Raw genomic sequence first — 125,359 nt, 5'->3', positions numbered from 1 at the left:
CCCAGACTTATTTAATCTATTACTAAATCGTTGTGATCAGTCACCATTAAATACCCTAAACCTGGGCCAAGCAGTAGACCACCAGCTTCCTTCAAATATAAAATAGTCTAGCCTCCATAAGAAAAATTTTAACCAAATCCAAGCAACTCCTATGGCTTTCCTATGAATCTAAACTACTGATTAAGCAAAGGGACAGAGCCAGGGCCCTATACCAGTCCACTAGAAACAAAACTGACCTCATCACTTATCACCGATTAAGAAACCAGACTAAGAGAAAAATAAATAAATGACAAAAAACAATACTTCCAACCCTCTCAACAAAAATTCCTACACAACCCACAAAAATTCTGGCAATCAGTCAACTACTTCCTCAACCCTGGAAAAAAAAAACACCCCCTCTCCTACCACAACCAAACATTCCAAATCCTTAGCCTAACAGTTTAACTCAAACTTTATTAATTCTATCTCCTGCCTACTTTCTGGCCACCAACAACGACCACTAACACTCCCATCCCCAGCTGCTAGTACAACAAACTCCTTCTCCTTTAAATCTATTCAGACTTATTACATTAAAAAGCTCCTAAGCAAACTTAAGCCCTGCTACCTCACCATCTTCCAAACAAATTTCTAAAAATAGCAGCACAATCCACCCCCTATCTTATCTCAGTACTAATCAACCAGTCTATCTCTGGACAATATGTACCTCACCTATGGAAAGTCACTCACATCATCCCCCTCCACAAGAGTGGCCACTCTAGCGATATCTACCGCCCCATTGCTATCCTTCCACCCTTAGACAAAATCCAACAGAAATGTATTCAGCTACAACTCCTCAACCACCTAACCAGCAATAACCTCATATCCAAAACACAACATGGTTTTAGACCCCAGTATAGTACTGACACTGCCTTATTATCCTTCACAAACACTATTCATCAACAAATGAACAATGGACAAATAGTCTCTGCAATATTTGTGGGCATATCAAAAGCCTTTGACACCATTTCCCATCAACTGCTACTTAACCAGCTTCCTACTTACAATCTCATTTCTGCCTCCCTGACTTGGTTTCACAGTTATCTATCAAACCGCCAACAGGCTACTAAATGGGAGAACAATCTCTCCCCTCTACTACCAGTATCTACTGGTGTACCCCAAGGTTCTATTCTTGGCCCCCTACTCTTTATCATCTTCACAAATAACCTCAACTCAGCAACCCAACATCTCTCAATCATTCAATACACAGATGATACATCTCTTATCTGCTCTGCACCTTCCCAACAAGAACAACTAGAAAAATGCAAAAAGCTTTCCAGGAAATTGAAACTTACCTATCAAACCACCAACTCACCCTTAACCCTAATAAGACTAAGTTAATGATTTTTACAAACAAAACAACCATGCAGCACCCCCCCCCACCCCTCACTATACAATCAGCCAATGGTACCAAAATTGAGCCTACAAACCAAGGAAAGCTCCTAGGTATTACAATAGATGACCACCTCAGATTTGATATTCATATCTCCTAACTACCAAAAAAGTCCATGCTAAACTTGGTGCTCTCTACAGGGCCAAATCTTGCCTAACCCACCAAGCCAGACTAGCCGCTGCTAGATCTCAGCTTCTATCTGCCCTGGTCTACTTTCACACATTTTCACCAACTTACACAAGGCAGACCTTCACAACCTTGAATCCTGCTATAACAAAATTGTAAAATTCACTGTCAATCATCCCTGTAAGGTTCATCACTATTCTGCTCTTCAAAAACAAAACTGGCTTGAACTTCCAAACCTGTTAACATTAAACCAGCTTACCCTCACCCACAAAATAATATACAGCCCCTATTGCTGCCCCAGATTTGTAACCTTGGCTCAACTACAGGTCAACAGCAGCTCCCTTAGGTCATCCGATAGGACTCTGCTCAAAATCACACAATTTCATAACTACCATGCTAACTCCCTCTATTCAAACAAAATAGCCAAATACTGGAAAGCTCTTCCCCAAAACATACAGAGCATAACCTGCCATTCCTTTTTTTAAAACTAAAATAAAAGACTGTCTTAAAAGCAACTGGATCAGCCCCTGTAGTCCTTCTGGATAAACTTCCTCTCTCCTACTATTTTTTCCCACCTACACTCATCCTCCTATTACAGCTGTAGATACTTTGATCTTTTAAAATGAATTGTCTCCTCCTTCTAAATTTTAATCTCTTTAATATTTCAATTATACTCAGTTCACACACTATTTCACTATGTATACTATGTATACAATTATCTTTTTTCATGTGGCATGCCAGCTGACCGCTCAGAGATTACTCAGTTATCAATAATTATGTAGCTCTTATTCTAATCTGCTCCTATGATGTAATGAACTCAGCTAGCTTTGACCTTTAACACGTGTATGTATGGTATACTTTCAGAACTAGTTATTGTTAATTCTTTATGCATTTGTATGTCTTTATTCTTTCTATGTCTAGCTTTAGTTGGAGCTATTCTCCCTGGGTCTCTGCTGAAGACTGGCTCCTGGCCAAGTTGGACACTACCCAGTAAACAAATATAAACAAATATGCAGAATACAGCTCATACAGCTAAAGCTACTGCAGTGGTAATAATAATGATGAATATTGACTGTTCAAGTTAAGCAAGCAGCGGGGCAGTCCCCTGTATATAGAAATTAGTCATTTTATCTGTGTACAGTTTGGTGTCTGATTGTAATGCAAAACAAAATGGCCACAGTAATTCATGTTACATTATTTTATTCAAAGTCACAGTAGCAAAAAATGGTATAAATATCCCCAACATAATGATGTGTCTAGTGCAAGAATCAGGGACAAAGCCAAAAACAATGGGGGGTGAGGGGACAAAGACCTAAAATAGCATTTTACTTTAGGTAAGTAGAAGAGAACAAGAGATGAACTATAATAGCTGCCAGCATTCTATGTCTACTACACTGTGACTATTCTGGATTTTTTCACAACCCACCCACCCCATCCCAGTTGTGTTCATTGTGCAGCTCTCATTACCCACCCTTTATGTAAATTTGACTTTACACTGCCTCCTAGTCATATTCCAACTACACTAGTGAGCACTATCTGGGTAGAATAATAAGTTTTCAGTTACCCTCTGTTTTATATTTCCCTTTGACATGTATCAACCAACAGTATTAACCACATTTCTACCTTAAATTTAAAATCTCTAATATGGTTCCTTGTACTGTCCTAAAAGAGCATAAAATGCCTTGTTGGTAAAAAAAAAAGATAATACACAGCAAAAAATGAAGCTGAGCTGAGAATTGATGTTCATACTGAAGCATATGTTTTATAATGTTTGTTATTGTAATGTATTCAATTATGCCCATTCTATAGTGCATAATGATGAATGAAGAGTTTGTTTTTTGCAAAGGGCTCTTTAATTATGATTTTACACTATGCAATTGATTAGTTGATTTTAATTGTGTGCAGTATTTAAATGAATGCTTGATGTAACATTTCTTTTGGTTCTGAGGAATTTTTTTTCGAAAGCGTTGAATAAAGTAGAATTTATGCTAGTCTGTGGTTTCGTATTTTCCAGCCTTGAGCAGTTTTTTTGATTGATGTTTATACTTGTTCAGCACATGAGAGACAAGGAAGGAGGAAGAGATTCTGTTATCAACTCCTTATTTATATCAGTGCACAGACTACTAATCCTGAAGTGTGCTCTGGGATCTGCCTGCTTGAACTGGACTGGACCTGTTGCTACAAATTGTTCTAGGTGAAAGAAGGAGCAATCAGTATCTTTCTTTGGTGTGATGCAGTGAGCCATTCCTGCAGTTATTCTCTTGGATGGTAGATTACTTTTCTGGCAAGAGCTTTTCTGGTGCGCAGGAATGAGTCTAGCACAGCTTAGCATTCTGTGATGTTGTTGTAAATCTCTGCACATACTTGCACGGCACAAAAGGAAGAAGGAGAGGGGGGTGAGAAAAAAGGGGAGAGAAATTTTAGAAGTCTGGCATTGTTTCGGCTAACCTTTCCTGGTGACAAGAAGAACAGCAGGCATCTTGTTTCCCTGACATCATTCTGTGGGCCATTCTTGTGATGTTTGTTCTATTAGTTGGATTCTTGGTTTGGCAGGTAGTTTTTTACCACAGTTAAAGTAATGTTGTTTAGTTCAATTGTGTAATTGTCGTTAGCTGTGAACCACTGTGCACACTTGCACAATGTACAAGAGAGAGAGAGAAGGAGGGGGGAAGAAAGTTTACTATCAAATCCTTTAGTCCTTTTTTTTCACATTTGGATTTAGACTCCTGTCTGAAGTGAGCTCTGGAACCTGCCTGCCTAAACTGTATTGGGACTATTGATACTAACCTTTCCTGTTTTCTCTAGCAGTTGGTGCACATGGTTATGGCTGTGAGCTGTAGTTCCTATGGTACAGGGTTTGAGTCCCTCAGCCTTCGTTTGCCTACTTTGTGACCTTGAGCTAGTCACTTAACCAGCTAGTACTTAGGAGAACTAAGAATTTGTACTAGGTGCCTCGATGGTCCCCTGCACTGCAAACCTAGTAATTCCCTATAAATCTTCTCATCTTTGGGATATTCTTGTGGCTGTTTTCCTGTTTGGCAGATTCATGCTTCATACGAACTTTGATGTGATAAATACGGGATTGTTGTACAAGTTTAACACCTATTCTGCTGAGCTGTAGACCACTCTGCATATATATGGAGCACGTACAAGAGAAAAGGAAGGAGAAGAGATTATATTTATACATCTGGGTTCATATTAGCTGTGTGAACTGAAATGAAGCAGCATGACACTGCTAGGCTATTACTCTGGCCCTTGTGGGTATAACTGTGACCTTTATTATGTTTCAAATACTAGTTAAGACTCTTCTGTATCAAGGAACCACTGACAAGGTACGATAGCAGTTTTACTGTTGAGGTTACTTATTTTACTTGGACTTATTTGGTTGCCTAGCTATTGTATCATTCCCAGCTACTCTACTGTTTTGCATTTTTACTGAAGTTACTGGTTTAACTGCTATTTCACGTTTCTTTGCACGTATGCCACTGTTTGAGCTGTCTGCTATTGTACTTTTGTCTGGTATTGTACTGTTTTTTTGTTGTTTTTTTGTTTTATTTCTACCTTTGCTGATTATAGTGATTTTACTGCTACATTCTAACATTCTAAGATTCTGCTAACATTCATTAAAGTCAGGACTACAGCAAACAAAGTAAAACCTTCTCCTACACTGTAAAAACAATGTAAAAGTGCTAAGCAGTCCCCATCTGTACAGTTAGAAAATATAAAGCCGATAGGAAATTTAGACTTAATTCTAGTACTATGGCAAATGACAAGATCTTCTTAAGCTACATTAAGAACTCAGAAATAAGACCCAGTTCTGTTCCGAACTTATCTTCACTGGTGTATTCCACTCTGATGGAGAAAGTATAGCTAATACCCTTGCATATGAACATAGCTCCTGCTTCATACCTCTCATGTCTCCCTCATAAAACTTGATTGTGCCACCTGCTGTCACCCTTGAGCAAGTGGCTATTACTCTATACAGCAATAAAAACACTAGCTCCATGGGAACCAAAGTATCAGATGTATCTGGAAGCAGGTATCTTGTACCACACAGACTAACCCTCCAAAATCAATTTAACCTTTGTCTTTCCACAGGCTATGCACTACCTACCAGGCACTAACTGAAACTTCAGTACCTGAAACTTGGAGAGCAGACACAGTTGTCCCCTTCTTCAATGGTGGTCATATGACTGACCCCAGTAATTATATGCCCATCAGTCTCAATAGCTTTATCTGTAAAGTTATGCAGCTCATTACCAGTGAACAAAAGTGCCATTGGTGAACTGTAGACCTTACACCCCAATCAGTTTGGATTTCACGAGGGCAGGTCATGGCTACTCAACCTGTTTGACTTTTCTGTCAAAGACACAAATGCTTGTTGGCTAGGCTTACATAGACCCTTGGGCTGATAGCCTAGTACCTACCTATGTACCTATAGCAAAGTTCTTCATTAGCACTCTTCAAGAAAAATCTTGATGAGTGGATGGGAAATAGGAAATACACCCCGGGGATCACTTTTATGTCTCTGCTCGACAGTGGCACAGGAAAATAACTTTCTTGGGTGGTGTAAGCCAGGGAACCTTGTTGGATAGGCTTATGTAGGCCCTTGGGCCAATAGCCTAGTACCTACCTATGAACCTATGAACCTATGCTTTAGATAAAGTTCTAACTGGATAAAAAAAATGCTTAATTGATAGGAGGTGTAGAGTGAGAATATGGAACACTTACTCAAACTGGTTTGTTGTTGCTGTTTTTGTTTACTTGCTTACTTGACCCTGACACTTCATGACCTCAAAGGTTTTAGCATGTCAGACCTGTCTGTCAAAAATATTGCTTTCAGTTCTTGAAAATTCATATTCATTGCTTCATAATGCTATCTATCCATCTTAGCATCTGTCTTCCTCTTCTTCTTCTTTTTCTGTTTTCTTTCATTCTCAACACCAGTATTTCTCTAATAAAACCTGATTTTGCACTACATGATTAAAGTATGTGAGTTTATGTTTTACTGTCAGGGTTCCCATTGAACAGTCTGGGTTTATTTCATTTATATATTGACTGATTTCATCGTCTTTCAGTATACAGAATTCTCAAAAGTTTTCTTCAGCAGCACAGTTTAAAAGCATCAGTTTTTTTGGTACACAGTCTTACTTGTATCCCAGCTCTCACAGTCATATATTATTACAGGAAAAAAATAGCATTGGCTATACAGACCTTTACTGACACTGTGATGTTTTTGTTTTTTGGAATCTTATTCAGATTTGCCATAATTTTTCTTCCAAAAGGCAATAATCATTTTAATTTTATAGCTGCAATAACCATCTTCAGTGATGTTTTAGCCCAGGAAAATGAAATCTGTTCTTCTCCATCTATCCATCTATTTTCAAAGAACCAATATAACTAGATGACATTCATTTTATTTATTAATTTTTAATAAGCCAGCTTTTGCATTTTTTCCTTTCACCTTCATTTACAGGCTGTTCAACTTTTTCAGACATCAGAGTGGTATCATCTAAATTCTTAAAAGGTTGTCAATATTACTCCAAGCAATTTTGATTACAGCATCTGATTAATCTAACCCAAGATTTTACGTGATATAGTCAGCATATAAAGTGAATAAATAGGGTAATAATATATATATCCTTGTCATACTCCCTTTCTATTCCTGAACCATTTAGGTGTTCCTTATTTGGTTCTAACGTTCGCTTCTTCTTCTGTATACATAATCCTTAGGAGACAAATAACATGATCTGGTATTCCCATTTCTCTAAAAACATGCCACAGTTTGTTAAGGTCACATAGTCAAAGACATTAGAGTTGTCAAAAAGCAGATGTGAAAATTTTGGGTCTATATCAGAACATCGAAGTTTTAAAACTTCGAATGTTCTAATATCGATCCATTTTGAGCGAACGCTAAAATTAACAAAGCTGCAGAACACCAAATTCTTTCCTAGGAAAAGAATTCAGTTGGCCGGTTCTGTGGCTTCACTATTTTCAGCACTGTGGTGGAAATTTACGGGTCGGGTTCAGGTAAGTGTGCGATTGTGTGGTTGTTAGGATTAGGGCTCGGGTTAGGTGAGTTAGGGTTAGGGTCGGGTTAAGTGAGTTAGGGTTAGGGAATGGGTTAGGTGAATTAGGGTTAGGGGTGGGTTAAGTGAGTTAGGGTTAGGGTGTGGGTTAAGTGAGTGTGCGATAGTGACGGACATTAGGGTTTGGGTTTGGGTTAAGGTAAGTGGATAGATAGTAGTGTCTGTACAGTTTAGTGTAGGCTTACTTGTAAGATTATAAGTGTATGTGTGTGTATTGATGTTTTTTAGGTGTGCTTGTGTTGTGTATGTGTTTCAGAATAGGGGAAAAAAATTTGCTGTTCTGAATGTTCGATATTATGTGGTTTAGATATTTTAGGTTAGATGAAATAGCATTCGCTATTTTCATCTTTTGATAACATGATATAAATGCAAAAATTTTATGGAACTGTTTTATTTTCTCCATTACCCTGTAGATGTTAGCAATTTGGTCTCTTGTGTCTCTACCATTTCTAAAAACAGCTTCTACATCTGGGAATTCCTGGTCCATATATTGCTGGAATCTAGCTTGCAGGATCTTGATCATTACCTTGCCAGCATGTGAAACAAGGGAAATTATTTCATATTTTCAGCATCATTTAGCATTGCCCTTTTTTGGAATTGCCATATAGACTGACCTTTTGAACACAATGGTCACTATCCTGTTTTCCAAATTTGTTGTCAGTTTTCATGTGGCACTGTAACAACATCACATGGCTGGAATTCCATCACCTCCAGCAGGCCTGTTATTATCAATGTTTTCTAGGGCCCATTTAATTTCACTCTCAAGTATGTCTAGCCCTAGATCAGAGGACACATCATTGTATATTTCACCTTCTGTTTCTGTTATGTCCCTCACATATTTGTCATTTATCATGTCCATTTTATGTGAAAGTTTCCTTTAATCTCACCGATCTTCTTGAACAGATCTCTTGTGATTTCCATTCAATTGTCTTCTTCCATTTCTTTACGCTGCTGATTTAAATATGCTTCCTTATCTGTTCTTGCTGTCATTTGAAAGTCTGCATATGTTTTTTCCTATCACCAGTTCCTTTTCTTCTCATCATTTTCTCAGCCACTTTTAAAGCCTCCACAGATAGCTATTTGTCGTTCTTAATCTTCTTTTTGTTTGGAATATTTTTTTGCCACCTCTTGCACAATTTCCCATTATTCTTCATCTCTAACACTTTTCTTGTTTTTATTAATTTAATTCTAAACTGTATGATAAGAAGCTGATGCTCTTAGCCACAGTCAGCTTCATGTCTTGTTTTTGCTAACTGTATAGAACTCTTCCAGCTCTGATTGAAAACTATATAGTCAATCTGATTTTGTACTGACCATCTGATGATATCTATATGTAAAGCCAACACTTAGGTTGTTAATTTGCTATGACTAGTGAAATATCTTGGCAAAATTCTATCACTCTGTTTCCTGCTATATTTTATAATCCAAGGCCATACCTGCCTGTTATTCCAATTGTACTTTGACTACCATCTTTAGCATTCCTATCACCCTTGATGAATGCAATATCTTTTTTTGTGTTACTTCCATATGATGCTGTAGATCTTCATAAAACTGGTCAAGCTCCTCCTCACTAGCTTTAGTAGTTGCAGAATAAACTTATATCATGGCAATTTAAAATGGCTTGCATTGTAGTCTGAGATGATTGTATCGTTTGTTGGATTGTTGCCGAGCATTGATTTGGATATCCCTTCATTGACTTTGATGGTTACTTCATTTCTTCTGCAAGATTCTTGCCCACAGCAGAAATTCTGATGATAATCTGATGTACAATGTTCCATTACTTTCCATTTTACTTCACTCATTCCCAAGATGTCCATGTTTGTTCTTTTCATTTCAGCCTTAACCACATCATGTTTACCTTGGTTCATAGTTCTTGGATTTGAAGTTCAGTGGTGTATAATTCTTTGCAACGCTGGGCTTATTTTCATCTTTAATCCATTTTCACCACTTGATCCAGACCTACTTGTGTTTTTCCTCTGTTATTCCTCAGTATATGCTGGACACCTTCAGACCTGAGGGTTTCATCTTACAGTGCTATTTCAACTTGCCTGTGGTTGCTTTTACCTATGGGGTTTTCTTGGCAAAAACTACTGGAGTAGCTCACACTTAATTCCCCAGTGGACCATGTTTTAAGTAATCTCTCTGATAACTCATTGGCATTATCAATTGGATAACAATTAATAAAGGAGGCCTACAAGTCTTGGTGTTGGGTCCAATATTATTTAATCTTTTTATGAGCACAATGCAAGAGAACAAAGCAGTTTAACTAGGTAAGATCGCACACAACACCAAAACAGGTTCACTCATAATTGATATAAAAAAGCAAGCTTGATTACAGCACTGTTTGGACTACTTAAATGAATGGTCACTACTAAACAGGATTAAGTTTAATGTTAAGTGCACGATCCTACACTTTGGAAAAAGGAATCAACACTAGCTTTGTGGAAGGATGTAAGAGATTTGGGAGTTGTAATACATTACATACTGAAACTCGATAAGCAAAGTCATGACATAGTCTGAAGGTGCTATGTCATCATGAATGACATATTCAGAACTATCTCAAGAAGGAGGAAGGAAAGAATGTAAGCTATTACTGTCTAAGACCTGTGTAAGGCCAATCATTGCATATTGCAGTTCATCATTCAATTACATACGAGGTCAAGTTAAATTGTTAAAACAAATGCAAAAATCATTTATAATCAATACAGAATGCCTGAGGAACATGAGTTATGATAAAAAAAAACTTCAAACATTAAGATTTTTTGCTGTTAGCTGTTGGGTATTAAAGGAAAACCTCACAATAATGTTTAGATCAAAAATAACAGTCATGTAGCAGAAATTCTGAATATCACATTAACATCTCCTGATTTAAATGCAAACAAAAAATACATATGGTTAGGATTCCTAGAAATGAAAGCAGTAATAAGACTGGTAGCTTCTCAGTTAAAGGATGCCATGAAATGCTTGGAGATCAAGCAGGCAATCAGTTTCACAGTGTGTAAGAGATTAGTAGATTAAGTGGCAGGTGATAGAGCATTTCATCAAAGGTTTTGTACTAGTAATAGGCTCTTAGCCAGTGTCATGTGAGACTGTGGCCCCCTTGTACCCCATAATACACTGAAAATTTGAAAATGTCTACACTGCTTACCATGATCTTGCTAAAGACTTTAACACCATTCTCAGTGTGATCACCATAAGCAAACTTTCCAGTCTCAGTGTTAACCCTTACATTGTCCATTGTATAGCTAACTGGATGACTGGGCAAACTCACACAATCCAAATAGGAGGGATTTTGTTCATCTCTAGAAACATTTATAACTGCATTACTCAGGGTTCAGTCTTCAGTCCCCCTCATTTTTGGCATTTATTTCCCAGAGGTAAAAGTGGATATCCAAGCTCTACAGATAACCAAGTATGTGGATGACTGCAAGCTCTACTCTGTTGTCAGCTCACCCAGTAGTACCCATATTCTTCATCAGGGTTTATATCAGATCTACACCTAGTATACTAGTCATAGGCCAACCATAAATAATGAAAAATGAAGCACAGTTACCTTTGGTAAGATCCCTTCCCTTCTCCTTACAATACTGTTGTCATTCCTCTTAAAATAGAAACCATTATTATAGACTTGGGTAATCTCAATGACAGCAAATTCTCTTTTGACCAGCACAGTGCAAACGTGTCTAGAAAGTTCTACACCTTTCACAGTTCATCTGTCATGCCTTTTCTTTTAGGTCTAAGGAAGTCTTTACCCTCTTTACCCCTCAGTCATCAGATCCATTATAGACTGAAATGTGCCCTATGAAACATACCTCTCTATGTACCTTGTACAACATGAAAGGTCCCAAAGACTCCTAACTAGAAAAATCTCTATTTTATACCACTTAAACTACTCTGACGGGCAATCTCTATCCCTCTACTCGATCTACAAACAGGGTCGTGAAGAGCAATCTTTGCCTAGTGTTTCATGTTAATGCAAAACACCTTCATTATTAATTTATTTCAGTTTCAGAAATCAAACAGCTGTACCAATACAAACTCTAAAGACATAACTCAGTACCATAAAATAAACATTTTTCCTGGTGGGCAAATTTTATACCCAACACATCCACACCTTTGCAATAGTCTCCATCTACACGTCAAAAGGAACACCTTCCTGAAAAACTTTAAAGCAAACCTCTAAGACTGCATGACTAATTAAAAAATCATGCATAACAATAATACACCTATTCAGAGACAACTATCCCCTTCTTATCATTCCAGGATTTTAAATCTTCTTGGTGGCTCTTTGACCGTATGTTTGTTATAAACTTACGAACACATATCGTAGTAAAAGTACATTTGGCCAGACACATAAATGCCATAAAATCAATGTATTGGATAAGCATTTTTTTATGTTTGAAAAGATATATTATACTGTGACAATTTTCATTCAGGGGAAGATTTTTATTAATTATTGACCTATTTTACTGGCTGACACTCGCTGATTTGGTTAAGGGAAATTTATGGTGCAATGGAATTTTTGGCTTCAAAAACATACAGGTTTTTACACAAAGATAATCTGCTCAGGAAGTCATAATGGCAAATGAAACCATTTAAGTGTATTTATCAATTGTAATGGCATCTGCTGTGGTATATCAAACAAATCAATAAAGCTAAGTTGTATTTTTACACAGGGACTTTTTTGTTTAATGCTATATGTTACTGACACTGTTATCATGATCTAAACCAGTATTAAATGAATCAGGTTGATCTATTGATCTGAAAATGCACAGAGAAGGTAGCTTTGCACAGCTTAAACTTATCTGCATACAGGGCGGTACTCAGTTGAACTACACATGATCATACATACAGGCTAAAAAAAAAAACACTTATGGCTGACGAGTTTGTCCATTTGGCAGAGTTCACCAGAACTTCAGAATAGTATTTGCAAAAAAAAAAAATAAAAAAAAAACATTCAGAGAGATATCTGAGGTATAACAACAAGTTCTAATTGGAATGCAGAGGTTTGTTCCAAATGGTTTGTTTTCTTCTTACTTTATAAAAAAATGCTGATTGATAGGCTGCATTAAATTGTTTGTCTGTCTGTCTGTATGTATGTAGGTATTGCTCTCTCTCTCTCTCTCTCTATCTCCTCTTTTTATATCAATTATTTATCTTTGTTCTTGTTTCCTGGGTCATGCCAGAATAAGGTCCATGATTTAACACAGTTAAAAATTATAAAATTGCAATTGACTTGTTATAATTAATTTCAAACTAAATATATAAATATAAATATATATATATATATATATATATATATATATATATAGATATATATGTGTGTGTGTGTGTGTGTGTGTGTATGGATTCACGTTAGAACATTGAAAGCCCATACCATTAAAATTCAAAACATTGAGACCAAAATCTTGAAAATTCAAAACATTGAATCCCAAATCAGCATGTACTATAGTCCAGCACAACTACATACAAAAACAAATAAAAAATAAATCATATTACACTTCTTCCACTATAAGCAGGGGGGGCAAGCCCCACTGCACCCCCCCCACACACACACACTCCTTGCTACTTAAATATATAAACTCCAAGATCGCTCTACACTACACTACACTAAAATGTGTTATGTTGTGGTATAGCAAGTAAGAAGGGAACATGACTGAGGTTACCTATGAAACTCCAGTAAGTATCACAGACATATATAGCAATGTGTCATTTTTTAACAGTGAAGTAGTGTTTCTAAGAGAAGGTTAAGGATAGTTTTTTTGTACAATTTAAACATGCAGTCATGAAGAGTGGAATGGCATATTTGCTGTTTTATTCTGTGTAGTGTGACCTCGGAGTTGATATATTTAAGTAGCAGGGGGTATGGGGGTGCAGTGAGGCTTTCCCCCCTGCTTATAGTTGGAGAAGTGTAATTATATTTGTTTTTTATTTGTTTCTGTATGTAGTTGTGCTGCTATACAATAAATGTTGATTTCCTATGTATTTTCAATGTTATGGGATTCAATGTTTTGAGTTTTCAGTGTCTTGAATTTTCACGATTTTGATATCAGTGTTTTGAATTTCAATGTTATGGGCTTTCAATGTTTTAAAGTGAATCCATATGCATATGTGTTTTATATATATATATATATATATATATATATATATATATATATATATATACAGAGAGAGAGAGAGAGAGATACAATAAGGATCTACTTTGGAAAGGTCACTTACTGTTGCCATTAGAATAGACAGACAATTTAAATGTTCTGTATCTGTTATGTTGTTGACATTGTCATATCCATGGGAAAATGCCCTTTCACATTGCAAGTCCTGCACAAGGACTCTTGGATGTCTTTTCAGAAGCAGCAATCAGCAGTCTGAAATCCATGCTGCAGCAATCTATATTTATATCTATATCTATAATTTTATATATATAGATAAGATAGATAGATCAATATAGATATATAAATGTATGGGTGTACTAAAAATAATCAAAACACCCAAATGTTGATATTAGCATTGAGAAAAAAGGTTGAACTTGCTGTGAGAGATAACCTTGGAGCAAACAACTTAAAACCTTTTTTGCAGAGGGCAACCACCCTGCACCTGCTACTTATACACACACACACACACACACACACACACACACACACATATATATATATATATATATATATATATATATATATATATATTCTAATTCTGTGATTGTACAATACCAGTGAAAGGACATATTCTTCAACCCCAATATTGTAGCAATCATGCCTACTGTTGATCATCTGTGGGTTTTTTTTGATAAAATTGTATCAACAAAACAGATGTCAACTTTAAGCACTGTCAGCCTAATTTATGGGTGTTATATATATGTGTGTACTTTGAAATATCATAATACAAAACCATCAACTGAAAAACACTGATCCAGAAGGACAGAAATATATAACATTGAAAAATAAAAAAAAAATGCTCATAAAAGTCATTTTTTTGAAGGGGAGGAAAGCTGCTTGCACACCCCATGTGGCTGCACCCTGCTAATTATATATATACCAATCCCGGGACAGCTCTACAGTTGTTGTTGTGTCTTTCGGCTTTTCCCTGTTAGGGGTCACCACAGCAGAACTCCGGTCCGCTAATGATTGGTAGTTGATTTTTACATGCCAAGTTACCAGCCCTGATGCACAACCTTCAATGAAGGTACGCCCATTCACGCATGTCTCCATGCAGAAGACGCTCTAGCTGAGAATCGAACTCTACAGTAAAAGTGCAAATTCCCTGATCTCCTCTGTCCATGATCTCACATGAACTTAACACTGACAGAAGTGATGAAATTAGTTTCAATCAGTTCTGCAGGCATAAAAGACATTCAGCATTATGAACATTTGACTATATGGATGTTTTCCATATTATGTGTGTGTGTGTGTGTGTGTGTGTGTGTGTGTGTGTGTGTGTGTGTGTGTGTGAGTGTTTAAATGTATGATTTGTTTTAAGTAGGACACATAAATGAGCGAGAGGTAGCAATTTGGAATATGCTCATGTCCAGGCTGAAATCCATAAGATTGAGGATCTGACATGACATGTGTCAAACATCATTTTACCTCTACCACTATAAGTGTGAAATCACTAGACAGAACTCACTGCAGTACAGCACAGATTTGTCATATACTTCAGAGCTGTGCAATAGTAAGGCCATTGTGGAAGACCAAAAGTGGAGGCAGTCATATGGTTAAACCTTGGCTAGCTATAGAGGGCAGAAGTTAATATCCTTAATAATTTGCCTGCTGGTAATGTTTCATATTACTTACCACCATCTCTCTTGCTTTGCTTTGCTGAAAATGTATAGGCAGCATGGGATTCCTTCCTTCCTTAGCAGCCAGGAAGGCTGAGCTGGTGTATAATATATTTGCAGCCAGTGCGCACTGGGGTATAATGGAAAAGTGTAGAAGGTGAAATGACATTGAGAATGAGTTTGTGGTGTTGCTTGGCACCAACCAGAAGCAGTTATATAAGGTTTTGTATGTCCCAAGAAAAGAATAGCAGCTGGTCTTCATTATGGCTGGCCTAGGTTTTCAGTTTTCTGGGTAATGATGACCCACATTATAATGGAATTGTAGGTAAAACTGCATCTTGGGGGTGGGTTATTTTTTCTCTTTTTTCTTTAGTTGTTTTTATAGTTAGGGCTTGTAGTTTCTGCACTTATTGTTAGATGTGGTGGGCATGGCCTCTCAGACTCTCATTTGTTGAGAATACCCTCTATAGTGTTGTAGCGTACATATTATTTATTGTGTTCTTTGTTGTGAAAGATTTTAATAAAGAATAGTAAGCTGAAATAGAATGAACCTAAAAATGTGAATAAAGGATGAGGACGGCCAATAAACTAGACATAAAGAAGAGCACTATAGTTGTGTAGATGTAACCAACTCAAAAAAAGTCTGGAAACACTTAAGTCCAGAAACTCTTTTCAAACCAACCTAAAAAGTCCAGAAACCTTTTAAACAAGTTTGGTCATATGACTTTTCATAAGTTTTTAATGTCTTGTTAGTTACTGAATGAATCAGTCGGAGGAAGTCTTTACTAAGAGACAAAAATACCTACTGATTCAAGGTAAATACATTTGGTTAAAAGTATTTTTTGTTCCTCTTTTTGAAAGTGAGATTGTTTTTTTTTAAGTGAGCATTATAGACATAATTCAGCCTACAAACATCCTACTTTTCAGAAGCTTATTAGCTTTAATGACTTATGCCATGACATTCACAGGAGCAAGAAGTATGAGACAGGGATAGTTCCAACTTCTGCCTACAAGAATGTAGAAAACTGCTTTCTCTAATAGTGGTGATATAAATGCTTTATAAGGACAGAAGATGTAGGCTGGGAGTTTCAAACAAGTGCCTCACATGTATGTAGTGCTAAATATCAAGCATCTCATGATGCAGTGTGCCCCTGAGGTGCTCGGGCATATATTATGGCTAGAATAAGGCTCATAGCTCATGAAAAGTAGATCTGCATTATGGGGATAAATATCACTAGACAAGTGCATTTGGGAGCTGAAATACTAAGTGCACATGATTAGAGTGTTCAGCATCACAGGAAAGGCAGGTAAGCATTCCTGATGCTATGCAAGCTCACATACAGAAAATGCGACACACAGTTGCCACTGCACAGTGATAGGCAGGTCAAGAAGGACTGGCACAGTTCATAATATAAATGGGAAGGAAAAAAGGGAAGAGCAGGGTCAGATGAGGGGAAATAGCAAGCAGAGGAAAGATACAATGTTAACCATAAGGAGTGACAGGTGGGAGAAGGAAGAGGGACACTTTATAGGAGAGAAACACTACCACTTTTTTACATACAATGATAAAGTGTAGCTGGAGAATCTAGTGAGGAATAGCTGAGAGAGGAAGAGGGGAAGGGAAAGCTACAGGGACAGACACACAGATACAAGATGCAAATACAGACAGACAGGGTTGGTACTGACACAAAACGTGGAGATAGATAGAAGTGGACTGTAAACAGGGTATAGGGAATGAAGCATAAAACAGGGGAACATTTGCATGGAGTATAGCACAATGTATATGGTAGACATCAGACTGTGCCAGAGGCCAACCCACACAGACATCAGTAATCACATGACTGACTTCATCTCCAGGATGCATGGCCCATAACATGATGGGCAAGCTTGCTGATCAAGTGATTTGAACAACCAAAGGGTTGGAGCTCTGTGGTGGTGAGGCAAGTGTCCAGATGTTGGTGCACCTTAGACAACATCAACCTCTACAACGGATCCCGTAGAGGACTCCTCCAGGCCACCATCAGAGAAAGGAGACTTAACCTGCTTTTAAGAACTGTCCTTAGAGGTCACCAGTGAGCCCTCAAGGTCACCCTCAGCAGGGTATCCTCTGTCTCCCTGCAGATCGGTGAATCTGTTAACCACTGGTGGCATGAGAGGCATCATACATAACATGCTGAGCTGAATGCTGCTGGTCCTCTGCCATGGCCACAACTGAAACTATAGGAGGAAGAAAAAGATTATAGAACATTAGTAGGCATATAGGGTATGGGATGTTTTGACCCCAGATGGTTTGACCCCATAATGAAAACATTAAAACATTTAAAATCCAGATCTAAAACTGTATAATGATAAACACTCAAATATTACCTAAGTAAATAAAGGTGGAACAACATAAATTACCTCAAAAAATACGAGAAAAAAGTCATGAATATATATACATATATATATATATATATATATATATATATATATATATATATATATATATATATATATATATATATATATATATATAAGTTATATACATATAAATACACATTACATATATATATATATATATAGAGAGAGAGAGAGAGAGATATGTATATAACTGATTAAAATATTTGCATATGAAATACATATAATAATAATATTATTAATGTTTATTTAAAATAATATTGTTTATGATGTTAAATGTGCTGCAGTAGCATTGTCGCCTCACAGTAAGACGCTGTCCAGTTCGATTCTCAGCTAGAATGTCTTCTGCGTGGAGACATGCATGAATGGGCATACTTTCGTTGAAGGTTGTGCATCAGGCCTGGCAAGTCGGTAGGTAAAAATCAACTGCCAATCATTAGCGGACCGGAGTTCCGCCACTGTGGCGACCCCTAACCAGGAAGAGCCAAAAGACACAAACAATGTTAAATAATATTGATTTTAAAGTTAACAGGTTAAAATGTTATTAATTAAATTAATTATATTTACAAATGAAATAAATTAACATTTACATATAAAAAAATAATATATTAAGTTCCTATGGGAAAAAAATCATGATTGAAATATTAAGCAATAAAATGCTTTTATAAAACTTTAAAAACTTTTTTTATATAATTGGGGTCAAATAGTTTAGGGTCAAACTGTCCACTAACTATTCCAATAGACAATAAATATACATTTAAGCATGAAAGTGTATACAAAATCAATGGGGTCAAATCTTTGGGGGTCAAATTGTCCTGGGTCAAACTGTCCTGCTTCCGACATATATAATACATATATATATATATATATATATATATGTATATATATATATATATATGTGTGTGTGTGTGTGTGTGTGTGTGTGTTACACATCATAATATTACATCTGCACATGTATGCTCTTGCCAGAAAATACCCTGTTGTCTCACATAGCTTCCTTCTATGTTGCCTTTCCATTCCTTGGCTGCTGTAAAACAAAGTAGGAAGAACTCAGCACACAGGAGGACCTGTTAAAATAAAATAAAAAAAAATACAGTAAAAGTTTGTCTCTCTCCCCACAGACCCTTTCTCCCACTTTCTAAACATATCAGGATTGCACTGCCACCACCACAAGTTGCTCTAACAATCACTACACTATTCATCCATATGGTGGATACCAATGACATTGCCCACTATCCAGACAAGCTCATGAAAGGCATCCTTGTTGTAGAAAGAGCTATTATAATGGCCCAGCTGGTACTCAGAAAAGTACTTATGAAAGGAGCAGATACCAGACAACAGCTTTACTGTTCCAAGCAACTGAGAAAGTCATGTACACTTACAGAGGTTAACTCATGGAGAAAAATAATAACTCCATGTAACAGATGCACATTCAGATGCCATCTGACATGCTTCATACCACAGCAACACAACACTACCAAAATCCTCCACGGTGTGGACTCACAGCACTACAAGCTTCACATGCTCTGTTCATGACCATAGTGTGCAAGCTGGGATCAGCAGGAAAGTCCCCAGTCTTCCTCCATTCTTGCTCCTAATATATGGAAATCCCTCCCCAGCTACCTAAAGGATCTAAACTACCCCTTTCCACCTTCAGAGGTGAACTTAAAAAATTCCTTCACACCAAATCAAACTGTACTTGCCACACATCAGTTCATATCATATGACATTCTCTCAACTTCTAGAGTTAACCTCACTCAGCTGCTAACACGTCCTATCTCCCCCACCATCCCTTGCCCTGACTGCCCCAGCTGCTTTGACTGCTGTGACTCCCTTTATCCAACAGTATTTTCACCATAATGGAAACCTGAAATATAATCATGATAATTGTAAATATTCAATTCTCTTGTAATTGTTGCTTCATTTGTTAATTGTTACTGTGCAGTTTTTGCTATATATTGTTACTTTCTGGTCTGTTTTGATATGCAGAACTTCCTGCCCTTTTGTTCTCTCTCTTTTTTTTTTTTTTCTTTTTTAAGAATTATTTCATCTGAGAAGTACCTGCAAATGGTCAGTTGTGAATGACATGTGATTCCCCATCAGGGAGTACATGTATGTTCCCATAGTTCTATGCTATTCCTGCCATGAACTACATTCAATAGACCACCACAGTATGCAACATCAGTAATCATTACACAGTAGCTTCACCTGCCACTAGGAGATATAATACCTCACAATCTGTTATTAGACTGTGTGGTTACCACATCCAGCTCCCATGCCCCTAGTCCATAAGAAAGAATTATTGTCACCTGTCACTGTGTAACCCACCCCACCTATGCAAATGATGATGATTGTGCCTTACCCACTCTCTAACCTATATTGGAAAGGTATTGCATAACCTGGATGTGGTAATGCATACAACATTTTAGCCTGCATTGTCTGCATCATGGCTCATAGTTGTGGTCCAGATCCTGCCTCCTTGCCTCCTTATCAGTGCCTCAATGTTCTTCATCCATCTCTGCCCCATATGGGTACTACTACTGTCTGTTCATCCTCTGACTGTCTACCCTGTTCATCAGCCATTGTTTCTTTTATTTTCTCTGCTGCTGTAACTGTTACTGCCATGTTATGTAAAATGATGCAAGCAATAAATATTTGGCTGCATGTCTCTTTTGAATATTACAGCACCCTTCTGAATGCACCCTTTAGCTGGCCAAAAATATACTATGTTCCATGTTTCTGTGTGTGCAATGTTTTATGGTGCCTCTGTCATGGCCTGGGGCTGCATATAAGAATCATCAGCCAGAGTTCCATTGCATCTCTTGCAACACCTGCATCACATAACAGAGATATAATGTTTGGCCTGCTACCTGCCTGTATTATAACTGTATGCATCACATCTGTACCCACCTGTTTGTAGACCTGCCTACTAGAAACCCTATGGGAACTCTACCTGCATGAACCGTCAGTATATTTCAAGTGTACATTTGTTATATGTGTGAATCTTGGGAACCGACTGCTTGGTACATAGGCATATTATAGGTGATACCCTAATTAAGCACATCAATGGAAACTGAGGGAGCAGAAGCCCTTCCTGTTGTTGTATATGGCATCCTGTGGACCAAGTTGGGTCATAATAGCAATGTGCATACATTCAATGGCTTCTAGAATCTCAGAGAAATAGACTATGGTTTAAAATAGCAAAACAATCACAATCGCCACAGGAGAAACAAGAAGAGTCACTTTATTTAAAAATAATTGTATTTTTTAAATAAAGTAATCCCATTTGTCGTTCCTGAGCTGTTTGTGATTGTTTTGTTTTCTGTTCTACTGAGTGTTCCGTCACAATTCAGTAAGCTGTCATATGGTCTTTTTGTCCACAAGGAAGTGATCTATAATCTGTTGGTCAGTCAGATTCTAGTAGGTTAGGTGCTGATGATACCATCTGCAGTGGTGTGGAGGGCCATACTGGCTCTGCAACTCAGCACTAGCATAAACTGCTCTGCTATCAGAAACATTGTAGCATCCTCACACTGGCAAATTCTGGTGTGTCTAATAGGTGACCACTGTGTTCCCATGCCTGTTTTATACTTTTCTAAATATTCTGCTATGTTTGATTATATTGTTTTCATGATTACTTTTCCTCATTGTACTGGGAACCACATTTCCATATCATTATGTGGTCATTTGCACAAGCCATATATCAAGCTGTTTTTATCCTGGCATAGCCATGCTTTTGTGTCTCTGAATCACCTCCTCCTCAAGCATTACCACATTCCATGCAAATGTGTGCATCTCTGTGCACTTTGAATACTGGACATAGTGTTAAATATCTGTCTTTTTATATTAAAATATATGTTTGACCAGCAGAATGTTTATGTGCTTATTTATAATGTATCCCATTTATATATGACATTGTATTCAGCAGGTTTATTTTTTATTATAAAATTATATGTCTGAAAAAAGTGATCTGCTGTACAGATACAGTTTTCTCATTCCAAAAGTAGTTTTACTACATTAAAAAAGCATTGATGATCCAAATCTCATTAAGGATCTAAATTAGACTGAATCATTTTTTTTTGTTAAATATTTTAAAAACACCTGTCAGCAAAATTTAGTAAACTAGCTAGTTCTAATAAGATCTTATAAAATGTATTGATAATGTCCCATTCCTATTTCCATCTTTAGAAAGGATTAAAAATATTCAAAAACTGCCATCAAATATGCTCCAGGTAAGGGGTTATATTAAATCATCTTAAACACCTTTTACTGAAATAAGCAAAACATCCTGAGGTGAACTTAAGGTATGCATGTTGCTGCTGTCTCTCAGGCAAGCGGTACATATACAAATTAGGTATACAATATGGATAATGTCCTAAGGCAGAATCTATTTTCAGTGGTGGCCTACAGAAAAAAAGCTATAATTACTTCACAGAATCTCTGTAACATCACAGTTCAGTATCATATTCTCAAATGCTGAAGCAAGGAGGTAGTAATTATAATTCAGATGACAAGAGTGCAAAAATATGTCAAGCAGCTGTTATGGAGTATGGATAGGTATACAAATACAATATTTTACATAAAGATTTTGGAAGTGTGAACAGATATGTGATGTCATTAATTAAAAGCAGTGATGGTGGAAGCAATTGTTGAGTATTTAGAAAAATGCAAAAATATGGGGATGTAATCCTCATTAGGAGTAAGAGTTCATTAGCAACACTAAGTCTGGGTTTATATTATGCAAGACAGTTTGGTTATTTCATTTTGAGAAGCACCTGTACATTTTTACAAAGTACGGTCAGAGAGAAACTAACAAGCAGTAGATCTGACTAGGACAAAATGAGATGAATCGAAGAAGAAAGGGTGACAATATTGCTAAATCTTTAAAAGAAAATGCAATAACAGAAATCAGAGTGAAATGTGTAAGGAGACTCATTGCAGAAGTAGGCAACTTACAATAGCACTGTATATTAGACAATGCATTTTCAAGTTTTACCTGCTTATCATACCTCTCAACTGTCCAGATTTTTGTCTCATGGTTTTGGTCTGCTTCTCACAAAATTTTGGTTTTCTGGCTAATCATTGGCAAATCACTTAAGTATGAAGTCAGAAAATAACAGACATTTGAGTTTCAGATTTCATACTTTTTAATACAACATGTGGTATTCCATCAACTTTCTAAGTTTGTAAGAGTAAAATCTAAAAATTGTCCCTATTTTGGGGGCTTTGTCCCTCATATTATATGGCTTTATCCAGATTTCTTGCTCTTAGAGGTTGAGAGGTACACTGCTTATTACTAACCAAATGTTTTCCATCTTGTCCAGATCTTCTCTATCTTCCTGCAACAACTGACAGTCTTAGACACGAGGTGCTCACAGACACCAGTACAGTTGCACATATTGTAGTTTTTTGTCTAATTTTATGTTCTGCACAGTAAAACATCTATTTTCTGATACAGTAAGAGCTATGTCATGTTGAGCAGATTAAGGCTGCCTTTTTTCAGCTAAGATTTACAAATACCTTTTTGCTGAATGAAATATTTCCCCTGTTAATTTAGTTAGACTATATAATTTTAGACACACAGCGGCATCTGAGTTATGTATTTTTACAAACTCCAGATAAGCTGTTACATTTCTCCCTATCCTTTTTTGGGTTTTTTTTTAATTCATTGGATATAAAATTTTACTCAGATACAATATGCTTATCGAAAGGACTAATAGACTTAATATTGACTCACATTTGTCTTCTGCTTCTATATAAACTGTATTTTTAGTTGGAAAAACTCTACATCCTTGTCCATAGATAAAGTGAGTGTCACTTGCCATTTATGTTCAGTTATTACTGGATGGCTTGCCTTCATTTAAAACTGGTTCTAAGAGATATAAATCTTATCACCTTTTCCAGGATCTATCGCTTGTACATATGTTAGTCTTGAGTACCATTAGTCACACATTTTCGAGCACTCTAGTAGTCTTTTCCTGTACTGAAAAGCACTTCCGCATGATTATATGCACTTTACTGTTGATTCTACAATGAAAAATGTTGGGATCTAGATCATGTACTTGAATGCATAACTCTGCTCTGCAGATTTTGGCATTCATTTCTGTAACATATATGAACATGAAAACATTTCTTATGGTGTACTTTAAATTAAGCATTACATGCCTCCTGAGAAACCATTTACATTTTGAAATGAGACAAAAAAATATATATAAAAACAGCAACTTGTAAATGCTTGCATCTCCCAACTTCAGTGAAACACATTAGCTATGGATGTCTCTTTCACCGAACGAGTACTTGTCTTTATATGCAAACTGAATTTGCAAACAAGTTAAACATTTCCTTGTAGACATGAAGCACTTCTGTAAATAGTCTAAAACTCTGAATATTCTAAAAATCTATAACCTAGCTTTTTACCACATTCTAGTTTGTAAAATGCAGTTCACAAAGTTATATTCCTTTAGCTAATATACTAAACATACTTGTAAATAATTTGCATCATGTGGTGCTTTTGCCCTTACCTACACACCTATGATACTGATTCACATTTTACTCTATGTATTCCAAATCCGGAAACATATTTGTGACATAGAACATTCCTATTTAAGTCTTCATTTAAAACCATATCAGTCCAGATGCCAGTTCTTCCTTGGCACACTTGGTACTATCTTAAAATATTCCAACAGAACCTATCACCAGAACATAGAAAGTCACTGCATTTTGCATCAAGAGCCTAATTTTTCACACCTGGTTATAGCAGACAGTCCAGTATTAACTTAATGATATTAGCTTGAGCGGGACAGCCTTACTATAGCTACAATGTGCCATGTTTTATACCATTTACAATACTTTACTACAAAAATAAAACTGCGGCTTATAATTCCTGAAATGAATGGCTAAAATTTGAGGGAAACAACAAGCAATATAGAACATCTGGTTTAAGTAGTTCATCAGAGATTATTTAAGATTAAAAAAATATAGATAGGTGTAAAGAATTTTCCCCAAGAATTTTAACACTAAAGTATATTAGGAATGGTCTGCAAATTCATACTCCTTTGTCATCTGTCTAAGGTGAAGATTTACCCATAAACTAATTATCAGCAATCAAACTTTCTTTCCCAGGCAGCAACTCTTGTCTCACTTTGTAGGGAACAATGTTTCCCTTTACTCAGCACTTCACCAATATACTTCATCTACGCACTGCTAGCAATATTTTTTTAATAACCTTTACCTGCCAATCTTTAATTTCTTTAAGAAGAAGAAATCAAAATATTTTAAACTCATCTTTCAATGAAAACTTGTATGCCTGATTTTTTTCTACTCAGTTATATAAACATCTCTGACTATTTTATACCACTGTATACTGAAAAGCCACCATGAATGACATATTTTCGCACAGGGGATCTCCTCCATCTTGTAAGGAATATCACACATGCATAACACTGAAACAGTTTCAGAGTCAAGCTGACAGATTTCTTTACTAGATATAGACTGTACATTAATGTTTCAAACACAACTAAAGAATACCCCTGTTTTAAAAAAAAATAATTAATAGAGTTCATTTTGGTTTCCTCTTGGGCAGAAATACTTATAATAATGCAACAAGATTATTTATTATCCATAAATCAGTAAAATTAATCTTCATCACTGACAGCCTTGAAACTTAGAAACTTTTTGATGGTATAAGCTGGTTCTTATCTTTACTTTCCATTCAGAAGGCAGTTAACAATTACTATATTATTAATAATCAAGTTTGACAGTCAAACAATTTTGAGAGAGTAAACTGTTTTTTAGTCTTTCAAATATTATTTGTGTTAATTTTCATCCATTTTCAGAAATCTTTCTAATATTAACATGGACTGTGGAGCTCAAGTTAAGATAGGTGGCAAGCTTTCCTTGTTTTTTAAGGCACAAGAATCAACTGTTATGGTTTAAGCATTACCTTCTCTTTCTTCTTTGTCTTGAATGGCTAGTCTCAGCTTTGCTATAGTCTGAAATTAAAATAAGTCCTGTGCTGATCTATTTGTATGTGTAAATAATTATGAGTAAGGCCTCTTAATTGACAGGCAAATTATTAGGTTACAAGGTAAAAATAGAAAAAAACACTACAATTGTTATCTGTTCTATATTCTCACAGCTCAAGGAACAATATCCTTTTGACTGACAATGAAAAGTCTTAAATAACTACAGTTCATATTTACACCACATTGCAGGACTTTCTATGTCAAAAATTGTATACGATAATATAACAAACTACTTACCAAAAAACATTTTGTTGCCATATTCTGCCAGTCATGGATATGCCATCCCTCTGTGTTTCAACCTTCCTGCATTAATGTTGCAAATTATACTATCAATGTTACATTTCATGGCTATCCACAATCTAGGTGCATCCACCTCCCCAACACAGTATTTAAATATGTCTGATGCCTTGGCAATGCATGGTAGAATCAGCATGCCTGTACCATTTCTGAATCTACAGACAACATATTAAGTGAGATAGGACAAGTAAATGCAATGTAAGTACAACAAGATGATGGTGTACATCTTACCACACAGACAGCACATTATATGGGATCCCCCCTTACAGTGTAGAAAGTGAAGCTTGCACACAGCCATAGTCCTTACTTCCTATCAAAGTTGCAACTTAATGGCAGTAGCCCAGTGGGCAAGGTAGAAGGAGAACCATTCACACCTTGGCAGTGCAGACTCACCAAACAGTGTCAATGTGTGTCCTACAGTACAAGAAAGTAAAAAGTAAGTATAAGAAAGTAAGTAGCCTGCAGCCTGCTGTGCAGTCATTCCAGAGACCTGCAGCTTGCACTACACACATGCAATTAAATCACTTCCTGCAATGCACCTGTAAGATACAGTTTACTTCATCACAGAAGTATACATGAAAAGGGTGAAAACCCAAGCTCCCTCGCCATCAGATGATGAAGTCACAAGGCAAAGCTAATCATTGAGGACTTCTTATAGCAACTTGAAAAGGCAAAGTTTAGAAAGAAATACTGGTGCTGTGCATCAGCAAGTCTAATAGTTATAGGGGATGTGTCATTACACAAATGTAGCCTGGAGTGAGGAACAGCAAGGACAGTCGTGCATTCATGAAACCAAGACTCAGAAACGGCACTCAGTTATGGATGATATCCCGATCAAGGTGGACACATCATAGATAGTACCACTGCAGATAAGTCCAAAAACAGCAAATGGACCAGCACTACGGAAACTGTGCTGGAGAACCAAAACATTAACAAAACACAAAACTCCAAAATTACAGACACCCTGAGCATAAACAAACTATAAGCTTTATTCAAAATCACAAAGCTTTCAGGAAATACACACTGAAGAAGGGTATTTCACGAAAGCTTTGTGATTTTGAATAAAGTTTGTAGTTCATTACCACTGCAGATAACCCAAACGGCCAACAGAAATATGCTTGACGAGGCCATGCAGTCCCTGGCTCTGTAAAAGGAAATGAAGATATGCAGCTTAGAGGACATCACCCTGATATGTGGAAAAAGATCTGGACATATGCAGAGTGACCCATGAGACACTCAATCTAAAGATATCTACCTCCTCTGATGAATACTCCATGAATGAGGAAATTATCATATCAATGATCGCAAGTGAACATATAGTTGATCCAATAGACAAAACCATCAATACCAGTGCATACATCTGTCATCAGCTCTGTTTAGTACCCGAGCAGATGGGAAAGAGAACAAACAGCAAAGCATCATAACTGATATATGCAATATTGCTCAACAAACAGAAGAGTGAACACAAGGCATATTCCACAAGTAGCACAAAATCACTAGCACCTATAACACAGATTTGGTGCTAGCATATATGCCATCAGACTTTAAACATGATGCATTCCATGAAGTCAGGACCTGCTTCCCTTATACCTCATCAAAGTATTGACAGATTCAATTATATGGTTGTACAAGGCTATATGCTTTGTCCCTGGAATTCCAGTAACAGATGAAACACTCGCTCACAGTCATGTACATGGATACCACACAAAGTGTGACAGTGTTCAATGAACTCTGTGCACAGTTACTCAATGAGGCTCGTGGTCTTATGCAGTGGCATGACATTTATTAGGTCCGTAGGACCAGAAACACGATGTGCAAAGCATTTCACCCATGTTTCCTTCTAATTATGCAGTGATAATGACTATTTCAAAAGGATCAGCCCACAGAACAAATGTGAACCTGGCACTGGAGCTTGCTCACTTTTCTATCATGGAGGTTGTTGTATATCCTGGAACTGTTTAGGATTCTGTAACAAAAACAAGGCCCATGTGAATGTTTTTCAAGAAGTAATCCAGAGGACGATCGCAATGTTACCCTGGCAATGAAGCACACACACACACACACACACACACACACACACACACACACACACACACACACACGCACGCACGCACTCATGCATGCACACACACACACACACACACACACACACACACACACACACACACACACACACACACACACACACACACAAACACACAGAGCACTCTTTCCCTGCACATCTGTTCATCCTTTTGTGCCATCGCATGTAAAGGCCACGGTCACATAATTACACATGACAATGAGAGCTTTATGCACTGCAAAAGCAACCTTTGCATGTTGCACACAACTTTCACCATTTGCCACATACATACCTTGTTGAATTTGTGAAATATGAGTAGTCTTTCCATATGTGATGTACAATGTGTGGGTACCAGATAAATGGTTCAAAAGAAATGCATCAAAGAGCCTTCTCTTCTTGAGTAATAGATCCATTCATTAAAACTTACTAGAGCAAATCTGTAACAAAGAAGTGCTCTTCAAACCCCAGTTTAGAACATAAAATTTATTCTTAAAAAATATGCATGGAAACAAGAGTATGAAAGATCACCTCTTAGGACTGCAATCCAGCAATCATTAATGCCACTTAAACGTATTAATAAAGCATTCATGCACTCAGCACTCCTTACTTGTATATACTAACTTCAAGATCACATTGACTTGGAGAAAAGCAAAATGTACTTTTAAGTGCATTTCTTCCATTTTCTTTTTTCTGCCTACCTTCAAAGGATAACACTGCAGGAGATTAGAACAACCATTACTGAAGGAAGAGAGATCCAAGGAAATATGATGAACTTGCATGCACAGTCAGTTACAACGCAACCACTCAGGTCCTAGGGGATCAAGGGTAAACCTGATATAATATGCATGCTACAGCAACCACAATAATACAAATATAAACCATACTGCTGCATTTACATGCTGCAAATCAAACAAATGTAGAGCAAAACAGCTTAAGAAAAATATCAAGCCATTGAACTTGAGTCATTGCAAGCTGCCAAAAAAGTTTATGAATATCATTGTGTATTTTGTTTTCATGTCATGGACTTACCTCTAACTGAAAAATCACCTATGATTAACCTCCTTATATAACAGCAAAGAATATGGCAACTGGCATTTACCCACAGACATATGCATGCAGCCCTCTCACAGTCATAATATATGCACATTCATATATGCATGTACCCAGATTGCTTTCTGTTATATTTCTTTCCCACCCTAATGTGTTCGGCATGTTTTATAACGTTTGTCTGACTGTGAGGTCTGTAGCGATAAATGATTTCTGACACAAACACATATCCTTTGATTGCTTAACCAGGAAATTACTACATAATGGTGGTACACCTTAGAGTGGAGATTGCATTGCTAAGGGCAAGATAACCAATTTAGTAAGGGTGCATTCATGCTGTAAAAATAAAAGCAACACTGTTTGGCAGTATCAAGAAAATAATTAGGAAGATAGAATCTAGTCGACCTATTTTACTGCCTTCTCACAACTTTCCATCAAGGAAGCAGTTACTAGAAGTAAATCATGTTGTCGCTTCTTAGAGTTACTCTTCCAACTTTGTTAGTATTACCTCCTCATCCTTGTGTACTTTTCACCCCCTAGATAAATGCCCCTTGAGTCTAAAATAAATGCTCCTGGAGTCTATTAATAATTATAGTGATTCCATACTAAAATTTTCCCAAAACATCTAAGATTAAATGTACTTCTTATGGTGTTTTTCCATCATCCTTATCTATACGTGATACACAAGTATTAGTTTACACTGTATCCCTGGTGGTCTGTATTGGTCATCAATATTCTGCCCATGCAAGAAATGGCTGCATGCATTTTATGGCAGTACTACTGCCAAAGCCCAGACTTAATTAAGAAATGATCATTTGGTGAGATGGCATTTCTTTTATTAGAACCAGTCTGCAATAGATGCATAAGCAATGGCAGAAACTGATGATTCAGTGGAAGAGATGGGGGGTGTAGATCTAACTCTGATAAGCCAATCACTTGCAATGTAGCAACCAGCTTAATACAGTGAAGTGTTTTTTTGTTTTGTTTTGTTTTTTTTTAAAGGGGGTGGGGAGCTGTTTCATAAAACTGGTCCAAGGCGTTGTTTGAACCAGTTATGCTTTTGAAAATATGTATACGTATTCAGAATACATGTTTTTGTTACTGCATGCAACCCATGATTTTATTTAATTGATTTGTCCTTTGATAAACAGGAAAGTCCGGCTGAACCTTTGGCTTGTTTTCAGGTTTGACTTGGGAAGAAAAACTCAACAGATTCAAAACATTTAAACAATAGTTGAGTAATTGTATACAATGGGAGAAAAGACGCACTACAGCTTAAATATATTTTACAATGAGTTGAAGAGAAACATAATATACATAAAACATTTTACAGTAGATAATAGGTAATTATATACAAGAGGAAAATATTACGTGAATGAACTGCAATCAAGAATACAATATGTACTGCATGTAGCAAGATACACTGCAGATGTAAGAAGCCTATGTCAAATAAACTAATAAACAGTTATTCAAAATATTGACTATATTTCTAATAATGTATGGAGGTGAAAAATAATAAAGTATTACGTTGCCAAAATAGACAGAGATGAGGAGGAGTAATGCAGCAGGGGGTAAATGAAGGGCATGGAGAGGCAGATAGCATTAGAAAGATGGGGATGTTATGGAAGGACATGTGAGTGGGAAATATATAGTAGTAAGTGTTGGCTGAATGGGTGGAAAGGTATGAGATAGTAATATGGTATCATTAAAGTGAGACCTTCTTTGGCTGTTAGGCCATTACTAGCTACTAAGATATGGAGGTGTTAGTGAATTCAGAATGAAAAAGGAATAGTTATAGTGAGTAGGAGGTCCTGCTGCTGATGAGAACAATTGTTACCATCTATAAAAAAGGTAATTTGAAAATGCAGTGCTCCTGCCACGTGTTACCACTGAGAGAAGCATGTAGTGACTATTAGTTCATACTAACAAACTTGATCCATTTTCCTGTGAATAATCCATGAAAGCAAAGCAAATGATGATCATGCTAAGATATTACCATTCTATAGCCAAAAGTCATAAAAGCAATACTTGGCACACATCCGTTCTGAATGAGTACAACGCTGTTTTAAGTCTATAAATGGTTACAAGCTTTGCAGTTCCAGTCTGAGGTAATACATTACACAGTTTCAGTTACACATAGTGTAACCCTTACCCCTGAGTTTATTATCCATGACATCCAATAGGATATCTACTTGCACTGTTTTATGATTAAAAATGAGGAATATATTATGACAGCAAAGAGTTTCAAGCCATCCATCAGTTCTCTGTGCATTTGAAAATGAGATATCGGTGGGCATTTTTTGTCCCCATAAAATGGCTGCAACATTTGTATCTCTCAATATTTTTTCAGGTGGTTACCAAATAACACTTCCTCTTTCATAGCCAGATGCCTCCAAGGAATTTTAAAGTCAGTTGGACTTCAAATTTTTATTCTGCAGAGTTTAAAATGTGTTCATTATGCAGGTTGAAAAGAACATTTTTGTTAGACTTCAGTTTCTTAGTTTCACATCTGTGATACGTTTGATTCCAAGAAAACAAAGTGCATTTCATTCTCTATACAACTTTTTACCCCACACACACACACACACACACACACACACACACACACACACACACACTCACATGCATACATGCATACCATAACTCAAAGATTGTTGATATATAAAAGCAGAACCATGAGAGTTGTGTGACAAGCATTGCAGATTGCAGAAGCCTGTTTCTAGGAAACAGGAAACCTGATGAACTAAACTTTAGGGAACACTTTGGTACATCTGTTTAGTATCATATTTTAGAACACCAGTTTGCTCTAGATAACAGGAATACATATAAGTTCCCCAACAAATCTTTAGTTCAGATTTTAGATATTTAACAAATCAAATGCAATAGTATGGTGCTAACAGGAGAATGCTTAGCTATAAAAGACATACAAAAGTTTTTTTAATAAACACACTTCAGAATGGAAACATATGCAGTGATTGGGGATACGTTTTAGTAATGCACATTCTAATGTCCTAAATGAATGATCTATTTACCATGAAGGACATTTTTTGGCTTTTTGATTCTCATATTAAATAAATACATTTATAAATAAATGAAAAAATAATACATTTAGCCGTATCTTTACCTCTTTCTCCCCTCTGTCTGCCCTTCAAGATATACCTAAAACTGACTCATCTCTGGCTATCACACAAGACCAAGTCCTAAAAATGCTACTAAAGATACTGCATTAATGGGTCCTGACAGTATCTCTGGATGCATCTTAAAAAATATGAATCCTGATTTAGCCACACCCCTAACAACACTGTTCAATCCTGGCCTCCACACAGGTTTTGTACCAAGAAAATGGAGAACAGCTATAGTCATTTCCCTGCATAAAGGGAGGACCTTCCACAGACTCAGGCAATTATAAACCCTATAAGTCTAACCAGCTTCATATGCAAAGCCATGTAAAGACTTGTCATGGAATTAAACAATCAATCAGGGTTAGGGTTAGGGTTAGAGCTACAAAGTCTTGACCCATCTCAGTTTGGATTCAGCAGGGGCAAGTCATGCTTACTCAGCCTGGTGGATTTTTTTTGAAAAGGTCACCAAAGCAATGGATTAAGACAAAATAGCACACACTTCAATACCTTGAACAGGCCAAAGCTTCTGACACAATTCCCCACTTAGATATACTATAAAAGCTAAATAAACTGACAATAAACCCTATGTCATCCTCTTTATAACCAATTGGCTCAGAGATAGGGTGCAGATAATCAAAAGAGGGGAAGTTACCACCAGAAAGAGACCAGCCACCAGTGGAGTCCCCCAAGGTTCTGTGCTGAGACCTCTCCTGTTTGACGTCTACTTTATTGAAGTAAAAGCTAATACCAAAGCACTCTGGTTGACTAAGTTTGCAGATGACTGTGAATTCCCAAATGACTTAGCCATCCTGCAGGAAGGTTTGTGTCGAATAAATAACTGGTGTTAAAATCAAGGCCTGAAACTAAATGCCACAAGATGCATTATTGTATCCTTTGGGAAGTCATCTACCTCAGGACACTACCACATTGGCAACAGTCCCCTAAAAGTTGACCCAGTTGTTTTTAGGATTTGGGAACTTATGTGGACAGTGACTTATTTTGACAAACTTGTGCCTATTGTTGTAAGAAAGCCCTTCTATATTCCTCAGTTAATAAACAAGGTGTCTAGCTCTAGAGATGCCATTGTCCTCTTGTACGCAGCCCTCATTAGGCCAGTCATTGACTATAATGCCACCTTTGGCATCTATCTGTCCAGATACATGTGATAACTGGAATGCCCACAGAAATACCTTACTAAAAGCATATAAGGCCTGCACTCCCCCCCCCCCAAATATATATTCCAACTCCGAGATCGCACTACAGTGGGGAATGGGCAAATATTCCCATCTTCACTGTACCATGATCTCGCAATTGTGGTTTCGAGTTCCACAATATTCGCTCATGTGACCGTTCGCTAAGATGAACTTTCGTTCATCTAATATAGACCCCCTAAACAAAGTGTCCTACATGGATGGACTCAAAGCCCTGTCACTATACTGCTAAGAGGTGACCTGTGTCTAGCATACAAAGCATTTCAGCAAGTCAAACAGCATCAGAGGTGCTTGGTCTAGGGATCTAAACCTATTCTGCAACATCAACAGAACAGTTTGGAGGGACAGGTATATGTCAAAGAGGATACTGCTGCTGTGGAACAGACTCCACATCCACATAAAACAAAGTTCATCCCTGTCCATTTTCTTGGATATATAGATGAGAAACAGAACATTTACTCCAGGAGTGTCTCCTGTACTGACAATGGACAGCATCAGCTCCTAAATGCTTTACCTCATGCATGGGTCCCCACAAATGATCTGTGGTATGAGCCCAGTTATTCTCATTGGGGTAATATATAATTATTGACTATGGGATGGGCGAGGCCAGTCTGCAACCAAATGGGTAAGCTATTTTGATCACAAAAAGGGAAATTTACTATGCTTAAAATGGCCCACAAGGGCAGCTAACCTATTTACTTACCTATGAACCTATGAACCTGTATGTTGCCAACTGGTACTTGTCTGTAACCACTGCTGCTACAACATGTAGTAGTAGCAGCAGTGTTTTTGCTTAGCGCTTTGTGGTCATTCTTGGACATGGCCATCTTCTGCTATCTTGGCTGATCAACTGCAGTAGGGTCACCATGCACACTGGTGTTAAACAGCAGATAGTGGTGGAGAAAGCATCACAGCATCTATTTCCAAGTATTTCTTCATAGGAGTGGGCGCCAGTTGTGACCCCACATGTGACTTTAACATGATGGAGCACAACTATTCCTGTGTGTCTCCAAGCCCTGACACTTACACTGTAGCAGGAGTGCTGCCATTTCTTCTTATGATGAACTGAAGCCACATGTCTGTGTGTTCAGTCTTCTCATGTAGGTTGTATCTCCAGCACTTTCATTTCTTTCTCAAATTGTGTTCTTAGTTTCACATGTTTAAATCCAAGTGCTGCAAGTTTTTATTGCCTTTTATAGCATTTTTTCTACTCAATATTCCATGAAATGACATAAATTATAGTTTTCTAAACAATTGGTCCATTTTATGAGTGCTAGTATTCACTGAAACAATCCATACTAACTGTGATGGTGAACAGTGACATCTCATCTATGGTATTTCTTCAAATTTGATTTGGATAAACATTATACTGAACTAGCAGCCATTTGTTTAAATGCATTTCTATAGTATTTGTGCTAGTCCATCACTTTAGGGATAAAGCTGAGGTCTGGGATGAAATGAGATTTAAGCAGCTTTAGGGGCTAGGTTAGGGTTAATTGGTGTGGAGAATATTGAGAGGCTTTATATCTAATTAAAAGCTCTATTTGTAATTTAGCTTATATTTCTGTTTTGCAAATTTTTCTAGAACTCATTTTTCAAGGTACATTTTTTATTTTTGGACTATGTGCACATGTCAATGCTGTTTATGACTGATACGGTATTCTATGATATGACATGGAACTACTTTGAACACTGAGGTTGTCTTTTTATGATCCATATTAATTACATAGCAAATACTTCTGATTGCTTTCTAAATAAGTAATTTTCGGGTTTACCCTTAAAAGTAATTTTTAGCTGGCATGAGTGACTTTTAGACAACTGAAAGTGCTTTACTTAGAAAGCATTGCAAAACATGTACTTTTTAGCCAGGTTGCTGTTTATTGGTAGCTTAGCCACATGCCAGTAACACGTACCTGTACATATCAACTGAACGGATAGTGTTTGGCAAAACCTTAACTTATCTCATGACTGATGGCTCACTTCTTGCAGCTCTTCAATACAGAATTGACTGGGTCACATTTAAAACAGTATTGTGTTTGCTGTTCTAAAAGTCTGTTCAACATGTAGCCATCCCACTGAGTCATGTCTTTCTTGGCAATTGTCCTGAGGCAGAAACGAGTTCTGCAATCATGCAGATTATTTTGAAATCACTGTTTGGCCTAACATGTTTCACAACTATTAGGATGTAGAGAGTTCTGGAAATTCCAGATGTCTGAAGTCTTCTGACACAGCAGTGCAAAACATAAAATAGAAAGTAATCATAAAAGCCAGTCAAAAGGTGCGTTAGTCTGTGAAGTAGGTAAATAAAAAAAAAAAACATGTCAGCACTTCTGTTTTAATAGGCTGGCCATGTGTTACAAAACTGTTTAGTCATATACCTTCCATTTAAAGCTGGCAAGCTATTTTTTTTGCCCTTTCTATACAACTTAGAGGTTATTCTTTTTAACAGTATCACATTGACTTTTTTTTGATAGGAAGTGAATCACAGTAGGAATTAAAGGATAGAATGAAAGTCATTTAAAACTTTAACTTATACCTCATACTGTCCTCTACTGTCACTATTTAGAGATCTTCAAGTTACCTTCTCTCCTGCTCCTTAGGGCATAGGGTGCCTTTGTGATCATAGGCCCCTTTCAAATCAGAATTTAGTTTGCTAGCTCCTTAAAAACTTAAATTCATTCATTGACATTCCTTCTGTTAGATAGAAGGGAATGATCCCTGCGACACAGGGATACCCTCTCCATGGCAACGTGAATGAAACACATTTAACTCTCTATACCAAGGCAACCAGTTCCAGTAAGTGTAGGAATTTCTGCTCCTCTTGATGATATGGTAGAAAACAAAATTCTTCTCTACAATGCCTTTCCTTTTCATACAAAATTTAGTTTTACACATGTATTTTTTTTTCTTGCTCATCTTATGCAGAAGTGTTATATTACCTAGCTGTTCTCAACAGTAAAGGCTTAGTGCAATGTCTATTACAATTGCTATTATTGTGATCTCTCAGAGTCCAAAGCTAGAAAATAAAGCAAAGTAAAAAAGTACACTGAATTTTAATACAACTCTGTATGGTTCAGCACTGGTAAAAGAAAGGCTTTGATAAATGTTGAATACAGCCAAAAATCTTCATTTCAGAGATTACACACAACAAGGTTGAAGTACTGGAAACCTCTGTAAAACTGGGTTTTGATTTTTTGCCTGGGAAAAATAACACGACTTCTTTAATGTAAATAATACACATGCTCTCTAGTATTTGCATTTGATAAGCAATTCCTTGAATACCTGGGAAAGATAAACGTAACTACAGAAAAGTTTCACATGGTCCATACCTCTAGTTTAAAAATAAACATTACAAAAGATTATTTTTCAAATTACAAAATCTGAAATGCTTGCTTTTAGCTCTTTAGCTCTGGCATATGCTTTGGGAATTCTTTACTCTTTCACATACATTGTTTATTAGATGTTAAAGAGTACAGCTATTTGTGCTGCAGTTGTACTCGACCATATCACAGATATACATATCAAACTTCAAAAGAACAAGAACACTTACCAGTTATGTAATACTTGCCTCATTTTGATCACTTTAAGCTAAAGTAAATAAAAGCTTCTCCGAGTCTAATGTAATGCATATTTTAAGAAGCAAAATGAAAGCTAAATGCTAATATGTTTTAGTAATGTGAGAAGAAATAACAATAAATTTAAAAGAAAATCATTTTATATTGCTTCTGGGTGAGCAGGAGGTTAGTGCCATATAACTCTTGGTTTTCTGGTTCATTTTCTGGCTAGGGTGTCTTCTATGCACACTTTGGATTTCCTTCTCATGTCCAAGTACATTTTCAGTTAGGAGTCCAGTCCAGTTTCCTTCCACATCCCAAATACATGCTCTCAGGTCAACTGGCAATCCTATAAACTAACTGTAGGCATGTGTACAGTGAGAGTGTGTGTGTGTGTGTGTGTGTGTGTGTGTGTGTGTGTGTGTGTGTGTGTGTGTGTGTGCGCACGCGCGTCTGTGCATGTGTGTGCGTGCGTGTGTGTGTGCGCACGCGCGTCTGTGCATGTGTGTGCGTGCGCGTGTGTGTGTGTGTGTGTGTGTCTGTGTGCATGTGCATGTGCGTGTGCATGTTTGTGAAATAGACTGTCTCATTCAGGATAGTTTTTCTGCCTTGCATCCATTTCTTGCCATGATAGAATTCTGCTCCCACTTGACCTGGAATAGTATAGGATATGGGAAAATGAATAAATGAACCAGAGTTGGCAAACCATGCATAAATATGCCAGTGACTATAACAAAGGGAAAAAAAAAACAAAAATTAAGTTTTATTTTCCCCTAAAGGTAAATGCCCTACATTCTATAGAATCATCCTGCCTTAAAGAAAGAACCAAGTAAAGCATTGTGACCCACCAAGCTTCCTTATGTTTTTTGACATCCACCTGAATTCCTGAGCAAGCAAACCTCCACATAAAATACTGATATCTAAAATAAAACTTCTTACACAAGTGTCAGTAGATTGCAGAAAAAAAGACAAATGGAATAATGCAGAATGCTTTTCTCCATCAGAAATCATTGCACTCTTAGAAATCACACTGGCAATGATTCACTTTATAGCAAGATTTTTCCTTTCTTTGAGTTGGTTGGACCATAATGTTGGTATATGTAAGTTCAGGGTGGTGGGGCTTGCTCCTACTTTGGGGGAGTGCAAGGGGGGGTAACCCTATGCAAAAAAAAAAAAAAACAAGAAAATTAGGAGTTTTTAACCCTTTATCACTTATTACTGTATTTTTGTCATTTCACTACATCGACCATTTGCTATTGATGTTCTTTGTTTCAAAGATGTGAAACGTAGAACTAATTATTTATCTTTATATGTTTTTTTAATTTGATCTAAAGCTCATTTGATCAAAAAATGGTTCATTTGATTGAAAACTCATTTGAGCTAAACCACCAAATACAGAAATGCATTTCACTGAAAATGGCATATAACACTAAATATATCCTTTTTTTTCTAAACACCGTTATTGAATTATCACTTTTGACATAGGCAAATTTACATTCATATAAAAGTAATCCCACTATAATTAACATAACAAACATTTTACTTCACATATATTGCTATATATCCTATAGGTTCTACCTCACATAAACGAAACACCAAAACACCGACAATGCAATCACCGAAACCACATAACCGACAGTACAAAAACACGAAATCCCACATGCCCGACAACGAAATAACCGACGGTACACAAACACGAAACCTCATACACTTCACACACCACAATCAACAAACAAAACACATCCCCCATCCAAAAACCACATACACAACACAAGCACACCAAAATCCCTACAAACCCACACTAAACCTCACATACACAACTACCTACAACCCTAACCCAAACCCTAACCCTAAGGTCCGTCACTACCGCACTTACCTGGCCCGCTCCTAACCCTAACTCACTTATCCCACCCCTAACCCAAACACAATCACTACCGCACACTTACCTGACCCGCTCCCTAACCCTAACTCACTTATCCCGCCCCTAACCCAAACACAATCACTACCGCACACTTACCTGACCCACTCCCTAACCCTAACTCACTTAATCCACCCCTATCCCCACAGACCGTCAATATCCACACTTACCTTACTCGCACCCTAACGTCCGTCACTACCGCATACTTACACAGCCTTTTCCCATGTCGGCATCCTCGGCGTCGGTGCTTTCATCCGTCGGGTCGGTCTTCTGCACTGTCGATCTTCTGGGTCCCGTCACGTCGGTCTTCTGAGCTGTCGATCTTCTGGGGCTTGCGATTTCCGTGTCGATGTTCCGGCGTGTCGTTTAAGTGAGGTAGAACCATCCTATAACCTAAGCAACATTACATAAATTATTCAATTCCTGCCTTTTTCTTTAAAACAAGAAACATTTTTATTAAACCATCACTTACATCACAGGCAATCATACATTTAAACAAATGAAAATAAACCACAATGACACAATCCTATTTGCAAGCATTTTACACCATTAACCATGCTAACACACTCCCAGTTGCAAACATTATACATCATTTATAATCTATCTAATCTTTTTCAGTCAAACATTAAATAGCTCATTTAAGTCCTGCTGCCTTTTAAACCTCATTCCTCCCTTGTATGTATTGTTTCCACAATTCCCATTTTTCCTATGTAGTTTTCTCCTACCCATTTCTAAATATCTCAGTTCCAGTTGTTTTATCTCTGTTACTATGTTCACTACTTCTGATATAGTTGGTTTAGATTTTGATTTCCATTTTCTAGTAATTGCTTTTTTGGCAGCCACCATTATTAGACTCAGCAAGGGTTTATCATGCCTAGGCAATTGTGATTCTGTATCTTAGCTCAGCAAAATCATCTCCCTCATCAGACCAATCTGCCCACCCAGCATCTCTGACACTGCATCCCGCAGGGAATCCTTAAAGTCTGCCAATTTGCCACACTCAGGAAATATGTTCCCAATTACCTCTTTATTCCCTGTCACATCTCCAACATTTTCTGTCTGCCTGAGGAAAAAATTTCTGGAGTCTACTTGGGGTATAGAAATATTTATGCGAACCTTTCCAGGCAAAAATTGTAAATCTTCTAGATATTTAGGAGACATACATATATCCTCCCATTTTTTTTTTTGTGAATTGCTTGTACAATCTCTTTTCCCAATCCTTTCTAACTCCTCTGATTCATTCTTGTAGTTGTCATGCACTATTTTATATGCTCTATTAATATCTTGAAAAACGTTACTCCTGTCACCACCATTAACTTATATTAACTAAATCCACAGTTGCACCACCATGGAGAAAAGAGAATATTTCTGACACACCAAATCACTGCTGCCATATAAGCACAATTTTCTAAACATGCAGGTAAAACTTAACAGTGGGCATTAGACAAGAACTAATAATGCTTAATACTAATTTTTATGATAATTCTGCTCTTCTAAAACCAAACAGATAGTAATTTTCTACAAGCTAGCATAGTATTTGATCAAATGTGATTATGCCATTTGTGGTTTAGATTAAATGAATTTTTGATCAAATGTACCATTTTTTTTCTTTTTAGATCACTTGAACCTGTGTGTGTGTGTGTGTGTGTGTGTGTGTGTGTGTGTGTGTGTGTGTGTGTGTGTGTATATATGTATATATGGTTCTACCTGACATAGTCGAAACCACACAACACCGACAACCACATCACCGACACCACATATTCGACAGTCCATAACTGCACACACCACTAACAATTAAAACAAAACACATAAGCCCACACTAAACGTGTGTGTGTGTGTGTGTGTGTGTGTGTGTATATATATATATATATATATATATATATATATATATATATATATATATATATATATAAATTACGGGTGCGAGTGACTCATTTGAATGTGTATTAGGTCAACAGCTGCCTAGTCGGCCACTAGGCAGCTGATTGACAGGTTTGCAAAATCACACAAATCCTAATGTCTGTGTGATACCAGAATTAGTATATATAATTAGCAGGGGGTATGCCACCCACCTCTCCCAGAAAAACAATGTTTATTGTGTGTTTTTAAAAGTAAGAAATTGCATACACCGAAGGCTGTTTCTTGGCATATGCCTACTTATGTGTCAATGTTGGTGTTTTCAACGTTTTGATATTGTCATTGTGCCAGTCCACAATGAGGGGGTATAGCCAGATATATGCTATGCATTCCATAGTATACACTTTTTATTTGAAAAACTTACTTTGTGAAGCAGTATGTGATAAAATTCAAAATTCAGGAAAAGTCCCAACATACATGCCATACTTTTATTTTATCAAGACATAGATTTTTGTTAAATGGGAAATTCTGGAGGTTGGTGTACATTCCCAAAATTCCTGACTATGTCCTTGCAAACATGTGAGTGTGTGGGAGTGGGATTGTGCATTCATTTCTTTCCAAAAGTATGTTTCTTTATTTTCACTACTCCACTTTACTGACATTATTTTTAAGGTTTGTGTCTTTAAGAATTGCAAATACTGTTCAAGGAGAGCTGCAAAATAATCCTGTAAGCAGATTGTGCAATATTTTTTGCCACTGTGCTCACTTGCAGTGTAGATCAGCATTTTGATTCCAAGCCATCAAATATGAATGCATTAGAACCCCCTGTATACTTTATACCAGCATCCTCCAGCAGACCTCTCAACTGTACAGATTTATGCAGACTGTCCAGATTTTTGCCTCATATTTTTGGTCTGTTCCTCATAAAAATTGTGTTTTTTGATAAATCACTGGGATGATCTAAAGATTAAAGTCACTAAATAATGACATGCATTTGATTTTCAGACTTCATATCCTTCAGAAAATGCATGTTAACACAAATCCTGGTATTCTAACAACTTGCTAAGTTTATAAGAGCAATATTTAAAAAGTGTACATATGTGTGGGCCTTTGTCTCCCCCATTATATCAGGCTTCACTCAGATTTCTTGCACTAAGAGGTTGAGAGGTATCCACCCCTCATCGATGTACACCTCTTAATCTTCTCTTAAGTTGCTGACATTCAGTTCCAGCTGCTAAACTGATGATCACTTGATGCGCTTAGCTGGATTTTCATTTAAATGACTAGAGATTGTTTATGTCAGCTCTTCTCCAGAACACGATGTTATCTGAAGGCAACATTTTGTATCACAGAGCTGATCTTTACAGCAGTCTGCATGTACACTAACTTTAGGAATAGTACTTTTAAAACAGGTAAATGCAGCTACCAAGAGGTCTCACTGGGAAATGCCAGGCTTATAGGCTTATATAGTCCAATTCTGCTTGTCACCTGCAGTGGTCGCTCCACCTGTACTGGTATGACCCATGCTGAACCCATTAGCATGGGCAGCAGTCAGCCCTATGGTATCCCACTGAAATACACTCATGCCCCATCATGTGGTGGGCATAAAGCTAGATGTTTAATCTCCTTCTTCGTCTGGCTTTTTCCCAATTAGGGGTCACCACAGCGGATCATCTGTCCACTCATGATTGGCAGTGGAGTTTTTACAGTGTCGAGTTGCCAGCCCGGTGCCCAACCTTCCACAGAAGGCACACATATGCACACACTCACACCTAGGGCCAATTTAGAGTGTCCAATCTACCCACTGCATGTCTCTGGGATGTGGGAGGAAACTGCAGCACCCGAAGAAAACCCACGCGACCACAGGGAGGACATGCAGACACCGCACAGAAGGCACCCCAGCCGAGAATCGAACCGGAGAACCTCTTGCTGTGAGCCAGCAACGCTAACCGCTGCACCACTGTGGCTGCCCATAAAGCTAGATGTTTAATAACATTAGATATTCTTGAGCATTGGATACACGGGTGATAGTATGCTCTTTTGAAAAGCTGTATGGTGTAATATGGCAGCTTAAACTAAATACACACGTCAGTGCATGCCTGCATAAGACTCCTGTAACATGGCACGTCTACTCCTTGTGTACTGTAGCATGTCAAAGACCTATGGTGAAGCAAGAGAGTGTACTGAACACTACAGAGAAATTACAAGGCAACATAACTACAATACACAGTAATGAAACAGATTGTGACAGCAGGTTAGGGCATCACCTCCTCTGTACATTTTCTTACATACCGAATAAGCTGAAGATCCTACATAACAAATCACTTTTTTCACACTCATAGCACTTCCTTAACATCTACCCTCACAATTCTGAACTTTGTATATACTTCTGAACGTATAACCTCCTCAGGAAGATAGTACTACAAATATGACACTCTTTCTGTGAAAATATATTTCCTTGTATTTCATGTGAACTGTCACCTTTGTATGTGATCTTCTTTTGTTCCTCTGCATCTTTTTTTAAGACTGTATTAGGTCATTGGATTCTTCTAAGATACAAACATGCATACTTGCATACTACTGTTATTTTTCCTCATCCTGCGTTTTTTCAGTATTGTACACACAAATCATCTGAATTCTGCCTTTATATAGCATTTGTTGAATAATGTATATTGTTTTTGTCCCTTTTCCTTAACTAACTCTTGCCTCTACAATTAAAAGACACCACCAGCTTATTATCACGCCTGTATATTTCTTCCATATTCTAGCAACAGTGAACAGATTCCATATAAGCTGCTCACAGATATATGTCAGGGAATACATATAGCTAGACAGTGATCTTTCTGTGACATTGCCTCTGTGTACCATCTGTAAGATAAAATCCTGCAATCACATATTAGGACGTTGGCTATTCACAGGTGTGTGGCAGACTGTATAAGCACACTGCAGCTACTGTCCTTTCCACTAATGTCAGATACTCACCTGCAGCAGAGTGGTTGAGAAATGGGTTGATTCACCAGTAAACATGAATAGTACAGCTGATGGTTTGATCAGACTGTAATGCCAGTGTAGCATGTGCAACTCACAGGTGTTCCACAATGTCCTTTTTCACACACAAAGGAAGAATACACTACATACACACACAAGCTCATGTCACAGCAGTACAGTGTTGTATGTACTGTGGGCTGCATAACAAGTGCATCTTATATAATGTACTGTAGGCTGTCAGGTGCGTATATGTTCCTGTATATCTTGTATTTCCCCCTGTAGATGACAGCTGCAGTCTCAAACTGTACAATGAAATTGCACTTAACTCTATTGCCTGGAGTGTATAGACAGCATACTGTACACAAGCCTGCATGTAAGCACTGATTATGTTCCATGACAAGCATATACAGCTATGCTGCTGTGACCTGCATATGGTTTTGGAGTGCACCATTCAGTGCTGCTTGCTGCTGGAGCCATGTAACCAGGTAGCTGCTGTACCGTTTCCATGAAATGTGGTGAACTATGCCTAGCGTATTATCTGGTCGGTAGATAAATATGTCATATATATCCTGTTGGTGCCATGGTTTTGCATGATGACAGGCAATATTAACTTGCAATTTTCACTTAGAAGGCTTATGATATTACTGTCAGTGGGCTCTGTATGTACACAGCCTGCAGAGAACAATAATGAAATCATGCAGTACTGGTGGTAGTGATAGGTGACCCATAACAACAATGTGGCAAGATGACATAGTTGCATCAGTCTGTTCCAGTTATCTCATGATTGACATGCATGACTGAGTATGATAAAAGGCCAGAAATGACCAAGTAAAGTATGACCACTAAAGTGGTGGTACAACTCAGATACAGCTCAGACACAATGAGGCCTTTTCACCATCCCTGAGTTTGTAGACATCCTGCAGCATATAAGAGATACACTAGTACAGTGGTGCCATAACAACATTGTCAATGTTACACTAGTGCCAGAAGATGACATATCAAGTAGAGGTTTTGTTCCTTGAGTATCCCGCTCATAGGTCCAATTGTAGTGCACAGCTACATCAGAACACAGTGATACATAGACACAACTAATATCACAAATGATACTGCCTCACAGCAGTGCAAAAACTGGACAAAACCCCAGACTGTTACAGCCAACTGATCATACTTGGAGACTTTCTATACATGCATGTGGTGAGTGCTCCCAGCATTCCTTCCTTCCAAAATGACGTAGACTTTTCTTTCCACAGGACACTGTGGTGTTCACATGACAGTGATGTGTCTGACACTGGTAAGGACCATAAGGATGCTACTACTGTTCCAGAACAGATTGCGAGGCATATCCCCACAATTTGCTGTACATGCATAGCTGGTAGCACATGCAGACAATGCTATATCCATGTCGTTGCACTTAGTTCGAATATCTCTGCACCGATCCATACTTTTTGATAAGTTGTATGTATAGAGCTATATGAATACTTACACACACACACACACACACACACACACACACACACACACACACACACACACACACACACACACACACACACACATATCAGAGACATAATAGCTGCATGGCAAAAATGTGTACACATGACTGATAAGATGAAAGATTTATAAAGATGTATGCACTCACTACAAATACTGAGTATGACTATTGCTGGCTTGATCTATGCTGTTTATGATGCTGATGTCAGTTTCCATGTCACAACACTTACTTTTATATTGGAGATACAGTAGTCAGGCCATCATTTGAGCATAGCATAACACAGGATATATCATGGGCACATCTGATTCCTATCCTTGACTTTACTACTACTACTACTACTACTACTACTACTACTACTACTACTGCTACTACTACTACTACTACTACTACTACTGCTACTGCTACTACTACTACTACTACTACTGCTACTACTACTACTGCTACTGCTACTACTGCTACTACTACTACTGCTACTACTACTGCTACTACTGCCACTGCCACTACTACCACTACTACTACTACCACTACCACCACTGCTACTACCACTACTACTGCTACTGCTACCACTGCCACTGCCACCACTGCTACTGCTACCACTGCCACTACCACTGCTACCACCACTGCCACTACTACCACTGCTACCACTGCTACCACCACTACTACCACTGCTACTGCTAACCACTGCTACCACTACCACTCACTACCACCACTGCCACTACCACCACTACTGCTACTACTGCTACTACTACTACTACTGCTACTACTGCTGCTACTGCTACTACTGCTACTGCTACTACTACTACTACTACTACTACTACTGCTACTACTACTACTACTGCTACTACTGCTACTACTACTACTACTACTGCTACTACTACTACTACTACTACTGCTACTACTACTACTGCTACTACTACTACTACTACTACTACAGTTTTGCCAGTTCTTCACTCTCACATCTGAGCTACCTATTCTAAATTGTGGTTGTCAGTGTACGACAACTTTAAGAACCCCATGTGGCCACCCCATGATCTCATTGTGACATGGATATAAGCTCAATAATCCCATGTGTCACCCTAAGTTCCCACTGCAGCATGTCTTCAAGCTCAGTAACCCCATGGGGCCGGCCCATATTAGCACTGTAACATGCTTTCAGCTCGGTATTCCTGTGACTACCTCCTGTTCCTACTGTGGCATTCCAAATAAATTGTCACCTACACACATCCATCCCCAGGTAATAACTTATGAGGGCAGTCTCTTAACAGTTTTCAGCCTGCTAGCCTACACCTACCTTGTGCCTTATCACAACCAGAAGTCCCTAGGTCTGAAATATCTACAGGAACATTAAAGCCCAACACTGTAATCACCTCTGCTATTTATTATTTTGTTTATTTGTTTGCTTGTCTGTCTGTTTTCTAATTGGGAATGTCCAAACAGGAAAACTATTTTTAGCAGAAAATGGACTTTAAAGCTCCATTTTTAATACAAAAACATATATAGCACCATAGTACTGTGCATTATTAAACAATACATTGAAAAGGCAATATTTGAAGTTCAGAATCCACAAGTATACACACACATACATCAGGCAAGCATTAGAGTCTGGATGCTTAGTAACCAAAGCTGTAGCTAATCTATTCCTTGTAACTTCTCAAAGTGACTTTCTTCCTTGCCAAGAGTCTACTGTGGACAAAATGTACACACTCCAATGAAATGCTGTAGTTCAACTTGACTGAGCAGGTGGTGGAAAATGCTATGGTGCAGGTTAATTTGGTTGGCATATACATGAATACAGTACATCATGTACAGATGGCATGAAAATGAATCTAAATTAGATGTCATGTTTCTGTTAACGAAAAGAGTGAATTTCTCATAGCACTGGGAAAGGTACACAGCTATGTTGAACAGAAGAGCTTGAGTATCCTAGGGTCTTGTTCAAGAGTGAGGGCAGAGAGGATCAGCAAACTGTCCAGTAGAAGGGTACAGTGGTGGCAATACCATAGGCATTGCCCTGGACTTTTATGCTATAGTCAGAACTGAGTCATTGGACAAAGCTCTCATTATACTGATTGATCTATGACCCCATCATCAGTTATGGACTTGAATTTAAGGTGATTATCTAAAGGACATGGTAGTGGAGACAAGTGGCACACATTAAATGCCTTTGCAAGTTGCTGAGTTCATGCTTCATAATAAAATGAGGAGCCTGGAAACCTAAGAGCATCTAAAAGTAAAGCTGCTACTTATCTGGGCTGAGTAGAGTTAGTTGGGCATCTTGTGAATCTGGGTGTCTCCTGCATTGGATATTTCAGGCAAGACTCAATTTAAGGAGGACCAGTGCAGGCCCATGAAGTACAAGAGAGACTATATCTCTCAACTTAGCTTAGAACACCCTGGGATCCAACAAGATGAGCCGAGGACCACTGTTAGGGATAAGAAAACTGAGTTGGCCCTATTCAGCTTCTTACTGTCAGTACCCTCATTAGGACAAGTGGATCAGAAAGTGGCTACGTATGCTTACTTAGTACCAGCTGAAACATTGGGGAGTAGACCCTCATTCATGCCATCGAATACTAAGAAACATACAGTCTATTTTTGCATTTTACTTTTATTTTCATTTCTTAGCTGGGTAAATGAATGGCTCACAAAACTCTTTTCTGCACAAACTGAGATGTTAAGGCTTAGATAACACATAAATAAATCACTTGAACACAATAACAGTGTGTCAGTGCAGACATAATAACAGCAGCAAAGATTGTTATAATGTCAAAGCTTAGAGCATGTAAAACAGCAAACCTGCTATAATAATAAGATGCATTTTTAGTACAATAACATTTTGCCCAGACACTGTAGTAAGCACTTACCCAATATTCTATCATTCAATATCAACTGCTGTGCACAATACATCAAGTGCAGACAATTTTATGTACTGCAGCATTACCAAATCTATATAATATGCTCTCAGTGACTATTTCTTCTGTATATATGTGCATGTAATAGGTGTATGTCTATATGGAATCATATTTTAATGTTATTTATTTGTTTGCTGGGTAACTGAATTAGATATGTATGTCTATGTATGTGAATGTGTGTGTGTGTGTGTGTGTGTGTGTGTGTGTGTGTGTGTGTGTGTGTGTGTGTGTGTGTGTGTGTGTGTATATATATATATATATATATATACATATAAAAATATATATATATATATATATATATATATATATATATATATATATATATATATATATATATATATATATATATATATTTATATACAAAGCCAGTTAGTCTGCATGTTTGTGAGATGTGAGAGGAAACCACTGCAAACACAAAAATCCCAAATAGGCGTAGAAACAACAAGAGGTGACAGACATAAACACAGAGGCCAGAGATCAATTTCTGAACTTTGGTGCCTGCATCTGTAGTAGTGTCAGTAGTACAACAGGTTGCACAGTCGCCTTTGATGTAGAAGGCGGTGGTTCTATTCCCACACCATGTAGATTGATTGTTGACACTGCAGGAGAGTATAAGAGGGTGCTGCACTCCTGTGTGTGTTGTCCTTCGAACGAGATGTTCAACTGTGGCCCCATCTGCTTGAGTTGGTGGTAGATCAGGTGGATGCAAAAGATCTATCAAAAAGGGTAGGGTAAGTTCTCTGATGCCCTGGCCAAAGTTCCACTAGTAGTATGAATGCCACCTCAGTTTTCCCCTGAAAAGAGACTACTAGCCTAGTGAGACCAATAAAATAAAAATAAAATGCTTAACTTGTTGCCTTCACTATTTTCTCTGCAGTTTAAGTATGCAAATACAATTTCAGTTCAGATATGATGTTTGCAAAGTAGCTGCAACTGTCCAAACAGGCATAACAACAAAATTAAACATAAACAGGTTGCTATCAATCCCATGACAGTATCTGTAACTTGCTCTGATCCACATACATGTTCTGAAGATGATCTGTAACTCACACAATACAAACAATTTTGGAAGCTTACATTCATTAACAGATAAAAGATGCTCTCTTTAAACATCTTCTGCACAGATATACAGTCTAATTTTGTACAAGAGTACGTAAGTGTAAATAGGTACACTTAAAATGCCTTTCATATCTATAAAGCAGTCTGGCTGGGTCATAATCATTATGCACAGGTCACATTTCCAACATTAGTCCCTCCATACACCACACTGTGTAAGTGCTCACTATCAAGCATCTCACTCGGGTCATCTAAGTGTCCCTTAAAGCTTGCTTGGTCCAGATTTGTTGTATACTACCATTCTATTTCAAAGCATTTGAAAACCAGCTGTACTTTAACAAATAAAATATGCATGTAGTTTGCTGTCAGATGATGGACTGAGCCAGCTGAGTTTGCACTTTAGCATTTGTACGATGGAAATCTTTAGAGACAAATAGTACCCCTGTATGGGGAGAATAACATCTGCACTGCATTCTGCAGATACGCACATAAACAACTGTCAGTCACAGAGAAGTCTATGTGCAATTTAACTAGCTTTTTAATTCTGATTTTTCTATCAGAGTAGAATTGTATAAAAATATAAAGTATTGCAGACCATCAAATATGGTTTATGATTTTACAGAAACAGTTAGTAGAAATTTGCAATTTAACTCTTAAACATCTAACAACTGATGACAATACAATAACTCCGAGCCATAGAAAGTTCATCTGGCACCATGGGTATTCCCCAGACTGCTATTCCTTCAATATACAATAACTACTGATGCAGTGCATAGAGTCTTTTGGTGGAATAGGATTCTTGCACTTAGAATATGCAATGTCCTACCACATCCATTAAAATGGATAACCTCACCAAAGACCAAACAACTCCAAAAAAATCACTATTGATAAGGTTAATAAACAACAGGCATTTGTCAGCTGACAAAGTTTGGTTTGTATGTGAAGTGCAGTGATGCAGCTGTATTGACTAAATATGTTGTCCAATTTAAAACAGGAAACACAAGGCAACAATGATGTAAAAATTAAGGAAGCAGCTCTTCACGGCATTCCCAAAGGTTTGCTAGACTTACACCTCCTGGGTAACAGATGTAGTAACTTCCATGTGTTTGAAAAATGAATGAGAGTTATATGCATGTAGTATAATAATGCCTCTATAACAGTAAGCCCAGGTTAAAATAGTACATATTGCACTGCCAAAATGAATGTGTGTTCAAAAATTACAGTGTTCCTGTGCATTAATAATTTCAGTAATGGGATGATTTCAATCTCGAAGTATGCAAACACCTGTTTGTGGGGCATCACCCATTTAGCATTATATTCTCGAGACTGTATTTGGATAATAATAATAATATGTCCCTGATTACATGTCCTGGTATACACTGGTGGTTTTAATTTTGGATCACTGAAATGTAACTTACCCCTATTTATCATCAGGCAAACATGTAAAATATTATCCCTAAAGATAAATGTGAAAATAATCACAAGCTAAAACAATAAAAGCTTCCATTTCAGTTTTGGAGCATTTCATTCTGTGTCTTTAAGAAGCTTGTGATGTTAAGCTATGAGTCTGTTTTCGCATCTTTGTTTTGACTTACCATGGCACTCAGGCCTTCGGCAACAATATCCACTTCTAAAATATCATCAAATTATAAATCAGATTAACTTATTACTTTATCAAAACTTGGACTACCTTTTAATTTTTCAGATGTGCACTTGGCTGTCCAGATGAAACAGCATTTTTCATTATTTTTTTCATTGTTGCTTATATTCTATTCAAGTTCTTAATAAAACACAAAATATATTTTGTCATTCTAGCAATCTCCTTACTTTTTTTTTGCATTCTGAAGTAAAAATCTACTGTAATGTCCTAACTGTGATTGGGTCAGTCTCACCTTTATATTTATTAATTACTAATGGGATATGTGTATCTAGTTGTAATTAATAACCGTTAAGCTAAGCTGGAATTTTTCCAGGGGATGGGGGATGGGGGTGACCAACTACAGCACATTAACTTATATTAAATTTGTGTTACATATTTGTCAAACCAGCAAAAGCTAGTGTAAAATTTTTGAGAACTTAAGTGAGGTAGGTAATAATAACTGTCAGGATATAAAATTCTAATGACTGGCACCACTTTTTTAAAATTAAAAGATACCCTGTTTATTTGGGCATCTGTTTTGTCAAGTAGCAGGCTTCACAATCTCATTAAATGTTTTACCACTGATATGTGCTGGCTGGTGGTTATTCTCTCTATTAAGGCTAACATGCGCACATTACTTTGGTAATAAGGTTGTCCACCTTTGAAGAGATACAGAAAAAAAACTGACAGAAGCAACTTGTGTTTCACTGCTTGTCCTGCCTTCTCTAGCTCTGCTTTCCATGCCCAAAGCATTATGAAAATGGGCAGCTTTGCCTATCACTAACAGACACAATTATATCATAATGAAGCAATTCTTGACTTAAAATGGATGCCTTGATTTGGTGGTGTCAGAAGCTCCAGTACTGGCATTTGTAAAATCATTTCTGGATTTGCTGATTGACATTCAGTTTCCAGATAGCCTGCAAAAATGGGTACATGGCAACACTGCCTGCTAATAATGACTGAAGGCACAAACTTTTAATATTATTGCTCATCCTTTGACTCAATTAATTCTTCTTGGTGCCACACTGACTGTTAAGCCTGCTTTGTTAAGACTATCTGACTACTTTTTTTACATGAGTGAGTCCTCTGAACCATTTTTTTCTTGGGCTCTTCTGAATCTGTTAATGTGGCCAGACCCCCACTTTCAGTTTATCTATCTATGTAACTATTTATCTCTCTTTCTATTTGGGTTGGATATGATGGTCTGACTGGACTGGATAGCCCCTTCTCATCAGAGTCTGGGAAGAAAAGCTCTAGGTAACTTGAAGTTTTTGTTACATACACATGATGCATTATTAGGTGAGGAAACTTCCAACTTACCTTAAAGGTTGTAAATTACAATTACATACACATATCACATTAGTAGTTGCAAAAATTGAAAGTTAGACTGATCTGGAGTATTACAATAGCAGGAGTTTAAAGAGTTATAACAAAGGATATGAGTATTAATAGTGGCACAGATATGTTAAAGGATGTCATTTTACCAGTGGCATTTAATAGTTTGATAAAAGAACTATAAATGTAACATATACAATCTGCATCAACACAGAAGCAGAATATCGTACATTCAGCAAGTAAGGTTGTTTATCATATAACTACACCAGCTGGTAAATACTTGATAACGAGTAAAAAGAATACTAGGGCGGGTCAGTGGTGGGAAAGAGTTTTGGAACAGAGGAAGCGTCAGTAGGGAGGAGAAGGTATGATAGTACAGAGGTAAGGATGAGTTAACAGAAAAATAACTGAGCAGAATCAGGACTTAAATGTTTATTAAGGCAAAATGCTATACAGTGCTCATGTGCTGCATAGACAAGTCCATGAGGAGTCACGTGGAACTTTAACGTATAACGAAACTGAACTAAGTTAGCTCTCCTTAGATCAGGTGGATAGAGTTCCAAAATTTTTCTGTGTAAGATGAGTAGAAGGAGTCCCTAAATTGGTTATTTGTTTTTAAGGTCAGTATTAAGCTTACATATTGAGATCTCTGTTGCCTGGCTCGGGTATATCTAGACAGCAGTTTAGAAACTGCAGGGCATATGTTTGACGTAACATTTCATTCTGCTAAGTCTCTTTCTTAATCCTCCTAGACTCCTTAATTTCCTTAATTTTGCTGAAATTCCCTACCTATCAATCCTGCTTGTAGACACTCTGATTTTGTTAATTGTAGTCACCAAATCTGTCATTTCTCATAGCATAGGACCCAGAGTTTTCTCTCCTGTTATACCTGTTTTGATTTCATTCATTCTGCTGTGATCCTACAGTTGTGTTACTTCTGCAGACATTGAGAAAACTGTAAATCTGACATTGCTATTCATTCACGTTTTACAAATCGTTAATATGAAACAGTGTTCACATATTACAAATCGTTAATGTGAAATAGTATTCACGTATTGCAAATCGTTAATGTGAAACAGTGTTCACATATTATAAATTGTTAATGTGAAACAGAGTTCACATATTACAAATCATTAATGTGAAACAGTGCTCACGTATTGGAAATTGTTAATGGGAAACAGTGTTCACATATTACAAATCATTAATGTGAAACAGTGTTCACATATTACAAATCATTAATGTGAAACAGTGTTCACATATTACAAATTGTTAATGTGAAATAGTGCTTAAATAGATCCCCTAATCAGAAAAAGCCAAAGTATGTACTTCATTAGTTTATTACTTGTGGCAAACATATTATTGCTTTAGTTTATCTACATGAATAAAAAATAATGCTTTTTGCTGAAAGAAGTAGTAAAATCTCAGAATTTTTGTTACTCTTTTGCCCTAAATTAAACTAAGAGAAGTTTATGTCCACTATAAATTTGCTAGCTTGTTTTATCATTAACTATTGAGAATAAATGATTAATTGAGGAAAGGTAAGTAATGCATGGCATGCCAGTTTGTGGAATCATTTTTGGCTAACTTATATACTATTTCTATTACTGTACTGTAGTTAAAATTTAGCAATGTGTTCAATATGGTATATATATGGTAATTTTGTTTGCTTCCATTTAGTGGAGGTATTTATGGAGAATAATATTATTTACCAGCTGATTTAGCCATCCTTACCTTCTATCTGAATGACTCCATTTATGATTGTTGGTTCTGATGAACTGGTCAGTCAGAATGGGAGATAAGTGTACAGCAATAATCGGATGAATAATTGTTTAAGAAGGCCATGGTTTCGACCGGTTAGACCTTATTACTCACATAAGTATGAATGATCGTGGTATAACTGTGCCTTCGGTATAGCTGACTAACATGATGTTGCACAGAAGTTTGTAACAAGAATGCAACCATATGTTAGTCTACATGTGTGTTGCTTGTCAGCAAAATGTGCTCATCCATGAGTAACCTAAAGTAAGGAGACTTGCATGTACTGCGAAAGTAGAAGAAGGAGATCAAATGAGGGAAGAGGGAAAGATAAATCATGATGGAGAAGTTAGTGGTGACTGTGTGATTGGATAACCAAGAGATGGTAATTGAGGATGGGGTGCTTGAATAATGGCAAATCCCTGTGGGGGGCCCTAAGACTGAAACCTGCTGGTGGCACCCAACATGTTAAAACTGTCCCTGCTTAGAATAGACAGGGATCTGAGAGTGTACAGATATCTCTTGAGTTTTTATTTATTTATTTATTTATTTATTTATTTATTTATTTATTTATTTATTTATTTCATTCTACAGGAACTTAAATAAGTGAGATGACATCAGAGGTCATACAAGAGGAACAAGAAGTTGGAGGAAGTGAAAGAGTGAACAGTGACAAATCCAAGGTGCATGTGATTTCTCAAAGTAAAGATGATAAAGAAAATTAAATCAAGAAAACGAAAAGTATTTGCATTTGCAACTGTCTAAGGTGAATTCTGTTTTGTTGCTGCAATTTAACAATAAAAGCAATTTGTCTAAGTACAAACTTGCATCAGCTAACTAGGGTGGACACGGAGCTGAAACTAAACAAAGATCTCTGTTTTCAATTCACAGGAACTGAATGTTATACAAGTAAGATAATATCAGAAACTGTAAAATAGGAACAGGAAGCTGAAACAAGTCAACTGAGATATTAGCACTGGCAGAAGCCAGTATACCAGTGGTTTCTCAAAAAAGTAATACATGTATGTATATATATATATATATATATATATATATATATATATATATATATATATATATATATACACACACACACACACACACACACACACACACACACACACACACACACACACACACACACACACACACACACACACACACACACACACACACACATACACATATATATATATATATATATATATATATATATACATAGAGAGAGAGAGAGAGAGAGATCTCAGAAATTACTCTAAACTGGTGTATAGTATTTTGAAATCCTCTCTGACAAAGATGAATCGCTTGTTCTGAATAAAGGGTAAATTAAGCCCATTTTACAAACACTGTTGATGTGAAATTTGAGTTATCATTTGTAAGTTAATTAACATCTAATGCTGATGAAACTGCCATCAGAACTAAATTACTGAAACTATTTTTTTTTTTATCCAGCTGGTAATTCAGCTATTCAGATGTCACAAAACATTTTCCATGGAAATAAGAGAGTACATAAATAAGAATATTAAGTTTTGTGATAGTGTGTGCATGCAGCAATGAGCAGTTCTAAGATTATATGCACATGCTAACATAATTATTATTATTATTATTATTATTATTATTAATACAGAAAAATGCAGATAAAGGTGAAAGTCCATAAGGGTATTGAATAAACCGTACAATAATAACAAAACTATAGAGATGCTGTCTCACACCAAGGCATACAAAAAATGAATGATTAGCTCAATGCACCAGTACAAAATGTGTATAGAAATCACAATCTTGCTGATCCTCCCAAGTGACCAGATATGTTTTGCCTCACCTCATGACATTAACAAAAAAAGAAAAATATATAATTTTGACCAGTAATTTCAGGATATTGATATTTTCTTATTTCCTTCAGCAAGCTCCTCGTGGTGCCCTGCAGAGTCCTACAAGCGGCCGAGAGACAAAAGAGAAACTTTGGACTTGATTAAGTATTGTTTTTGCTTGTTCCTTCCCTGAAACGCTAATCCGGCCTAAAATGCGGCTTTTCAGTGCTTCTGTGGATCCCTAGTGATATCTGCATTGCTTACTGTACTTATTTCTTTGTTGCACTTGAAAACATTTTTGCATTTAAGTTACCTGTAACACAGCCGCAGGCTACACACTCAAGTGCGCTAGCCTCTTCTGTGTATTTAAAGTAATTTAAGCTCTGCATTTCTGTTTCTGAAAAAAAAAAAAAAAAAAACACAAAAAAACTCCTTGTTTTCCCGCCTTTCTGAACTAGTCTAGTCCAGTTTTCAGGCTTTGCTGAATCCAGGACTGTGGTGAAGGCTCCTGTGTTGCCCATATCATACTTGGATAATTAGGTGGCTTCCTTGTTCACTGTGAGAGAGAGTGAACTCTGAGCAGCCTATCTGTCCCTGTAGGAGTGGTCCCAGCCCAGCAACTTGTAATTAATTGGCCATTTTGGGCTAAATTCTATCCTTTTGATCTCCCTGGTATAAAAACCGCTTAGCGCGGTTTTGCGCTTGTATACAGCTCAGCAAGCTCCTTGTGGTGCCCTGCAGACTCCTACAAGCGGCCGAGAGAAATAAGAGAGACTTTGGACTCGATTAAGTATTGTTTTTCTTGTTGTTTCCCTGAAATGGTAATCCCACCTAAAACGTGGCTTTTCAGTGCTTCTGTGGAGCCCTAGTGATACCTGCATTGCTTACTGTACGTATTTCTTTGTTGCACTTGAATAAAGTTACTGTTTGTCATTTTTGCATTTAAGCTACCTGTAACACAGTCGCAGGCTACACACTCAAGTGCGTAAGCCTCCTCCGTGTTTTTAAAGTAATTTAAGCTCTGCATTTCTGTTGTTTCTGAAAAAAAAAAAAAACACAAAACAACTCCTTGTTTTCCCACCTTTCTGAACTAGTCTAGTCCAGTTTTCAGGCTTTGCTGAATCCAGGACTGTGGTAAAGGTTCCTGTGTTGCCCATATCATACTTGGATAATTAGGTGGCTTCCTTGTTCACTGTGAGAGAGGAAACTCTGAGCAGCCTATCTGTCCCTGTAGGAGTGGTCTCAGCCCAGCAACTTGTAGCTCATTGGCCATTTTGGACTAATTTCTATCCTTTTGATATCCCTGGTATTTTTGCACTTGTATACAGCTCAGCAAACTCCTCGTGGTGCCCTGCAGAGTCCTACAAGTGGCCGAGAGACAAAAGAGAGACTTTGGAATTGATAAAGTATTGTTTTTGCTTGTTGTTTCCCTGAAGCGCTAATTCCGCCTAAAACACAGCTTTTCAGTGCTTCTGTGGATCCCTAGTGATATCTGCATTGCTTACTGTACTTATTTTTTTGTTGCACTTGAAAAAAGGTTACTGTTTGTCATTTTTGCATTTAAGTTACCTGTAATACAGTCGCAGGCTACACACTCAAGTGCACTAGCCTCCTCTGTGTATTTAAAGTAATTTAAGCTCTGCATTTCTGTTGTTTCTGAAAAAAAAACACAAAAATATCCTTGTTTTCCCACCTTTCTGAACTAGTCTAGTCCAGTTTTCAGGCTTTGCTGAATCCAGGACTGTGGTAAAGGTTCCTGTGTTGCCCGCATCATACTTGGATAATTAGGTGGCTTCCTTGTTCACTGTGAGAGAGGGAACTCTGAGCAGCCTATCTCTCCCTGTAGGAGTGGTCCCAGCCCAGCAACTTGTAGCTCATTGGCCATTTTGGGCTAATTTCTATCCTTTTGATCTCCCTGGTATAAAAACCACTTAGCGCGGTTTTGCGCTTGTATACAGCTCAGCAAGCTCCTTGTGGTGCCCTGCAGAGTCCTACAAGCGGCTGAGAGACAAAAGAGAGACTTTGGACTTGATTACGTATTGTTTTTGCTTGTTGTTTCTCTGAAACGCTAATCCCGCCTAAAACACAGCTTTTCGGTGCTTCTGTGGATCCCTAGTGATATCTGCATTGCTTCCTGTACTTATTTCTTTGTTGCACTTGAAAAAAGTTACTGTTTGTTGTTTTTGCATTTGTTACCTGTAACACAGTCGCAGGTTACACACTCAAGTGTGCTAGCCTCCTCTGTGTATTTAAAGTAATTTAAGCTCTGCATTTCTGTTGTTTCTGAAAAAAAACACAAAAAACTCCTTGTTTTCCCACCTTTCTGAGCTAGTCTAGTCCAGTTTTCAGGCTTTGCTGAATCCAAGACTGTGGTAAAGGTTCCTGTGTTGCCCATATCATACTTGAATAATTAGGTGGCTTCCTTGTTCACTGTGAGAGAGGGAACTCTGAGCAGCCTATCTCTCCCTGTAGGAGTGGTCCCAGCCCAGCAACTTGTAGCTCATTGACGATTGTGGTCTAATTTCTATTCCTTTGATCTCCCTGGTATAAAAAACGCTTATCACGGTTTTCCGTGGGTTTGTTTCCGTGGGTTTGCACACTGCCCAGGGCTGTTTAGCTGCTGTTAAACTATTCCAGGCTCCACGAAGTCTGCACTACAGTTTTTCCCTTGAAACTTTATACACTTCAACCCAGCACTAGAAATAAGGCAATTTAAGACCGGCACTTACTAAAAGTCACTAAAACTAGCACTAGCTTACAGCTGGCACTTCAGCCCTATACTCAGGAAGTATAAGGCCTTTTACTCATCCAATCAGCAATACAGTCCAAGCCATCTATTCAGGCATGTTCAAGGGACAGCTTCAGGTGTACTCTCCGGTCCAGCTGGTGAATCTGGGCATCCTGAGGCAATGTTACAATTGCCTCATGTACACAGACAACCCCCTCCTCCTCCCAACCAACACAAACATATGTGAGAGATGCAGCTAAACAGCCAAGCTGGAGGCTAAGCTCTCTCAACCCACGACTGGATCATCCAGTCACAAGGAGAAGGGCAACACTAGCACCACATTACCAGACTCACATAGACCAGCCATAGCTGCACCAGCAAACAACTCTCAGAAACACGCAAAAACATACTCGGAGGCTCTAAATAAGAACCTGCCTAAACAACAGAGACCTCCTAAGCATACACCCAAGCAACGCCCACCCCACAACAGAAACCAGGTAACACATACATCACAATGTCAGTGTGCCAAGCAGAAACAGCCCCTAAGGCTAAATAACACACCTAACATTGTCATTGTACATGTTGGCGTTAAATGACCTGAGACGTACCTCCCTGGACTACATGAAAAGAGACATGGAGGAGCTCTCTGACCATGTAGCCCAGGCTGGTATGACTCTGACTCTGAGTAGCATCCTGCCCTCACCCAAAATGATGTCAGCATACGAAGAAAAAATGATCGGTTTCAACAATTGGTTAAACTACTGGTGTCATTCAAAGGGGATCCAGTGCTTGTCAGCCTGGGACGACATGCTTGACAAGCCACGTTGCTTCGCCAGAGACAGCTTGCACCTGTCACCCCTGGGCTTTCAAATACTGGCCAAGACTCTTGTTGCCCAAATACTGCCTTTTTTAGGCAAGGCTCAAAAGACAAACCCGCCTCCATAAACAGCAATAATAAAAAAAAACTGAGGGTAATGCTTCTGAACGCCAGAAGTCTAAACCTCAAAATGCACGCACTTGAGGCTCTCCTTAGTATGGAAGAAACTGGTGTATGTGCAGTGACAGAAACCTGGTTCAAGGCTCCAGAGAGCACCCCAGCACTACCAGGCTATAACTCCTACCATACCTTCAGGTCCCAAAACCATGACCGGAACACAAAAGGAGGGGGCGTGTCCATATTCATCAAGAACACCCACACCGCCAGGCTAGTAGCACAGCACACAGAATTTGAGACCATCCAAGTGCAATTGACAGCGGGTAAATTGACTGTTCAGTTTATAGCTTGCTACAGATCCCCCACCTTGTCTCAGGACCCTCACACAGCATTTCTGAGAACATTAGAAAGTATGAAGATTCTACCCAACACCATGCTACTGGGTGACTTCAACTATCCAAACATTGACTGGGAAAACTACTCAAGTTCAAACACCCTAGCCCAACGCTTCCTTGAGTTTATAAACTCAAATGCCCTGGAACAGCTAGTCACCACTCCCACAAGAGGTGGCAACATACTGGACCTGGTCATCACCAACATGGGGTACCAATGTTCCACACCTGAGGTAAATTTGTCATTGGTAAGATCAGATCACAAACTAATCACACTGGACATCCACATCCCGACCCCCCCCACAGTCAAGGAAATCAAGGTAAAAAACTTCTCTAAAGCCAACTTCACACTCCTCAAGACCGAGGTGGGAAGTTTCAAAGCTCCCAATCAAATGGAAAATGATGACCCATCGGCAGAATCCTTTACAAGAGCATTCTATGAACACCTTCAAGAATGCATGGACCAAGCCATCCCAAGTAAAATCAAGACCAACTCCTCAAAAAAGAGGAAGCCAGTCTGGTGGACCCCAGCCATAAATAAACTTTACAACAGAAGGAGGAAACTCCTGCAAGATAGAACAAAATCCCAAAATAAGAAGGCATCTCTGATTAACATCAGTAAAAAACTGCGCTCCCTCATTAAATCATCCAAGGCCAACTTAGAAAGAAAAATAGCCAATGACTCTAAGGATAACCACAGGGCCTTCTTTAACTATGTCAAGAGTCTAGGGGCAAACTCTCAGATATGCTCCAAGCTAGTGCATAATGGCCATAAATACACTGAACCAACCGACATTACCAACATCCTGGCTGACAAGTTCAGTGCAAACTTCACCCCCTCTCTCCACCAAAGGGGCTAGCACCCATCCCAGTAGAATGTGGTGCTCTAGATATCTCAGACACACAAGTAAAAACAGCCCTTGCAAAGGCCAAAAACACAGCATCAATGGGACTAGATGGTATCCCAGGTTGTGTCTTACACGAGCTTCAAAATGAACTAACACCCCCATCTCAAAACACTATTCAAACTCAGCCTCTCTACAGGCTATGTACCCAAAGAATGGTGTACAGCAACAGTCGTACCACTCCACAAAGGTGGTGCCACAACTGACCCTGGGAACTATCGCCCTATAAGCTTGATTAACTTGGTCTGCAAAGCCATGGAAGGCATTGTCATGGAGCTCATTAACAGGGACACTGGGAATGTCCAGACACTGGACCCCACCCTGTTTGGCTTTGTTAAAGGCAGATCTTGCCTCCTGAACTTGGTTGACTTCTTCAAAACAGTCACCAAGGCCATAATAATGGGAAGGTGGTCCACACAGCATATCTGGACCTTACTAAGGCGTTCAACACCATCCCACACTCAGGAATCATAGACAAACTCACCAGCTTAAATATCAACCCCCATGTCATGAGATGGGTTGCAAACTGGCTCTCAGACAGAACCCACACTGTAAGAGTGGCAGGTGCCATGTCTGATTCTAAACTAGTCACAAGTGGAGTCCCACAGGGGTCAGTCCTGGGACCCCTCCTGTTCGGTATATATTTCTCCGAAGCACAGGCACATGCGGAGGGACTGTGGCTAACCAAGTTCGCAGATGACTGTAAATTGGGTGCAATAATTGACTCAACGGCTGGCACAGACATCCTGCAAAAGGGTCTCTCAGAGACAAACACCTGGTGTTAAAGTCATGGCCTCAAGCTAAATGCCAAAAAATGCATAGTAATCCCATTTGGGAAAAACAAAGTACCTACAAACTACCACATAGATGGGAATCCACTAAGTACAGAAGAAGTAATTAAGGACCTGGGTACCCAAGTAGATAGCATGCTCTCCTTTGAGAACCACATAGCCAAAATGGTCAGGAAATCCTTCTATATGGCACACCTGATCACAAAAGGTTTCTCATCCAGATCCAAGGAGGTGATTGTGCCCCTTTACTCCTCACTCATTAGGCCCATAATAGAGTACAATGCCCCATCTGGGATGTACCTCACTAGACACCTGCAACAACTAGAAAGACCACAGAAGTACCTCACTAAGAGGATTAAGGGCCTTAAACAATTACCCTATGAAGCACGACTAAAAAAGCTCCAGATCTTCTCAGTCACTTACCGTCTGCTCATAGGTGACATATGCCTGACCTATAGGGCCATGTCAAACCCTGATCTAATGGACAAGCTTCACCTCAAAAAAACGAGATCCCTCAGAACCACTCGTTCTAGTGACTTGAACCTATGCACAACAATAAACAGGACATACTGGAGGGATAGATTCCTGTCCCAGCAACTCCCCTCACTCTGGAATAGAATCCCAATCCATATTCGACAGTGCTCCTCTCTGACCCTCTTCAAGAGAAATCTTGATGAGTGGATGGGTAATCGTAAGTTCTACCCTGGGATCACTTCAGGAGCCCTGTTAGACAGAGGCCCAGGTTACTAATCTAATGGGGAAGGCGAAAGCCATCACTCTGTGGCTAAGCTTATAAATGCCCCTGGGCAGATAGCCTAGTATTTACCTATGAACCTATGAACCTATGAAAGATTTTCTAATAAAACTGTACATCTTAGCAAATTTTGAATTTGTGCTGAGCCAGTAAAGCTATGATATTTAACCTTTAGATAGAACATATTAGTAGAGCTAATAATAATGTCTAGTGTAGGTATTTTATCTATTTATTTCATATAGTTGAATTTACTTATATATATTTTTCTATATATTGTAATATAAATTATGCACTATATATATTTTTTACTAATTTATAAACATAAACATGTATATATATTTATATCTATTTAAATGATAAAATTTTTAGCACAAGGTATGAATTTTAAAGCTGTTCAATGGTTTTAAATGAATGCATTCTTCTATTGTATACTAGCAGAAAAAGCATACTCTGTAACAGGAACTAAGCATTGAATGTTACTTTTGCAAATGGCCAATTGATTGATTGCTTAATTATTTAATTGTAGTAATGAAGTGGGTATTTGATTATATATAAGCACACAGTTTCAGTTTGATGATATGGTCTGAAGAAGCGTATTTTCAAATACATGAAAGCGCTTACCGTTTGTTCATTAAAGTCTTTTATTTTAATTAGCTATCGTGGTGAGTCTGAAGTTTTGTTTTGTTTTATATCATAGCAAATTACTCGTAACAACATATTTCTGCATAGTCCTGCCACCCACATCAGCATATGCACAACAAAATCAACTTTCTATTCACAAACCAAAACGTCCCACTGGCCAGTGTCTGCTATCCTATTTCCTAGCAAAAAAATGGAACTCTCTTCCCCCCCCACTAAGAATCTTTAATAACCTTGAACTCTTCAAATCCCAGTTCCATTTTCATCTCTCCCAAAATTGGAAATGTAATTGCTCTCTGCCCCCCTAATCCTAATAAACTCATTCTTACTTGTTCTTCATTAAATACTTCTTTACCTTGCTATTCTGCCCAACAGCTTCCCTTGATATTTCTAACATAACTTATAAACCTTTAATGTATATAATGTAAATACTATACATAGCCTTCTTACTGTACTCTCGCTCCCTATATACTTCTTCCATCTAAACCTATATTACATTTGACTAACTAATGACTCTAACATTCTACAAATTGTGTCCAACACTCTTCTACTAACTTTACCCTCCTTCCCTCTTCTATTACCCCCTATTGCTTTTTTTCTCACATATGTTCTTCTTTCTAATAAACAATTGCCTCTTGCTTCACTACTCAACCGCCTCTCTCTCCTTCCTCCACTTTAGGTATTTATTCCTACTACTCTGCATACTTTCCACTACCCATCTTCGTTACCAAGCATGTTCTGTATGAACTATCCTCAAGTCTCCTATACTCCACTTATTGCACTACATCTTTTTACTACATCTCACTGTATCATCTTACAATTTTGTTTAAAATATTATATAACACTAGGATTTATTCATAACTGCATTTTATTGTACTTTTTATCATATTTTTATTGTATTTTTATTGTATCTTTGTAATTTTGGAGCTTTTCTCCCCGGGCCTCCACTGAAAATGGGCTCCTTGAGCCCAATGGACCACCCCGGTTATCAAACTGGAAATAAAAATAAATAAATAAATAAATGATTAGTTCTTTATGATTTTTAAAGAACTGTAGCAGAACCAAACCGTAAAATACAATATCTTTGAAATTAATTCCGTCCCAGTTCCAAGCATCGTGCAGTATTTCACCTTGCTCCTCCTCTCTCTTTTTCTCTTCCACGTGCAGCTATGTTTTCTACATGCTTCATTATTCTTTCCCAGATGTTGCATGTTTGTTCTCTGCCTTCTGTTACTCTGTCCATTTATTTTATTTATTTATTATTTATTTATTTATTTATTTACTGGGAAATTCTGACTAGGACAGAGCCCATTTTCAGCGGAGGCCCGGGAAGACATGCTCCAGATGCATGTCTTTAGAATGTGGGAGAAAACTGGAACACCCAGAGAAAACCCACATGAATGCAAAGAGGACATACACACTCCACACAGAAGGCACCTCAGCTGAGAATTGAACCTAAGCACCTCTTGCTGTGAGGTGACAACAGTAACTTCTGCACCAGTGCAACCCACATTGGTACTGTTATGTCCTCAAAGTAGCTGTGTTTAGCATAGCATGGCATCTCACTGTACTATACTCCCTTTCCATCAGTTGGGACTAAGGCTTCTCATCTATTCTCTGAGCTGAATTTTTTCTTTCTTACTTTACCTTTGTTTGCTTCCTGCCCATCCTGGCTGTGCTGATTCCCAATATTTTGGGATTGCTTGAGAAAATATATATTTCAGTTCTACAGTACATTTATCTCCAACAGACTTAACTTCTGAGTAATTCTAGATTATATAGATGTGTCCGGCTTCACATTCTCCAAATCCCCAGTAATTATCTTTTGCCATCTTCCAAGCTTTGGGGCTCTATAACAAAAGTGCACCACCTCATACATTATTCAGATGACACAATGATCAGCCTTAATATTGCTGTTATTTTAAAGGCATAATTCTATTTCCCCACTGAAAAAAACATCCTAGATGCTTGTATCCATTTCATCCTAAATTGCTTCATTGAATGACAAAACTTCGGGTAATATAATTTTCTATAGATAGTCCCACATTTGAAACCCTCTTTATTATTTCCCTCCTCCTTCCACCTGACTATCTTAGAGTCACAAATAGAGTTACTAATTCTCTCATTCACTATCCAGCTCTTAATGGTGCTTTTCATTTGTTCATATTTAATCACTCTCCCTTCCCTATAGCGTCTAAACTGTCTCCACTCCATAAATACCATATTTATATTTTCCATCTATTCCTAAAAGCTTAAACATCCTTGAGTTTCTAGATAACCCAATTCTTTCCATTTTCCAATTCACTAACTTTGTCTCTATTCTAATTTTTGGGTTGTTCTATATGCAGAAACTGAGAAACCCATAAATCAAGTCTTCCCTCAACCCACTTTTTTTCTGAAATTTCTCTGAAGTTTCACCTATCTTTCTTTCTTTCTTTCTTTCTTTCTTTCTTTCTTTCTTTCTTTCTTTCTTTCTTTCTTTCTTTCTACCTTCCCATTTCTCTTTGATGGATCTGTTCCTGCATTCATTCATTATTGTCTCTATCTTTCTAAAGCTCCTTTTGTCAATGATGCTGATACTGCCAAAGTATGCATCTGAAAATCAACCATATCTCATCTTTTAAGTTTTTATCTACCATCAACCTTTCTTTTGCAATTCTGTTTCCTTTATCCCCATATACATTTGTCACAACATACATGAATTTTTATGACGGGTGTTTTAGCACATATAAAGCCTTAGGTAAGAACATTGCTTTTAAATCATTTACTCTACATACAAGCATATTAGCCATCCTATTCCATCTAGTTAATAATCTGGAGATTTGTATCAATAGTTCCTCATACATACTGCTAAATGTTGTCTCCCAAAACTCAAGGGCTTTCAATCTCACTTTTTCTATTAATTAAATCTTCACCGACACTCCTGACCACATTCCCTGCCCTCAGCTGAACCATTTTGACCCAGATGCATTCTAGCCCTGAGTCTTTCTTTAATCCATCAAAGATATTCCAGACTCCATGTAACACCAACTCTATCTTATCAGTGATTAATATTCAATCATCAGCAAACAACCTGGATAAATGATATTTCCCTGATATCATTATATTAGTATTACTAATACATTTTCACATTATCTGTGTCAGTACCTCAAAAAAAAAAAAGATTAAGTGACAGTGGGCAGCCTTGCATTGTACCCTTTCTACCTCCACCTCCCTAGATAAATTTTCATTAATTAAAAAACATGATGGAACTCGTGCAAATGTAGTACAACAGCAGAAAACAGTTAAAATTCAAGAATTTAAGACAACACTTGACCACAAAGCCACAAACTAAAAAACAATTACATTTATTAAGAATGCAAAGCTTTCAAGTTAAAACAACCCTTACTAAGTGCAATACAAAAGAAGTTTTAAGAAGCCATCCTTTAAAAGGGGGAACAAGACACAGCCGACCAATCACAGTCATTAGGCATATAAATGCTGATGATTCTTAAACGTTAAATGTTAATGAAATAGCATACTTAGAAAACTTCACAATATAAACTATATTCTAAATATACTCCACAGACCTTCTATTAACACTAATATAATATTATAAATATATAGTCCACATACACCATTCACTTTAACTGCATTAGTTTTTCCTTCAAAACTGGTTTAAGGCTCACTGCAGCATTAAGACCAGGTGCTTTATCAGCATTTAATCTTAAAATCCATTTATATTCTTCCACTTTTAACTTGTTGTTGTTTGTATCACCACCTCTCATATTACAATAAACTAGTTGTACAACTCTAAAATTAAAAACATATTGGGGTCCATTGTCTGTCAAATATTTAGATGGTGCACTGGTCTGTACCTTTTAATATCTGACAAATACTCTATTATTCTGTCTTTCAACTTTCTACTACTTTTCCCCACATAGAAAGTGGGACATATAAGACAGGTTACTAAATAAACAACATTTTCAGTATGACATGTTGCAAATCAATTAATCTCAAACTTCCTGTTTGTAACTGGATGAGTAAAGAGTGCACCATTCAAAATATGTTTACAAGCTACACAATTAACGGAGGGAAAGGTGCCTTTCCTATGACTAATTTTATGCCAATAGACATTATTTAATTCTTTGTAACAAAGCTGCTGTTTAATAATAGTATTTTTCTTATACGCAAAACATGGCTTCTCCCCTTCAATTTTATAAAGGTCGATGTGTGCGCTCAAGCACACCAATTACTCTTAACAATGTATATTACATCATTGCTCCTAATATTATAGTGGGTTACATGTCTAATACAGCCACATTTATTTTTATTATTATCTTTTTCATGTCTCAAATAACCACCAGTCACAAAATAATGTTTGGCTGACCTATTCCTCTCACTATCCACAAAATTTTTTGAATAATGTAGGAGAGCATCCCCATAACATCTGATCTTAAATTCTTGGACCATTTCAGATATTTGTTCATTATAGAGAGTTTCATCAATATTTAATCTACTTACTCTGAGGAATTGACTTCTGACTATGCTCTTAAACACATGCTGAGGGTGCATACTACCCTTGTGAAAATTCTGTTTGCTTACATATCTTTTTTGTGGACTCTAGTTTGTGAAGTATCATTCTCATTAATTAGTAAAACTATCTAAAAACAAATCTTTTCCTTAGAGTAGTTAGCTTTAAACTTTAGGAATTCAGTAGTTGTATCTAAATATTCTATAAATTTTAACAAGGTTTGCTCATCACCTGTCCAAATCAAAAACACATCAACTACAAAATGATTGGAGAAAGATATATATTAACCATATCTATTTGTTGTATAAATAAAATTATTTTCCCAATAATTCAAAGTTAGGTTAGTATAAGTGTTTGCTACAGACACAACCTAAAAATTCTATGGGACAGGAAACACAAGTTGATATGATACAATCTGGGAGAACGAATCGTATATTAGGTGAAGTGCTAACTTTGCATTCCAATCCATTGCTGCAAGGTGTTTTTATACTGTGGACTAGTAATGTGAGTAATGGTGAGAAATTCACTGATACCTCTTTTTTACAATGTATAACACTCTTGAAAAGAAGGTACAAAGCTGCAAACACCTGCATTGGCAAAGGCTCAGTTTTCAGGCATATTTAGGAGTGATTCCTAGAGGATTAAGAATATCAAAGATGCTAACCTATGGCAATATATATCCAGCTGTTTTAATGAAATGGCAGCAGTTAAACATAAAATTGAGTTCAGATTATATGCTTCAATCAATTCTCTTCAAATATCAAAAAAGAGCTGTTAACAGAGATAAATTCTATGGAGAATAACATTTTTTCAATGTTGTGTTTTCAAGATAACATTATTGCATATAATCTGATATTGGAACATTTAGCTGCCTTTGACAAACTTATCAAACAGACTAAGATGCATAAATTAAATTGAGACATTACAGATTTTAAAAGTGGGCATATATTCTCCTGGCCAAAGGAGAAGCCTACATATACAATTTCTTCTCAAAGGGGGTCAGTGTGCAAGTTAGACAACATAGAAATGCCAGTTAATATGAATTCTGTTGAATGGAATGTACAACTTCCTGTATCTCCTCCTAGGTTTTAAAATACCACCAGTCAGAGAGCTGTTGTTTTACACAGTAGAGAAGTCATTGGAGGACCTTTGTCCAATCAGAATGCCATCAGTTAGAGAACTGTTGCCTTACACAGTAGAGAAGCCACTGGAGGACCTTCCTCCAATCAGAATACCATCAGTCAGAGAACTGTTGCTTTAGACAGTAGAGAGGCTATTGGAGGAGCCTCCTGCAATTCCCCTATCACTGTGCAGGATTTTCAGCTACCAAAGAAAATAGAAGTAAGGCAGAGAATGTCCTCAAGAGGGTGAAGAAAAGGAAGAGGTGGAGGAGAGCAAAGAAATTACAGTGGTCCAGAGACCTGAGCCATTTTACCAACTGGAGATAAGCATTCAACAGACAGTAGTTAATTTGTCAAGCTTGAGTTTATTGGAAAATGATTATTCTTTGCTACAAAAGGGGTTACATTTTATTCCTAGTAGCAGTGATTCTTTGGAAGAAGTTTTAATAGAGTGAAAGTTATTTGTTTATAACTTGAACTTTAAGTTAATTTTTAAAAATGATAATACTGTTAATAATGTACTTAAGAGATCAAACACTTTTATACCATTGAGTGTCCCAGTTATTACTGCTTTTCACAATATTTCTGAACAGCAATTATGTGAACTATATTTGAATAAATACCATGTTAAAAATATAATTTAACATTAGGTAAATATGAGGCTCTTATTAAGTTGCAAAACAACCAGGATATTGTGATAAAGCAGGCGGATAAGGGTGTCACCATTGTTATATTAGACAAAGATATGTATCTCACATGTATGCAAGAATTTTTAAATGATGAAACTACTTTTGAAAAAATAAATAGTTTTAATACTCTACAGACTATTATACATGGTATAAATAGTCTTATATATGAATTGCAGCTATCCAATGATATTACACTGGATGTGTTCAATTATTTAACAGTCCTACACACTAGAGATACCTTTTTATATGGATTACCCAAAATACATAAAAACCTACAAAGGCCACTAATGAGGCCCATTGTTTCAGGGAAAGGATGGGTAACTGAGCCTGTCAATCTGTATTTTGAATATGTTTTTAAGTCCTCTTTGGATTAGGTTCAAAGCTTTATAAAATACACAGGTGATTTATTAGATAAAATGTTTTAATGGTATGCTGTGAATTCTTTGTCTGACTTCTTCTTTGTTACTTTAAATATCACTGCACTTTCACTGTAATACCTAACGGATGTGGTACTGATGCCATTAGAGAATCTTTGTGTGTTAAAAGCAAATACACTGCAAAAGAAGTTGAGACAGTTTGTTCCCTAATAGACATTGTGCTTACCAGTAATGTGTTTTTATTTGAAAGAGAACTGTATTACCAGAAGTCTGGTGTGGCAATGGGAACTCCTGTAACAAACATTTATGCTAACTTAACTTTGAATTATTGGGACAATAATTTTATTTATACAACAAATAGATAAAATCAATATATAGCTTTCTACACGTGTTTTGTAGATGATGTGTTTTTGATTTGGACAGGTAAATTTATAGAATATTTAGATACAGCTACTGAATTCCTAAGGTTTAAAGCCAACTAAGAAAAGATTTGTTTTTTTTTTAGATATTTTTAATAACTAATGAGAATGGCACTATACAAACTAGAGTCCATAAAAAGATGTGCAAGCGAACAGATAGTCAGAAGTCAATTCCTCAGAGTAAGTAGTTTGAATACTGATGAAACTATGTATAATGAACAAATGTGTCTATATTACAAGATCGAATGCTTAGGTTATCGAACACCTAAACATCGAACTTATAATATCTAACCCAAAAATGTTGAACGGTCCAGGAAAACATGTTGGTCGGCCATGGAAAAAAATAATAACTTTATACCCAAACTAAGTGGGGGGGGGCTTCACCCCCCACACTCCCCGACATGGGGTGCTGTGCCCCACACCCCCCCTAACTAAATATACCAACTCTGAGATTGCTCTACAGTAGACAAAATGGCAAAATCCGATGAACGGCCAAGGAAAATCTTTCCCTGCATTAAATCATCCATTCACTGTTTTTTGCTTTTAATATTACAAGTTCGATGTTTAGGTGTTCGATCACTTAAGCATTCGATCTTGTAATATAGACCGAAAAAATATCTGAAATGGCCCCAAAAATTTAAGATCAGATGCTATGGGGATGCTCTCTTACACTAGTAAAAAAAACTTTGTGGATAGTGAGAGGAACAGGTCAGCCAAACATTTTGCGACTGGTGGTTATTTAAGACAGAAAAAAGATAATAATAAAAATAAAAGTGGCAGTATTTGATATGTAACCCTCTATAATATTAGGACTAATTATGTAATGAATATTGTTAAGAATAATTGGTCTGTTTGAGTGCACACCTTGAACTTTGTAAAATTGTAGGGGAGAAGCCATGTTTTGTATATTAGAAAAGTAGTATTATCAAACAGCAGCTTTGTTACAAAGAATTAAATAATGTCGATAGGCAAAACATTAGTCATAGGAAAGGCACCTTTCCCTGCCTTGATTGTGTAGCTTGTAAACATATTTTGAAAGATATACTCTTTACTCATCCAGTTACAAATAGGAAGTTTGTAATTAATTGTTTTGTGACATGTCATACTGAAAATGTTTATTTAGCAACCGTCTTATATGTCTAGGTTTCCATGTGGGGAAATGTAGTGGAAAGTTGAAAGATAAAATAATAGAACATTTGTCAGATGTTGAAAGGAAAGTACAGACTAATGCCCCATCTAAACATTTGACAGAGAATGGATCCCAACATGTTTTCAGTTTTAGAGTTGTCCAATTACTTTATCATAATATGAGAGGTGTACCTGTATTTGTTCTTATATTGCTCTTATATTGCACTTAATTTGTATTTGCATTTGACTGTCTGTTTGAATTGTCTGAACTGTTTTTTTGCCACATTTTACTGTATACTGTACTAATTCATCTGTAGCATAGCCCAGTTCTAGGTTTGCTGTTTCTGGGTCAGTTTTGTAACTTCTGAGCATCAAATTCAAGCCATTCTTGCTAGTGAAGGCCCTTCTGCACCCTTGTGGGAAGAGAGTGCTGTCTGTGTTCCATCTGTTTGAGGGTGATTGGACTAGAGCTCAGAGAGAGCTTCCTTATTGGCTAGTTTGAGTTAAAAGGGTTATTTCTTGTTTTATTTAAGTCCTGTGTTTGTGCTTTTTTTGCGTGTAGAGCACCATCTTGCACTGCTGTGCAGCGGTGGTTACCGGTTGTGGTTGTAAACACAAATGGTTTGCATGTTAAAATTTCCCTTAGCACTTTGCTTGTGGTCCTCAAGACATTTTTCATGGCCTTGCACTACTTTCAGATGGAACACTAAACCTAGCCTCAGAGGTACCAACACACCTCTCACCAACAAGTCATTCCAAAGTTTGACCTCTTTTCTGACCATATAAATTTATGTAACACTATGGATGAACAATTTCCCACAGTTTCTGCAGCCAGCTTGGTCAACATGGGCATCCCGAGGCAGGGTAGCAACTGCCTCATGTTCATTGACAACCCTCTACTCCTATTCCACACTAACTCATCATGTGAGAGATGCACCTATATTAAGAACTTTGAATCCATACTATCTCACATACCAGTCAGTACATATGACAATAAGGGGGTTGTCAGCATGCACATGTCACCTCCTACTCCACCCAAACACATATCACACATAACTACATATGAGGAGGTCCTCACCAGAAACATACCTAAATACCAGAGACGTCCCAAACACAAGCACGATACACATAACACTTCCTCTACAGAACAAAATACACATAATAGCTCATGCACTATTGTCTCACCTGTCAAGTCCTTAAGGCAAAACATAAAATCAAACATATTAGTCATAGGTGATGCCATTGTGAGACACACAAATGTCCCTCTTGCCAGACTTGGTAAGGAAAACGTCACAGTCAACTGTCTGTCAGGTGCTAGGCTCCACCATATCACACATGCACTCAAGTCTCTCAACAACAGGTACTGTTATAGTCCATGTTGATGTGAACAACTTGAGATGTACCTCTCTGGACTATATGAAGAGAGACATGACTGAGATCTTGGATTATGTGTCTCAGGCAGGTATGTCCCTAGCCTTAAGCAGCATTTTACCTTCACCTAGGATGATGCCTCACTACAAACAGAAAATGACGGACTTCAATAATTGGCTTAGTATCTGGTGCCATTCTAAGGGGATCCAGTATCTGTCAGCCTGGGATAACAGGATCGACAGATCTCAGTGCTTTGCCAGAGATGGTCATCTGTCATCCCTGCGATTTTGGCTACTGGCTAAAGTTCTTGCCACCCCCATAGTGCCTTTCTTAGACAGTATCTCAAGGACAAAGTTCCCAGTGAAAAAATTCCATCTAAAAACAACCTCAATGTTATGCTTGCTAGGAGTCTTAACATGAAACTGCACTCACTGGAAGCAGTCCTCACCTTGGAAGATACAGACATTGTGCAGTCTTGGAGACCTGGTTCAAGACTGTGGAGAGCATCTCCAGCCATACTGGGTTACACCTCTTTCCACACATTCAGAATACAAACTGAAAGCATGAAAACCAAAGGAGGTGGTGTATCAATATTCATTAAAGATAAATACACCTCCAGATTGGTTAAACAGTATGATTCCCTGGAGAGGTGGTGTATCAATATTCATTAAAGATAAATACACCTCCAGATTGGTTAAACAGTATGATTCCCTGGAGAGGTGGTGTATCAATATTCATTAAAGATAAATACATCTCCAGATTGGTTAAACTGTATGATTCCCTGGAGACACTTCAGATGTTGGTAGGACACCTATTCAAGACATTGCCAGCTACATGACCCCTCCATGAATCAGGACACCCACTTTGCCTATTTGGCTCTACTTTAGTCTATCAAGATACATCTGAACACCATGATTTTGGGTAACTTTAACTAACCATCCATTGACTAGGTAAATTACTCATGCTCAAACTCACTTGCCAAAGGTTTCTTGACTTCATTAATTCTAACGCCCTGAACCAGCTGGTTGACACCCCTACAAGGTGTGCTAACAGCCCGGATCTGGTGCTTTCCAATATGGGGACCACTGTAGCACTCCCACTATGAGGTCTGCCCTGGTGAACTCTGACCACAACTCAGTCTCATTTGAAGTAACTATCACACCTAACCCCCCCCCCCCCCCAGCAGCAACTAAACTAAAAACTTCTCCAAAGCAGATGAAAACCTCTTATTAGATGGTATAAATAGCTTCACTGCACCCCCCCCCAATGGAATTGGCAACTTTGCTAAGTTCTACACCAATGCGTTATGCAAACACCTGTATAACTGCATTGACTTGGCCGTACCTGATAGGACCAAAACAAGCTCCTCAAGGAAAATGAAACTTGCCTGGTGAATGACTGCCATTAAAAGGCTTTACAATAAGAGTAAGAAATTGCTGTCTAAGAGTAAGAAGGAGTGAGCCCTAAACTGGAAACACTCCCTCCTCAACTTAAACAACCAAATAAGACTTCTTCTGAAGTTCTACAAAACAAATTATGAATCCAAATTAGCTTCCTCAACTAAGGACAACCATAACACGTGCTTTAGTTACATCTGTAACCTAAAAGGAAAGGCTCAGATAACTGTTTCACTGATAGAACACATATAGTAAAAATAGTGAAATCCACCTCCAACAGCAGACCTGTAACCTGTGGTGTTCCACAGGGATCAGTCCCTGGACCACTACCATTTGGAGTCTATTTCTCTGAAGTTCAAGCAAAAACTAAAGTTCTGTGGCTGACAAAGTTTACTGATGACTGCAAACTGGGAGTGGTCATAGAATCTCCAAATGAGGTCAACACCCTACAAGAGGGTCTTACACAAGCAAATGATTAGTGCCAAAGTCAATGGCCATAAACTCAATGCAAACAAATCTATTATCATCCCCTTTCGGTAAGAGTGATGTTCCTGCTAACTACCATATCAATAGCAACACGTTAAGTACTCACTCAGTGGTGAGAGACCTGGTCACACACATTGACAGCAACCTTACCTTTGATCACCATGTCTCCACAGTGGTAAGAAGATCATTCTATATTGTTCATTTCATAAGTAAGGGCATTGCCTCCAGAAAAAAAAGAAGTTATAACCTCACTGTACTCCTCCCTCATTAGACCAATAAATGAGTACAATGTCCCTTTTGGTATGTACCTTTCCAAGCACCTGCAGCAATTGGAGAAACCACAAAGGTTCTTCACAAAGAATATTAAAGGTCTACAACATTTGTCCTATGTGGATCATCTGAAATCACTGTCACTTTATTCTGTTTCATACAGACTACTCAGAGTTGATCTCTGCCTTGCATATAAAGCAATCTTTCAGCTATCACTCATGTCCCCTTGGGCATGGGCATTAGGTGCTGATCATGGAAATAAGATTAGAACTTGGCTAGGCTTATAAGGGCCCTAGGGTCATTAGCCTAGTAACTTCTTATGATCATATGATCCTATGCTATGAACAACAAGTTAGAGGTGGAATAATATAAATGGATTTTAAGATTAAATGCTGATAAAGCACCTGGTTTAAATGCTGCAGTGATCCTTAAACCAGTTTTAAAGGAAAAACAAATGCAGTTAAAGTGAATTGTGTTATGTGGACTATTTATTTATAGTATTATAGCAGTGTTACTAGAATATCTGTAAAGTATATTTAGAATGTAAACTAAAACAAACCACACACTGGAGCCAGAATAAATTTAGCGCTTCCGTCTCTTTTATTACAGAACTTCTTCAGAATTACGGCTCCAGTGTGTGGTTTGTTATATTTAGAATGTAGTTTATATTGTGAAGTTTTCAATGTATGCTATTTTATTAACATTTAACTTTAAGAATTATCGGCATTTACTGTGATTGCTTGTCTTGTTGCCCGTTTAAAAGATGGTTTCTTGAAACTTCTTTTGTATTGCACTGAGTAAGGGTTGTTTTAACCTGAAAGCTTTACATTCTTAATAAATTTTAATAGTTTTTCAGATTGTGGCTTTGTGGTCTAGCTTTGTCTTAAATTTTCCTTTAATTATCAGATGCATTTTGTGAGACTTACATAATACTTCTGTCAGCTTCCTAAATCTAGGACCAGTACATACCAGTACATACCACTTTAAAAGTTTTTAATTGAAAATTTCCATTCCACCATGTCACATACATTTTTTATACTGAATAATTTTAGTCCTACTCCTCCATATCCTTCTTTCTTGGCCTTTGTTGAAACGTCATTTAGCATTTACAACTTCTTTTAGCTGTTCTACCCATCACAAAATCCCTTTGGCCCTCATATAATACATTTGGCATGATTTACACTAGTATTTCTGTTAAAACCATGGTTATGATTTTTTGTAACAAAATTAAGTAGGGATATAGGTCAATCATTTCTGAGATTCATTTTGTCCTGTACTGCTTTGAGAATTACTCCCTATCCCCTTGTAATGAATCTGGTAGCGTTCCCTTCCAAATGTTATTATTATATATTTCACATCAATACTGGCACACTTCTTTCACAATTCCCTTACAGAATTCTCCAGTAAGACCACCATCCCTGCGAGTCTTCCCATTCTTCAATTTTACTCTCACCTGTGTAATTACCCCATAATATCTCTATTAAACTATTTACATGCTTCTCCCCAAGACAGTTCCCCTCCCATAGCCTTCTCTCTGCTTTCTCTTCACATCTCTCTTCATGAGTGTTTTGCAATGTGCTGACTATATCTCTATAAAGTTCTTTCTGGGTCTCCTTTGACATCACCACATCAAAGCAGACTTGTGGGACTATGTCATTCTGGGCCTATCCTATTTGTCTTTAATCATGTTTCACAAGCAATAGCCTCAATCTTTTTCAGTAAAAAATGCATTATTAATGCTCCTAGGATTAACAACCAGACCTCTCAACTGTCCAGATTTTTGCAGAATGTTCAGGTTTTTGGCTCATATGTTTGGTACCTTCCTCATAAAATGTGCAGTTTTCTGGCAGATCACTGGGGATTGAAGTAATTAAATAATGACAGACATTTGAGTTTCAGGCATCATATCCTTCAGAAAATACATGCTAATGGAAAGCCTGTTATTCTAGCAACTTTCTAAGTTTATAAGAGCGATATTTAAAATCAGTCTCTATTTTTGGTCCCCCCCCCCCCCGTTATTTGTGTCTCTGTCCAGATTTCTTGTGCCAAGAGGTTGACAGGTTGGTTTCTTAACAATATCAATAAATTATATTTCACTATCTGTGAACTGTTAAATTTCTGACCCGGTAAAAATCCTGTCTTGTGTTGGTCAAATACTGTAATATATCTACTGAAAAATTCTCTTCCCTTATCCTGACAAATAGACTCTATCTTATCAAAATGCATGTGTGCTCAAAATTAAGTTTGGATATTTTACATATTCCCACCTTTTAAACTGGGCCATTTTTCCTTTAGATATTTACTCCCCCCAAAGAAAATCTTTTCATTCAGACTTACCAGACTCTCCTTTCTATATGCAATTTGTGAAAAGTATGCTCTAACACCCATATGAACTATAAGATGCCTGCTATGACTTCAATCCTTGAAGATGAGATAACTTGAACCAGTATGAATTAAAACATTACTATACACCAAGGAATTCAAAGTCCCTGTTCACATCCTGTATTTCAACTTCTGGCAAACATAACAGCACTCAATGTTCATTATTCTCTCTGCAAACATGAGTACCATTTCCTTTAATAACTGAATCTGCAATTCCAGTATATCATTTCTGACCGGATCCGAATAATTTTTCATCTCTAATTCAATCATGCCTGCTCTTTCACTTGCTACAAGAGAAGGATCTTCATCACCATGAGTCTTATTAATTTCAATATTTTTTCACCACCTACTTTATTTGCAAACATACAATTTGTACTCATACAGTCTGAGCGATGTTGTCTGATACAGTCTTTCTCCTTTTTTCAGAAAGGAATATTCTTTAATTCTTCCAAGTTCAGTTTAAGTTTCTTCCTTATAACCTGCCTTTTTTTTCTTTTTTCTTCCTTGTCTGTTGGAAAAATGATGTCATCTTCTGTGAAATTAATTCCTTGTGATAGAACAATGTTATCTTTCACTATTATCTGGACATTTCATAATAATTTTTAGAGATGAATCTATTTCTTTTTTCCCTAATTAATTGTTTTTATTTCCTTTTACATGCTCTGCATCCTCATATCAGCCCAGTTATTAATATATATAAGAATAGTTTTCCAGGCTGTGCCAATTACACAAGTACAATTATTTTCAGTAAACCTAGGTTTACTATCAATAACAGTAAACAAATCATCCAGCTTTTGGCATGGGAAACACAATTCTTCAGTGTCTCCTTTATATATTTACAATAGTTAATATACTGGACACGACTCTTAAACTTCAGATGATCATTAATGCCATATTAATTTAAAGAACCCATTCTGGGCTACAAACGATTAAAGCAAATAATTTTGAAGAAACAAAAAATATAGAAACCAGTAACCATAAAATTCACAGGAACTAAAACAATTAGCAATTTAATTCATGTTTTGCGAGGAAATCACACAACCGATATGCAGAGAAGCATTAAATTTAGTACATTGAACTAACCATTTGCAAAGTGGGTCTACCAACAGAGTCATCATTAACCAGTGCAGAGGAGTTCTTGCCATCACTGTCTAGGGGCTGTGACATTACATTTATCCAAACCTTGGAGTGAAATGACACAGTGCACCTCACATATCTGTTGGCAATACCCTTTGTGGTTATTACCTACATATGGGAACTGTATATATATAAACAGCCTGAATCATACCCATGCAGCCAATGAGCATGACTTGTTTGTTACAACAAGCACAGCAGGGCTGTAGCTATATCATCATTATGCTCAAGGTATGTTAATTTTAGATTTTGCAAGGCACTTTGTTATAGAGATGCAGCTAGATTGGGCTCTAAGTGATGGGGAAGGGTGCATTCAATTATATGGATATGCTTATGTGTTTCCACAGGTGCTGCATTGTCAAGTTTCTCCACCTTGGATGTAAGCATGCCTGATTTCTGGAACAGACATGTCTGAGCCTGATGATGATGGCAGTCACATTCAGGCATAATCAGAACTCATGGTGGTGGTCTTAAACATGGATAATGTGATGGCCATATTCTTATCTTTCACAGACACAGCTCATTTGGCTGTGCAGCCCACATCTCATTCCCAAGATGGCACAGAGGTACAGGAATTGGCTGACACATTCACACAAGAAACAGCTCTTCTTGACTGGCAGTGGCATCCTTGATTGCCACCAGCTCTACTGAGTGTGGGAAGAGAAGCAGGGGTCAGTGTAATGGTGGCCAGCAATGTCATAGGTACTGTCACACTTCTGGTCTGAATAAGTCTATGGCCAGCACTTTGCATGTGTGCAGGGCCATTATACTGGGGCAGGCAAAAACCAATGCAGCCACAGCAAATCTAACTGTTCTTTTGTGTGATGACCCATGGAATGGCCTGGCTCATTTATGTAGCATAATGGAAAGCCAGTATAAGGCCATCCATTATAGCCAGCTCCATTCTTTTGGCTTGTCTTTCTCTACTTCTAGTAAGGAAGAGCACTGCTAGAAGGCTAGGGCATAGTTTGCACCACCACTTACACACTGATATTCAGTATTAAAGGTACTGTAGGACAGCAGGGACACAGAATGAATGGGGCATTTGTGCTGATATCATCCACACCATTCATACTCATGGAGTACACCATACTTTGTTCAAGCTTTGGGTCATGCTGAGATATTCCCTGGAAAGGTAGTTGCCATGGACAAGGATATACATGTTCAGCTCACTTATCTCCTGTGTGTGCCCTAGACCTGTCCATAGACATCAGTACAGAGTTTAACCATCTGCTGGAGCTGTGTCCATGCACTCCCACACACACCCATCAACACTGCTCATCTCAGTATACTAGAGACATCACCACCTCACTGACCAGCCTTCTCAGCTCTGCACTTTCGACAGACCATGACAATAGCATGCTAACCCACAGCATTAGCCTGGACCTCTACTCCAATCTACATACTGACCATTGTTGACATGTTTCCATGCGGCCTTCCTGAGGTGTGCATATAATGGCAATTGTGCCCTGTAGCCTAATCAACCATCTGGAGCCCATTTTGTTTTAGAATTTTAAGTGAGTCTATATTATTCACTTAAACTGTTTGTAGTTATGGTGTTCCTGATGCAGGTTGTAATGGTTGCTTTACATATAGGAGACTGTATCTGAGTGCAGGAAGAGTTGTGGTTACTGGTACCTTGGGGATTTTAGTGCAAGATCACTAACAGTGGATTTAGGAAGTTCTTTTTCTCTACTACTGTGCAATCTCATAGTTGGTATAAGGAAGGGGGTTGTGAAAGGGCAGGGTGGAAACTGCCTGCTGCAAAACACACTGTCAGATACAGTGTGGCCAGTTCATGCATGGTAGAGCATAACTTAGTTGTGGTACTGCAGTCATCATTGTTGTTGTTCTATATTATGTTTAATCTGGTCCATAGCAGTGAACTAGACACTGCCTTGTAACTAGTGCCATGGCATACTGTGCTCACCTCTACCTCACAGGGTCATACTCTGCAGGAAGCTCCTGCACCAACTCCAGGATGTACTCTTCCCAAATGTCTCTCTACTGTCATATTTATTTGCATAGCAAGATGTTGTACACTACTGCATGCACAGCAAATATTTCACTGCATGTTTTGGAATCATACAGCAGGGCACCACAGGAGAGATCTAAACAGTGGAAGTGGGTCTTCAACAATCTGAATACACATTAAATGATGATTTATGTCTGTTACAAGGTGACATTGCATTCATTTTCTGCCATAATCTGTAGTTTCCTATTGATGTTCTTAACCATGGCTCCAGGGCATATCTGTCATCACTAATAAGATGGCACTGTGGAAAATCACCCTGCATAGACTGCTGATATGTCAGATGTGAGCCAGTTGTGGGAATTGCTGGCTCTGCCTTGGTGACCCAAAGACACATTATATACTGTATTATACCCTGTGTATTACAGGTCACCTGGTCTGGTATTTGATGGAGTGACATCCCTTATGGTTGATATATTGTTGCCTGTGTTCCCCAGGTAGGGCCTTGATAGCAATGTGATTGCAGTTAATAATTCTCAGTACCTCAGAGAAATGGGCTATTTCATAAAATACCTGCATGGTGTTTCTTCTGTCCTTGATAGTGCATGGGAAGGTTATATGCTCCAACACATGGTGTAACATGTCATTGAGAAACTGATGGTCTGGAAGGTCCCTACTGCCAGTATCGTCAAAGATAAACATACCTTGGTATCCACAGGAAGGGGTACTCCACACATCCAATAACTCTGCATTTGAGGGTGATACATCTAAAACAGTTCTCGTATGACACCTCTGTTCACTCAGGTGTGTGTGTGTGTGTGTGTGTGTGTGTGTGTGTGTGTGTGTGTGTGTGTGTATATATATATATATATATATATATATATATATGTCTACTTCTGATTGTCAAAAAGCCCACTTTTTTGACAACCAGAAGATCTAACCCATTTTAGTGAAAGTCCACTAAATCGAAAGTGCACTTTCGCAAAAGTCGGTTCTCTGAAACGCATTACAGTGGGGATAAGAAAATATATCCTTTTCTCCACTGTAGTGCAATCTTGGATTTAGTATATTTAAAAAGGATGGATGCAGGGGTGCAAAATATTGTTTAGAACAGTTTTGTTTTGTTTGTTTTTTGCCGGTTCAGTGAACCGGCTTTTGCAAAAGTGCACTTTCGATCTAGTGCACTTTCGCTTTAATGGGTCTCGATGTTACTAGTTCAAGATAGTGTAATTTCGATCTAGCAACATAGACCAATAGATATAGATATAGATATAGATATAGATATAGATAGATAAAAATATAGATATAGGTATGTGTGTGTGTGTGTATATATATATATCTACAGAGAAAGTGAGAGAGAGAGAGAGAGCACAATGTACGTTTTATATGTTTATACATTGCAAAGTCAAGATTCATTAATTTGATTTTACAGTATTGTTAAGCTCAGCAAATCAAATGGTTTCAAATGGTTGAGATAAAAAATATTTCTCACTGTACCCTCACAATCCCCTTACTTAAAAATAGCAGACAAGTGTAGGGTAAACTACTAAAACAAATCTTGTAACACCTTTATTGAATTATCACTTGTGACACAAGCAGATTTACATTAATATAAAAGTAATCAAACTATATTAACATAACAAGCATTATACTTCACGTATATTGTCTATATATCTTTATTAAACCATCTCTTACTACATAGGCATACATTTATATAAATGAAAAAAACCACACAGACACACTCGATGCAAGCATTTTAGATCACTTATAATCTACCAAATCTTTTTCACTCAAACATTTCATAGCTCATTTAAGTCCTGACGCCTTTTAAACCTCATTCCTTCCTTGTATATATTGTTCTCACAATTCCCATTATTTTCTAAATAGTTTGCTCCTACCTTTTTCTAAAAATCTCAGTTACAGTTGTTTTATCTCTGTTACTGTACTCACTACTTCCAGTATAGCTAGTTTAGATTTTGATTTCCTTTTTCTCATAATTGCTTTTTTGACAGCCACCATTATTAGACACAGTAAGGCCTTACCATGTCTAGTCAATTCTGATTATGTATGATAGCTCAGAAAATTCATCTCCCTTGTCAGACCAATCCGCCCACCCAGCATCTCCGACAGTGCATCCCGCAAGTAATCCTTAAATCCACCAGTTCACCACACTCCCAGAAAATATGTTCCCAGTTATCTCTTTCTTCCCACTTCACACCTCCAACATTTGCTGTCTGCCTGAGGAAAAATTCTCTGGAGTCTTACTAAATTTGATCAAGATGATTTATTAGTCAGTATAAGGTATGGGTGGCTTACCTTTCCCTTGCATAAAGTAAAGACTTATTATAATGTCCATGGGTTTTTGGAAAGTGTGTTCTCCTAGGGGAAGATATCTCTCTCTCGCTCTATACATATGTGTGTATATATATATATATATATATATATATATATATATATATATATATATATCCCTTTCTTACAAAATCAGAACTTATCACACCAAGGACATTTGATCAAATTTCCACCATTTTAAAGATCTAGTTTCACTGAATTGCTGCTTTGATGACGCTTACATGTGAACATTACAGATAAATGGTGCACGTGTGAGTAATGTGTTTAATATTGTTCAGTGACTGCATCACTTTGAGACCTGAGATCATGTTTTATTGGTCAGTTAGTTTAAGGGAGCATCTTGTGATAGTTTGCTTGTATCAACCCTGGGGTTGTGTAGTTTTACAGGAGGAGAGTGCAGTCAATTTCACTTAAGATCAGTTGATCCACATTCTCTGAGGTGACCGGTTACAATGTTAGAATAATTCATTTGGTGGCTGTGAGAACAGTAAAGGGACTTACAACCTGCATAAAGATTATTTCTTTTTTGATTATGTCTTGTTATTTTTTTCCGCAAAGTTTCACCTGCTAATAGGCTTCAGTGTGCCTTGTGTAACTTGCTTACGACTCATTGGGAATTAGTCAATTTGTGTTGATTCTTTTTATATATTTCTATCTGTTTTCCTTCATTAAGATGAGTTAGACCCATATGTGTGTGTGTGTGCGTGTGTGTGTGTGTGTGTGTGTGTGCGTGCGTGCGTGCGTGTGTGTGTGTGTGTGTATATATATATATATATATATATATATATATATATATATATATATATATATATGATTAGCTGAAATATTGAACACCATATGGTCAAGACCATACTGGTCGATATTTCAGATGATCGATCACTTTAAAAACAACAAACAAAAATATGTTACTGCAGGGGGGCAAGCCCCACTGTACACACCCCTACTTAAATATACCAACTCCAAGATAGCGCTACAGCAGGAAATAGGAATAATTCCCATTCCGCGCTGCACTGTCGATGTAGCATGATCTCGGAGTTGAAATAATTAAGTAGGGAGGTGTGGGGAGCACAACCCCCCCACACGGGGGTGCAGGGGGGCTTGTTCCCCTGCAGTAACGTCTTTTTGTTTGTTGTTTTTTTTTGTGTTTTTAATATTTTAAAGTGATCGATCATCTGAACTATCGACCATATGGTCTCGACCATATGGTGTTCGATATTTCAGCTGCTCTATCTTTTCATAGGTAACCGTACATATATATATATAGATATATATATATATATATATATATATATATATATATATATATAGATATATATATGTGGTGTGTGTGTGTGTGTGTGTGTGTGTGTGTGTGTGTGTGTGTGTGTGTGTGTGTGTATATATATATATATATATATATATATATATATATATATATGTGTGTGTGTTTGTGTGTGTGTATGTTTGGCAAAATGACAATTTATATTTTGCAGCAGAGATCAGTAATAGGTCTATTCACTTCATGCACTTTTACAGCTTTAAAATATTTATTCACTTCTAAGTATCAAAAATATTTCCTTACTGCCTCTCTTCTTGCTAGTAAGAAGACTCATTAATATAAGTACCTTTGCTTCTATGAAGTAAAAGAAATATGATCAAATACTGGGAAATAAATACTTTTTCAATGATTTGCAGTCTCTTATCCTGCCATATATGCACAGTCTGGCAAACAAACACACACACACACACACACACACACACACACACTCCTAAAATAGAGTCTAATCATTTTGCACCTGTGCTAATACAGCCAACTTCAAAAATGTAAGCCATTTTCAAAGAGGAAGTATCAGATTTGCATGTTATATAAAACTTTCATGAGACTGACCTTTAAGACAGCCAAGAGTGCAAGCCCTCCTATGATCACACCTGTGACACCCCTCACCCCAGATCAGGGTTATGATCATGTTAAAAAAGCAATTACTGGTATCATATATCTCTGAATAGCAGCTGGACATGAGTGTACACAGGTTTCTGTCTGGCTCTTTCTTCTGCTGGCATTGTAATCTACTTTATATCTTATTTTTAGCTGCTCACTCTGGCTTCTCTGCTATCACTGTAAATTTGTCTGGCACTCTACACAGTTGTTTTGACTAACCTACTAGACTGCCTTCTGCCCCATGCATATCTGTAACCCTTCTAATTAAACTTCTTAGCTGTATTCATTGCTAAAATGCGTGCATAACATTTACTGCTGAAAATCAACTATTATAACCCATCTGATTCATTGTTCTTTCATTGTATGTTATTCCCAGGTTGCCCCTACAAATACTCAGCAAACCAATATTTACTAGAATGCTCTCAGAAGAAAATAGACTATATCTGAATGAACAGGCAAACAACAGTAAAGGAAAAGATGATGTCAACTGAATGTTCCTGATTTCATTCCGACGCCATTTGTCATCGAGCAATTTTGCTTGAAATGATTTCTTAGGAAGCAGCACATTATTCTCTGTTTCTATCTATATGTATATGGCAATAAATAAATAAAAATTGGTTGATTAGAACTGATTTCACTACTATTTGGACTACTGTACATCCTCTAATGCTTATGACACTGGATGTTTCTAATATCTTACCCTGACCACATGGATAAAGGCAGAGGCACAGTCACATGACAGCTAGTCACAAATCAGTGCAGCACTATCCAGATTATGGAGTCCTCAAACCAGTCTGTCGAAGTTAGGGCTTTGTTTTTGCCACAGCATGTAGCAGTCTTGGAGCTGATGTAATAAGGCTGAAGAGTAAGAGGCAAATCTCCTATGTGTTAAGAACTGGGGGTGGTTGTTTCCCTAAAAGGAGTTAGAATATGGCTTGAATATTTTGTTCATTCAGAATACTATTTTTTATTTTATTTTTTTGTTGTATAAATTGTTTGGGATACAGCAATAATGGCATCTTTATAAAAGCACACATAGAATCACACATATCTCTGCAAGTCATTCTGTGTCACCACAACAATTTAATGCACAACTGCTATGTTTCTTATACTTTTACTCTGGGAATCAGAGATGTGAGTGGTTACCATAAGGCTCAAAATCAGCTCCTGTGCATAACAGGTTTGGTAGGTGTGTGGCACTAAACCTTTAGACATTTTTCTTGTTTCTTTTTTTGCCACATGGTAGGAGGGACCCATAAGTTAGTTAGGTATCTGCTATTAATCTTCCTTACTCTGCTACACACAGATCACTTTAACTTTTATGCTAGACCAAGAGCATCCCTGAAAATTGGTGGAACAGATACATGGATTTATGAGACAAAAAAGAAAGGAGATTACAGTACCATTCTCAAAATGGCTTGGGAGTACCTGGATGTAGCCCTACTTCCCACTGTATGAAATAGACATCCCATGAATAACTGTGTCCTGCATCCACAGAACCATGCCTTTCAAACACCTCATCCCTCTCCTAGGCTGGCTGCTACCTCTGTCGGAGATCTCCAGTATTCATTGGCAATCATGTCATGGAGGCAATACCTACCCGTATGTTCCCATACCTTCACCTTTGAATTAGGTAAGTAGGCTAATACCTTTTAATTCTTCCCCACAGCCATCAGCTCTTCCAGTTGTTTATCAAACATGGGGTCATCTAGCTCACTGTCAGGGCTTCATCCCTCTGTGCAACACTATGAATTTGTCATCCGCTATATTTTACACAGTTTTACCATCCACTGTTTTATTTAGAACTCCTGCTCCCCATAAATGTGTACAAAACACAAGTCTTACTAGAAGTCAAGTTTAAGCTTTAAGGTCTCAATTATGATACACTCATTCATATGATAAAAGTGCAAAATGCTAATAATCAAAAGCCATTACTCTTGAAATGTGCAAGGAATTCTAACACTCTAATAGAGGCGTACCTTCAAACCAAGCCAAGTATAGCAAATCCTTCTGCTGAGCTTACCACTCAGACTGGGCTGGAGTCGACTCTTAGGGGTGTATTATCAACATGGCAATTAGCCATGATAGTTGACTTCTCAAAGGGTACAATTATGCATTCCTTAGTTTTGAGTTTAAGACCATGGCTTTGGCAACATTTGTTAGTCAGTGATAGGCCTTCTTGAAGAATGCTAGTGTCTGCAGGGAAGTCGATGATAACTCCCAGTTTGCATTCCTCTCAGACTTAGTCAGCCATAAACCTTCATCATTTGCTTCCATTTAGAGAAATAGATGCCAAAAAGGAACAGGCCCTGGGGGACTCTGAAAGTGATTAATTAAACAGGTTTTAAGGTGTGTATAAAAAGGGTTGAATTTCTTTCTTGTGTTGTTCTGAAGAAGTCCAACAGAGGTTGGATGAAAGCGCTTAACTTGTGAATAAAAGGTTTGGAACTTAGCCTCGGTGTCCAGTGGTGCTTTTGTACTTAAGTGGAATGTGTGAACAGTCTTGTCTTCATCTGATGCTTTGATAACCCTCTCAAAAAGTTCACCAGATTTAATAGACATGACTGCTTTAACAAATCGGAACTGTGATGTGCATTTGCAGGTTACCTATGTCCTCATTTATCATGTCCATGATGATTCTTTCCATGGCCTTGTATATGAAGCTGGTCAGACTTATGGACCTGCAGATACCTTGATCAGTGGTTGGACCTACTTTGTGCTGGGGAATGACTGTAGCCATCTTCCATTCCTTACTCACAAAATTTGACTGTAGGCTCCAGTTGAAAAGTTACTGAAGTGGACCAGAGAGGTCATGTTTCATATTATTTATTAAGCATCCTGGGATGTTATCGGGTACATCAATGCAGTGATTTTGGCCTTGGAAAGTGCATTGATGACCTGTTCCCTATTAATGGTTGAGGAGATTGTAGTATGTGGTATTTCCTTTGGACTACTGGGGGGAGTTGGGGGGATTTGATCTGAACCTGTCAGCCAAAATGTTGGCAATGGCCACCAGTTCTTTATGGGTGATGCCATTTACAATAAGTTCTGCTCTAAGTGAAAGTTGCTCTGTGTGTAAATCTGCTCTGATTCTGAAACACTTGCTCTCAATGTAAGTAACTTACTTTGGTGTAAGGCCTATGTATAAACAGGCATATACCAGAAGCCAGATTCCAGAAGACCTTCTCTGCATAACTGGTCTCTTACACAGATAGCATGTGTTTTGGAAATGGGCCCCATATCTTCATCTTTCATCAAGCAAAGGTAATATGATACTGCCAGTGTGTCAGAACATGTCATTTTCTACTGCTAAAACAAAGAGATAAAGCATGGGACTCGTGGCATCAAAATAAAACTCAAACTAATAGACAGGCATACCAGGAGCTAAGGAACAAAGCCAAAAAAACAAATTAAGACACACAAAAGGAATCAATATATAGGCATTCAAACCAAACACAAAAATAACTTGCAAAAATTCTGGACTGCCATTAATAAAATCATACAACCAGGAAAGACCAGTACTCTACCCCCAAACATTGACACCACCACCAATGACATTGCCACCCAATTCAACGAACACTTCACCAAATCTATCCTAGCCCTCACCAATAGTAGTTCTCCCACTTCACATCCATACCTATCTTCCATACCAGCAGACCAAAACCTCTTCTCCTTACAGCCTGTCCCAACTAGCACAATATATAAATACCCAAATAGGCTTAAACCCACAATCCTGGCCACAGACAAATTACTTGCAGAATATCTAAAGATCACAGCCAAAGCCATCTTTTATCCAGTCTCCATGCTCATTAATCGCTCTTTATCATAGCAAAATGTTCGTTCTCTGTGGAAAATTCCGCATTTTACCATCCATTTGCCATTCTATCCCCTTATCTAAAATCCTTGAAAAATGTATACATTCTCAAATAATGCACTATCTCCTCACTAATAAACTTCTAACCAACACCCAGCATGGATTTCGTCCCAATCACAGTACTAACACAGCCTTTATTAGCTTTACCAACACAGTAAACCAACACTGAAACAATGATAACCTAGTAGCCACTGTATTCTTAGATCTCTCCAAGGCCTTTGATACTGTCTCCCATCCCAAACTCCTTTCTGTTCTCTCTGATCTTAATCTCAGTTACTACACACTAGCATGGTTTCAAGACTATCTAGCCAACCACCAACAGGAAGTAAAATGGCAAAACTGCTTATCTCCCCTCCTACCTGTCACCCTAGGGGTCCTCCAAGTATCCATTCTTGGACCTCTTCTTTTCAACATATTCACCAACCAGCTCCACAAACTACCCAGCATGCCATTCTAGTCCAGTACGCCAATGACTCCACTCTAATCTGCTCCACCCCATCACTCCCTCAACTCCAGGAATAGACACTAGTCCTTCACCACTGTTGAAACCTGGTTAGCCAACTCTCACTAATACTTAACCCCAATACAACACAGATAATGATATTCTATCCCACTACAACTTTTAGATAATAACACCTCTATCACACCTGTCCAACACACCAAACTTCTAGGGGTTATCATAGACCACAACATGAAATTCAATATGCACATTGCACAGACAATTAATAAATCCATTAAAAATTTGGAATCCTATATAGATGCAAAAAGTGTCTCACCAATGACAGTAAAACCACCATCGCAAGAACCCACTTACTATCCACACTCCTCTATGCCTTCCCCATACTTATCAACCTAAACAAAGCAGACTTTAACAAACTAAACACCTGCAACAATAAAATAGCTAGGTTTGCTACTGACTCACCCTTCAGGGCACATCACTGCATAACAATCAAGCAACTATCCTAGCTAGAATTACCCAACCTGCTCACATATAACCAGGTTACAATAGCCCACCAAATTCTATATTATCCCAATAGAATTCCTGCTCTTCAAGGTCAACTTAATTGCTACTCTAACAAACACCTATTAAGATCCACCAATAAAGCACTGGCTGACATGGGCAAAAGCAACGATAGCTCTGGGGACTCCTTGTTTTCCATTTCTGTTGCAAAAGCATGGAATACCATCCCTGTAGAAATTAGGACCACTAAAAACAAAAATAATGTTGAAAAAACTCCTCCAGACCCATTTACATAGCTCTTAGTTATGTAATTGTTCTGACCCTGGGTAGCTTCACTTAATTAGATCATATCATACTTTAACCTTCTATGAAAGCTTGCAACACCTCTTTTCTCTACTCTTACTCAATCAATGTGTTTACTGTCCTAGTCACTGATGAACATAACCAAATGACTGAACAAAATGTCCTTTCAACTGTATTGTTTATTATAACACAATGGGCTCCTTACAGTATATTTACTTCTTGCTCCTTTCTTGGCCTTGAAACTGTACCTCATTAACTTTTTGTCTCTGTACTGTACTTTATTAACGTGTATTATATTTGCTGTATTGTATTTACTGTATTTGCTGTACTAATCTTTGCGGAGCTTTTCTCCCCGGGCCTCCGCTGAAATGTGATCCATGCCTAGTTGGACATTCCTGGTAAACAAATGTAAAATAAATAAATAATGGTATATTACAACTTGCAAGGATTAGATAAACTGGTCTAAAATTAACAAGATAGTAATATTGGTTTAGAATATGTTAACGTTCTGCATGGGATAATAGCAGAAAACACTGTGACTTTGGATGCTGACACTAACAACAGAGATGTTAACTTTCCATTTTAAGTGAAATGAATATCAGTTGAGTACATGTCTATATGCAAGTTCTTAATGAGACAATGAATTGAAATCACAGGAACTAGTAATTTATGAGTATTTTAAATATTTAAACCGAGAAAGGCTGTGTCACACTCAAAATGAAATTATTAATTTAAAATAGGGGCACAGAACATTTCTTGAATGAGAATAAATACTCCTCATGTAGCATATATGTCCAGTGCCAAAAATGCCTACGAACATGAATGAATTCATGCTTTATTTGCTCTGTCACACACCAGCTTCTGTTTCCCCTGGAACACTCATGTGCTGTGCACATGATCATTGGTGAAACACCCAGTCACTTCTATTTAATTCCTGAACCACTTCTAGGAACTAACTAAACTTTTAAAACCTTTGTATCACTAAATTTATCGACAAGCGTAGACAGCTGAGGTTTAAGCACATACTTCTTAAAAAATCTATTTGCAGAGTCTTTTCACAGTTTTAAAGTTCCACAAATAAAGGATACATATTTACTTGCACTTAGGGTTTTCATGAAATATTTACAACAATGCTAACACTATTATTTATTCATAGGACTTTCCAGTCTAACACTGTATTATTCTGTTAGTTTCTGCATGTCTGATTTTCTTTTATTCTTATTTTTAGGCTTATTGTTTGAAATATTAAACTTAAAATACTATATCCAATTTGACAAGTTCATATAAGATGTGACATCAGAACTATCTGAAGTAACAGTGCTTCAACAAAATTTGGTGAGATGGCTTTCTGACAGGATATATATCATCTCACAGACAATGCCATTATCACTGACAGCAGAGTTAGCATCCTCTCAGTTTTACACACACACACACACACACACACACACACACACACACACACACACACACACACACACACACGTACTCGCACACACTCACGCATTCGCACACACACACACACACACACACACACACACACACACACACACACACACACACTCACGCGAGCACACACACACACACACACACGTGCACACACACACGCGCACGCACACACACACACAAGCACTCGCACATACACACACGCACACACACGCACACACACACACACACACACACACACACACACACACACACACACACACACACACATCACATTGTGCTTCATGCACTGAATTAAAATATGATTTGTAAGCAAAATACAAAAGAATAAAGGTAAAATAATGAAATTTTTCCTTTTTCATGTGAAAAAAAACTGCAATGCTTAAATTTGTAGATTCATTGGTAAGTAGTAGGCTATCTGACCTTGTAGACCATTTTAAGTCAAGACAGTTTCCCTTTTTGTGTTCAAATTAACCCATCGCATTTGATGAGAGATTAGCCTTACCATCCCATGGTTCGTAATTATATATTCATCTAATGAGAATAATTGGGATCATACCACATATAATTTGAGAGGACCCATGCATGGGATAAGCATTTTGGAGCTGCCTCTGTCCATTAGTAGTACAGGGGGAAGTCCTGTGGTAAATTTTCTGTTTCCCATCCATAGATTAAAGTTGTGCTTGAATATGGAGAGGGATAAAGTTATGCTGATGGGGAGTCTGCTCCAAAATAGCTGTATCCTCTGTGAAATATACTTGGCCCTCCAAACTTTGCTGTTGATGTTTCAGAAGAGGTTTAGATCCCTAGATTGAGTATTTCTGTTGCCATTTGAATTGCTGAAGTGCAGTAAATCCATCAGTATTGGATCAGGGGATGCCTTATATACAAGACACAGGTCACCTCTTGGCAGTCTGTAGGATACTGAGTATAGTAACAGGGCTTTGACTCAGTCCATGTAGGACATGTTGTTTAAACCTTGTATCTTTCTAATAAGCTATCTCTGTGGGCATGCCAGTTGGTGCATGTGTCTGGACAGATATGTGCCAAAGGGGTATTATATTCAGTGATTGGGCTAATGAGGGCTGAGTAAAAGATGACAATGGCATCCCAACAATGGACACATGTTTGTCATAAGTTATGCCACTGTCCTCATAAGTTCCCAAATTCTGAACAACTGGGTCAACTCTTAGGGGTGTATTGTCAATGTGGTAGTTCCCTGGGGGTAGATGACTTCACAAAGGTACAATAATGAATTTTTGGCATTTAGTTTCAGTCTATGATTTTTGTACCAGTTATTTATTTGGAACAAACCTTTCTGTATGATGGCAAAGTCATTTGGAGTTTCAGTGACTGCTTCTAGCTTGCAGTCATCTGCAAACTTAGTCAGCCATAACTGTTAGGCATTGGCATTCACTTCAAAAAAAGTAGATGACAGACAGGAGAGGTCCCAGCACAGAATCCTGAGAGTTTTCACTGGTGACTGATCTCTTTGTGGATGTAACCTCCCCTGTATTGATTTCCTGCTTCCTCTCTTGAGCCAGTTGGCAATCTAGTGAATGACATAGAAGATTATTCCCAGCTTATTTGCTTTTCTACTATGCATGGGTGGGGATTTGTGTCAAAAGCTTTGGCCAGGCTGAGGAATGTGATGTGTTCTATTTTGCCTTCATCTATTGCTTTGGTGAACTTTTGAAAAAATATCCCAGCTTGAGTAAGCATGATCTGCCCTTAATGATTCCAAACTGAGACAGTTTCAGTGTCAAGAGGTTTCTTAAGTCCTGATCGATTAGTTCCATGATAAATCTATACATGGCTTTGCATATGAGGCTGGTCAGACTTGTGGGTATGTCTGTAACTGCTTTCTATTTGCTTGGTACAAAACCTGCATGGTGGTTGAGATTGAAGAGTATTGTTGTGGGTGTGGCTAAATCATGCTTCATGCTATCTAAGATGTATGCAGGGATTTTTTTTGGACCCATTGATGCAGTATTCTTAGCTTTTGATAGCACTTTTAGGACTTGGTCATGTTTGGTAGCTGGGGATGAGCTAGTTTCAGGTATATCTTCAAGGACATATTATACTAAAGGGGTAAAGTTAGAGCTCAATTTATTTGGCCAGTAGTTCAGTGCATTGCTGCACTGTGCTTTTGAGATTACAAACATAACTGAAAAATGCCTTGTTATTATCTTTGGCAGCTATTTTAGCATCAAACTTAGCTTTGGTGGATTTAGTTAATTACTGTTCTTACTTTTCGTCAAACTTATTCATAGCAAAATACTAAGATAGCTGAAAGGCCATTTTAGACATAGTCAACAACCTGAGGGCAGAATCAAACCCTATACCTTGTTTCTAAGAGGTGAAAATCCTAACCATTTTTACATATTGACAACTTTTCATTTTATTATAAAGCTTGCTGATATTATGGTTCCACCATGTGGGTTTGTTTCTGTAGTTTGCCCTGCATTTGTTCCTACAAGATACAGCTGCATCTATGCACGTGCAGAGTTAACTGGGTTTGGTCAGGATTTGAAGCTTGCCAAAGTATCACTTAGGAGTAGGAAGTTTGTCTTAAAGAAATTTCTAATGGTACCTTGGGTGGGAGGGATCCCTGGTTTCAGTTTTATTTTGAAGGTGACTGCTTTAGGTCAGAGATAACAAGTGGTGAAGATAACGCAAGGGATGGTGCAAGATGCACCATATTAGTAAGGACAACATCCAAGATGTTATTCCCCCTAGTGGACACCATGACTAATTGTTCCAGGGCATTTGTACTGACAAGGTTCAAGGATCTCTGTACTTGTGCACTAGTGGTGGTGTAGGTTTCCCAGTCTATAGTTGGATAGTTTAGATCACCTAGGGAAATAGCACTGTAGTCTATTTTCCATAGATAGGCATTGTGGCTTTCTTGTGTTATAGAGGGAGTTCTATAGCTAGCTCATATCTGGTACCGGACCTTTCCAATGGTTATTTGGGCATGAAGAAGCTCCAGTGCATTATATTGCTTTACCAGCCTTGATGTGAGTCTTTTCTGGATGTAGATTGAGGCACCTCCACCTATTTCCCCCTTCTGTGCAGTAGCTGCTATAAAAGTGTGGAAGGTGTTACAGCCATGCACAGTTGGCACACTGTCTGCTATTTTAAACCATGGCTCAGTCAGTTCATAAATGTCAATGTCCTCCAGGGGAGAATGGCTTATAGGGAGTGGAGCTTCATGTTTAAGTTCCTTGCAATGATCAGTAACACCTTCATATTTTCCTTTGGTTGTTTCATTATGTTGGTAGGTTGGCATTGCCTGAAGAAGGCACTATAGGAGTGGACAATGTCTTTTCCAATAATCAAAACCCTAGAGGAGACAGATGCAGGTCATCCCTGGTGAAGCAGCCTGGTCTGTCAAACATATTCTCCCAGGCTGACAAATGTTGGACCCCCTTTGAATGACACCAAAAACTAAGTCAATTATTGAAATCAAGTATTTTTTGCTCATATCACAGCATCATCCTTGGAGAAGGTAGAATACTGCTCAATGCTAGGCTCATACCTGCCTTGAACACATAGTCTGAGAACTTTGTTATGTCTCTCTTCATATAGCTCAAGGAGGTACACCTCAGGTCATTGACACTAGCCTAAACTATGACAGAATCATACTGGTACCTGTTCAAGGACTTGAGTGCATTCATGATCTGACAAATACTGGCTCCACACAAGTAACTAACTGTCACTCTTTCCTTGTTCAGCCTGGTACAAGGCACATCTGAATGTTTTACAGAAAGTCACCATTTTTGGTTGGGTCAGTTTCTGTCTTAGAGGCTCAACATCTGTGTCTTTGGAACTTCTTGTACTATATAAGGAGGTAAGCTTGACTTGCCGAGTGTGCTTTGTGCCCAGGCTGCATTTTGAAGGTCTTTGAGATTAAGCAAGTTAATTTTTAAAACTTCAGCGTATAATGGATTATGTGTATTGTGATAGCCTTGGAGAGGTATGATGTGTAGTGGACTGCTGAAGATTTTGGTGTCTGAGTTTACTGTGTATGAGATTTTTGCCTCTAAAGATATTATATGTGTACATCTGTCATACACTGTGGTATGCAGTTTGAGTAATACATGACCAACAGACAGTATGAGTCAATTCTTACATTTTCTCAACTCAAGATATCCATCTCAGTCAGGCTGGCTAGAGAAGTTATGGGGAAGTACCGGTCCATGATAAATGGCTCTTGGGACAGGGTTAACTATAACTGCTTGATGTTCGGTTATAGAATAACATTTGGGTGGAATTACTACTGATTATTTAAAGGTCAGTACAAAATGACTAGCCTGGAAACCTTCTTCTGCCACCAGCAAGAACCAGTAAACTGATTATAGTAAAAAATCTCACTAACTTCGTACTAAAATCAGTGAAGACAATATCAATACACTCGATATTAAGCTATTTTAAAGTCTTTTAGCCTGGTGAGTAGTTTAAGGGGGGACAGTCTTTGCAAAATGATACTTATGTGCTTATTGTCAACAGCCAATAAACAAGGAGAGGTAAAGAACTATGTTGTCAAATTATCATAAGGAGTCGACAATAGATATGCTGGGTTTAAGAACACAACTACAATTTGTAGGTAGGAAGAGAAACAATTAGACCCCTTGCACTGCGCTGGCTGGCCTTGAATTGCCTTAATGCAAAGAATGGTCCTGAACTAGCCTGACATAAAGTACACTCAGTATATGAGTGAAACTAGGATTTAATGCTAACAGTTAGATCACTTAAGCAGCAAAATACACTGCAACTATGTAATGGAATTATTAATATAGGCTTAATATTCTTAGATAAAGCAGATATGGACTGTTAAAATGAATTTAAAATCAGATGAATAAATGAAAACTTATCTTTATGTAATGTAACTGTTACAACTATTTTAATTAATATTATTTAATTCAATTATAAGTGTTTAAATTATTTGTTTTTATGTGAGAAGAACTATTTTGTAGAAACTTAACATGGATTTTCTAGAGCTGGTAATCCCTGCATAGAGCAAGTGTGTGTGCGTGGGAAAAGACACTAAAATGTCTGACTAGTACTCATAGACAGCTATGCAGGAGGTCCAGAGAAGGGGCACACTACCCTGTATATAAGCAGATATGGCTGGCACCATGGCTATGTGTGGCAAGACATTTTACAACCTGTTCAGAACAGCTGCCTGCATGAAAGCCTTGTATATGGATATGGGACAACACTATTCAGCAGCCCTCTTACATTACTCCACAAACACCTGGCAGTGGACCAAATCACCAACCCCCCAGCCACCTTACCCAACATACACTTGGCAGGCATCAGAAACACAGATCTCAGTTACCTTACCCCGCAGATATCATACAGCCATCTGGATCACAGACCACCCCCCCCCCCAAGTTACTTTACCCCTCAGACACCTGGCACTCATTTGAAACACCAATTCCAGTTACCTTACTTCACATACACATGGCAGACATATGAAATTCTGATCCTCGGTTACCTTACCCCATAAACACCTGGCAGTTATCGGAAATGTCAGCCACCCAATTACTTACCCAACATTCACCTGGCAGGCATCAGAAACACAGATGTCCAGTTACATTACCCCCAAATACAATGCAAGCATCTGAAACATTGATCCCCAGTTACTTTACCCTGCTAACAATTGTCACCCATTTGAAACACCCAGTCCCATGTTACCTTACCCCACATACACATACCAGACATCTGAAATGCTGATCCCTAGTGATCATACCCCCGAAACACCTGGCAATCATCTGAGGCACAGATCCTGACAACACATGGAAGGTATCCAAAACATCTATCTCCCAGTTACCTTACCAAACAAACACCTGGCGATCACTTGAAACACCAGTCCTCAGTTACCTTATGCCACAACACCTGGCAAGAATCTGAAACACTTATCCTCCATTACCTTTTACTATAAAACAGCTGGTAGTCATCTGAAACAAAGCTCCACTGTGCTGTACTGAGAAAGTAATGACCGTGGCAATTTTAAACCTGCAAGAGCAGAACAGAGGGGCTGCAGCAAGCAGGCACTGATGGGACCAGGAACAGTACATTTCAAAAGAGCACTGGAATTTCTTGACAGAGTGATATCAGTCACTGTGACTGCCTGTTCATGATAAGGAAATGAAGTTTGGTATGTGGGAAAAAGCAATGAAGCTGGGCTGTGGCCATCTTCATGAATACCTTCAGGAGTACTACTCAGTTTTGCATATGACAACAACAGACATAGTTGCAATAGCGCATATCATGAGGAATGCAAATAGCAAGGACTATGCTCTCCTGTGCCATTACACGTCATGCATGCATCAAAAGAGCACTCTGAATGCACTCATATCAGCTCTATCATTCCACTGCTACTTCTGTCTCCCTGCTACCAACCCTGCACTCTAGCAATACAAAGTGTCTGTGGTTCCATTGTTCCACAGGACAACAAGGCCTGTCACTGACTGATCTTAGCAACTTGTGATGCTGTCCAACTGTTATGACCAAGAGTTATGGATGGTGTCCCATCTTCGGTCACTGTCCCATCCCAATTTGACCCAGCTGGTACTTGCTAACCTCTTCTTCCATGTATGCTGTGTTATGCAGAGAAGGATCCTTAGAAGTGGTTAGGCTTTGTTAAATGGAGAAAGAATTCTGGGCAGCCTTGATGAAGATACAAGTTATGTGGAATATGGTGATGGTTTTGCAACAAATTATGTGAATGATTTTTGAAGATTTAGTAGCATTCCACATGTTGCATTGGTAACATGACAAACTGTCTTGGTCAAGTAAACTCCTGTTCAATGTAACCCAACATAGTGTGCACATGTCCTATTTGCTTGGAAATGAACAGGGATGATCATGCCAGTACTGACTGGGTATGGTTGCACAACGCATTTAAGCAGTAATTCACAGACAATTGTGTTGCATAACATGATTATTATTGTTGCCATGTTAAGAGGCACATTTAGCATGAGAGAATGTGTGGTCTCCATGTCGTAGAAGATTGACCCATGTTAATTGAGTCCTAGAGCACATTCGTTAATTTCTGTTATATCTCTCTGTTCATTCCTCATACGTCAAGGCAACTGTCATTTTAGAATTTTGAGGAGGCATTCTAAATAATAGCAAGCATTTGTGATGCTCCTTTTTTATTAATAAAATGGCCAGTAGTTTACAGTTATTACTTGAAAATAAAATGGAGATAGGGTAACAACTATACTAAATAAACTGAAAGGTACATTCCCCTGCAGCATGTGTTCTTACTGCAGTTTTATTCACTTTAGCCTTTATGTGTATTTGCCTCATATTGACAATACAGTAACCTCCCAAGGAGAATTCTAAGAGAATTTCTATTGTAATTCATTTGGGGTTATTTATTTAGAGGGGTGTTCAATCTCCAACATCTTATCCATAGATAAAACCACAAGGATGCTGCCACAGTGAATTATGAACATGTATGCTATTATGTCAAATATATATTATTAATGTTTTGTATAAGATTACAGTGGTTTGTCAGTGTCATATGCATAGCTCTCAACCTCTTAGCACAAAAAAAGCTAGACAAAGCCAGAAATAATAAGAGGACAAAGTTCCAAAAATAGGGACAAATTCTAAATATTGTTCTTATAAACTTAGAATCCTGAATGATACAAAGTCTGAAACTCAAATGCCTGCCATTATTTACTGAATTCAGTCCTCACCGATTAGCCACAGAACTCCAGAAAATCACAAATTTTATGAAGAACCGACCAAAAATATGAGGCAAAAATCTGGCAGCTGAGAGATATGGATGACTTTTTTCTGTTTTTAAAAGAGACATTGGACATGGGGGATTATAATAGTGTTAATGAGAAGAAAGATTAGTGTTAGCAAATAAATTAAAATCTTTTTCACCATCCAGGTCTGAATGAGTTACAGTCCATAAAAATATATTTAGCTTAAGATAGTTAAAAGGCATTAGTTTTTTTTAAATTATAAATAAAATTCTCTTAGTTTCTTTTGAAATGTTTGTACATATGTTTTAACAATTTCTTGTGGTATTTTAAAAGTACCTCTTTCTTATATATCCTGTGGCAAATGAGTAAAAGCAGACAAGCCACCAGGCTGAGTACACCAAAGAATACTTTAATAAAACCACATATAAAAACAATACAAGAAATGCATGAGCGATTTCAGATTTGAGCCCTTCATCAGATAAAACGCACGCAAAAGCTCATCATATTTAAACTAAAATTAACCAATGACATCTCAGTATCGCACTCTCCTCCTCTTGAGGGCTGGCTTCAGTGGTACTTCTCCATTCAAACCCCCTTCTCTTATATCAGATTGCAATTTATCAGCATGTGTTTAATAATTCCAATCATATTTTTTACGTTTATGGTTATACAAGTCATGAAATCTGATATAAGAGGAGGGGATTTGATTAATTGTACTGAGTTCAATGAGCTGAAATGGATCATTGAACTAGCAGCAGATAGAATCCTTGGTTTGAACGGGGTACTGCCACTGAAGCCAGCCCTCAAGAGGAGGAGAGTGCGATACTGAGATGTCATTAGTTGATTTTAGTATAAATATGATGAGCTTTTGCATGCATTTTATCTGATGAACGGCTCAGACCTGAAACCGCTCATGCATTTCTTATTGTTTTTATATGTGGTTTTATTCAAATGTTCTTAGGTGTACTCAGCCTGGTGGCTTGTCTGCTTTTACTCATTTGCCACAGGATTTGTATAGTTGGGCAGCGACCTTTGGTGAAGGATTCCTGTTTTTATTCATTGGAGTTTCTTGTATATCAGTTCACTGATTAGTTAGGAAGTTCCCATGATTTTTATGTAACTGTATTTAAATAGTGCAATTTGGATGTGATGTTTGTTCCAAAGAAGTCTTATTAGTGTTCAAGACAAAAGTATTTAGCAATTTTATTAGAAATATAAGTTTGTCCAGTTGCTGAAAGTGTTTTATTTTTAATTTGAATTTCTTTGCACATGGGGACTAAGTTGAGAACAGTTTCTTGTCTGTTATTATTAACATTGGGTGGAGCATCCTCTAACGCTAAATCAACAGCTTTCTCAGAATCAGGAAGTGTAGTAAGCCATGCAAGGTTATTCTGATGAGTATCAACATCCATCCATCCATGATCCACAACCCCTTGTTCCTATTTTTGTGCATGGGGTCATCTAGAGCCAAGGTTTACAGCACTGGCTGGCTAGCCCTGCCGCTGTTTTCATCCACACCACACAGTTGCACGCACACTCATACCTATGTCCAATTTAGAGTGTCCAATCCAACTACTGCATGTCTTTGGAATGTGGAAGGAAACCGGAGCACCCAGAGGAAACCCCAACAAACACAGGGAGGACATGTAGACTCCACACAGAAGGCATCCCAGATGAGAATCAAAACAAGGAACCTCACGATCGACCCCAAAATTTGACAATCTCCCACATTTAGTACAAGACATTTTACAGTTTTGTGCTAATCATCCCTTCTCCCGACACTGATTACATCTCTTTTGGGGGTAATAATTCATTAAGTGCCTTGAATAGTCACAGTGATAACATTTCTTAAGCTGAAAAGTGTAGAGAGGTATGTTCCTACAAGCATAGCCATAAATAGAGTCTGAGAAATTAACACATTCATTATCTCAACTCAGTAAAATGCCCAGGGCTTCCCAGCCACCAGCCCAGATGCTGCTAAAGTCATCGATTGTTTTATGTTTCTGTATCAAAGGAAATTCATGAGCCAAAAAGGTTTGTTGCCCTCCTGAGCAAAGATACAATTTTTTGACTGTTAAAGACTTAATTACAAATATGAAAAGAATTTCAATATGCTATATTCTGTTTAGTATAAAATGTACACAATGTAAAGCCAGCTCAAAGTATTCAAGTTACATTTATGAAGGGTTCCAATCCTAAATGAATAGCATAATAGATGTGTTTAACAACAATAGTCAAGTGTTTTACAAGAGTAACCCAAGGCCTTACGTGTAGGAAACAAACCAGTAGATTGTCAGGAGTTTTACCAGAGGTCTTTTTCATTGCAGCTGAAAATTCATATCTACCAGTCTTCTGAAGTATGCAAATATAAAGAAAAGGCACTGGCTTAACACTTAGAGGAATGAGTGCAGCTTCCACAGCTAATACCCCAGTAGTATCCACTATAGCTGCCATGTCAGAAGTATACCTGCTGGTGCAATCACCAGCACTTCACCACAAACATTAGCGGATGTAATGCTGCATTCAGGCTGACTCAAAGCTGGCACATAATGAGAAGTCTCAGTATCCCTAATCTGATGCCAGTCAGTTTTACTAGCAGCATCCTTATTTGACTCATTAAAGAGATGAAGCAATAAAGCATCAGATAAACCACCACTGTTGAGTTTTGTAATTTAATGCCATCCATGTAGTACATTCTAGTGATTCCGTAACTGCTATATAGCTCTTTGGCACTTACTCAGTGTTGGAAACATCCTACCAACAATGCAGAGTAGGGATCCATAATTCAAAATCCTGGATAAATTTCTCCTAGTTGGTATAAATTTCACTTTGGGTCCCCCCTGAAAATAGGCCATAATGGAACTAACATGTTGAACAAAAGTCAATAAGTAAAGCCAGTCATTGGAGATTTACACTAACAATTCAGCAATAATGCATCTTCATTCCTAGAAGGGTTTACAGCACAGAATGATATTATTACATTATAAAGAGGTTCTTGTTCCATATGCACACTAGGCAACGTAACTAAAAGAAGGGAGTTTCAACTACACCCAGAACAAGGGTCATAGAACCAACAGGCTCCTGCAAAACCAGGTTCAGAAGTACATGAAAATCGAGCACGATCATTGAGTTTCTCTCTGCAGACACCACCTGTTTAGGACATACACCTATATTGTCGATGACTGATCATAGTAGAAAGCATAGGTGATGCACTGCTCATTATAACACAGCAGTCAGTGTAGGACTGCCTCCTCGAATTGGATGGAGGTATAACAATGCATAACACATCGATTTACAGATGCTGGGACACACAGAAGCATTTGTGCTTTGCGACAGTGTAGATATTTTCTCCCATAGAAAAGCAAACTAACTTGGTTTCCTTCCAAAGATAAGGTCAACTAATGGTACCTGATGTATATGTTGTCTCTTGATCAATCTAAGTCTCATCCATCTGATAAAATGGGGTATACTAGAGTCTTAGCTAAATTAGGAGTTCTGAAACTGACAAATGAATTGTCACTATTTGCCTCTTTTTTATTCTGACTCAGCCAACCACTGAATTTCTGCACTCGTCTTCTTCTTGTTCACTTTGTACTTGCCCTCTCCTTAGCATGCCTCTTACTCTGTTACCTCTGTTCTACTGCCTGCCATCTTACCCCTTATTATTGATATCTGAGCAAAATGTTGACTCACTGGTTAAGGTTCCTGCCTCACAGCCTGCAATCCTACTTGGAGATTGTCAGTCTTGTACACCTGTAAACCATCTGTCTGCATCAACCAAATGGTGTCAACCTAATAGGTGCTGGCATTGTGTCTGAACCACACACACACACACACACACACACACACACACACACACACACACACACACACACACTTTATAGCCCCCTGCTATAAAGCACGCTTTAGCGCGCATTAGCGCGATTTAGCGCGGAGCTGCCACTGTTGCACACTAGGGCAGCGCCAGTTAAGCAGGTTTAAACTATTCGGGCTACCTAAAGTCCACTCTTCAAATTTTCCCTTAAAACTACCTTCCTCGAACTATACTACTGATCAAATCAGCGCATCCTATAACTAAAAAGATCATCTCTACTTGACTCCAAGTAGACCATTCTCTATCTGTTAAACCTAGCACTTGCTCCTACAGTACTTATTACCTTGATACGGCACTCTTGTCATAGATAGTACCCCAAAAAGGCAACCCCCCATTTCTCGGTCACCCACGACCCCCGGATTCTTTTTAAAGTTTTTTTGTCTATCCTTCTAGCATGTCGAGGGATCAGTTGCTAGTGTCCTCTCCTTCTCAGCTGGTGAACCTGGGAATATTGAGGCAATGCTACAATTGCCTCATGTACACAGACAACCCTCTCCTCCTCCCACAAAACACAAATACATGCGAGAGATGCAACTATACGGCCAAACTGGAGGCTGAGCTCTCTCAACATAGGACTGGCAAGACCAGTCAGGAGGAGAAGGTTACCACACACACTATAGACCCAGTCTCACATAGTACCATTACAACCTCAAATCATACACATAAACAAACAAAGACATACTCGGAGGCTCTGATCAAAATCTACCAAAACAGCAGAGGCCACCAAAGCAGACACCCAAACAACCACCACCTCAGAACACAACACCTGCAACACATAGACCTCACAGTCAGAGTGTCAAACAGTCACAGCCCTTAAGGCCAAACACAATGCCAGACACACTAGTCATTGGTGACTCCATAGTCATACACACTGACGTCCCGCTCACCAGACTGAGTAAGGAGAAGGTCACAGTAAGCTGCCTGTCGGGCGCTAGAATCTGCCACATAACGCAAGCACTCAGGTCTCTCAACAGCAGGTACAAATATGACTCAGTCATTGTCCACGCTGGTGTAAACGACCTGAGACGTACCTCCTTGGACTACATGAAAAGAGACATTGAGGAGCTCTCTGATTATGTAGCCCAGGCAGGTATGACCCTGACCTTGAGCAGTATCCTACCTTCACCAAGAATGATGCCACAATACAGAGATAAGATGATCAGCTTTAACAATTGGCTTAAACACTGGTGTCATTCAAAGGGGATCCAGTGTCTGTCTGCCTGGGATGACATGCTGGACAAGCCACGCTGCTTCGCAAGGGACGGCTTGCACCTGTCACCCCTGGGATTCCGGATATTGGCAAATGCTCTTGCCACCCCCATAGTGCCTTTTTTAGGCAAGGCTCAAATTCTAAACCTACCACCCTAGAACACAAAAAAGGAAAAAAACTAAGGGTAATGCTGCTCAATGCCAGAAGTCTAAATCTCAAAATGCACGCACTCGAGGCCCTTCTCAGTATGGAGAACATCGATGTCTGTGCTGTGACAGAAACCTGGATCAAGGCTCCTGAGAGCACCCCAGCGCTGTCAGGTTTTACCTCATATCATGCGTTCCGGCCCCAAAATCCGGACAATACCAAGAAAGGAGGGGTATCCATATTCATCAAGGACACCCACACCTCAAGACTGGTGGCAACGCACGATGCATCGGAGACCATCCAGGTGCAATTAACCATAGGCAAGACTGCTCTGCAAATTGTAGCATGTTACAGGCCACCCTCACAAACTCAGGAACCTCACATGGCCTTCCTGAAAACACTAGAGGGATAAATGTATCACCAAACACCATCATACTAGGTGACTTCAATTACCCTAATATAGACTGGGAACACTACTCAAGCCCAAACACCCTAGCCCAAAAGTTCCTGGAATTCATAAACTCAAATGCCATGGAACAACTAGTCACCATCCCCACAAGAGGAGATAACATACTTGATCTCATCATCACGAACATGGGAGCACAATGTTCAACACCAGAAGTACACCCCTCACTGGTGAGATCAGATCACAAACTAATCTCGCTGGAGGTCCTCATCCCACCCCACCTGAAATAAAAAGACCACAGTAAAGAACTTCTCAAAGCCGACTTCACACTACTAAAGACTAGTGTGGTCTCCTTTAAGGCCCCGAGCTGGCGGAAAACAGTACTCAAGCCGCTGAATCACTTACAAATGCCTTCTACCAGCACCTGCAGGACTGCATGGATAAGGCAATCCCAAGCAAAACAAAGACTCTTTGTACCAAAGGCAAGCGTCCAGTCTGGTGGACCCCAGCCATAAACAAACTCTACAACAAAAGGAGGAAGCTACTACAAGATAGAGCAAAATCCTTAAAAGGTAAGACACCCTTGATCACTATAAGTAAAAAACTAAGAGCCCTCATAAAATCATCCAAAGCAAATTTCGAGAGAACAATAGCTAAAGACTCAAAAGACAATCATAAGGCCTTCTTTAGCTATGTTAGAAACCTGGGAGGAAACTCCCAGATATGCTCAGAACTAGTTCAAAATGATGTGAAGATTACTGATCCTACAGACATTGCCAACATACTGGCTGACAGGTTCAGTGCAAACTTCTCCCCAAAAGGAGAGATATCTATACCAAAGCGATTGCAGCCCCCAAACATCTCCAGCGCCCAAGTGAGAACTGCTCTCTCCAAAGCAAAAACACAGCATCCATGGGACCTGATGGTGTCCCCGGCTGTGTGCTCCACGAACTCAATGAGGAATTAAACCCACAGCTAGGACAGCTGTTTAATCAAAGTCTTACCTCTGGATACGCACTCCAGGAGTGGCGCACTGCAACTGTGGTCCCACTTCACAAAGGCGGTGCCTCCACCGACCCTGGAAATTACCGGCCCATTAGCTTGACAAGCCTTATCTGCAAAGCCATGGAGAGGATCATAATGGACCTCATAAATAAAGACATTGGGAATTTGCAGACTTTGGATCCAACCCAGTTTGGCTTTGTCAAAGGAAGATCATGCCTTTTAAACTTGGTTGACTTCTTCGAAATAGTCACCAAAGCCATTGATGAGGGAAAGGCAGTCCATACAGCCTACCTCGATCTGGCTAAGGCCTTCGATACAATACCCCACTCGGGTATCATTGAAAAACTCATCAGCTTAAATGTTAACCCATACATCACAAGATGGGTTGCAAACTGGCTGAGTGACAGAACCCACAGAGTCAGAGTTGCTGGCGCCATGTCAGACTCAAAGCCTGTCACAAGTGGTGTCCCACAGGGCTCAGTCCTGGGCCCACTCTTGTTTGGCATCTACATTTCCAAAGTACAAGCAAACACAGGAGGGTTATGGCTGACAAAGTTTGCAGATGACTGCAAACTGGGCCATAGTAGAAAACACATCTGACACAGATATCCTTCAGAAGGGTCTCACAGAAACAGATAACTGGTGCCAGAGCCACGGCCTAAAGTTAAATGCCAAAAAATGCATAGTCATACCCTTCGGGAAAAACAAGGTTACCCCTAGCTACCAAATAGGTGGCAATCCACTAAGCACAGAAGAAGTTATCAGGGACCTGGGGACCCAGGTTGATAGTAGTCTGTCATTCGACACCCATGTAGCTAAAGTAGTTAGGAAGACCTTCTACATTGCCCACCTTATCATGAAGGGATTCTCATCTAGATCAAGGGAGGTCATAGTCTCCCTTTACTCATCACTCATCAGACCAATGATTGAGTACAATGCCCCATTCGGAATGTATCTGACCCGGCACTTGCAGCAGCTGGAGAGGCCACAAAAGTTCCTCACCAAAAGGATAAAGGGTCTCAAAATCTGTCCTATGCTGCCCGACTGAAAGAACTCCAGCTCTATTCAGTCGCTTACCGCTTGCTCAGAGGTGACCTTTGCCTAACATACAAGGCCATGTCAAACCCAGATTTGATGAATATGCTTCACCTCAAAAATCTAGATCCATCAGAGCCACAAGGGCGGGAGACTTAAACCTCGACACGGCTATTAATAGGACGTGCTGGAGGGATAGATTCATCACCCAAAGACTCCCTATGCTGTGGAACAAAATCCCGGTACATGTGAGGCAGAGCACCTCGCTGGCCTTGTTCAAGAGAAATCTTGACCAATGGATGGGAGATCGCAGATATACCCCAGGGATTACCTCAGTGTCACTGCTCGACAGAGGCACAGCAAAATAATGGGTATAGTTCCCCATACTTAAGGGGTGGCGTAAGCCACAAAACGATGGGCTAGGCTTGCAAATGCCCTCGGGCAGATAGCCTAGTATGAACCTATGAACCTATGAACACACACACACACACACACATATATATATATATATATATATATATATATATATATATATACACACACACACACACACACACACACACACACACACACACACATATATATATATATATATATATATATATATATATATACACACACACATATATATTAGAACCGAAGGGTAAAAATGTCACAGACAAACAAGTAAAACCTGCATGAAAAACCCAGCCAAGCTAAAGTAATTTAACCCACTTCTTATGGAAGCCCTGAGATATATACAAATAACCTCATAAGGACATGCAGTGTTTCTTCCCACTCCCCACAACACATCATATTGACTCATTTGTTTTCTCTATTATCCTTGGTTTTGCCAGGTTTTGGGGATAAGAGTTGACCACTGGATCCACAACAGGTCTTCTTATATGCTCCTAGCTCTCTCCCCCCTGAATGTAGCATACACACTCATACCACCGGGTCTGATATGCACATGCTTGCATGAGCACTCACTTTCTGAGGGCTATCTTACACATGTATCATTTTGCAGAGTCAAGCATGTGCCTGCAGAGTATTTGTTGAATGTCATACACCCCAATTTCCACTGCTGCCAGTGCTGGAGCTATTTATGGACTGCTTCCCTACCCCCATGATAGCAAGCTATTGCTGGCCACTCACTCCCACCCTCCTCTGCCCAGCTTCTCAAATACCTAGAGTGCTAGTTGACTTGCTGGTCAATCGGGGATTCAATCATGGTTTTATCTCTCTGTGCAAGCCAGCAATGATTTCCTTACTGTCTACTGTCAATTTTCTCATCTATAATTTGAGTATTGATGTTTGATGACTACCACCTTTGTGTTGTTATTTCCTCATGACATGCTGAAAATAAATGCATACTTTTATACAGTGCTTGATTCATTATTAAAAATTAACATATAAGTAAAACACTATGTGTCTGGCTGGAAGATGGAGATAAACTTTAGAAAGTATAGCAAAAAACATGTGTAGATCAGGAAAGTGGCCTCAGGACCTGTAGACTGCATTTCTTTACTTAACTGTGATGATTTTTAAAGGCTGTTGCTATGATTTTGTAATGCTTGGAGGTTGAGAGGTATGCTAGAGGGTGCAGTGCAGTACAATCAGAGGCAATGATTCCCACAGTCCAAGTTCAAGTCCAGTGCAGCCCTTGTGTCAAAATTCATGAATCATAGGGAAGTGATATTCAAAGCTATTGAGTGATCTTGCCAAACCAGCTACATAATCTCATACTAGAGGAGATTTTTAATGTGCCCATGGGAATAATTCAGTGTAAAGAAAGGGTGCAAGATAATATAATTACATTGGGAATGTCCAAAAAGATTTAATGATGGTACTAGAATATTTAGTCTGTAACGTACCACAAAATTAGTTCTAAAGATGCAATGATGCCTCACAAAATTCTTGCCAGACCATGGAGTAAAGTTGCTCAAAATTTATTTTCGTTCAAGGGCACTCCACAGGAATACGTGCTGAGCACCGTTCTTAGAACCATGAAATCATCGAGCTAAAAAAGACCTCTTCACCAACTGTCATAAACTGCTAAAGTCATTTTTTCTCAACATTGTATTTGTGATATATTCATCACAGACAGTGGTCCACAGTTTGTAAAGCTACAATTTCAAGCTTTTTCACAACATTGGGAGTTCCCACGTATCACATTATCACAAAAGTTCCCTCAGTCAAATGGGCAATAGTAGAAAGAGATATTCAAACATTGAAGAATGGTAATAAAAATGTTTTGCCAGCTCAAAACAGGACTATTGTCTTGCTTTTCTGGAATACAGAAGGACTTTCAAGCACAGGACTTTTGCTTGCACAGTTGTTGATGAGAAGAGAATGAGAAACACTGTCAGTATCTTCTGCTACCAAATGTCCTATGAGCATGAAAAGCAGTTCTGCAGAAACATAAATACTGCTATATCCGATCATATAAGAGACATCATACAAATCCTTTCCTTGCAGAAAAATACATGAAGATTAGTTTTGATACAATAGCAAATGAATGTGCATATATTCCTAATAGTACTTTAATATGTAATGAAAACACAAGTATAACGAAGACTTTCAGACTGTGCCAATGCATTTATGATTTTATGAGGAATTTATCTAACTAATTAATTTAAAGGAAAATTTGAATATTTGTTGTAAAATGTATCTAGAGACATTTGCAGTAAGGATGCAGTGAAGTAACAGAAAACAAAATTATGGGATGCATCTTCATTACATCATTAAGAACGGTCACAGAATTAGTTCTAGCCCATTAAAGTCATAGTCTGTCACATAATCATTGCTAGGTCATCTGAAACCTTGGGCAGTCCACACACTCATGGTTCCTCATCCCAAAGCTGAAAACCAAAAAATAAATAAAAAGTTATAAAAAAACTGAGTGTAAAAAAAAAACGTAACTGACATACTTTGAACTCTAGAAAAGATTTTCTGAAAGCTAATTGCAACAATTGCTAACATTCTAGCTTACTAAATGCATTCATTTAAGAAGCCATGATATCACCTGCACATTTTTGAATGAATGCTAATACTGCACATTCTCCCCATTGGCTACTGCCGATGTGCCTTCACCAGCATTTGATCCCAGGGTAGCCACCCCTTTTGCCTCATATTAGTTACGGGCCGCTCTGTTATCACAGTCAAATATGCTCAGTCTGAAAGGGTACACATACTTTGGCTTTCAAGAAGTGATATAAAAAAGGCCACAAACAAAATAAATACAAACACACGCACACACACACACACACACACACACACACACACACACACACACATATATATATATATATATATATATATAAAGGTTTACTATTGAAAACATGAAACTGTTTAGGTCGACAAGTCACATGATCGACCAGAAATCCTGAATCTGGACTAGCAAAATTACGGCCAGGTTGGAACTGAATACAGAGCTGAGTTCAGCTCAGATCTCTGCTGAAGGTGTTTCCCCCCCTCCCCTATTTCTCTGTGTCTTAAATTGGTATAACTGGTTTTACATCCTGTGTGTTATCTGACCATCTCAAGGATTACTTGCATAAAGTTAGACCCTCTTAGTAAAAAAGTCTGCATATCATTGTTGGAGCCTTCCTGTGTCCTGAAAGAGTGCTCTTCAAACTATCTGGAGAGATACAGAGCTGAGTATATTTTTCTGGCACTTCAGAGTTGTGTACTGGTAATTGTTGTTTGACTAATTTTATATCATTGCTGGCTGACTTCAGAGTTGTGCACTGTTATTTTTGCTTCACTGTATAGTTTTTCAGATCTCTGCTGAAGGTGTTGGTTTTCCCATACCCACTCTGTCTATTCCTGTGTTGTTGTTTAAATTTGGAGGTTTTTGCAGTTGTCCGCCCCCACTGTAGATTTGATCTGGGACACCCTCCCCAGTCCCATCTCTTTACCTCATTCTACCTAATAGACTCCTTCTGCATTGTTTTTAGTCATTTATAATTTAATTGCATTTTATAAACTGTTTGGTCTAACATTACTACATACTCAAGTGTGCTAGCTTGCACTGCATTTGAATTGTTTTGACTGCTGTTTTAACTACTTTTCTGCATATATAAAAAAAAAAAAAAAAAATACCTTTCCTGTAACTAGTGTAGTCCAGATTCAGATTTGCTGTATCCAGGACTGTATGTAAGCTTCTGAGCCGCCTCCCAAGCTTTCTCTGTTGGAGGGAAACATTCTAGCTTATCAGTGGGAGTGGTAAGCACTAGGTAACCTATATACCACATAAGGAGTGGTTCTGGCCTAGAAATTGTTACTGGCTGTTTGGGCAGTTTTTCCATCTCTCTCAACTTTCTGATTTAAAAGCCCACATTTGCACTTGTTTCCCCCTTTCCTGTAACTAGTTTAGTCCAGATACAGATTCTTACTTTTAGCACTTGGATTTGCTTATTTGTGATCAGCACTTGTTCAGAACTTGTAAGCACTAAATAACCTACTAATTACTACAGCATTCAACCTTCCTCATTACCTAGAGGAAAACAGTTTTGGTACTTACTTTCCTCACTTGCTTAGAGAAAAACAGCTCTTGTACTCACTTTCCTCACTTATCTAGAGAAAAATAGTTTTTTTTTTATTCAGGCATGTCCAAGGGTCAGCTCCCAGTGTTCTCTCCTGTCTATCTGATGAATCTGGGCATCTTGGGGCAATGTACAAATTGCCTCATGTACACAGACAACCCTCTCCTCCTAGCACCCAACACTACAACCTGTGAGAGATGCACTTATCTAGCCAAACTGGAGGTAAAGCTCTCTCCAATCAAGACTGAACTTGACAGTCAGGAGGAGAAGGTAAACACTTGCACCACACCACACTCATCACATAGTCTCACTAAATCTATACCACCAAAATCCACACATAGAAACACAAAAACATTTGCGGATGCTCTCAATAATAATCTGCTCAAGCAACAGAGACCTCCAAAGCAGAAATGCAAGCAACTTCCACCCCCCAACACAACCCAAATGACACATAGCCCACAGACTCAGTGTGCCACTCAACCAAAGCCAATAAGGCAAAACAACATACCCAACACACTAGTCATAGGCGACTCTATAGTCAGGCACACTGATGTCCCACTCACGAGGCTAAACAAGGAGAAGGTTACGTCAGCTGCCTCTCGGGTGCCAGGATCCGCCACATAACTCATGCACTCAGGTCACTCCACAACAAGTACAAATATGACTCTGTCATTGTCCATGTTGGTGTGAACGACCTGAGACATACCTCCCTGGACTACATGAAAAGAGACATGGAAGAGCTCTCTGATCTTGTAGCCCAGGCAGGTATGACCCTAGCCCTGAGTAGCATTCTGCCATCACCCAGAATGATGCTGCAGTACAAGGACAAAATGATTGACTTCAACAATTGGCTAAGCTTCTGGTGCCATTCTAAAGGGATCCAGTGTCTGTCTGCCTGGGATGACATGGTCGACAGACCACAATGCTTTGCCAGAGATGGCCTGCACCTGTCATCCCTGGGATTCCGGATACTGGCTAAGGTTCTTGCTGCCCCTATAGTGCCTTTTTTAGGCAGGTTTCAAATGACAAATTCACCACCATAACAGGAAAAGGCATGCAAAAACTGAAGGTGATGCTGCTCAATGCTAGATGTCTAAATCTCAAAATGGACTCACTGGAGGCACTCCTTAAAATGGAGAACATCGATATCTGTGCAGTGACTAAGACCTGGCTCAAGCATCCGGAGAGCACCCCTGCACTACCAGGCTATAACTCATACCACACTTTTCGGCCATGTAACCTTGACCGGAACACCAAAGGCGGAGGTGTGTCCATATTCATTAAGGATATCCACACCTCCAGGCTAGTTGCTCAGCATAATGCAGCCGAGGTTATCCAAGTGCAACTAACTCTGGGCAAAACTTCAATCCAAATTGTAGCTTGCTACAGATCACCCACCATGCCCCAGAATTCCCACTCCTCTTTTCTTGATATATTGGAAAATATTAGGGTTCAACCAAACACCCTAATAATGGGTGATTTCAACTACACCACCATTAAATGGGAAAACTACTCATGTACCAACTCCTTCACTCAACGCTTTCTCGAATTCATAAACTCCAATGCCGTGGATCAACTTATCCACACCCCCACCAGGGGCAACAATATCCTAGATCAAGTCATTACCAATATGAGTGAATGGTGTTCCACACCTGAAGGCAACGTCTCATTGGTCCAATCTGACCATAAGCTAATTACCCTAGATATCCACATCCTGCCTCCAGCCCCCATTAAGGAAACCATGGTAAAAAATTTCTCCAAAGCCAACTTCATGCTTCTTAAGACAGAAGTGGTGAACTTCATGACACCCACGCAGATGGACAATACAGTTACGACTACTGAATCCTACACAATTGCACTTTATAAGCACTTACATGAGTGCATGGATTGTGCTATCCCAAACAGAACCAAGACGCTATCCTCCAAAAAAAGGAAGTCAATCTGGTGGTCCCCTGCCATAAACAAACTGTACAACAGAAGGAAGAAACTCTTGCAAAAGAGAGTAAAATCCCACGAGTGGAGGAGCTCCCTGGTCAGCCTCAGTAAGAAGCTGCGATCTCTGATAAAATCCTCCAAAGCTAGTTACAAAAACAAAATTGCCACTGATTCTAAAGACAACCACAAAGCATTCTATAGCTATGTCAAGAATCTTAATGGCAACACTCAGATCTGCTCTGAGTTACAGCACAATGGCACTAAATATACAGACTCAACTGATATTGCCAACATCCTGGCAGATAGGTTCAGTGCTAACTTTACCCCCCTCTCACCCTCTAAAGAGCCTATCTCTATACCGGAAGAATGCAAAGTTCCTGTAATCACGGCTGCACAGGTAAAAAACACACTCTCCAAAGCCAAGAACACAGCATCCATGGGACCAGACAACATCCCAGGCTGCGTTCTACACGAACTACAGAACGAACTGGCACCCCGACCTAAGTACCATGTTCAAGTCATAGCCTCGTCTCAGGCTTTGTGCCTGCTGAATGACACACAGCAACGATTATCCCACTCCACAAGGGGGGGAGCCACCACGGACCCTGGGAACTACCGCCCCATTAGCCTGACAAGCCTGGCCTGCAAGGCCATGGAACTTATCATCAAGGAACTTATAAACAAAGACATTGGTAATCTCCAAACTCTGGATCCCACCCAGTTCAGGTTTTTAAAAGGCAGATCATGTCTCCTGAACCTGATAGACTTCTTTGAAGCAGCCACCAAAGCCGTAAACAAGGGTAAGGTGGTTCACACAGCCTATCTAGATCTTGCCAAGGCTTTCGACACCATTCTCCACTCTGGAATTATAGATAAACTCACTAAACTAGGTATAAATCCCTATGTCACAAGATCGGTTGTCATATGGCTCACTGACAGAACCCACACTGTGAAAGTAAAAGACACCAAATCCGACTTCAGACCAGTGACAAGTGGAGTACCACAGGGTTCAGTCCTGGGTCCTCTCCTGTTTGGTATCTACTTCTCTGAAGTACAGGCTAACACAGAAGGTCTTTGGCTAATGAAGTTTGCAGATGACTGCAAACTAGGAGCCATAATCGAAACTCCTAACGATGTGGACATCCTACAAAAGGGCCTCACTGAGACAGATGCCTGGTGTCAAAGCCATGGCCTCAAGCTCAATGCCAAAAATTGCATTGTCATCCCCTTTGGTAAAAACTCTGTACCCATGAACTACAACATAGGCAGTAGTATACTTAACACCGAAAGTGTGATAAGAGACCTTGGGACACAGGTGGACAGTAGTCTCTCCTTTGATAATCACATCGCCACAGTAGTCAGGAAATCCTTCTACGTGGCACACCTCATCACAAAAGGTTTCTCATCCACAAAAAAAGAGGTCATTGTTCCCCTCTACTCATCACTCATTAGACCCATTATAGAGTACAACGCTCCTTTTGGTATGTACCTCACAAGACATCTACAATAACTGGAAAGGCCGCAGAAATATCTCACAAAGAGGATTACCGGCCTCAAATAGATGACCTACGCAGACCGTCTCAAAAAACTCCAGCTTTACTCCATCACATATCGCCTACTCAGAGGTGATTTCTGCCTAACATACAAAGTTATGTCAAACCCAGAGCTGTTGGACATGCTCCACTTAACGAAATCCCAATCCCTCTGAGCTACACGCTCTAGGGACCTAAACCTTGTCACCACAATAAACAGAATATGCCGGAGGGATAGATTCCTGTCCCAGAGACTTCCCATACTCTGGAATAAACTACCTATCTATATCAAACAAAGCTCCTCATTAGCACTCTTCAAGAAAAATCTAGATGATTGGATGGGAAATAGGAAATTCACCCCGGGGATCACCTTTGTGGCTCTGCTCGACAGTGGCACAGGAAAATAATTTAATTGGGTGGCAAAAGCCAGGGTACCTTTTTGGCTGGGCTTGTATAGGCCCCAGGGCCGATAGCCTAGCACCTACCTATGAACCTATGAACATCGACACCCGTAGTTCAATGTATTCAACATAGCAGGAGGTGATGTCAGTCACCCATACTATGCAGCTTACCATACCGTGACAGTCCATAGTCAATGGTACATGTATTTTACCCCCCTGCATCTTCAATGTGGGGGGCTGCTCCCCCCACACCCCCTGCAAATTATATATACCAACTCTGAGAACGCACTATAGTGAGAGTGAGGAAATGGGTTAATTTACTGTTCCTTACTGAATTGTGATCTCTACTCAAAATTCCGAACTCAAATACTCAAACTACACTACCCATTCAATGTGGTGTAGTGGATGTATTTGGGTTTGCAAAACTGCCCATTGGAAAACTGCACTTCGACAGTGTCACTCTCGATTGAATGCAATTTGCGATGGTGATGTAAACCTATATATATATATATATATATATATATATATATATATATATATATATATATATATATATAGCTAGATAGATATAGATATAGATGTAGATATAGATATATGGGTCTACTTCTAAATTTTGAAGTTTCAGAACCTCGAATTTCTTATGTTTCAGATCATAAGATTGATGTTTTGAAACTTCAAAATTTAAATAAAAAAAAAATAAAAGCAAAAAATATTTTTTTTTTACATTTTTGCAGGGGGTCAAGCCCCCTTGCAGCCCCCTACACCCCCTGCTAATTAAATATACCAACTCCAAGATCGCACTACAGTAAGGAAAATGGTACATATACCATTTCATTTGGCAATCTCCATTTAAATGGTTCAAAGTTTCAAAACTTCAATCTTATGGTCTCGACAATAAAAAAATTCAAAGTTTTAAAACTTTGAAATTGTGTGTGTGTGTGTGTGTGTGTGTGTGTGTGTGTGTGTGTGTGTGTGTGTGTTTGTGTACAGCCACACATACACAAACATATATAGATAGATAGATAGATAGATAGATAGATAGATAGATAGATAGACAGATATAGATATGTATAAAATAAATACTCATTATTAAATTTTTAAAACGTGCAATGATTTAACAGAGCAATTATTAGCATGACCATTGCATACTAACTGGGAAGAGTCTGGTCACCATAGCCATATATATGAAAACAAAACCACAAGTTGCATGCTTCATGTCAAAACCAGAAGAAGAAGACAAGGCTATATGATAGGGAAGCTTGCCAGAAGTGTGTGATCCATGTGCCCCTTTCACTCCTGCAATTTCCTGTTATAGTGTGTATGCAGAGGGATGACCATGCAGTACGAATGTGCTGTACATCTGTAACTGACATACTAGGTTTACCCCGGGTATCACTTCTGTGTCACTGTTAGACAGAGGCACAGTATACTAACCTCGAAAAAGGGCATAGCAAAATTCATTTAAAATGGGTGGCGAAAGCCAAACACACTCTGGCTAGGCTTATAAATACCCTAGGGCAGATAGCCTAGTATGAACCTATGAACCTATGAACCTAAGACATGGAAGGAAACTACAGTGTCAAACAATGACATTATTTTCAAAAAGTAAGCAGATTCTCTCTTAAAAAATGTCATTGTATAATAAAAAAACAATTCACTCTTTTGTCTGAGTAATGCATGATTTACCCATGGCTGGCTTTGATCACTCAGGCTTTGCCCTCTTTTTTTAATTTTCATTTGGTCCCACTTGCGACTTCATTGTCATCAGCCTGGCCAGCATGAACCTACTCCTGTATCTCTAGGGCCAGTTGTGGATCCTAAGGGTATCCTGAAGGCTCAGCTGTCTCTAATTCTGTCCCATTTTTATTTTTTTTATTTTGGATGCTCTACCCACTCCCTGCCCAATCTCCTACACTAATTGAGTCATCCAAAGGAAACTTCCCTCTTTGGATCTCACCTCCCCTAAGAGAGCAGCATCAAAGAAAACCCTCCCACCCAGGATTGTCACACCTATTTCTCTTTTCCAGACCATCAATCACCTGAGCTGCTGTCCCATATTGGTTAGTACCAGGTCCAGTATATCTAAATCTATGGTGGGGTGTGAGTGCATACTACCTGGTCAAGGGTATTTGTGTTAATAAAGTTCAGGATTCACTGTGCCTGTAAGTATGAGGCACTGTTTATTTCCCAGTCTATAGAGGGGTACTCAAAGTCTCCTATGACTAGAGTATCTGGTTTAATGGCGGGTGTCTCCAGCAGGTTTAGGAATGAACTTTGGAATTCTGGGGACATAGAGGGTGACCTATAACTTGCAAGAATATGGTATGGGACTTTGTCTATGGTGATTTGCACATGAATAAATTTCAAAACATTGCCCTGTTTAACCAATGCAGAGTTATGCTTGTTGCAAATATAGATGGAGTCTCCTCCACCTTTTGTCCTTGTCAGTGCAGCATATGGTCTACCAGAATACTTTTTGTGGATTTAAACCATGTGTCAATAACAACACAAATGTTTATATTCTCCAGAGTGACTACATCTTGTAGGGTGTGGAGTTTCTTGTTTAGCATCCTGACATTGAGCAGTAACACTTTTAGGTTTCTTTGGGTTTCATTTTCAATGTAGGTAGGTTTGTCAATTTGGCATTGCCTAAAAAGGCTCTAAGGGAGTGGATAAAGTTTTAACCAATATTTGGAAGCCTAGTGGGGACAGGTGCAGAACATCCTTTGCAATCCAATGTGATTTCTTAACTGTATCCTCCCATGCTGACAAATATTCATTTCCTCTGGAAAGACACCAGAAACAAAGCCAATTATTGAAATCAATCATATTTTGTTCGCAGTGTGGCATCATCCCTGATTAAGGTAGAATGAGGCATAATGCAAGGCACAAACCAGCCTGAGACACATACATGGGGAGGTCAGCAGTGTCTCTATTCATATTGTCTAGGGAAGTACGTCTCAGGTAATTAACACCCACACAGGCTATGATAGAATCTTACTGGCAACTTTGGCGACCAGACTTGAGTGCGTGTGTCACTTGGTAGATCCCAGCTTCAAACAGCAAAAACCAAAGAATAGAACCAGGAACAAGTAGACGACCTGGAAGCTGACACCACAAATGTCGAATAAATCCACAAACTGGTCTTTATTATGAAAACAAGTCACAAAAAAACGTATCACAAGCGCTTTCGCTAGGATGTTCCTAGCTTTTTCAAGTTGCTGAGCCATTCCAAAACATCAGCTTAAATAGCTGCTTGCAATGAATTAAACAATTGTGAACCAATTAGAACTAATTAAAAACTGATTGATGCCATTCATTTTGTACATAGTGAGTTGCATCACACACTTGAGTTTTAGTATACCTTTTAGTAGGTAGGTTTTTTAACAAAATGAATGGCATCAATCAGTTTTTAATTAGTTCTAATTGGTTCACAATTGTTTAATTCATTGCAAGCAGCTATTTAAGCTGATGTTTTGGAATGGCTCAGCAACTTGAAAAAACTAGATCCCAGCTTCAAATAAGTAACTAACTGTTATCTTCTCCATTCTCGGTCAGGTGAGTGGGCCATCTCTGAGTCATACAATAGAGCCCCCTATAACAAAAGTCATGAGTAATATGTCTGCTTGCCTTATGGGCTTTGCACTTGGGGCTCCACTGAATGTAGGCATATGTGTAGTGCTTGATGTTGTTTCTTAAGAGTGCTTTTGAGATTGATGAGGATAGGCATTGCCATTTATAGACTTAGGAGATATTTTAGGTTTGAGAAAATTGTTTTCAAGTGCCTCAGCATAAGCTGGTCTATGTGTGTCTGGTGGACACTATGTGTAGTGGTTATAGTTTGCATGTTCTTGACAACCTTATTTATATGCAATATTTTTACTTCCAGTGAAACTGTGCACGTGCATCTCTTGCATGCTGTGTAAGGATTAAATGGCTGTCTGTGAACATGAGACAATTGCTACATTAAGGATGCCCACATGCCAAGATGTCTGCGGTGACATTTGGAAATTACATGTCCATTTTTTCTGGACCTGTATTTGGATGGGATGCTGTAGTCATGGACTGGGTTATACAGAGGTCTCCTTGGGTGATCACTGGGATTTGGTATTAGACTAGGTAAGATTGTGCTAAAATATGATAGTAGCACTGTCTAATGTGCAAACTAGCTGTTCTAGATATTCTGTAGGTGGATTGGACACTCTAAACTGGCCCTAGGCGTGAATGTGTGTGTGTGCGTGTGTGTGTGTGTGTGTGTGTGTGTGTGTGTGTGTGTGTGTGTGTGTGTGTGTGTGTGTGTGTGTGTGTGTGTGTGTGTGTGTGTGTGTGTGTGTGCCTTCTGTGGAAGGTTGGGTGCCGGGCTGGCAACTCAACAGCGTAAAAACTCCACTGCCAATCATGAGAGGACAGGTGATCCGCTGTGGTGACCCCTAACTGGGAAAAGCCAAAAGAAGAAGAAGAAGAAGCTGTTCTAAGCATGTCTCCATGCAATGGCTTTGTTTTAGACACACTAAGTTACAATTTTCAGCTTTGAGGGAAGTTTTACAGATAAAATTTACTTTGCCAGTCTGTGTCTGTATAGGTCATTGCTAACCTCTTGATGTAATAATACCAAGAAAGACTGTTTGAGAGTGTAATGCTATGACAAAACAACTTAAACTACCTTGATAAGGCAATTTAATGTATTAAGGACCTATAGAATGATTTAAAGGCAAAAATGAACAAATAAAGCAAAAATAAAGCAATAGCACACTAAAATAGTTAACTCAAATGCAAAACAATAACATAAGTCTCTTATTTGGCAAGGGTGGGGTTGGATTAACCCAGGAACTCCTCAGAGTGAGGCTAGGGTGACAAGCAGATTGTAAGCTCTGGGAAAATGAGCACAGACATTTTTTTTAGTAAGACAGGTTTACTCAGTTGCAATACTGGTCTGCTGGATGGGCACTTAGTATTATGGATATTTGGGGACAGTGGGTGGGAAAGGTACTTTAGTAGGTTACACAGCATACAATAGCAATGAAAGAGGGGAGGGAAGGACTTTGGAAGTCAAATTATCATAAGGATCAGAAGCCAGAGACACCTCAGGTCTTTTTTTGTGTGAAAATCTATTTACTATCATTAATAGAATCACACTCGGTTGACTCCAACTTGCCCGAGGTCAGAAAATTGAACAATGACAATGCCGAACACCAATATTTCCGACTGACAAATCTTGCCCCCTTTTTGACCTATGTTAGTGCTTGTTCCTAGGTGCAGCAGGGAATGACAAATTCAGTATTTATTTTGTGTATACTGGAATTCGGCATTACAACTTTATGTGGAAGTTAGTCAATGATACGATGACTTGTCGTATACGATGACTTGTCCGAGTGTGATTCAGTAAACCATACACATATCACCTGGAAAGTGGAAACCCTGGGCTTGGCAATCCAAACCTAGTGAGATATTATTGTAGTGGTAGTCCTCCAAGGCAAATGCAAAAGTGGAATTATGATATGCCAAATGGTAGAAGTTTGGATAAAAAGACAATGACAGATGTTAAATTTCAATGCAGACTTCAACTTCCTAAGCTCTAGGTTAAAAGAAAACTTCAGCTCTAAGAAAGCTCTTTTTCCAAATCTTTATTGACAGTATTTGTAATAAATAATTTTGTTAATTATAAGACTTCTTCAGATCAAGCAGTAATTACAGGGTTTTTAAATGCTGTAGTAGGGGGCCTAGGGTAGGAGCTCAACGTGATCAATCTCAAAGTGATGAGAAAAATCCACCTAATTTGCATGTAGAGTCGTAAGCTGTCTACTTTCCCTAATTCCTACCTGTTTTCCAAAGCTTTATACACTAAAATAATGTCTTGCTTCAGATCATTACCATTTATAAAATGATATTGCTTTATTTTCCTCTCCTTATGGAAGGTAAACAAAAAGTTAAGTATGAAAAGAGCAACAAGTTAATCATATCCTGTCAGTATTAGGTGCTCGCTTTTGTGGGGCAACAGAGACTGAATGTACCAATACTGGAGAACAAGCAATGTGCAGTCAAGCAAAGTGCAATATACAATATATATACTAGTTTCTAAAATGGGCCAAACTTTGATAAATCTAAGATAGGAGAAGAGACAAAGAAAGGAGACAGGGATATTGTGTTAGGTGATCAGAAGAGATGTAAAACCTCTGTCCTGTGCCACTACCATGAACTAGCACCCCACCCCTTAGCCCTTAAAGCGAAGAGCATAAGAACAGAAAGGGCTTCTGCAAAACTACAAGATGCCAATTGGTTGGCTTCCTGCAGAGAGCACCTAATCCTTGCACACCCACCCCAGCTTTTCAATTGAGGTGGGAAAAAGTCCACTCCTTCTACTGGTACACCAACCAAGTGGCCAGATGCACAACAATCCCCTTACCCCAGCCAGTCAGGTCACATTTCTGCACTCTGCCATAGTTCTGAGGTTTCAGGTAAAAAAAAAAAAGATTTTTTTTTTGTTTTACTTTTAAACTGTAGCAAGCAGTTGGTACAGTTTAGAACACACATAAGAGTGCTACAGTGCTTAAGTTTGACTATAAATGATATATCAAATTTTAAAAGCTGCTATTCATTAAAAAACAATCTGGATCAGCAGTATGCCCCCCCCCATGCCTTGTTCCAGGGGCAGTTGCCCTCTTTGCCCAACCCTTGTTATGCTACTATAGGTGGTATGTCCTGTGTTGAAGCAGGAGCATTTGGGTTGGATGAAGAAGTGGTTTTGGAGTTGCATCCTGAATTTGGAGTAAGTGCTGATTTCTGTTAGGCTGATAAGGAGAACTTGTCAAAGAGTAGGTGCTCGAGAGGAGAAGGCATGTGCAGTGCTGTGGTGTTTGGTTCTGGGGTAATAAGAGTTTGTGTGGTTTGTGACTAGTGCCTCAAGTTGTATGAAGAGTTTTTTTCATGAAGTGTAGCTACAAAGGGAGTAAACGAGTGGAGATGGAGTAGTTTGTTGAGCTGGTATCCTCACAGTGGGTTAGAGCTTTGCTTTATAGGCAGACATTTATCTTTTTATAGGGTGGTACAGTGATGTACACAGAGACATGAGTTTGTAATGAATCTGTAGATGCTGTTAGAGATTGCCTGGAGTGTGGCAGTATTTTTCCTTGGCGGTAGAAGCAAAAATATGAAGTCCATATTCAAGTTGAGAAAGAAGAACTCCTTTGCTGATGGCTGCTTTGGTTTGTTGGTACAAAAAAGGGGAAATCTTTTTGGCCCAAAAGTGGAGGACGTTTATTTTGACTCTCACTCTGTCTCCGTGGAAATAGAAGTTTAGTGAACGATCAAGCCATACTCCAAGGTGTGTATGTATATATATATATATATATATATATATATATATATATATATATATATCACAGAAAGGACCGGAAAAAAAAAAAACCTGATGTACATGCTCCATGGCCATGCAAAAGAAAACTACTATTTTATGCCTCCATAACACCCACTACTTAAATATACTAAGAAATCAAACAAAACTGGGGAAAGGGCATCTGCATACATACATATATATATATATATATAGCTATATATAGATATAGATATATATAGATATAGATAGATAGATACATACATATTTCACCCTTTTTTAGCGAGGCCCAGGGATAAAAGCTCCAAAGTACAAATTATGCAAGTAATGCACAAATTCACAGTTTAAAGTTTGCAGTCACAGTTTAAATTTTACAAGTAATAAATTCACAGTACTGCATTGGGAAGTAATGTAAAATAAAATAAGTACTATAAAAAGTATGAACAATAATTTAAACAGGTGAACAATAACAGAACATATTAAAGAACTCTGCAAGAGGGATAAACTATTTAGTAGTGAGTATTGAGATAGTAAGAACAAAGTGGCAGATAGCAGAAGAAACAATAATTGAGGGTCTAGCATTAGACATGTAGAGGTGTGATGAGTGATAGTATAAGGGGGATAAGAGAGAAAGATATAAGTGAGAGAGAAAATTAGTATCATAATACAGGGGTAGGAATTTGGAGGGGTATGGGGAGCAGCCAGTTACAGATTGTAAAAATCAGATTAGACTAGGTAGAGTTTACATGGGAGAGGAAAGAAGTGGTTAGTGATAGTGGGGGGGGGTACTGAAGGAAGAAAGAGGGAAGGGAAGACTTAAGTGGGGTAATTGCAGTTACATTTCCTTGTGCTGAAAAGATGATTTTTGAGGGTTGTCTTGAATACATGTGCATGGATGATAGTGTAAAGTGACTAAATGGCAATGCTCAGATCTGCTCTGAGCTACAACAGATTGCCATTAAATATACTGATCCCAAGGATATTGCCAATATCCTGGAAGATCAATTTAGTGCCAACTTCACCCCCCTCTCACCCCTAAAGGGCCCATCTCAATACCAAAAGATTGCCAAATTCCGGTAATCATGGCTACACAGGTAGAAACCACACTCTCCAAAGCTAGGAATACAGCATCCATGGGACCAGATGACATCCCTGGCTATGTGCTACATGAACTCCAAAATGAACTGACACCTCACCTAAGTGTCATGTTTAATCATAGCCCAAACTCAGGCTTCAAGCCCACTGAGCGGTGCACAGCTACAGTTATCCCACTCCACAAGGGGGATCCACCTTCGATCCCAGGAACTGCCGTCCCATCAGTCTGATGAGCCTGATCTGCAAGGGCATGGAACGCATTATCATGGAACTTATAAACAAAGACATTGGCAACCTTCAAACACTGGACCCCACCCAGTTTGGGTTCGTGAAGGGCTGATCTTGTCTCCTGAACCTGATCGACTTCTTTGAAACAGTCTCCAGAGCTGTGGACGAGGGTAAGCCAGTCCACACAGCCTATCTGGACCTTGCCAAGGCCTTCAACACCACCCCGCACTCTGGAATCATAGATAAACTTACTAAGCTGGGCATAAATCCATACGTCACTTGATGGGTTGCCAACTGGCTTGCTGACAGAACCCAGACTGTAAAAGTAGCCCACTCCAAATCCAGCTCCAGACAAGTGACAAGCAGAGTACCTCAGGGTTCAGTCCTGGGACCGCTCTTGTTTGGCATCTACATCTCTGAAGTACAAGCCAACACTAAGGGACTCTGGCTAACAAAGTTTGCAGATGACTGCAAACTGTGAGCCATTATTGAATCCCCAAATGATGTGGATATTCTACAAAAGGGCCTTACAGAAACAGATGCTGGGTGCCAGAGCCATGGGCTCAAGCTTATTGCCAAGAAATTTATAGTTATCCCCTTTGGGAAAAACCATGTACCTATGAATTACCACATAGGTGGCAGTACACTAAATACCGAAAGTGTGATGAGAGACTTAGGGACACAGGTGGACAGTGGTCTCACCCTCAATAATCACATCACCACAACAGTCAGGAAATCCTTCTATGTGGCACACCTCATCAATAAGGGCTTTTCATCCAAAAACAGGAGGTCATTGTCCCACTGTATTCATCCCTCATTAGACCCATTATAAAGTAAAATGCCCCATTTGGTATGTACCTCACAAGACATCTGGAACAGCTGGAAAGGCTGCAGAAATACCTCATTAAAAGAATAACAGGCCTAAAGCAGATGCCCTATGCTGACTATCTAAAAAATCTCCAGCTATACTCTGTGGCATATCGTCTACTCAGAAGGGCTCTCTGATTAACATAAATGGCCATGTCAAACCCTGAGCTGCTGGACATGCTCCACTTAAAGAAATCCCAATACCTCAGAGCCACACACTCCAGGGATCTAAACCTTATCACAATGAACAAAACATGCTGAAGGTATAGGTTCCTGACCCAGAGACTCCCCATACCCTGGAACAGACTGCCCATACATGTCAAGCAGAGCTCCTCCTTGGCCCTCTTCAAAAGGAACATTGACAATTGGATGGGAGATAGAAAATTCACCTCTGGGATCATGTCAGTCACCCTGCTAGATAGGGGTCCAGAGAAGTAAATATTGTGCGAAGAAATTTCCGGGGAATTGTTTGGCTAGACTTATTTAGGCCCTAGGGTCGATAGCCTAGTACCAAACTATGAACCTATTGGAAGCTCATTCCATGCTAAAGCAGGATGGTAGTTATATAAGCTTTGTCCTAGTATCCTCTCAGATACTTAAATTACATCAGTTGCAACCACCACAATATGCACATTGAACACACACATACACACACACACACACACACACACACACACACACACACACACACACACACACACACATATATAGAAGCCAGCTTTATGATCAGTTGTTTTCTTGTTGCATGAGCATGGAAAAGTGAAAAATTTATTGCTTGTGTAAACCTGTTGTTCAAGATACTTTCACTGCTTCTCCACCTTCTGATTTTTTTTCAAGCAAAGGATCCCCCCATCAATCACGTCTGATATGCAATTGAGAAGAAAATGAAG

The 125,359-nt window shown here is 38.5% G+C and overlaps 1 long non-coding RNA gene across 1 annotated transcript; it reads left to right on the top strand.

Moving 5' to 3' along the window:
* The first annotated feature begins 4,068 nt into the window (after positions 1 to 4,068).
* LOC122817372 lies at positions 4,069 to 85,172 on the top strand. Its single transcript, XR_006367227.1, has 3 exons — positions 4,069 to 4,887; positions 54,679 to 54,850; positions 84,941 to 85,172. It is a non-coding gene; the product is annotated as an uncharacterized LOC122817372 (long non-coding RNA).
* Positions 85,173 to 125,359: the final 40,187 nt, after the last annotated feature.

The sequence above is a fragment of the Protopterus annectens genome, chromosome 12.part0, assembly GCF_019279795.1.
Source record: "Protopterus annectens isolate FY-2018-M chromosome 12.part0, PAN1.0, whole genome shotgun sequence".
NCBI classification, from domain to species: domain Eukaryota; kingdom Metazoa; phylum Chordata; order Ceratodontiformes; family Protopteridae; genus Protopterus; species Protopterus annectens.
Note: the sequence above shows the minus strand (reverse complement) of the source record. Positions and strands in the feature narration are given on the sequence as shown.